This window comes from Miniopterus natalensis, chromosome 7 (genome assembly GCF_054644295.1).
Source record: "Miniopterus natalensis isolate mMinNat1 chromosome 7, mMinNat1.hap1, whole genome shotgun sequence".
NCBI lineage: Eukaryota > Metazoa > Chordata > Mammalia > Chiroptera > Miniopteridae > Miniopterus > Miniopterus natalensis.
In genome coordinates this window covers 80,458,370-80,600,953 of record NC_142087.1, presented here as the reverse complement: position 1 = coordinate 80,600,953, position 142,584 = coordinate 80,458,370, and the positions used below count along the sequence as shown (strand labels likewise).

The following is a 142,584-nucleotide window of genomic DNA, read 5'->3' as shown; positions in this document are numbered from 1 at the left end:
AAGAAAAAAGAAAAGAAAAGAGAAACAAGGCAGGATAATGCTTGATTTTTTCAAAATAGGGAGCTGGTTTGTAGGACCCTCCCCGGTGCCCAGCGAGTTTTCACTGCGTTGATCCGCTGTCTCCCCAGTGGGCTCTGCCCTCTGACCCCCCTTCTCTGAAACCCCCCATCCCGAGAGGCCAGGGAACCGCAACGCTCAGCACCTTGTGGTTGAAGGATTCGGCTCCACCTTCTCTCCGGACCGTCGGTAACAAACCTGGTGTTGTATTTATCCAATTTACTCACACACAATGGCTGTAACGAATTTCTGGGCTACTGGGGTGCTATGTAAAAGCACTAAAGCAAAAACCAACCAATGAACCCAATTCCCCAGCCTCCCCAAACCCCAGCAGCCTCTGGGCCCAAGGACTGAGGTGCCAATCTGGCCCCTGATGGTCAGGGACTTTGGTCTCACACCTTTTGCCCTGAACGTCAGCTGTATTTGGTGGCTGTCCTCAGGGGTACAGAGCAGCACATGCATTTCTACTCTCTCATCCTTGGCATCTGGCTGATTTATTTGCTGCATCTCCAGTGGAGAAAAGCAATTGCCGAGGTCTGGCACAGATACTGTGGCTTTCGCGTCCGTCACATGATCTTTCAATATTTTCTCTGTCTCGGGCTGCCTCCGGCTCTCTGCAAAGGTAAGCCAAGCCACCTGCACACCCTGGACTATGCAGGGGAACGAATGCTGACCTTTGGCGAATGCTGACTGTGTCCTCAGGTGGGGGAGCTGGGGTCCCTAGGCCTCTGCCCCTTCAGCGGCGCAGCGCTGCACTGAGGACTGCAGGGCCTTGGAAATGATCTGCCCGACGCCTGGGGCATCTTGTTATAGGGGCGAACGACCCCCACTGCCATGTCTGAGAAGAATCAGGCCCCCAGCTCACGCAGGTTTGCCTCAAGGGGAAGAGCTGGTGCAGCTTGCTCTAGAAGGCAAATTACAATGAAGAGAGCAGGAGACGGGAAGAACAGTGCCCCTCCCACTGTGCACACTCGGATCCCCACACGCTGCCCGCCTGCCCTGCTCACAGCGTTCAATCGGGTTAAATCAGACGCCAACACTCCCACTGTACAGATGGGGAAGCTGAGGCCGGAAAAGAAGGAAGCACGGTCTGCACCCAGTCGTCTCCGTAAAGTACTCCCAGCACCACGAGCGGACTGATTAGGGTGCCCCAGGCACGTCGGCGGTCAGGGTTCTGAAGCAGTTCCCAGCATCCTCTCAACTTTTTTTAAAAAAAGTCCTTCTCTTGACCCTGAAATCATATCCAACATCTTAGTCATTCCATATAATTTGAAAGAAGCATTAACAGAACATAGACTCAATGATCTTTAGAAAAATAATGAAGACAAAAAGAAAATTGCTCCTTCCTTTACAGATTACCCATGGAGAACTATAAGTACAGAAATACATTCAAATCTCATTAAGTGGTTGTGTCTCCCAGACTTTGCCAAGGAGCCGGATGCCAATTTGTTACTCCGTGAGCACCGAGGGTGTCTGAGTGCCTCTTCACGTCGGGAGCTCAGGTTGGGCAGGCAATTGAGAACCTGGGACAGGCCAAGTGTCATTTCATTCCTCCTTCTCTGCCAATCTTCTTTCGGATATTTCTCCATCTCATCTTCTTGTAATCACCCAGACGGCACTCAGGGAAGAAATATAGTTAGCAGGTTCCAAGGTCTCAATCTAATTAAAAAATGCTTGCATCGGAGAGAATTCCACTTCATAGGCATTGTTCGGATGGGGCGGGGGTAGAGTAGGACTTCCAACAGATGATTTAAAACCCAGAGGTTCGGTTAGATACTATATAAGAAGCGGATGGCTGATTTGCAAATAAGATTTCCAAAAGTCATCTCAAATAAAGGCCTTCCAAAATTGGGATTTTGTACAGTACACCTGCACATCTGCTCTTTGGGGGGACACACTAACTAGTCCAGGAATATCCATCTTCCTGAAAATAGGCTGCATCGTGTATGTGAACTGGGGAAATAGCCCACATTATCTTGATCTGCTTCTTACCTTCTCCTGAGTTCTGTCCCATGAAAAACCCATTTCTCCGTCCATCCATCCATCCATCCATCCATCCATCCATCCATCCATCCATCCATCCATCCATATGTCCATCTATCCATTCTTCCATCTGTCCATCTGTCTGTCCGTCGGTCTGTCCATCCATCCATCCATCCATCCATCCATCCATCCGTCCGTCCGTCCGTCCGTCCGTCCGTCCGTCCGTCCGTCCGTCCGTCCGTCCATCCATCCATCTGTCCATCCATCTGTCCATCCACCCATCCATTCATCCGTCCGTCCATCCATCCACCCACCTGCTTATCCGTCCATTCGTCCATTCTTCCCTCCCTCCCTCCCTCCACCCGTCCATCATCCATCCATCCATCCATCCATCCATCCATCCATCCATCCATCCATCCACCCATTCATGCATCTATTCCTCCATCTGTCCGTCCATCCATCCATTCATCCGTCTGTCCATCCATCCGTCCATCTGTCCATTCATCCGTCTATCCGTCCCTTCGTCCACCCATCCGTCCATCTGTCCATCCATCCGTCCATCCATCATCCATCCAGCGTGCCCCTCATGGAGCACCGGGCTCCCCTCTGCCTGTGGCTCTGGAGTCCCGCTCTGAGCGGAATGAGGGGTTCGAGGAGGTGTGGCAGGCTCTGTGACCTCTCAGGGCTCCTAGTGACTCCTAGAAAGTCACACACAGTGTTCTTGTCCTACATCCACTGCCCAAGAGATGGTGACAAGGGAGCTCCCATGTGACTGACAAGGACAAAGCCAGGCCCCTGGCCATACCACCTGCTTGCCGGCTCCTGACGGTGTGGGTGCTCATGAGATTAACCTTAGGGCACCCACGGCCCCTAGACGGGGCCGCCCCTGCCAAGACCACGACCCCACTCCTCCCACGGCCTCCCTGCGGCGCCCGCTGTGTTTGCGGGGAATGCAGGCGGGGGCGACACGTAGAGCCGCTGAGCACCGAGGCCGGAGCCCCACCCAGTCCAGCCCTGTCCCCAACTCTATTTTCTGCAGGAGGAACTGTGCACTCGGGGGTGGGAAGCCTTCAATTCCTCTCAGCATCAAGGGCCCAAGAACTGCTTCCTTTGAAGAAGAAATTACTAGGATATTCTTTTTATTTATTTATTTTTATTTTTATATTTAAAAAAAATATATCTTTATTGATTTCAGAGAGAGGAAAGGAGAGGGGGAGAGAGAGACAGAAACATCAATGATGAGAGTCATTGATCGAGCCCGCAACCCAGGCATGTACCCTGACTGGGAATCGAACTCCAATCGCCTGGATCCCAGGTCGATGCTCAACCGCTGAGCCACGCCCGGCTGGGCTAGGATATTCTTTTTAAATTAAAAACCTTGAATGGCCTACAATGTCCATCCAGTGAAACGTTCAGACCCTAATTCTAATAGTCAGTTTGGGGGGTACTGTCCATTATCCTGGAAACGGTCCTCATTGCTCTTCCAGTCAATCCCCCCGCCGCCCCCCAACCACTGGCCTATTTCTGCATCACACTTAGTGTTACCTGCTCTAGAACCTCATCAAAATGGAACCACACGGCATGTGCTTCTTTGTACGTGCTTTGCTCGCCCCGGCCTTTGCGACTCCTCGGGTCTGCAGCCCTTTCCATCAGTCGTTGCTTTTCATTGCCGAGTAGCTTTCCGCTGCAGGGACAGCCCACGTCTGACTACGGCCGACGAGCTGGTGAGCATCTGGGTGGCCTGGAACTGGTATGAACGAGCCTCCATGAACAGTTTCGTACAGGGTTTCTGTGAACGTATGTTTTCATTCCTCTGGATAAATACTGAGGAGTGAAAACCCTGGGTCATGGGGTAAATGAACATCCAGTGTTCCAAGACACTGCCAAATGCTTTCCAGCAGCCATACTATCTTCTGTGACTTTCTCAAAGCCTCCCCCAGTCATGGGCCATATGTTGACTGGGTCATTCTTGCACTCAAAAATATTTACTGAGCAACTGTTATGTGCCAGGCACTCAAGGTACCAGGAGCTCAACAAGAAAAAAAGACCCTGACCTTACTCCAGTAGGCTCTTTTTAAAAAAATATTGATAAATTTATACAGACAAGCAAAAGATCTAGAATATCCAAAACAGTTTTGAAAAAAGAACAACAGAGTTGAAAGACTAGTACTAGCTGATTTCAAGACTTACTGTAAGTACAGCCATTAAGACCGTGTGCTTCTGGTGAGAGGGTAGACACCTAGGTCAGGGAGCAGAGGGTTCAGAAAGAACAGTCTTTTCTTTCTAGGAGTTTGTTTGTTTGTTTGTTTTTGCTTAGCCCCTTCCCCTTTTCCACCAGCCCCACAACCCTCCTCCCCTCGGACAGCTGTCAGTCTGTTTTCTGTATCTATGAGTCTGTTTCTATTTTGTTAGTTTATTTTGTTGATTTAGATTCCACATATAAGTGAAATCGTGTGGTACTTGTCTCTGACTGACTTATTTCACTGAGCAGAAAGACTAGTCTTTTCAAAAAATGATGCTGGGACATTTTTGGCAGAAACCAAAACAACCCCTCAAACCCTAAAGCACAAAAAAAATGCCTTTATCTGCACTTCATATCATATACAAAAATGAACTTGAAATGGATTATAGACCTAAATGTAAAACCCCGAACTATTAAACTTCTACTAAAAAATAGGGGAAACTCTTTGTGACCTCGGGTTGGAGAAAGATTTCTTAAATAGAACACAAAAAGCATAAGCCACAATAGAAAAAAAGTTGACAAATTGGACTTAATCAAAATAAAAAAACTTCTCCTCAAAAGACACTGTTAAGAGCATGAAAAGATAAGCCCCAGACTGGAAGAAAACATTTGCAAACACATGTCTGATAAAAGACTTGTATCCCGAACACATAAAAAACTCTTACCGCTCAGTAAGAAGAAAACAACGCCAATTTTTAAATGGGCAAAAGATTTGAACAGACACTTAATCAAAAAAGATAACAAGCACATTTTGAAAAGATGCTCAACATCATTAGTCATTAGGGAAATTAAATGAAAATGAGATGCCATTACACACTTAGTCGAATGGCTAAGATGAAAAAACCACCACAAGCCTGACACTGCCAAGTTCTGGAAAGAGTGCAGAACAATAGGAGCCGTCATTCGAGGCCCTGGGGGCGCAAAATGCCACGGACGCTGGGAAGACCGCGCAGCTCCTTCCAGCCTGCGCTGTGCACTCACTGCGGGCCCAGCCCTTCCGTCCCAGGCGTTTACCCAAGTGATGTGGAAACAGCCCCACAAAAACTCTGTGCGTGGATGTTTACGGCAGCTTTACTCACACCCACTGAGCTGGAAACCCACATGTCCGTGGGCTGGTGAGGGGATAGACTGGTTCGTCCGCACAGCGGAACATCACTCAGCAGTGGGCCACCGTAGGTGCGATAACATGGTTGACTCTCGGAAGCACTACGCCAGGCACAGAGGTGACAGTGTCTGGTGCCATTTACATATGTTAGAAAAGGCAAAGCTACAGGGACAGAAAAATCAATGGTTTCCTGGAGGTGGGGGAGGGGACTGGCTACAAAATGAGAAAAGAAATGTTGAGGGTGATGGAAAAATTCTATATCTTGGCTGTGGAGGTGGTTATAGGACTGTCTGCATTTGTCCAAACTCAAAGAACTACACACCTGACTTTACAAAAGACCCTGGCCCGGGAGCTCCCGTCTCGGCGCCGTCGTGGGTCCCTGAGGTTCTTCTGCTCACCGGTTTCTCTCCCATCCTGCTTTGTGTCCTTCTGTTTTAAGATGGCCTGGGGAGGTATGTTTGTGTCTGTCGGCCAAGAGACGTCATCTTTGCTTTCACTGGCCTCTTCACTCTTCCGGGTCCTACCTGGACATGATGAAAACTGCTCTTTTTTGGTATCATTTCTGGCTTGTGCTCTGCCTGGTGTTTCTTGCGAGAGCAACACAGGCCAGCGTCCCGGGCGCCGGGTGGCTGTGGCCTTCGGGCGCTTCCTGCTGCATGGCAGCCACCTCCCCCGCGGCTCGCGCCTGTCAGCCCGGGATCGTCCTCCTTTCAAGGCTGCTCTTTGTTTTCCCGGCCTGACTGTCTTAATACCCTAAAAGGGGTTCTGCCAAAACCAACAGCCATCTTAAAAGGCCTTTTTCAAAGGCGTGTTTACCGAAGGCGGGAAATGTAAACCGATCCTCGCAGGTCCTGCGCTGCGCCCGCTGCTCGGGGCGGCTGGTGCCGACGGCGCTGGGCTTGCAGGCGAAAGGGGCGAAGGAGGGAGCGCGCCGCCCGGCTAGTGCCCCGGCGCCTGTGCCCTGGGCAGGACGTGCCCACTGCCGGTGGTTACGGGGTGTAGCCGCATTGGGAGGGGTATGGAACGGAGCGGGTTGATCCCGACGTTTGAAGGCGAGAGGAGTCCTGGGCCTGACGGCTGCGGGGCCTCCAGAGATCGCCTGGTGCCTTCCTCGCTGCCCTGCCCCCCGGGCTTGGGAGGGCTTACGGCTTCCTTCCACATGAGATGAAGGCAGAGAAGGAAGGGGCAGCTGGCCCAGGAGACGCGGGACCCCACCTGCAGACCCCCAGGCCGGTTCCTTGTCTTATCCGCCGGGCCCCTGCACAACTTTCAGCCCCGCTGCAGGGGACAGCTGCACTCGGCGTCGCGGGTCATCCTCCGGAGTCTCGAAGCCTCAGGTCGTCACTCTGAACACTGGGCCTTGCTGCCTGAGACTTGTGAGCGACTGCCGGTCTGATAAACGGGCTTCTACTGGGACGGTGCCATCGTATAGCCAACTTACCTCACTGCGGTGCCTCGGTGCCCTCAGTGTCACACGTCTGAGGGCTTTGTCCTCTGAATGCTCAGAAGGTCCTATTTTTTTTTAACCCTCACCTGGGGATATCTTTTCAGTTGATTTGTTAGAGAGAGTGAAAGGGAGAGAAGAGGGGGAGAGCGAGAGAGAAACATTGATGTGACAGAGACACGTTGGTTGCCTCCTACTCGTGCCCCAACCGGGGCCGGGGACCGAGCCTGCAGCCAAGGCACATGTCCTTGACTGGGAATCGAACCCGGGGCCCTTCGGTCCCCAGGCCCAAACTCTAACCACTGAGCTAAACCAGCCAGGGCCTAGTAGGTCTTCTTTTATAAAAATCACAGGCTGGGGGCTCGGGAATGACGACGTGGTGAGTTGGCAGATGGGAACCGGGCCTGAGCAAGGGCCGGGCGGCACCCGCTCCCGCACACGGCTGCTCTGGCCGCTCAGGCTCTGCCACAGCCCCTGCGTTCACCCCGCTCCGTCTGGGGAAGCGCGTACGGGGGCCTCTGGGGCTGAGCAGCCAAATGCTACTCCCCTGGGTGGCGACCACGCTCACGGTCACCGAGACAGAGATGAACGAAAGGTGACGCTGGTCAGCGAGGCCATGCCGGGGGACGGTGCAGACCAAGGGTGCGGCGAGGCGTCCAGGCTCCTTCGCTGCCGCAGGGCGCCGGCACTGGCACCGGAGGCGCCCGGCTCTCACCGCCCGCTGCTCCAGTTCCGCGCTGCGCATGAAAAGGGTGCCGCTTGGGGAGTCACGGGCGTGGACCTGGGCGCAGCTGCTGCGGAGCCCACGTGTACTAGAAAAAAAGGTCAAATGCACAGCAGAGCAGAAAGAACAGTACAATGGTCACTCCGTTCCCGTCTGGAGATCTATAGCTATTTTTCTGCCATCTTCGCTTTATCCGTATTTGTGTGTGTGAGTGTATTTTTGTGAAATGGGTGGAAGACGCAGACACCAAGAACTTGCCTACATAACCATGTTATTGTCAGCTCATCCTAAGAAAATTAACTCTAATCCCCCAAATCCCCTAATACCCAATCTACATTCCAATGCCCCACTTGCTCCTGAACTGTGGAGGACAGCCACCACCACCACCACCACCATCATCACTGTTACTTAGACTCAGTATCCGTCAAAGCCCACGTGTTTCACTTGGTCACTTTGCCAGACTTCTCTTTGAAGGGACACTGAGGAAAGCCCAGGACCAGATGAGAAATGGGGTGGACATCAGAGGCCCTGCCTGGAGACCCGGTGTGGAGCCAAGGGCAGCTGGGCCCTCCCGCAACAGCCTCGGGCTTGGGCACCCCCTCCCTGTGCCCACTGCGCTTCCCAGAGTGTGTGAACTCAGCCACGCCGCTCGATACCGGCTCCTGGCCCGTCGGTGAGGAGGGGCCCGGGTTCTGCCCGACTGGCGCTGAAACCGGCCTCCTTTGATGAGAGAGGAAAGGAGCAATGTGTTTACTTTAACTCTCGCCTCTGACTGACACCCTGGGTTAAGCTCTCACTCTCTCTGTTTGTCAAGAAAATATGTGAGGACACATCTGTCATCTCTTACAGACCAGCCCGAGCTCCGGGGCTTAGTGCTGTGGCCACGGGGAGGTTTCTCAGCCCCGGCGCGGTGCTGGGGTGGACGGTTCCAAGCTCCCGGATTCCCTGTCCCACCCGTCAGTCAGCTCCACTGTTTACCCCACAGGGAGGACCGGGTGGCTGGGGCATGAGTCACCCCAAGAAACAGAAAGGGTGGGAGGGGCCAGTGCAACAGGAGGGCTTCATCTGTTTCCCGAGAAAGTCACCGTGTTGGTGGGGACAGGAGCAGAGAGCAGAGAGCCCAAGAGGAAGCAGGCAGGGTTTGCGCGGCGAGACCCGGCTCTTCACACCCAGAGCGGTGGCCCCTCCGCACTGCCACGAGGCTCCTGGTTTCTCCTGTCTTCCACGCAGCCGTCCCTGAGGATGAACCCTGTGAACCCCCAGAAAAGGAAGCGGGAATTCTTCGGAACGCCATGTGTTTCACCTTTTTGCTGATCCAGAGACAGAGCTTCCTGAGTGATTACCACGTTAACGTGGTAGCAGATCTGGAGACACCAAAGCCTTAACATCCAGGTACCAGGAAACCCAGAATAAAGGCATCGACTTCAGGGGCTCAGTTACGAACCTGTGGTCAAAGGGTCATGACACTTTATAAATCAAAGAAACCTCAGACCACTTTATTGCATCCTTCCCTGGGCAGAAGAGCTGAGGCTCAGAGTAGGTCACAAGCCTGGGGCGACTGGGCTGGCTAGGCGCAGAGTGAGACCGACTCCAGCCCCTCCTCCCAGTGCCTCCCCTCAAGGCTGGGACTTGGTTCTGGTCGTTTCCTTAGGGCTTCTATCATGCAGGGCAGTGAGATCTTGGGAGATAATAACTTGTAAACACAGAGGAAGGGCAAGTGCAAAGGACCAGCTTCTCTCTTTGCCAACCTTTGGGTGAGTGCCAGTGACCCCATGGCTGTGAGGGACCACGTCCAGCTCAGAGTCGAGGGGGAGGCTGGCTAACTTCTGCGCAGAATCAGTGGGCCCTGCAGAGGTCCAGGAGTTCAGGAACCTCTATGGGCAGCCCCTGCCGAACCCAGCCTTAGACTTCGGTCCTGGTCGAAATGTCTGCTTGCCCAGCTTGCCTGACAGCCCCAACGAGTGACAGATTCCTCATCTGGTACCAAACCTACCATCTAACAGCCCTGGAGCGATGGCCTGTGCCAAAGGGAAGGGACAGGTATTGTTTCAAGAGGTCACGCCCTACATCTCAGTTGTGCAGACGAATATCCCAGGACTAGATATGCTGCCGAGGAAACTGTCCCCTCAAACTCAGCTTCTTACCCGGTGCCCCTTGCCCACCCAAGCACAGTCAGCCTGCAGGAAATGTAAGCGCCCAGTCCATTCACAATTCCCATGGTTGGCTGAGTGTCCTGTCCTCCACCTGCTGAGCTAAACTTGGTCTGTATGCTCTCGATACGCTCTTTGGGGAGACAAGAAAGAAGGGTTCCTTCTGAGCAGCCGCTAGATCTGTCTTGTTATAAGAATGATGGATACAATTTATCTTGACTTTTGGTGCAAAAACTGACAGTGACATGTTACCAACAGAAAGATGTTCCCTAGGCTGAGACGATGCCTTCAGTCTGCCTTTTTGCCCTTGTGGGGGTGCCGAGTTGTCGGAGCTGCCGTCTAGCAAGCGGTGAAGGCGATGAGACAGTCCCCACTGGTCCCCGCGAGCCAGCCAGCTGCGTTTTCCTCCTCACCCTGGACCCGTGACCCTTCCAAAGGACCTGCCCTCTCCCTGCTTGTTCCCGTCTGGTGCAGACCTCTCCCTTTTCCTTTCCTCTCATTTTTGAGTTTCGCCGAGAAGAGCCTGAGTGAGACTGGAAATGTGCCAGTGTTCAGAGCGTGGCGCGCTTAACGAGCTGTAAATGTGGGTCAATCAGTAGACGGAGGTGGCAGAAATCACAGGCTGATTCTTCTAACTTGGAAAACAAAGGCAGTGTTCTTGAGAGTGATGGGAACACGAGTTTCCCCCGGGTGACCCGTCACCTCATGGAGTTCTTACAGGAGGAGGTGACGCTTTCAACTCTTAACTGCTCAGACTCGGCTTTGGGTAAACTCACTGTCCCCCAGAAGGCCACTTGCTTTCCTGAGTCCAAGCCTCATTCACGCTGTCTCTTGCTAAGAGGGGCTGCTGGCTACTCTGGTTAGCCAAGACCATGCTTCATCCCTCAAAGCGCCGTAATGCGTGCGCCGAGGTGGTCTCCAGGGAGATTTTCGGTGGTAAACACATGAATGTATTTTTCGCTTAAAGGTTACATTATTTATCTTAATGCACCTTGGGGACTTTGGGGGAGGGTATCTAGACCGTCTAGTGAATGACTTCAAGGATATTATTGCCTAGGATGAGGCTAAGTTTAAAAAGTGAATTGACTGTAATCAACTTAAAAATGAAATATTATTGAAGAAAATGCACAGGACTGAAGTTGGCAGAGCACTATTTTCTTGCCTGCTCAAGTCTGACTTCCCCAAGTGAGCCCACCAAGACCCCCAGCCCCAGCCGCTCCTCTGTGTTAGCCTCTGTCGCTGCCCTCTGAGGCTAGCAAGCCCCGCCCGTCTTCTGGAGCAGAGAGGAGAGCAGGTCAACCCCCACCCCTCTCACCACTGAGCCCGTGCAGCACCCAGAACAAGGTCCTGGCCCCATGGGTGCATAAGATGCGGGCTGGCGTGGCCCTCGTAACTAAGGGAGACTTGGGAGCCGAAGCTTGGGCGCCTCTGCCTCCGCCTGGGTCTAGGGAAAAGGCAAGCACGGGAACCAAAAAACAGCAAAGGCGGTTTGACTGGTGGAGGAAAAAAGGGCTTTCTCTGTGAGTCTTCAATTGCCAGGATGGAGAAAATCAAAGCAAAGCACAAGAAAATTGCTGCTCTGCAGCGAGTCCGCGGGAGTCCTGCCGGCTGGGCCGTGAGCGCGAGAGAGGAGGCTGCGAGGGGCCCGCATCAGAGCCGAGCTGTGGGTGCGGGGGCTCGGATGTAACCTGCCCCAGTGGTCTTGAAACAGGGACAATACGCTGACCCCTCCACCCCTGAGCCACCCCAGGAGCCCACAAGAAAATGGATTTCTCTCTTCAAAACTGCAGAATAATGGAAGTGCCTCTTTGTCAGATGCACCTGAAGAGCTTGGATTTGGCGTTGTGCTTTGAGGCGAAATTCTGAACCCAGACTGAAGTCACAGAAAGGACCCCTCCCCATTTGCAAAATAACCCCCCTCCCCCCCCCGTCCAGAAGCCTTCTTTCTGACGTTCCCAGCCCTCTAGAAATCTGTGGATTCCTTAAATAGCATTTTCTGCTGTTCAGTTCTGAGATTTCTCAGAAAACATGACTTCCCCTAAGGGCTAGGTGGATAAAGAAGAAAGGCGTTTCATTTTTTACTGGTCACGAAATAAATAAAATATCTTCCCAAAGTTGTTACTTTTAAATTGGACTGTTCTCTTTCTTTCGGTTTAACAAGTTGAAGAAAATGACATCATCCCCTCGGCCACCAACTGATAAGATGACTCTGCGTCGCCTGGGAATTTATATGCAACGTGTGGTCCACGGTTTAACCTTCTTCACTGGGGGACGCACTGTCTGAATTAGTGACAGCACTGAATTATGGTGCTTTTAAGAAAAGACCTTCCATTTTAGTGCTTTCAAGTTCATGAAACCATTAGAACTGGTCTTCCAAGTAGCGCCTGGCGCCGCCCCCGAACCTGCCTGAGGCAGAGCGAGCCGGCTCGCACCCGAACAGCGGCGAGTTTAAGTCCTTTCTTCATTCCCGCGTCCAGTTACGATGGCGCACATTAATTTGTCTAACAGATAATTCTGTAAGGTGGGCGGGGGAGTGAATACTCGATGAGTGGATTCCGACTTCTCTAGCAGACGAGCAGATTTGGGTCCAGTTCCTGTTTTCAATGGCCACAGCCTGGTCTGGGTGGTGACGGCCGGTAGACTTGGGTCTCGTGTTTCTCTAGGTCATCAGTAGATGGAGGATGAAGAAGAGAGAACGTGGTGGCACCGCGGGTGAAGCACCCTTCCGGCAAGCTGGGGGCGTCACCAACTGCCTGGAGCACAGCCCTTCAGGGGCTCAGTGCTGGGGGCCCATGGCCAGGTAGCCCTGACCCGGGCCCGCTACGTGGGAAATGCCTGTCATTTCACACAACAGGTGGCTAACGCTTGTCACCCCGTCAGGGCTACTGGAAACACCGAGCCGAGCACGGCCTTGGGACAGTGGAGTAGCAGGGTGCCCTGGGCTTCCGGGCAGCACGCTGGAGCGCGGTGATGACCCAGGCACGGCCACTCCGAGTCTGCAGCAGAGGAAGCCCCGTGGGACCCGCCCGGCTAACGAGGTGGGCTGGTACTAGGGGGAAACGGGCGTCACGGGGTCTACTGTGACGTATCAGTGCTAACGCATAACTTAAACCCGTTAGGGGAAAGGCCCGCCTGTCCTGACCGTGTTTGTTTCCACTGTGGAATGTGTCGGAAGGGGGACCTCAGCGCAGAACAGCGCGCCCGCCGGGCATGGAGGCGTCAAACGCCCCTTGGGCAGGCGCGGCGCTTGTCGCGGGGAGGCCTGTGGGCACAGGGGCGGTAGGATGCGCTCCAGGCTCTTTCTGTGACGTGTTTCCTCGTGAGGCCGACAGGCAGGAGGAGGAGCCAGGAGAAGGGAGTGGGGCAGAAATAACGGACCGTCTGCCAAAGCCCCAAACAACTTGCCAGGTAACTTCCCTTTGAAACAGACTCGCGAGCCAGCGGTGGGGGGCGCAGCGGTGGGAGGTGGTGGGGCCGCGGGGAGGGGCGCTCAGGAGCTCCGAGCGCGCCAAGGGCGCACTCCAGCCGCACGCAGTAGGTCGGCTGCAGACGAGGGGCTCCGACAGCACCCGGGCCCCGTTCAACTGGGTTTCTCCAGGGAACTTCCGATCATAAAAGGAGCCGCTGTTGCCCTGGCCCGTGAGGCCTGTGGCAGTGCGTCGGCCTTCGCACTGAAGGGTCGAGGGTTCAGTTCCTGGTCAAGGGCACACACCTGGCCTGCAGGTTGGATCCTGCCCCCGCCATCAGGGTGTGCGCAGGAGGCAACCGACCCATGTCTCTCTCCCATACCCATGTTTCTCTCTCATAGCAATTGGTGCTTCTCTTCCTCTCTCTGCCCCTCTCTCCCTTCCTCTCTCTCTAAAAAAGAAAAACAACCAAAAAAAAAAAATGGTAAAAATATCCTTGGGTGAGAACTGACCAAAAAAAGAGAGCAACTGTTGTCTGGAGGCCTGGACCCCGGTGCTCGGTGCCTGGCGCCTGGATCAGGGCCTGACGGTGGCAGGGGTTTCTGCTCAGGAACCTCCCTCCCGAGAGTTCAGGAGGCCGGTCAGCTGGCCTCTTGGTATCGAAGCAGATCAGCTTCCCTGGCGCGGGCACACGCAACACAGAGCATGGTGCCCGTCCGGAGACGTCATTCAGCACCTTTGGGGCATTTCAGGCCAAAGGGTAAATGATTTGGAAAGATATGTCATCCTCTTACCCACTAGGTCTGTGTGTGTCTCTGCTGCACTCTTATTATTTAGGGTTTTCCCTTAAGAGTGCATTTTAAAGTAATTACCCAGAAAGATATTGAAGGGAGGAAAAAGAATTCCATATATTACTTACTCTTTCCTCATATCTTAAGGATCCATTTTCCAAAAGAATTTTTTTTTTTTTGGCAAAGCCAGAACTGTTTACAGCAGACACAAGAGAGGCTGTCACCGCCTTAGCCTTTCGACGCAGCCTCGCTGCCTCTTCCGGGAATGCAGCGAGATTGTCCAGTGAGATTCTGTTTGGGGTTAACTTTGATGTCCCGATGTCTCGATGCAACTTTAAACATCTTTTAAATCCACAAACCACTCCTAAGAGCCTTTCTTTTCTGAAAGGAAATTACTTGGAACAAATATGACATCGATTTTCCATCTCCCTTGATTAGTCTCATTGGGTCTGATTTTTATTATTTAAGGCTTACCGACAATGAGAACACACAGTTAGCAAAGGTCCTAATTCAATTCTGTGACCTTTAAGGGAGAAGAGGAGCGTCTGGGCCTGACGGTGCCTGAAACTGCCGCGGCACAGAGCTGGGTTGGCCGCCGTGTCCCCACGGCTCGCGAAGGCCCTGGGCCACCGGGCGATGGCGCGGGTGCAGGAGGCAGGGCCCGGCGAGGCCACGGGAGGCAGAGGGCGCGGCCCCGCTGGGGACACACAGCAGAGCGGGGTTGTGTGGTAACTTTGATCACCAGATGGCCAGCGAGGAAACACTGGCGTCAAACAGTTCTGGCTTGTGACTGGGCCCATTGACAACGAGTGGACTGTGTAGGAAAGATGAGGTCATGGGTGCATATAGGAAGCATAGGGGGGCTTTTATACACCCCGGTGAAGGGGGGCGTTATGGGGGTGTCAGCACGGCTCGGACAATGGGATATTTGCTGAAGGGCCAGCTCGTCAGCCTGAGATATTGGGAAAAATGTATGTATTTTTCCCCATCTTTTTTTCCATAATGGCTTGAGCTTTGGAACACACGGACCAGGCCCAGAGAGATAAATATGTGGTCTGTCGAGTGTCCAATCTTTCCTAAGCGAGGCATTCACTGGAGTTAAGCCCTGGACCCTGACAAGCAGTAGACAGGAGCCAATACAAATTTGAGAGGCTTTACTCTTAGACGGACCTGCTTTTTCTAGCGTCTGCATAAGAAGATCAGGTGATTCGACATTAATGCCTGCAGTGTACCAGCCACCCCCAAAAAAGTGCCCGCAATGTTATGTATGTTTAAGGTGGACCATAATTTCCACAGCCCCATCAACACGCCTGCCTTAGACACACAGACATCCCTATTGGGGTGTAATGAACATTTACAAAAATGTAAATCAAAAACAGACGGGAATTTCCAACAGCCATCTATTTTGTTTTTCTTTGGTGTGATTCAGGAGGTGAGAGGCTGGCAACTCATGAGGCCAAAGTTGAGGCCGGAGCAGAGAATTCGAGTGCACCTGGTGTGCACAGCCATGCCACCGCGTCCAAACAGAAAGAACTATAGGAGGCAAAACATGTTGCTGAGTCAGTACCGACATGGGACACCCTTGATCAGGGATAAACTGGGCAGATGTAGCTCAGAGACAGGCAAACAAAGTAAAACCCAGCCCTTGGTAAGAGCTGAACTCCCCAGGTGCGCAGGGTTGCTGAGCATGTGGGAAAGGGGTGTTTCAGGGCGGGCACCTGTGGCTCCGGCCCTCCTCAGCATGAGGTGGAGCCTTCATTTCTGGGGACAGGTAGCATTGAGGGGCTAGGATGGGCCCTGGTACCCTCAAAGTGCTTCTCGCACTTGAAAATTCATGAGCAAGAAGGCCAGCTACGCCTGTCTCCTCAGGCCTGGGAAAGAGGCATGCAGTCACACTAAGATGGCAACAGGCATCCTAACGGCTGGTCTCATCCAGGGCTCACTGTGAGCTGGAACAATCCTACAGTCCCAGCACCTCTGCCAGCTTAAATATGGTGACTGAGAGGTTTAAAAACCGGCTCATGGCCCCTCAGCTAGAAAGTCGGGAGCCAGGCTCAGAACCAGGACTAGCTGGGCACAAAGCCAGTCCTCCTAACGGACAGCTCTTCTTCTAGCTCATCCCTACTGATCTGCAGAGCAGCTGTCCCAGTCTCCCCACCCATGATCCCAAATGACCCTTCCTTCAGAGAAGTGTGGGCAGCCTGGGATTAGACACACTTCCACCCTCATCAGCTTGTGTGGTCTTGGGCTAATGACTTAACTTGTCTGGACCTCAGTTTCTCCATCTTCTAAGGGCAGATAAGAAGAGAACCTGAGTGAGAGAGCGGCTATAGGGTTAAAGGGTCTAAACATAAGACCACAGCAGTGCCTTGTGTATGGTAAGTGCCCGTAAGTGCTAGCCCCTCATAATGCAAACAGTAACACTGTCACCCTCGCCCATATGGAAGGAGGGGTGGAGGTGAGGGCACTCAGAGACAAAAGAGTTTCTGTCAGTCCCACTCTGGTGCTGTCAGCCTGACCCCCAGTTCCCACTTCGGCCAGGAGCCCTGTATGTGAGGAGAAAGCCTTCCTGGCACGGAGCCTCCCGCACAGCAGCTCCTCAATGCTCAGCTGGTGGACTGGGTGGATTTTCGCTTTGTCTCTGTGGGGCACGTTAAGACAAAAACGATGACGGTCTCGGTGGGGTTCCATCAGTTACTTGTCATTGGTCACCAGGGCGGGTCTGGTTCTGTGTTTGATGGTGGAGAGTTGAGCCACCAAGACACCGCGTCCCCACAGGGGGTGTAGCCAGGAGACTTATCACCATGGCCAGTTCTCCGGGTGCTGGGCGGGTGCTGCTGGATGATGCCACCGGGCCCTGGGTGCGCAGGGCAGAGGGAGGCCGTGTAGCCACAGCCCCGCTGGTGCAGGATGCAAGTGGCGGGAGCTGTCAGTAAGGAGAGCCTTGCGACAGCAGACACGCTTTCTCTTACAGTATCAATTTCTTCTAATTATTCCATCCCGACAACTTTGAAAGTCACTCCGGAAGCTGAGGGATGATTTATGCCTTGCATTAGCTCCTGGCGGTGACTGCCGCCGGCCTCAGCTGCCACCCTGCGCTCCTCGGCGGGCACCCTCCCCTCACGGTCAGACTGGAGCCTGCAGGGGGTCTGTGCTCTGCCTCCCGTGTCCAGGGCTCCCGGGGCGTCTGGGACAGCGGTGGGGCATCCCCTGGGTGGCCCTGGCTCTCGCCCTGCTCCATCGGTTCCCTGTAGCGGAGAACAGTCCGTGGCACTCTCTCTTCCTTCCCCACCCTCGTCCGCCCCCTGCTCTGCCTTTCCTTAACTCACGAGGGTCTGCGGAGAGCATTCGAGATGCTGCTGCTCCCCAATGCCGGAGGCTCCTCGAGAAGCCCCAGCCGGGGGAGGGGGGAGAGGCTCCCAGGCACCAAAAGGTTACCTGCATCTCAACAGCCGCTCCAGGAAGACACTCAATTGCCTGATGAAATGGAAAAAGAAATGGCCACAGAAGATCAACACAGAAGCACATGCAGCTTCAGGCTAGACCCCCGCAAGGAAGAGCCTGAAGACCCCCTGATGGTGGGAGCAGGTTGCCCTCAGCCTGAAGGGGCCTTCCTGCCCTGGGGGGATCTCAGGTGAAAAGGGCCCCCTGTGAAATCTCAGTCTCTCGGAAGGTCAAGGCTGCGTTTTGTGGGCCAAGGACATTTATAGAGCTGAAAAAGGGATCATTTTTGCTAATGCCACGAAATTATGCTCTGAGTTGATAACAGTGGCCCACGGCAGGTACAGGAGTAATTTTCCTCGAATGCAAAACCTGGCTTTAAGAGAAGTTGGAGGCGGCCCTGGTGATGTTGACGGGGCCCCTTTTTCTGTGCACTTTAAGTGATCCAACAGGAGCTGTGACTTTGTGTCCCTTTAAAAAAGTCACCTGGGAGGGCTGAATGGAGCAGGTGCCACAGGTACACCTAATAGGACTGGAGAGCAGAGGAGGACTGCTCAGCGGGGAGTTCTGAGAAAGCAGGTCCTAGAACCACCCATCTATTCAGTTGCAGTTACAAGTGTCTGAGGCACTGTGGGACAGAGGCAAGGCCAGACACTTGGTCCCCAGAAGCCCACGAAGTGACAGGGAGAAAGACATGTGGGCAGGTCATTCAGTCAGAACAAGTACAGTGGCCTTTCCCAAGCACTTACCCTGCTGGGCTGCCGTGAGCAATTTCAGATGGTTTAACGCCTCTAGATACCAACCAAGGACCCTGGGAGGGAGGTAATGCTACTATCCCCATATGACGTAAGAGGAGACCGAGGCCAGGCAGTGCACGGGGCTTGCCCAAGGTCACACTGCTGCTGTATTCTGCTCCCTTGGTGCCACTGCAGGTGGGGACATCCAGGTGCTGTGGACGCCTCAGTCCTGAGCTACCCCCACCCCGACTGGTCCCCATCTGGTGCCAAGGGTTGCTGGGGAGAGCCACATCCTCCTGGCAACTGGCACCACACCTCAGGCAGAGTCTGCACGAGCCATCCAGCTCCTGGTAGAGAGGCCAGGAGTCACTGCCAGCTTCTTTCTTTTCCTTCCCCCTCATGTCAGTGGGCACTGTACCCCATGGACTCTATTTTGGAAATGTCTCGGAATTCCACGCCTACCTCTCTCACCCAGTGCCCAATGTCCTGAATCAGACCTCCAGGACTTCCTGCCTGATCTGTCAGCCAGCCCTCCCTATCAACAGCTCCTCCATCTGATGTGCCTTCTACACTGACCCAAACTCACCCCCCGGTTGCCCCTGTCACCCCCTTTTTAAACCCTTCAATGGTTTTCCTATCTCTCACAGAATGAAATCCAAACCCTCAGCCTGGCTTATGAGGCCCTTCGGGATCTGGGCTTTCTATGCCCTGCATTCCATGTTCTTTGATTTGCACGACATAAGCCATGCGTGTAATGTCCATTCTCCAGGCCTCTCTGCCTGAGGGCTGCCACTTGTCCTTTAGGACCCGGCCCAGCTTCCTGGCCTCCTCTCAACTCCCGTCTGCCTCAGAAGTGACTCCCTCTCAGACCCGGTGCCCCAGACCCACTGCAGGTCATCACACTTCTCTGTTCCCTGCAATGAGCCCTGAGGACAGAGGCCTGCTGTGTCCATCTCTGTGCCTCTGCAGTCTAGTTCAAGGTCTAGAACGCAGCAGCCTTTCCATGTCTGTGGACAGATTTGTTAAACAAAGCAATGCAGTTTCCATTGATAATGCAGGAATAACCCTCAGACTGCCCCAAGAGACTGCAACTTCCAGATCAGAGGAGTCTGGAACCAAAATTCATGAGCTGTATAAAAAAAATTAAGAATGCCCTCCGGTGCAAAGGCAGTCTTGGTCATCCAGGGTTTTAAACAATGATGCCGTGAGGTTTAGAGAGGTCACAGAGATGGTAATGAACAGAGGCTGGGGGCCAGCCAGGACAGGGAAAGGCGCACGCGCAAAGACAAGGAGGGCTCCACCTGGGCAGGGTGTACCCTGCAGACAGGCTGGCAAGTCCAAGAGGACCCCGATCGCCACCAACCTTCCTGTTAGAGCCCACCTGTTCAGAGAATCAGAGAGACTAGAGGCTCCAGCAGAAAGCGTCTTTCAGGATGCTGCCAGCCAGTGATCTATAACTTGAAAGGCAAGAATGATCTGTAACTCAAGCCAGGACCCAGCACGTTTTTCTTGTTTAGTGCAGCAGCCCAAATTGCTGTCCTTTTAGCAAGTTAAGCTAAAAGGTGTTATGCTAGGCACTCTAGGAGGCAAAGTAAGTGTTCTTTGAACTTGATTACTTGTTTGAAAATACTTTACTCAATAGAGAAATTGTGAGCAATCGAGTTTTTTTGCAAATCACATATATTTTTAAATGCGTCTGGGGAGTGCCTGTTAAATAGAGAACTTTGTGGCCTACTGCTCTGGGAAAGTGAAAAACTGCTCCCTGTGCAGAGTTCAGAAAAATGGAGTTATTTTTACCTATTACGTATTCTCAAGGCAGGGCCATGCCCGCCCCATCTAAGGCCACTGGCCTGTCTTGCCTGGCCTGACAGCAGGGTCTCTCCCTCCCTCCAGGATGTCCCAGGACAATGAGCTGGACGGTCAGACAGGTTTCGCGGGAGCCTGCCATGCCCGGTGAAGCTGACCCCCTTGCAGCAGGAGCTGCGTCTGAGTCTGAGATGCCAGCCACTCTGCGATCACTCTGACTCAGGAGCTCTCGGCTCCCGGCCTCTCCACAGTCCTTCCCGTCCTGCCTTTCTTGTGGGCCATGCTCTCAGTCCCAGGCCCTCTAGGCAGTTTTGGATGGCAGTGATCTGTCATGCAGAGGTAGGTGCCAAGGGGAGGCCCCTCATAGACCCAGCTCCTGCCAACAGGTGAGGCACCGTACCCAGCACCATCCCAACCGCTCTACACACCTGTGATTTCAAGGCAACACATCAAGTGCTAGGATCAAGTTAGCGATGTGACGGAATCTCTAACAGCCTACACTGCATGAGCTGGGGAGAAAGATGTAGGTTAAAAAAACCAATAAACACCATTATAAGGAATATTTTAATCCACTGAAGGGTAAGCTTTCAAAAGTCCATGCTACTTTTTTTTATATAAGTAGATCCTCCTGATTACAAAGGAAACAGATCTATTTCAACTTACTGCTTACAGCCAAGTCCAATAAAACAGAATTCCCCTAGAAGCATTCCTGTACTTTTTTTTTTTTAAATATATCTTTATTGATTTCAGAGAGAGGAAAGGAGAGGGAGAGAGAGAGATAGAAACACCAATGATGAGAGAGTCATTGATCAAGCCCACAACCGGGCATGTGCCCTGACCGGGAATCGAACCCTGATCGCCTGGATCCCAGGTCGACGCTCAATCGCTGAGCACACCCGGCCGGGCCATTCCTGTACTTTTGACTTTTAGTTTATACCATCTTGCACTCGAAGGGCTTTGCCTGAATAATCTGGGTGGTTCCACCTCCCCTCCCGTCCCTCCTCCCGTCAGGGTCTCTGGATAGGGTGTTTGGAAGGCAGGCCAGGCCTCGTCCCAGATTGTAGAGGGAGGGACACCAAGCCTCGAACATGCCCAAGGTGGCTGACTGGGGTCCACACCTCCTGCCTCCATGTTTATTGACATTTGCTCTATACCAGGAGGGGACAGTGCTCTCTAATATGCACATGCCCTGCCCTAACCCAGCCAGATCCTCCTCTCTGGGAGGCCCCATTCAGCCTCAACTCCTGCTGAATCTGAGGTGGCTCTCATGTGAAACCCACCTGTTCTTGCCCCGGCCTTAGAAGCTCCAGCTGCCATCTGCAGGGCATAGTTTCGATGACATACCACATATCCCAGGGCTCTCTATGAAGAGCGAATCGCAGACAGAGAATCTGAACTTGCCCCGCAATGAATCGTTCGGGGGTTTCACCAGCACAGGAACTGATGGCTGTAACTTTTACACTAGTGCTCTTACCTAGAGGGTGGATTCTACCGCCTCGTTCAGACCGATTAGCAAAAATATGACTTTCTGCTTAAAGAATTACAGAGTGTCAAATCGGAAAGTGCTCTGAAGACTCTTTAGACCAACCCTCTAATTTTACAGACAAGAAAACAAGAGGGCATTGGGTCCAAGCAGAATTTAAGATGACAGCCTGACTGCTGACCGCCTCTTCCACATTAAACAGGGGAGTCTCCACCCACAGTTTCCCACCGGCTGCCAGTACCAGTGACGACAGGTAAGCGACGGCCACCCCTGTGTACTGCCCGGGGACTGGAGGCCCGCTCTGATTCCTCCTGCTTCCAAACGGAAGTACCACCAGCCAAGCCCCGCGAGGCACGAGGCTGCCCGCCTGGGTAAAGGACCTGTCCTTAGGAGCTTGTGAGCGGATGCATTGAAGAAAGTCTGCAGGACATTACCGATGCAGCCTCTCCCTTCTCGGCCTGGGAGAACGGCTTCTCTCCCCGATGCTGGATAATCTAACTGCATTAAAAGGATGGAAACTTGGGGTGACCTTTCCCTCTTGCCAAAAGAAACTAAACCATTTTCAGCATAAAAAGACAATGTCTTAAAGTCACTACCCGCTACTGGAGAGTGAGAGGGGCGGGGGAGAGCTGCCTTAATCTGCCTGCTGCGCATCAAGCAGATTCAGCAGGAACACATGTCAGGAGAAATTAGAAAGGGAGTAACAGCTCGCGGAAATTAAAGCAGGCCGGCCGGCCTTCAGCAGTGTCACAGGGGCCAGCTTATGTATTCACGGGGGTTTCTGGCTTTTCATTTGTTGCTCTCTAGCCTCTGTTGGTGACCAGGACAACCCCTTACACTCGTGAGGCCTGTTAGTGTACACCCAGCGCTGTCCCAGGCACTGCTTATCTCTGGGTGTGCACGTGTGTGTGTACATGTGAGCATGCCCACATGTTCATCAGACCATTTTCAATGACTCTCTCTGCCTCTCTCTCCTTCCCTTTCTGGGCCACTAACACGGTCAAATACTTGCCATGGTTTGGATTCTTTCTCTGGACCATAAAAGATATGCTGGCATCAGCATTGAAAAGCCATTTTCTCTGCCAAATGTAATTGGCATTGGAAAGGATAGCTGTGTCCCGTGCGACCTTCTGCAGGTGCTGGTCCTGCTCTCCCACTGCTCTGCCATGAAGGTGTGGCGGCCTCAGAGAAGGAGCAGTGAGATTTAGCTTCATTCTCCACAAGTTATCATTTGCTAGTAATTAAAGTGAGAGGTGGGTTGGCCAAGGACAGAGTAACTATCCCCAAAATCCACATGAGGAAACTGGGACTTCATGCTGTTGGAGCCTGTTCCTTCCTGGGGACATCACAACAGTGGAGACTGACAATGACATTTCTAACACCTGCTTCAGCCTCTGGTCGTTTCACTGCTCTATTTGGATGTATTTTCTATTCCGTGAAGTTTTAAATCATTTGGCTGGAGACTTTGCTGTTCCTGGGAAACTCCCACAGGACTCTGAGCTGTGGCTAAATTCCCAAGCAGCTCACTCCAATGCGGTCCTCACATAGGACGGAGCCCTGAGGTGTGTCCTTGTGTCCTTGTGTCCTGGCGATGCGTGCACAACCAGCAAGCCCTCTCCCCTTACCCCTGCCCTCCCCCTGCCGGCCTCAGGAGCCCCTCGCTTCCTTCCCATCTGTCCCCCACTCAGAGCCCTGTCCCAACACCTCTGCTGTCCCTTCCTGGAAACCCCTCTTTTCCATCTTCCCGCCTTATCCTTGTCTCTCTCTTTCTGCTTCCTCCCCATGGGGGGCTGGATGGGATAGTGACCTAGACAGACCTCAGAGGTCAAAACTGTCCACCTACTGTTCACCATGCTGTGCACCCCTCTTTGCTGCCGGGCCCTCCCTCCTGGCTGGCTTTCCCCCAGGCACACCTGGGTGCCCCTGGCCTGCTCCTCTGTGCAGGCTCCATTCTAGATGCAGGAACGCAGTCCTGAGTACAACTAGACCTCCGCTCTTAGGATGCTGGAACCCTGGGCCAGGTCCCAGGGCTGGGGCGGCAATGTCGAGACTAGCAGCAGAGGGTGACACACCTCATGCCCTGTTTACATTCCAGAGACCCTCCTGTGGCCTAGCGTTCCCTGTTCGCTTTTGGAGTGGCCCCCAGGTCAACATTCTTTAGGGGACTGCTACAGCCTTTGCCGACCACCCACCTGTCTGTCCATCCGTCCACCTATCCACTCTCTGCCCTCCTACCTGCCCGCTGTCCTTCCCCCCACCCCTGCCCATTCTCTCGCTCATCTGTAGGGTTCTCTGAATATTACAGATAATCAAGCTTGTACTCAGTGCTTTCCCATTCCCGGCGCTGCTTCCCTTCTGCTCCAGCATTTACCCTCACAGCCGCCCCGCCCTACAGCCAGGCCGGGGCGCATCCTCCTCGCCGGGCAGGCAAGCAACCTGAAGCTCAGACGCAGAGAACTTGCTTCGTGTCGAGCACTGAGGACTCACCATTCCACCGCATGGGCTCTTCTCCAGGCTGCATCTGACTTGCCTTTGGGTGAGACCCTCGGGAGCCTGTGATGGGTTAGTTATGAAGTTCAACCATGAGCAGCCAACCCTCACGAGGTGGGAATGGAGGTGCTGAAAGAGGCATGGCCTCCACTTGAACACTAGAGCGGCTTCCTTCTGTGCTTTTGGCAAATACAGGCTTTGGGAAAATGAACCCATGTCAGGTCCTCAGTTGCCCCAAGTGTCAAACCAGGGAGTGAGCTACGGCACCCTCCCAGAACTTGCTGGCCAGCACTAAGGTCTGGCCCAGCCAGGAGGGTGGCCACCAGCATCACCCTCTCCCTACAGGCCCTTCACCCCATCCGCAGCTCCGCAGCCTCACCCAGCCCGGACCAGCCGCATGTGACCCGCACGCCCTCACGTTCTTGGGGGAGGCACTCAACTTTGTCACCATCCTCTCCGGCTGCTGGGCCTTTGGGGTGAGCCAGCAAGCCCTGGGCCCACGCACCTCTCCCCAGACTGCCGAGCTCAGCACTTAGGCTTTCTGGGAACCACTGCCCAGAACTCTGAGTTCATGGAGCTGCTATTTCCCTATGTTGTTGGGAGTGGGGGTGGCCATCATTTATCCTTAATAACCACGCAGATGACAGGACGGTTTTGCCCTCGGCTCTTAATAGCAGAGAGTGGTCCCCCTCTCCCTCTCTTTTTAGAATAGCAATTCGACCGACTCCATTACTGAAATGGCTCTTGCCTTCCATGCCCTGTCCAACCTGCTATGTCGTTGTTTTATTGCCTCTCTGAAAAGCTCCTACTAATTAAGGTGAAAGTCAGATACAAATGGGGCTGGGGCTGCAGTGCCAGGCACAGGTCCCTCACCAAGCTGACTGCCTGGGCTTCTCTAGGGGCTCCGTGGCTGCCACCTCCTCTTTGTTCAAGGCTACTGGCCTCCCTTGAGAATTCATTAAGGCCTGCGCCTTCAACCCAAGAACTGGGGACGTTTGCCAGCCAGAGTGGGGCTGGAGGGAGAGACCAGACTGGCCCACAGCACTTTCAGTTTGGGCCTGTGCTCCGACAGTGGGAGCAGAGTCCCCACCAGCTTTGGATCTTAAGAAAATGTCCTGCTCTGTCTTGGGGCTCACAGAAGTGCCCAAGGCAGCCCCATCCCGCAAGGGACTGAGCACTCAGTAGCAGAAACAGGACATATGTCGGGGAACAGCTGGAGGATGCCCAGTGTCCCAGGGCCATGAGGCCAGTCAGGCCCTGGGTGTGCAATGGATTCCACTCTGCTTAGGGACAGGAGAGGGAAGGTCAGGAGAGTTTCTGGATGAGGAGACATTAGACCAAGGCCTTGAGGGCCAAGTCAGAGGAAAGAAAAAGGGACAGATGAGCAATGGACCCCAATGATTTTCTGGGATGTGAGAGGAGGGACCCTGTGCAGGGAAATGCACAGAACGAGGCTGGCAGGAATTGGAGGCTAGTGCCCAGGCTCAGGTATGGGGGTGGAGGGCCCTGAAATCCAGGCCAAAGAGGGTGATGTCTCCTGGAGAACCCATGTCTCCTGAGGCCTGGCTCTCTTCTGACACTGCTTTCTGGCCCTGGTGGAAACACTCGGCTACTGGCCCCACCGAGTGACTCTCAGGGCACGCGGTGCCCGAAGCATTCCTGGCAATGGCGCTCATGCAGTTTGGTGTATAACAGGACTGGGCCTCTACCTGCAGAAAACTTTGATCGAGAAGCGTGCCCTTCATTTAGCTGGGCGGGCATCACCAAGAGGGTCCTCTGCTGCCTTGCCGGGCCTCCTTTCTCTCTGTCCCCCAAAATGAAAAAAACACCACCTGCTAGGGAAACATCTGCATCCGAAGGAATGAAAAGTGGGAGGCTCAACTGCTCATGTATCTGAGCACCTCCTGAGCAGCTTGTATATGTGTTAGAGAAACGTTTATTAGCCTCGTAAACTTCCTCCAGGAAGATTCCCCCAGGGACCACCCTGGCTCAGCCCAGCTGCACTTCTGCTCCCTCCCTACAAAAAAGGCAAACACGAGGCTTGCCAGAGACGAGATGCCCGGCTCCACTGAGAAATGGCGGGGCACACAAGTGGCATCAGCCTACCGCTTCCAGATTTGGGGCTCTAAGTCCAGATTTAGAGCAGAAGCAACATAAAACCTCCCCAATGGGTGTACCCAGGGCCTCACCCCAAACTTCTCTCTGGGAAGAGATATTTGCTGCGAGCTTGCTGGGGGCTCATTTCTCCCTGGCCTGCCAGGAGTAATGTCAAGAGCTTCCCGAGGTCCCTCCGATTGGATGGATTCCGTTGGCCCAATGAAGAAGATTTAAGGATTATCTTAATAATAAATCAGCAACCAAGCAGCAGCCAGCCCTCAAGGGGTGAGATTTCAGCACCTGCAGCTGCGGCTGCAGCTTCTTTGTCAAGAAGAGAGGAGGGGAATAAAAACTCTCCTTTTGCAGGAAAGCAAAGGGAGTCCAAGTGTCCCCAGGGGCCACTTGCAAATCAAATCATTTGGGAAAAGGTAGTTTTATTTGTTCTTCCTTTCTCCCCCAAATAACAATTATTCTTGAAATAATAACTCTGTTTTCCTCTTGGCTTTGATGAACCCAGGGAGCTGTGTGGGTTCCTGGGGATCCAAGACAGCTGTGCACAGAGGCCCCTCCTGTCTTTGGCGGGTGTGGAGGCCCAGCCACAGCCCATGAATCAGCATTTCTGGGCATTTGCAGGGGGTTCAATCTCAGTTACATGGCTCCAGCATGGCATCTGGTGAAATGCATCTATTTTAGCCTGTCTGCTTACCCCAGGTCAAGTGGGGCTACCCAAACAGAATTCTTGGCAATTTCCTGACAAAAATCTTCAACGTCATCAGCCTCATATTGTCCAAAGGGTGAGTGGACAACCAACTTGGACACATCTGGCTGGGAACCGCCAGGAGCTCACATGGCCCATCCAAGAAAATTCTGGGCCCATGGCTGGAGGGCCGGGGTCTCTTTAATGGGAACATGCCCTAAGAGGGGACCCAAGGTGAGAGGCACACAGCTGTTTCCACATGTTCCTGGGACTCTTTCTCCTCTCACTCCTCACTTTGTTCAAACTCATCTCTCATGGAACACCTTTTCCTCTCTACCCCACGTTAGAGGCAGATACAGAAAGTTGTGAAATACGGAGCTGAGGGCATCATCATGTTTGATTTGGTTTTCCTCATGTGGTTCCCCTGGTTTTCATGTCCCTGTTGAAGATAGTGGTGACCAGCCAGCCTGTGCACGTTTCTATCAAAACAGCCATCAATGGTTACATGGTGGCTGCAGTGGAGGAGGAAGGGAGGCGCTTGCTTTGGGAGGGGGACTTTGCCTGCACCTGCTTCCCAGCCTGAAACCTTTGTTCCCCAAGCTGTGATCCTACATGTGGATTCAGAGCTCAGACCAGCCACTGAGCCTTTGCTTTTGCTGTTCCTTCCCCCAGACATCCCCTTCCCATCTCCCCTGCCAGTTTCCATAAAGAAGAGATCTGGAGTCCCTTCTCCAACTCTGGCCTCTTAGCATCTTCACTCATTCCAGCCATGTCGCCCCAGAGAGAACGGAAGCTGCTTGAGCACACTGTGATGATTTGTGCCCCTCCCCCCCCCCAGCAGCACGGGCCAGCTTCTGAAGCACACCCCACTGTTGTCCTTCTCTCAGACCACTTTCTACGAGCTCCCAGCAGCAGAATCTGGCCTCCTTCTCAGACGCAGACTATGATCAGCTCACTCAGCAATGACTCCATCCTGCGAGTGTCTCCCAAGCCAGAGAAACCACCGGGCAGCCAGTTCCCACCTGTGCATTTCCTTCTCCTGTTCCCCACCAGAAAGCAAAACTTGATAAAGCTACAATTGTTAAAATGGGACGGACCCAGCCTAGGAAACGGAGGCAAGATCAATGCAACAAGAGCAGGAAGACGCCTCAATGACGATAAGAGATGGCATCCTGTCCTGACGCAGGCTCCCTTTTCCTCACCTTGCCCGCAGCCCACCAGGCAGTTCCTAGAGCACGGCAGACCCGAGGACATCGTTCTAGCCAGGAGCAGAAGTCACACCAGTCTGATATGGGGCATCAGTCCCACCAACCAAGCAGCTAAGGTCAAGGCGCCAGCCACCACCACCTCCATCTGCGTCACCACCTTCTGGACTGCTTGGAGGAAACGCGGCCTCATCCTAACCTACCCCCGCTATTTGAGGGATCTCACACATCATCGTGAGAAAGCTCTGAGCTGCATTTCAAAAATGACCATAATGAGGACCATGTAGGTATCAGGCTCTGTGTCTGGATGTCCATCCTTCCTTCCTTTCTCCTCATTGCTCTCTTCTGTTCTCTCTTTCAAAAAACAATTTCTATTTTGAATTTATCCATCATTTGCCAGTCTTTCACTGTGGTTAACTTTTTAGTATTATAACTAACATTGAGGAAAGTGTATGTGTTTGTACATGTACATATATATAAAGTAAGTGCAAAATTTGATAAATTTTCACAAACAGAAAATGCATGTAACCAGCAACTCAGATCAAGAAACAAAACTTCACCATCTCCCTAGAAGTGCCCTCATGTTCCCCTCAGTCTCTACCCTGCTCCCAAGGAAAGCACTATCCTGACTTCTAACAACATAGATTGGGTTTTCTAAAAAGCTATTTGTTTTTAAAATCAGTCACTGTGATTTGCTTTGTTTTATTTTGTGAGACACAATATCAGAATAAAACAAATACCATTTCTTTTATTTTAACAGGATTAGAAAGAACATGTGTTAAAAGTGGACTTGCTGAGGGACAAACAATATGTTACTTGTCCCAAAATTATTTTGGCATTATGTTAATAGACTTTTAATTTATTATCTTTTTACTTTACAGCCTATTTTGTGTTATGTTGTAGATTTTCTGGGGAACAACTCTGGAACATTAAATGGAGTATAAGAAAGCATAATGATGTTAGCTGAAGGATGAACAATATGTATTCATAACAACATTTTTATGGAGACTAAATTTACATACAGTAAATTCAGAGAAGAGTACAATTTGATTAATTTTTTAAAAAATTATCTTTATTGTTGAAAGTATTACAGGTGTCCCATTTTTTCCCAATTGACCCCCTCCACTTTGCTCCCACCCCCACCCCAGGCCTTCACCCCGTTATTGTCTGTACCCATGGGTTATGCATATATGCATATAACTTCTTTGGTTAATCTCTTCCCACCCTCCACTCCCCTCCCTCTTTCCTCTGAAATATGACCGTCTGTTGCCTGCGTCAATGTCTCTGGATCTATTTAGTTCATCCAATTGTTTTGTTCATTAGCTTCTTCTTAAAGAAGACCCTTCAACTTTTCTTGTGGTGCTGGCCTGGTGGTGATGAACTCCTTTAGCTTTTTCTTATCTGTGAAGCTCTTTATCTGACCTTCAGTTCTAAATGATAGCTTTGCTGGGAAGAGCAATCTTGGTTGTAGTTCCATGTTTTTCATCACCTTGAATATTTCTTGCCACTTCGTTCTGGCCTGTAAGGTTTTCGTTGAGAAATCAGCAGAGAGTCGTATGGGTGCTCCCTTGTAGGTAACTGCTTTTCCCTTGCTGCTTTTAAGATTCTCTTTGTCTTTAACCTTTGGCATTTTAATTATGATGTGTCTTGGTGTGGGCCTCTTTGGGTTCCTCTTGTTTGGGACCCTCTGTGCTTTGTGGACTTGTAAGTCTATTACTTTCCCCAGGTAGGGGAAGTTTTCTGTAATTATTTTTTCAAATAGGTTTTCAATTTCGTGCTCTCTTTATTTTCCTTCTGGCACCCCAATAATACAAATGTTGGGCCTCTTGAAGTTGTCCCAGAGGCTCCTTATACTATCTTCATATTTCTGGATTCTTTTTTTTTCCACTCTTCTGGTTGGGTGTTTTTTGTTTTCTCATGTTCCAAATTGCTGATTTGATTCTCAGCGTCCCCTACTCTACTGTTGATTCCCTGTAAATTATTCATTTCAGTTCGTGTAGCCTTCATTTCAAATTGGTACTTTGTCATTGCTTTTCTCAGTTGTTTTCATAATAATATGCTTGAGCATCCTTATAAACAAAATTCTGAACTCTGTATCTGTTAGCTTGCTTGGGTTTATTTCATTTAGTTCCTCTTCTAGAGATTTCTTCTATTCTTTCCTTTCTGACATGTTTCTTTGCCTCCACATTTTGGCTGCTTCCAGGTATTTGTTTCTATGTATTAGATAGAGCTGCTATGTCTTCTGGAATGTGTACAGTGGCTTTGTGTAGTAGGTGTCCTGTAGGGTCCACTGGTTTGGCCTCTCCATTCACCTGAGCTGGGCCTTCTAGGTGCTCCCCTTGTGGGCTGTGTGCACTGTCCTGTTGTTGAGCCTTGGTTGCTGTTGGCGTCACTGAGAGGAACTGATCCCCAGGCCAATCAGCTGTGAGCACCAGCTGCAACTACAACCAAAGAGCTGCTGTGCTGGAGACACCCCTGTGGGTCAGGATTTACTTCAGTGGGGCTTTGGTGTTCACCAAGTGCGCCCCCTTGAGTGTGTCACTTGTGGATGTGGTAGGGTTGTAATCCAGTGTGGTCAAGTCTGACCAACAGGTGCACTGTCTCTGGGGCCTCCCAGGAGGTGCAAAGTCAGCCTCTGCCAGTGCCTTGCCCAGGGCCACCCAGCATGAGCTACACAGCAAACCGTAGTTGGCTGTTACTTGTGCTGGGATGGGAGGTGTCCAGGAGAGGCCAAGCTATGAACCAATGCAGGCTGCTGCTAGTGCCAGGCCTGGGGCCACTTATGAAGACATTGGGGCACACTGCTATTGTTTGAGAGATTTTAGGAAAGTCCTAAGCATGAGACTTGCACAGAAAAGCCACTGGAAATGGCCTGGATGAGCTTGTAAGTAGGGAGGGGCGGGGCCGGGCCAAAGGTGTGAGTCAGGTGCTGGAGATTCAAACATGGCGCCTGCCTGCCAGCTGTGTGGGGGGTGGGCTCACCCAAGTAGAAATGGCCTCTGCCAGCTCTTCTGACTAGAAGCTGTCCCTCCAGCTCTCATCCCAATTTCAGGCAGGTTAGTTCCTCCCCAAGTGTCCCAGGTTCCTTTCAAGCTACTGCCTGGTGCTGGGGCTCAGAGGGAGCACATCTGAGTGAGTCCGTGCGTGGGCCCTTTAAGAGGAGCTTCCTGGGGCTCCCGCAGCCTCCATGACCCTGAGCCACAGTCCCTGCCGCCTTTCACAGCCCAAGGTTGTGGGGACTTCTCTTCCCAGCCCTGGAGCCGTGGGCTGGGGGCTTGCCGTGGGGCTGGGACCCCTGCTCCTCTGGGAAACCCCCACCGCTGAGATGTCCCTCCTGGGTTTACCCTTGGCACCGGGTGTGGGCCTGAGGCCCGTCTCTGTGATTCAGCCCCGATCCACCCTCGTCTCCGCCCCTCCTACTGGTCTTGAAGCTCCTTCAGCTCCCTGGTTGTAGGGCTTCTGTTCAGTAGGATTTCAGGAGGTTCCGAGTGATGGTGGTTCTGTATTTTAGTTGTAATTTTGATGTGGTTGCGGGAGGTGGCAGGTACAGCTGTTACCTACGCCGCCTTCTTGTTTCCTCCCCCCAATTTGATTAATTTTGAGTAATGCAAATACCCATGTAACTACCACTCCAACCAAGACATCTATTTCTATTGTTCCACAAAGTTCCCTCATGGCCCTTCTAGTTCACACCCACTGCAACCACTGTTCTAATTTCAATCACTGTAGACCAATCCTCCCTGCTCATGAACTTCATATACATGGAATCATCAAATATGCACTCATTTTTAAAACATACTGCTTTTGAGGCTCATTTATTTTGTTGCAGGTACTGGTCACTAGTTCATTTTTCAGACCAAGTGGTATCTGATTGTCTGAATACAATTTATTGACCTGCTCCCCCACTAATAGACATTTGTGTTGTGCCCATTTTTATGGATACATGTTCTCTTTTTTCTTGAGTAAACACCTAGTACTGGAATTGTTTCCTGTGGGGCAGTTGTATGTTTAACTTTTTAAGAAACTTAGAAATAGTTTCCAAAGTAGGTATGCTATCTTGCATTCCCACCAGCAACGCATGAGACTTCTAATTACTCCACACCCTTACCTACAATAGACATCAATCCTTGGAGTTTTGACCATTCTGATGGATGTGAGTGGTATCTCGTGCTTTTGTGTTTCCCTGATGACTGATGACATTGAGTAATTTTACATGTTTATTGTCTGTTTGTGTATCTCCTATTGTGAAGTGCCTATTTAAGTCTTGTTCTATTTTTTGTTTTGTATTGAATTGTAAGAATTCCTTAAATATTCTAGATATAAGTCCTTTGTCAGATATATGTATTAAAAATAAACATTCTCCCAATCTGTGATTTGCCTTTTAAATAGTCTCAATGCTGACTTTTGATGCACAGAGAGGTTTTGAATCTTGAAGTTCAATTTGTTAATATTTTTGTGGTTAGTAGTTTCTGTGTCCTCTTTAAGAAATACCTGCTTACCTCAAGTTCATGAAGATATTCTTGTATATATTCTGCTAGAATCTTTATAAGCCTAGCTTTTATGGTTAGGTCTATGATCTATAATTTTTATATGTGATGTTGAGGATAAAACTTATTTTTTGCACACATTTTCCTAATCTTCCCGGAAATGTTTGCTGAAAAAATGTTTCTTTCTCATTGAAGGTACCATTGCCTTGACACCTTTGTGAAAAAAAATCAGTATGTATAAATCTGTCTCCAGAGTCTTCATTTTAATCCACTGATCTGTTTCTCCACAATTCCATCAATATCATACCATCCTGATTACTGTCACTATTGATATGTTTTGAAATCAAGAGTTCTCCAACATGGTTGCTTATTTTCAAGATTGCTTTGGCTATTCTAGGTCCTTTGCATTTTCACTGACATTTTAGAAACAACTTGTCAGTTCTACAAAAGATCTTATTGATATTTGGATTGGAATTTTGTTGAAGCTAAAAATAACCATAATTCAATTTGGAGAGAATTCTCATCTTAACATTGGCTTAATATTTTTAAGTCTCAAAGACATGCACATGGTTTACCTATCCATTTAGATTTTTAATTTCTCTTAGCGTTGTTTTCTACATTTTTACATACAGGTCTTGCATATCTTTAGTTAAAGTTATCATTAAGTATTTTATGCTTTTTGATGATATTATCAATGGGATCATTTAAAATTTTCATTTCTAATTGTTTACTGCTGGAAAATAGAGTTTACACATTGAGTGTGTATCCTATGACCTTATTAAAAGTACTTATTGGTCTGAGTAGTATTTTCCTATATTCTTTAAATTTTTACACATAAATAATCATGGCATCTATTTGTACAGGGTGGCTTTCCTTTATTTCCAGTCTCTACTTTTACTTTTCTTGCCTTATTACATTAGCTGGAAATTTCAGTACAATGTAGGAATGATGAGAGCAGACATTCTTGCCTTGTTTTCAGTTTCAGGAGAAAAGCTTTAAATGTCTCAGCAATAAATATGTTAACTAGAATTTTCATGTATGTCCCCTATCAGACTGAAAAGGTTACTTCCTTGTCCTAGTTTGCTGATAGTTTTGGTCATGAATGGGGACTAAATTCTGTCAGATACTTTTTCTGTATCTTTTGAAATGATCATATAGTTTTACCCATTTATTTTGTTAATGTGGTGAATTATATCAGTTGATCTTTAAATGTTTTATCTTTGCATTCCTTGGAAAAACTCTACTTAATTATGATGTATTATCATTCTACGTATCACTGGGTTCAATTTGCTAATAGAATATTAGGGATTTTATTTTTTGCACGTTTCATGAGGAATTTTGGTCTGTAGTTTTCTTATAATGTCTCTGTCAGGTTTTGGCCTCAGGATCAGGCTGACTTCCTAAATGAGTTTATGTAAGAGTTGTACTATTTCTTTCCTGTGTGTTTGCTAGTACTCACCAGTCATGTACTCTGGGCCTGGAATTTCCTTGTGGGAAGAATTCAATGACAAATTCAATTTCGTTCATAGATATTGGACCATTCAAAGTATCTATTTCAAGTTGTATCGGTTTGGGTTAATTTATGTTTTTCAAGGAATTGCTCCATCTCATATAAGTAGTTGAACTCACTGGCATAGTCTCTGAAAATATTCCTGTATTTTATGCCTGTTGGATCTATAATGATATCCTCTCTTTAATTTCTGATACTGGTAATTTGTTAGTCACCACCCCCTTTTATCTTGATCAGTTCTGCTAGGGATTTTAAAAAGAGATTTATTAAGGTATAACTGACGTATATTAAACTGCACATATTTGAAGTGTACAAGTTGATGAATGCTAACATACATATATAATCCATGAAACCATCACCATAATCAAGATAATAAATATTTCCATCATCCAAAAGTTTATTCAGGCCTCACTGTGATTCTTCTCTCCCTCCACCTCCACTTCCATGCAACCAGTGATTCGGTCTCTGTAACTACTGATTAGTTTGCATTTTCTAGAAGTTTATATAGATAAATATATGGTATATACGATTGTTATTGGATCTGGCTTCTTTCATTCAGCCTCATGATTTTGAGATTCATTCACCCATACTATTGCATGTATCATGAGTCTTTTTTCTTTTTTAATGGCTGACTAGTGCATTATAAATGAATGCCAAATTTTATTTCTTTGTCCACCTGGTGATGAACATTGGAGTTGTTTCCAGTTTTTGCCCATAATCAATAAAACTAGTATGAACATTCCTGTATAAACCTTTGTATGCCTTCATTTCTCTACCTAGAAGTAATATGACTGGATTGTATGGTAGGTTTTTAACTTTTAAAGAAATTATCAGAATGTTTTCCAAAGGAATTGTACAATTTTATATTCTCATCAAGCAGTGTATGAGAATTCCAGTTGTTCTATGTCCTCTCCAACATTCTGTGGTCAGTTTAAAAATTTCAGACATTCTAATGGCTAAAAAACCCTTTAATATGATAGTTTTTAAATTATAGTTTTAATTTGATCATATTGTTTTAATTTGCAGTTACTGACAAATGATGTTAGACATCCTTTCATGTGTTTATTTGCCATCTATATATCTTCTTCAGTGAAGTGTCTGTTCAAATCTTTAGGCCATTTTAAAATTGGTTGTTTGTCTTCTTGTTAAAGAGAGTTATGAGGTCTTTATATATTTTGGATAAAAGTCCTTTGTCAATTATGTGTTTTGCAAATATTTTCTCCCAGGCTGTGGCTTGCTTTTGTCTTTTCTTAACAGTGTCTTTTGAAAAACAAAACTTTTTAATTTTGATGAAGTCCATTTGGCATAATTCTCTTGCACCCCATCCAAGTTGTTGCATATATCAATAGTTCCTTCTTAGGACTATTAAGTAGTATTTCATGGTATGGATGTACCACAGTTTACTTAACTATTCATACCCAGCAAAGCTCATCTGGATTGTCTCCTTTTAGTCTATTACAAATAAAGCTGCTATGAACATTTGTGTATAGGTTTTTGCAAAATGTAAGTTTCCATTTCTCTGAATGAATGCCCAAGTGCAACTGCTGGGTCATGTTGCATGTTTAGTTTCCTAAGAAACTGCCGAACTGTTTTCCAGACTGGCTGTACCTTTTTACATTCCCACTATTGATGTATGAGTGATCTAGTTGGATCATATGGTAATAGTATCTTTAGTTTTGTAAGAAGCTGCCAAACTATCTTCCAAAGAGGCTGTATCATTTTGCATTTCCACCAGCAGTGAATGCGTGTTTCTGTTGCTCCACATCCTCGCCAGCAATTGGTGTTGTCAGTATTCTGGGTTTTGGACATTCTAATAGGTGTGTAGTGTTATCTCATTATTTCAATCTGCATTTCCCTGATGACATATGATGTGAAGCATCTTTTCATATGCTTATCTGTCATCTATCTTTGGTGAGGTGTCTGTTTAGGTCTTAGGCCCATTTTTAAAAATCAGTTTGTTTGCTTTCTTATTGAATTTTAAGAGTTCCTTGTATATTTTGGAGAACAGTTCTTTACCAGATATGCCCTTTGCATATATTTTCCCCCAGTCTGTGGTTTGTCTTTTCATTCCCTTACAGTGTTTTTCACAGAGAACATTTTAATTTTAATGAAATAGAGCTTGTCAGTGCCTCCTTTTCATGGGTAATGTATTTAGTGAACTTCACACATGCTTCTCATTTCCCCCTACTTCTTAGATGGGACAGGACAGCTAATGTGGCTAGAGTTGGGTATTTCCCTTTCTCCACGTGGAAGGCTAGAGGAGACTGCAGTTATGTATTACACTTCCTCCATGTGGAAGACTAGAACTGCCTGGAATTGGGTATTTCCCTTCCTCCAGGTTAGTCAGGCTCTAATAAAACCCCTGCAGGTGAGGCTCTGGTTAAAAAGTTTCTTCAGAGGGCACGCCTTGTTAAGAACAGAGTGTTCTGTCTTATTTCAAAATGATTCATTTTTCCCTCCCCTGCCAGAAGGACCAGGGGATCTTTCTTTAATATTCACTGTGAGGACCTGATCCACCTCCCAAAGGTAAAATTCACAAAAGTATGGGGGGCCCTCATGGCTGGGTCCCCTTGGAGTTTTTCTCTCTGAGGCTTGTCAACAGTGAGCCTCCCACAATTCAACAGTTACAGTTGTTTTTCCCTACCTTGCTCTGGTTCCCACTGAGGTTTGTGCTTATGGGTTTCTGCTCTAGTAGGTTGTGATTCTCTGTATTTGTCTGTTGGGCTCTTTAAATTGGGGGCCTGTGGTCTGCTCTGTGACCCACTTTTCTGATCAATCTAAGACTTGTTGATTTGTATTTGTTTTTAGGACAGAGTGGCGACTTCCAGCTTTTCACATGCTAGACTGAAAATCAGAAGTCCAGCATCATGTTTTAAACGGTGGTTTCCACAGGTTCGTGGTTAGCATACATGTCAGTCTTGTATCTTGCAACATTACTGAACTCATTTATTGCTACTAGTTTTGTTTTTGTAGATGTCTTGGAGTTTTATAGACAATCACATCTTCTGCAAATAGAAACAGTTTTATTTCATTCTCTCCAACGTGTATGACTTTTATTTCTTTTTCTTGCCTTATTACAGTAGTTAGAACTTCCAGTACTATGCTGGATAAGAGTGGTAAGGTTAGACATCCTTGCCTTGTTCTAAATCTTAAGAACAAAGCATCCCATCTTTTACCAGAAATTATAAGATCAGCTGAAGATTTTTGTAGTTGCTCATCGCTGGGTTAAGAAAGTTCCTTTTATTCCTAGATTGCTGAGGGCTTTATTGTGAATAGATATGGAATTTTGTCAAAGACCTTTCCTGTACCTGTTGAGATGATCATATGCCTTTCTTGTATGGTCTGTAGATATTAATTACACTCATTTATTTTCTAACATTAAAATAGTCTGAGTTGCCAAGATAAACCCCACTTCATCGTGAGGCATTACATATATATATATATATATATATATATATATATATATATATATATATATATGAATGATTCAATTTGAGAGCATTTTGTTGAAAAATTTTGCATCTATCCTTACTAGGGTTATTGTTCTGTAGTTTTGTTCTTATAATGCATTTGGTTTTGGTTATCAGTAATGCTGGCTTCATAAAATAAGTTTGGAAGTAGACTCTCCTATTTTCTGGAAGAGTTTGCATGGAATTGATATTATCTGTTCCTAAATGTTACCAGCAAAGCCATTTGGGCCTGGAGTTGTCTTTGTGAGAAGTTTTTAAAGTTCAAATTCAATTTCTTTAATAGTTACATGGCTATTCAGGTTATATAGGGTGTCCCCCAAAATGTATACACACACTTTGAATAATGATAAAGGTAGTGTTTATCAAAATGCATTTCATTTTCAAAACTGAGCTATCAGCTGTGAAAGTGTGTATACATTTTTTTGGGACACTTTATATATGTCATTTGGGGTGAGTTGCAGGTTGTGTCTTTTAAGGAATTTGTCCATTTTATCTCAGGTGCTGAATTTATTGACAAAAGGTTGTTTATAATACTCACTTAATATCCTTTCCATATCTGTAGGACCTTTAATAATGATCTCTAATTATTAGTAATTTATGTCTTTTTCCTTTTTCCCTCTGATCAATCTGACCATAAGTTTACAAATTTTATTGATATTCTCTTATAATGAGCTTTTGCTTTTATTGTTTTTCAGGTTTCTCTTATACTTTGGATTTAACTTACCTTTGTTTTTTAAGGTGTTTTTTAAAGGTGGAAATTTAGGTCATTCAAGTTTTCTCCTACTTTTCTAATATAAGCACTGAATGCTTATAATTTCCTTCTAAGCTTTAGCTGCATCTCACAAATTTTAAGTAATGTTTTAATTTTTATTCAGTTCAAATATTTTATTACTTCTAATGTGATTTCTTTAACCCACGTATTATTTGGAAGTATGTTTTTTTAGTTTCAAATATTTGTGATTTTCCAGGCATTCTGATGCTGATTTCTAATTTAATTCCATTGTGATCAGAGAATATTATTTGTGTAATTTCAGTGCTTTTAAATTTATTAAGAATTTCATTGGGGAGGAAAATGAATATCTGTAATATTTTGAACAAATAAATAACTTGTTAAGAATTGTTTTAGGGCCCACAGTATAATCTATCTTGGTGTTTCATGTGCCCCTGAAAAGAGTATGTATTCTACTATCGCTGACAGTATTCATGTCTTCTATATCTTTACTGACTTCCTATCTATCCGTTTTATCAACTATTAAGAAAAGGGTGTTGAAAACTGCAATTAATTCTGGATTTGTCTATTTCTTCTTTGAAATCTGTCAGCTTTTGCTTCATGTATTTTGAAGCTCTATTACTTGGTGCATAAATATTTAAGATGAGTAGGTCTTCTTGATGAATCATCCCTTTAATCATTACGAATTGGTCCTCTTTATCCTTGTAATATTCCTTGCTCTTAAATTCACCTGTCTTGTTTAATATAGCAACTCCAGTTTTCTTTTGGTTAGTGTTAGTATTGCTTCTTCTCCCATCATTTTACTTATAAGTTTTGAAGTGAGTTTCTTATTAGATAGCATAGAGTTGGGTATTATTTTTATTTCCAATCTCTTCCTTTTAACTGGTATATCCAGACTATTTTTACTTTATGTGATAATTGATACGGTTGAGTTTAAATTATCTTGTTGCATGTTTTATAAGTCCGTTTGTTTTTCATTTCCTTTTTCCGTGTGTGTGCGCATGTGTATGGAGAGTTTCAGGGCCACAGCACAGGAAATGGGAATGCAAACACAGTCCAGTGGTTTCAATGAGGTGAGCAGAGTTTGGGGTTCAGGGAGGCCAAGGTGGTAAGAATTTGCAAGTCAGAGTAGGGGAGAAGAGAAAGCTGAACACAGAGAAAAGATTAAACATCTGCAGAGGGTTCCCTTTGAGTCTGTAACTGAGTGTTGATCGTGACATGTGTGTGAGAAAACTACCAAGGTGGTAGGAAGAAAAACAAAACACTGGAAAGCAACAGAAAGAATAATTTCTGGAGCTCAAACTAGGCCAGGAATAATTTGTATTCCCATGATTCATAGTGGAAAGACCTCATAATGCATGGGGCACAGAGCAAGGCTTCAGGGATCACTGTCTTGTCTGTTGCTTGTTCTTTATTTCGTTGGTTTCTGCTTTTATCTTTATTATTTCCTTTATTCTCTTACTTGGGCTTAACTTGCTCTTCTTTTTCTAGCTTCTTAAATGGTAACTTATATAACTGATTTTTCAACTTTTCTCTTTTCCAATACAAATTAAAATCCATGAATATCTCCCTAAGCACTGCTTCAATGGCATCTGACAAATTTTGTATCAAATTTTCATTCAGTTGGAAGTATTTAAAATTTTTGTCATTTCACCTTTGATCCATGTGTTATTTGAACATGAGCTGTTTAACTTCCAGATATTTGTGAGCTTTTCTATGTATCTTTTTATTTATTTCTAATTTGATTCCATTGTGTTCATACAAGGAAAGAAAAAACCTAAGTTTTCAATCTTTTGAAATTTACAAAGATGTTTCATGGTCTAGCATATGTTCTATCTTGATGCATATTTCATATTTATGTGAAAGGATTTATATTCTATAGTTGCTGGGTATGGTGTAAGGTGGTTAAATGTTGGAAACTTTTATGTTTTTGTCCAGTTTCAACACCAATATCAGAGAGGAAGTGTTAGAATCCATCTATGGATCTTTCCATACTTTCAGTTGTCAAGTTCTGACTTCATGCATTTGAATCTTTGGTATTAGAAGCACATATACTTATGCTTGTTATATTTTCCTGACGGATTGTGAAATGTTATCATTATTATGAAGTGTTTCATCATTATGACATGTTCCTTCTAATTTCAGGTCATACTGATTTCCTTTTTGTTTTTTTAATTTTTACTACTTACTTTCTTGTCTACATTGTGTGATATTAATGTAACCATTTCAACCTAATTGTGCTTACTGTTTGCAGAGTATGTATTTTCTACCCTTCTACTTTTAACCCGTCTTTATGTTTTGACTTGTAAATTACATGTAGCTGGATCCTGTGTTTTTAAAATTTAATTGAACAAAATTTGCCTTTTAATTGGACTGTTTAGTCTGTTTGTATTTTAGTATAGTGATTGATAAGGTCAAGTTTAAGCCTACCATTTGCTATTTGTTTTGATTTTTTTTCTCTCCAGCTTTTGTTTTTTGCCTTCTCTTCAGTTAAACAGGAACATTTTAGTATTTTTAAAATCCCATTTTAATTCCTTGTTATCTCTTAAAATATGCATCTTTTAAAATCTTCACACTTTACTTTTAATATTTGTTTCAAGGATTATGTACATTCTTTTTCCCCCCAATTTTTTACTGTGCTACAACGTACAAACATAAAATTTACCATAAAATCACTTTTAAATGTACAGTTCAGTGGTATTAAATATATACATAATGTGCTACCATCACCACCATCTTTCTCCAGAATTCTTTTCACCTTGTAAAACTGAAATTGTCCTCATTAAACACTAATGCCCTATTCTCCCCTTTCCCCTAGTACCTGAAAACCCCCATTCTACTTCCTGCCTCTATGAATGTGACTACTCCAAGTACCTCATATACAAGTAGAATCATATGGTATTGTCTTTTTGTGACTAGCTTAATTTAGCATGATGTCCTCAAGATTCACCCATGTTGCAACATGTGTCAGAATTTCCTTCCTATTTAAAGCTGAGTAACATTCCATTATATGTATGGACCACATTTTGCTTATCTGGCACCTACTGACGGACACTTGGATTACTTCCCCATTTTGTGAATAGTGCTATGAACATGGGTACGCAAATATCTCTGAGACCCTGTTTTCAATTCTTTTGGGTGTATACCTAGAAGTGAAATTGCTGGGTCATATGATAATTCTATTTTTAATTTTTTAAGAAACTTCCATACTGTTTAACACAGGAGTTGTATCATTTTACATTCCCACCAATGGTGCATACGAGTTCCACATTTTTCCACATTCACACCAACCACTTTACTTCCTGGGTTTTTATTGTTGTTTTTATAATGGCCATCCTAATGGGTATTAGGTAGTACCTTGTAGTTTTGATTTGCATTTCCCAAATGATTAGTGATGGTGAGTATGTTTTCATGTGGTTATTGGCCATTAGTGTATCTTCTTTACCTATTTTTGAATCAGGTTGTTTTGTTCTTGTTGAGTTTTAGTTCTCTATATATTCTGGCTATTAATTATCAGACATACGATTTGCAAATATTTTCCTCCCATTTTATGGGTTCTCTTTTTACTCTGAGGATAGTGTTTTCTGCACAAGTTTTAAAAATTTTAATGAAATCTGTTTTTTTCTTTTGTTGCATGTCTTTGGTATCATATCCAAGAAATTAATGCCAAATCCAATGTCATATAGCTTTTGCCCTATGTTTTCTTCTTAGAGTTTTATAGTTTTAGGTCTTACATTTAGGTCTTTGATACATTTTGAGTTAGTTTAGGTTTTGCATGTGGTGTTAGGAAAGGGTCCAAATCATTCCTTTTTTTAATCCTCACCTGAGGATACTTCTTTACATTGCTTTCTCAGAGTGGAAGAGGAGGGGGAGGGGAGGGGGGGAGAGGAGGAGGGAGTCAGGGGGAGAGAAACTGGTGTGAGAGAAATATATCAATCGATTGCCTCCCACACACACTCCACACTAGGGATTGAGCCCTCAACCGTGATACATGCCCTTGACCAGAATCAAACCCGAGACCCTTCAGTCTGAGAGCTGACGCTCTAACCACTGAGCAAAACTGGCTACGGACTGACATCATTCTTTTGCACATGGGTATTTGGTTTTCCCAGCATCATTTGTTGAAAAGACTGCCTTCTCCCCAGTGAACAGTCTTGACACCCTTGTAAAAAATCATTTGACCATACATTTAAGTTTTTTATAGGCTCTCTACTCCACTGATCTATTCTATTCCATAGATCTTTACGCCAGTACTACACTGTTTTGATGACTGTAGTTTTACGGTGAGTTTTGAAATCAGAAGCATGAGTCTTCTGGCTCTGTTTTCCTTTTTCAAGATTGTTTTGGCTACTCAGTCACTTGAGATTCCATATGAATTTTATTTATTTATTTTTTAAATATATCTTTACTGATTTCAGAGAGGAAAGGAGAGGGAGAGATAGAAACACCAATGATGAGAGAGTCATTGATCGGCTGCAGCCCGCAACCCAGGCATGTGCCCTGACTGGGAATCGAACCTCAATTGCCTGGATCCTAGGTTGACACTCAACCGCTGAGCCACGCCTGGTTGGGCTCCATATGAATTTTAGAATGGGTTTTTCTATCTCTGCAAAAAATATCAATGAGGTTTTGATAGGGATTCTATTGAATATGCAGATTGCTTTAGGTAGTTCTCACATCTTACCAATATTGGCTTCCAATCTATGAGCATAAGATGTTTTCATTTATTTACATCATCTTTAATTTTTTTCAACACTTTATAGTTTCAATTGTAGTCTTTTATGTCCTTGGTTAATTCCTAAATATTTCACTCTTTTTGATGATATTGTAAATGAAGTTGTTTCCTTAATTTTTTTTGGTTTATTGTTAGTGTGTAGAAATGCAACTGATTTTTGTGTGTTGACTTTGTATCCTGCTACTTTGCTGAATTTATTAGTTCTTAAAAATTGTAGAATCTTTAGGATTTTCTACATACAAGATCACATGAACTGTGAACAGAGACAGATTTTACCTCTTCCTTTCCAATTTGGATGCCTTATATTTCTTTTTCTTGACTAACTACTCTGGCTAGACTTTCCAGTACTATGTTTAATAGAAATGGCAAAACTGGCATACTCACCTTGTTCTTGATCTTACAAGAAAATCCTGCAGGCTTTCACCATTGAGTACAACTTTGTTCATCCATTCATCTGCTGACTGACACTCAAGTAGCTTTCACCTTTGGCTACTGTGAATAATGCTGCTATCTATGAACATGGGTGTGGAACTGATTTTTAAAATTTACATATCAAATACTCATTGCTAATATACAGAAATACAATATTGGCCTTGTATCCTGTTACCTTACTAACATAATTTCATATTCTAGGGTCTTTTTGTAGATTCCAGTGGACCTCATGTCATCTGTGAACAAAGATAATTTTACTCCCTCCTTGCCAATGCTATTTCTTTTTCTTCCTTTATTACACTTGTTAGGAATGCCAGTATGACAATGAATGGAAGTAGTGAGTAGATATCCTTACCTTGTTACTGATCTTAGGGGAAAAACTTTCAGTCTTTCACCATAAAGTGTGATGTTAGCTGTAGTTTTGTTTTGGTTTGTTTTTGAAATGGATGCCCTTTACCAGATTAAGAAAGCACCCTCTGTTCATAGTTTGCTGAGAATTTTTATGACAACCAGATGTTGAATTTGTCAGGTACTTTCCCCTCATCTATTGAAATATGACTTTTCTTTTTTAGTCTGTCAATATGATGAATTACATTGATTTATTTTGTAATGCATTTCCAGGATAAATCCCATTTGGTAAAGATGTCTTACCTTTTTATATATTGCTGGATTCGATTTACTAATATTTGGTTGAGGAATTTTGTGTATATATTCATGAGGTATAATGATTGTTAGTTTTCTTCTAATGGCTTTGGTTTTGATATCTGGGTAATGCTGGCCTCATAAAATGAGTTGTAAAGTGCTCTCACCTTTTCTATTTCTGGAAGAGTGTGGGCAGGATTGGTATCATTACTTCATTAAATGTTTGGTAGAACTTGTCTTGAAATAATCTGGGCCTGGAGTTCTCTTTGTTGGAAGATTTTTTAGAGTTCAATCTTTAGTACATCACTTTCTTCTTGAGTTTTGGTGTTTCAATTAATCTGTACACTTTATCTAAATTGTTGAATTTATGGCATAGAGACATTACCTGATTTTCCTTTTAATATCTATAGTATCTGTAGTGATATTCCATCTTTCATTTCTGACATAAATAATATATGCCTCTCTTTCTATTTTGGTCAGTCAGCCTTAAAGAGTTATCGAGTATATTCATCTCTTCAAATAACTAACTTTTGGTTTCATTTATTTTCTATTTCTGTTTTCAATTATACTAATTTCTGCTCTTATCTTTATTTCTTCTTTTCTTCTGCTTTCTTTGGGTTTAATTTGCTCTTTTTCTAGTTTCTAAAGTGGAATCTTAATTTACTTGATACTTTCTCTTTGTTCCAGAGGTTAGACGTGTTATTAACTTCCAAATATTTGTGGAGTTTTCAGATATCATTCTGTTACTGATTTCCATTTTAAGTTCATTTTGGTGAGAGAGTATCTACTGTGTAATTTTAATCCCTTTAAGGTTTTACTTTTTAACATCACAGAATATGATTTGGGTGAATTTTCCACTTGCACTTGAAAAGAGTAAGTATTTTGTTACTGTTGGCTGCAGTGGTCTATATGTATCAACTAGGTCAAGCTGACAGTGTTGTTCGGGTCTTCCATATTCTTGCTGATTTTCTGTCTACTTATTATTCTGTTGATTACTGAGAAAGAAGTGATGACATCCCCAAATGTAATTGTGGATTTGTCTATTTCTTTTAGTTCAGTCAGTTTTTGTCTTGTACCATTTGGTACTCTGTCACTGGGGCATCAATCTTTATGATTGTTACATCTTCTTGGTGAATTGATCCTTGTACCATTAGGTAATGTCTCTATTTATACCTGGTCATTTTCTTTGTTCTGAAGTCTTGTCTGATACTAATACAGCCATTTCTGCTTTATTTTGATTGTGTTAACTTGATATATCTTTTTCCATCCTTTTAATTTTAACCCATCAATATGAGAAGCCAGCGAACTTTTTCTGTAAAGGGCCAGTAAGTAAATCTTTTAGTTTTTTGTGGCTACATATGATCTTTGTCTCTTCTCTTCCTCTCCTCTTCTTCATAACTTGTACAAAATATATTTTTTTAAATATTCTTTAAAACAAGTGATGGGCTGGATTGGGCCAGTTCACAGGTCCCTAAGTTGCATTTCTTATAGACAGCGTCTAACTGGGTCCTCTTTTTTTTAATCCAATGTGGTAGTATCTATTTTTAATTGCTACGTTTAGACCATTTGGATTTAATGTAATTATTGCTAGTTAAATTTAGGTTTACCATTTTATTATTTTTCTATCACTCTCATTTTTTTCTGTTCCCTTTTCTGCCTTCTCTGAATTGTTTGAACTTTTTTTAGTATTCCACTGATTTTGTCTATTGGCCTTTTGGCTGTATTGCTGTTACTTTTTAGTTGTTGCTTTAGGGATATACAAACCAAACTTTTCACAGTCTATTTAGAATCAACATTTTGCCGCTGCATGCCTTCTCTATGTTCCCTTCTGTTATATTTGTCATATGTATTACATCTATATAGATTAAATCTCTGATAATGTTATCATGTTTGCTTTTTAAAGTTATACATTATTTTAAAGTACTTTAAAAAAGTATTCCATTATTTTTGCCCAGATATTTACCTTTTCAGTTGTTCTTCATTCTTGATGTTTCAAGTTTTATATTAGTATCACTTCTCTTTTGTCTGGAGAACATTCTTTCATATTTATTTTGGAGCTCCACTGGTGAGGAATTACTTTAATTTTTTTCTTCTTCTATGTCTTTATTTTCCCTTCATTCTTGAAAAATACTGTTGCTGTATTTAGAATTCAGAGTTGACAGTTCATTGCATATTTTTAGAGACGTTGTTTTGTTTCCTTGTCTTTTGACCACCATTGTTTCTGATGAAAAACCTTCAGTCACTGTTACCCTCAAGTAAGGCATAATTTTCCTCTGGCTACTTTCAGTATTTTCCTTTATCTTTGGTTTTCAGTGATCTGATTCTGATGCATCTGGGTGTGGTTTTCTTTGAGTTTATTCTGTTTGGAGTTCTCTATGTCTTTTGAATCTATAAAGTTATGACTTCTGATATATTTGGGAAGGCTTAGCCATAATTCTTTCAAAAACCTGTTTTGGATTCTGGTGGAAACTACAAATATTTAGGCCATTAAAGTAAATAAGTTCTGGAGATATACTATAAAACATAGGGCCTGTAATTAATAATACTGTATTGTATACTTAAAAAAAAAACTTGCTAAGAGGATAGATCTTAGGTTAAGTGCTCTTACCACAAAAAGAGGAAAACAGAAAACAAAGGAAGGGGGCAGGAGGGACCTTTCGGAGGTAAGGAGTAAGGTCACGCCACTGCCAGTGATGACAGTGGCACTGGGGTACACATAGCTCCAAACACATCAATTATCTATAATCTACTATAATTTAATTGATTATAACTCTATAAACTAATGCACTAAATATGTAGTGCCTTTTTTTACGTCAACCATACCTCAATAAAGTTGTTTTGGTTCTTTTTCCTGTACCAATCTCTTCTTTTTCTCTCAGGGATTTCATGGTAACAGCGCCAGTCTTTTGATAATGTCTAACAAGACCCTGTCACACCCATTCTTTAAAATCCCTTTTTTCTCTCTTTAAATTCTTCACATCAGATAACTTCTATTGATCTATTTTCAAGTTTAATTACACTGTTCATTCTCCTATTAGCCTACCCAGTGAGATTTTTGTATCAGGTATTTTGTTTTTCAGTTTTAAGTTCATTGTTTGATTTTTTAAAAATAAACCTTTTCTTTTATAAAATTTTACATTTACAGAAGGTTCTAAAGATAATACGGAGTGTTTTCAAATACCCCTCACCCAGTTTTCCCTAATGTCAACATCTTACATTACCATGTAGAATGGTATGTTTGTCAAAGCTAAGGTGCCAACATTGATACATTACTATTAACTCCAGACTTTATTCAGATTTCACCAGTTTACATTCTAATGTCCTTTATTTTGTTGTTGTTCTAGGGTTCAATCCAGGATACTACAATTCATTTAGTGATTCTTTGTTATAGTTTGTCTATCTATGCCAAAACTTTTCAAGACGGTTCCGCTTTACCTCACGAAGGAGAATTAGAACAGCTGCTTCAGGTCTTGGATAATTCCAGCATTTGGGTCATCTCTGGGCTGTCATCTTTTGATTGCCTTTTCCCTTGAGATTTGGTCTGATTTTTCTCATTCTTGGTATGCCAAGTAATGCTGGACTTTTATCCCGGACATCGCCTTTGTTTTTGTTATGCAAGAAGACTGGATCTTGTTAAAAAATGCTCTGCAGAAATGCTGATTTTCTCCCTTTTCCCTTCCTCTTCCCCCTCTTCTCTTGTTCTCTTTCTGCTGTTTTAGAGGCAGTCTACCAGGTTAGCATCACAAAGTTTTCTCTCCTGTGGGCAGTGGCTCCTCTCTCAACTCAGCCTTCCATGACCTGGCTGAGCTGTTTCCACGCGCCCGGGCGCACTTCTCACAGGGCTCAGTGTGGAGCTGAGTGGTGGTATGTAAATAAGGCAGCCAGCCCAATAAGGCCTTTCTGTGCCCCTGCCTACGGGAACAGGCCCATCCAGCCTGCCTGCATGAGTGCTCGCGGACCTCTGCTCCCATGGGTGGTCCTTCCCCAGCGTGGGTAATTTGCTCACGTGCATGTTCTCAGCGGGACTCAGTGGAAGACTTGAGTCTGCTGCCTAGATTTCTCTCTCCAGGCAGCTCTCAGCTCTTGTTCTCTGTCCTGAACTCCAGTTGCTGGGGCTTCCTGATCCTCAACTTGTTCCCCACTCAGGAAGGCCACTGGGCTCTGAGTGGCTTCCTCCGCCCTGCACTGCAGCCTGGAAATCAATCCGGGCAGTCAGTTTTAACACATGGGGGGTACACTGCATTTGTTTCCCTTCTCTCAGGGGTAACTCTCTTGTGCTGCCTGTTTTCCAGTGTTTGGAAACCATTGCTTTCTATCTGTCTGGTGTCTTACTTGTTTAAGCCTGCAGGGTAAATCCAGTCCCTCCACTCTATTGTGACTAGAAATGGAGGCCAGGCCAAGCTTTAAGGGGATATTCAGCACAGACTTGGCTTCTTTCCCAGCAGAACATCCTCTGCCACCCCTATCACCATGACCTCCATGTGCCCAGACCCCTGCACTTTGTTCTCACACTCATACCAATGGGACAGTGGCTTTCTGTTGGCATTCTAGCTACTCGGGGCTAAGGACTGGATAGCATTCTCTGGGGAAAAGTCATGTGGACATGGATCTCTCCCATGGACTTCCCTCCTTTCAAGGCTTGAGTCCCCTTCAACTTCTTACTACTTGTCACTCCCCAGTACCTTCAAATTGTTGTTTTTCTCTTTGTGAAGAGTTTATACTTGCTACCTGTGGGTTTTTCATGACCGCTGACCCCAATTGACTCTTACAACCTCAAGCAAGGTGGGCGTTTGTACTCTGTTCCCTATTTTACCCAGAAGAGGCTAAAGCTCAGGGTGACTAGGTCACTAGGTCAAGGTCACCTGGCAGTACTGCAAAGCCATGTCTTACCTGTGCACTGTGGAGGACAGAAATGTGGAGTTTGCTACCACAGAAGGGAACCTGGCTTTCAGGGTCAGACACCTATGACCTGTGGCCCCTAAGGATGTTTGCTCTCACTGGCCCTTAGAGCCGTGGGCCTCCCTGGAACTTGAATTCATCCCAGCTACAACTGAGTATGAAAGTGGGTTCCCTGTGGGCGTGACCTGCAGTCAGAGGGCTCTGAGAGGTTCGAATTCAACCTGTTTCTCATCTACTCAAAACCCACTGGCTCCCGTTGCTCTCGGAATAAAAACTCAACTCCCTGCATGGCTGCAAGGCTGCACACGCTCTGGCTCTGCCGAGCACTCCCCCCAACCTCGCCCCCCATCTCTACACCCCCTTTCTCTCCTCCTTTTGCTCGCTAGCTTGGCATCACCCGTCCCACCCTAGGGCCTTTGCACATGCAGTTTCCGCTGCCTGAAATTATTTCTTCCATCTTCTGCACCATTTAATATTCACTTGTCCCTGCAAGCTCAGTTCATCACTTCCCGGAGGGAAGCTTTCCTCAACTGGCCCCCTCGGCAATAACCGCACTTAGTGAGCTGTCTGTTTACAGCACATTTTCTTACCCGAGTGGTGGAGGCTGTGGGTCTTCGCCGTTCTCCAGCCACAGGACGAAACAGCACCTTTCTTGGGCCCCAACCGGCTGGTGGGGCTGTCCTCCCGAGACCCTTCCTCCGGAGGCGCAGTACCCGCCGGGCGAATTTATTTAGTGTCTCAAAAATCTCAAAAACAACAACAAACCAACAAACCAAAAAAGAAAACCACCACCACCCTTCACAGGTGAGCGCCGCGTGGCGGGCGCTGCGGGCCCTCGGAACCTTCCCAAGCCGGAAGCCCCGCGGCTCAGGCGAGCGCGGGCCCAGCGCGGCGCCCCCTGGGCGGCCTCGGCCACCGGCTCAGCTCCTGCTGTGCGAACGCGAGGAGCCTTCCCTCCGAGCACCTGCTGAGGCGGCGGCCCCCTGCAGTCCACAACATGCGCCAGCCCGTCCCTCCGGGCTGCGCGACGTGAGGCTCAGGGCTCCGCGCGTTCCCAGGGGCGCGGGGCCGGACGCCACCGAGGCCTGTGGCCGGTCGCCCCTCGCTCAGCCGCTGCACGAACTCGGCCGCCCGAGTCGGAGTCTCCCAGCAGCCTCCGCGCGGGCCGGAAGGACGTCGGGCACCACCCCTTCCGCCCGCAAAGGCGCTCGGGTGCGCGCGCAGCTCGCGGTCACGTGGGCACGTGCCCCGGCTGCAGGCGGGAAGCTTAGGCGGTGCGGCGCAGGCCTGGACCCTCGCTCCAGCCCCCAGGCTCTCCTGTGCCGCCCCTTCCTTCTGGCTTTGGGGACTGTGTCCTGAGGTAAAAATGATGGGCGTTCGCCTTTCCTTGGGTGCCCTGGCGGCTGGGCCGGGGGGTGGGGGACGCTGGAGGGCACAGGCTGGGACAGAGGGCAGCTGGCCCCACGTGATCGCCCCCCCGCCCTTGTTTCTCGGGATCTGTGCTTTGCTTTTCCTCCACCTCTCAGGACTGCGTCTCTGCTCAAGGCCGTGAAAGCGTGCGGCAGGCGCAGGGTGTATTACGCAGACATGGAGAGGCAGGACCAGCTGGTCCAAATGCTCGCCAGGCCGGGAGAGAGCCCTGCAGGTGCCCCTCCTTGCTCGAGTGGCCGGGCGCTACTAATGCACGCTGGGGCTTTAGTGTGCAGGCAGAGGAGTGCTTTTCCCTTTTTAGGTGGTACTTTCATGGGTACATTGTGTTTCCAGATAAGCGGACTTGCTGAGTGGCTCAGGTCTTGCAGCTACAAAACCAGCTGAGTCCAAATTTGAACCGTTTTGCTGACCCAAACCTGTAAGCAGCACACTCAGCTGTTCCACCTCTCAGGTCACAGGAGGCCAGAGGGATCCAGGGCCCAACCATTTTACAGATGAGGAAATTGGGGCCCAGGGCCACACACAGAGCTCCCTGGGGTATGTAGCCTGTGATGAGCCCGGTTGAGCTGGCCACACCTCTCTGTCTGCCATCCACAGCTTTGTCCTTCTATTGACTCACCTGCCTCCTCTGTAGGGGAGGGGCTTCCAAGGTCAGAGGTCTTAGGACAGAAGGCAGAATGATGCAAAGAGGACACAGGTCGCCTGTGCCCCTCCAGACACATGCACACAGTGCACACTAGCTTCTGTCGCCTGGCTGGGAAGATAACTTGCCTTGTATGAGGCAAAGTGCTTATGAAATGTCAGCTGTGCTAGTGGTCACTGATAACCATCCCCACTGTTGGTACAAGACTGGGCATTTGAGGTCGGCATGGGGGATCCTTCCAGCACAATGGCCTCATTCAAAACAGCCCTCTTGGGTGCTAGGGGCACAGTCTATCTCCAGCCTCTCGCCCAGTGGCTCTGGCTGCTCCTTTGATGCTGCTAGAAGTTACCTTGGTCAAAAGCCAACTTCCACCTGCCTCTGGCTAGGAAGATGTCCCTAATAGAGATCAGCTTTTCAGGGGTTAAGTAGGGGTGGTGCTTAATAAATACTGGATAAGGAAGCCAGCTTGGAGCCCTCACCGCACCGGACCAAGCATGCTCACGGTTGGTTGCCACAGAAAGCCACCCAACCGTGTGTGTGGGGGGGAGTCTCAGGCATTACAAAGAGGCCTATAGTTATGGAGTTAGTGGAAACTTCCTAAATTGATGTGGGGGTGGGGGAAAGGGGTCTGAGCAGCATGGAGTTTTTCACAGTTTCAGGTAGAAGGCACCTTGTGTTTTAATTTTGCTAATGGTGAATGTAAGCCAGGTTTCTAAGGTTTTCAATTTGGGGGTTTTATTTATTATTTTGTTTTCTTGATGGAAGAATGCTCCCTGGACTGATCCCAAAGCTAACAGGACCACAGTGTGGACTGAAGTGAAAATAGCCCACCAGTTGGAAGCCGGTGAGGACCCTTTCCGCCTCTTGAGGACGCACTGGTCTTCTGGATACTCCTGCCCTCACACACCTGTCCCCTGGCCCCCCTAGATGTTGCTGCCAGGGAAGGCATGGTGCTCCCTGGGCCATCAGCGGTAGGGCAGGCCTGGGTTTTGGGGAACTGGCTGGCAGCAGGAGGATGTGAAGGCAGCCCCACCCCCAGTCCTATCCACGTTTGGGCCAGGATTCTCCACAAGCTGAGCCTGGCTCAGGGTGCAGGGCTGAGCCACCGCTCACATGATGACAGCATCTCAAATGTGCGTGGGGCCTGGTACTTTTCCAAGGGCTTTTAAATGCATTATCTTGTTGGAGGCTCATTTGAGGCAAGGACTCGAAGCAGACTGGAAAACAACTCATTTACTGACTCCTGAATGGGGAGAAAGCTGAATGCAGCGTATGTTTTGCTGAATCTCAAACCAAAACAACCTTTTGTTAAAGAACAAACAAATAAACAAAAATGCTGAACATCAATTCACCAGGGAACACAGTCTGAACGGGGGCTCTGGGCAGAAAAATCACACAGCAAATTCAAATTCAACAAACATATACTGGGGGAGGGGGCTCCTGGGGTCACATGAGGGGCCATGAGGGGCCAGGGCGTGACAGTGAGAAGTCCTCCCTCTCATGAACAGGGTAGGGGTAGGGAGAAGCAAAAGCTTGGTTGTCTCAAGGTGGGTGGGTGGTGAGCCTGAAAATCTCAGCGACCAGGGTGGCTGCCCCTCTCCCAGGGCCCAGTGGCCTCCTCGTCCTCCTGAGAGCCAGGTAACAACCAACCGTTTCCCTAAACATCTGCTGACACAGACCTGACCTTTGGGAGTGGGGTTCTTGTCTCAGTGCTGTGGACTGGAGTTGTGGTCCCTCTCCTGAAGTGCTGCTGACTGCATCCCTCTTTCGTACAGCCCACTCCCACAGACTGCAGGATGCGGGCCGGCTGGCCTTCTGCAACGTCACAGTCTGGCTCCAGCAGCTGAGGTCTGCTACCAGCCCAGCAGCCCAGTGGTGGGTGGTCCAGAAGTGGTGGCCAGGCTGTGTGACCAGAGCTGGGGCTGCAGCCAGGACCTGGAGCTGGTGGTCTATAATGACAAAGTCAGCTCCCTGAGCCGAGGCGTCCTGGCGAGATACGAGTAAGGCTCTCCCAGCCCTGGGCTCTTCCAAACCTTCAGGCTCCTTCTCACCCCTGCTCCCCAGAACTGCCCTGCATCCCGTCAGCTCCAGAAACACTCAGGGACAGCTGGTTTTCTCCATTACACAAGCCGATAGCGACAGCCTGCATCTAGGCTTAACTGTCTAACAGAGGAAAGTGGGGTCTCCTGTCCTCTTGCCTGCTCCCCAAGCCCCAGAGAAGACCATTAGCTCCAGCAGGAAGCCAAGAATCCTTTCCACACCTGGTACCTCCTTTCCCAAAACAGATATTTCCCTCTTGTCCCTCGTTCCTGTCTGCTGGGTACCATGTTTTGCTCCTGGCTGCCCTCCAACCCCAGGTGGGTGCTGGGATCTCAGACCTACCCACAGGAAGTTGCACTGGCTGTGATGGTCAGCCTGCTCCCCTCTCCCACCTGGCTGAGTGCAGGGCTTCGGCCTCCTCTCTCCTGGGACAGGAGTGCTGACACCCACCTCCCTCCCCAGTTACAGTGTGCTGGTGGTAATAGTTGTAGCCAAGTTCATCTGGAGCACTTCCTTGGCATCGCCTGCTCAAGCATATACAACCAGCTGCCCGATGTGGACCGGGTGTTCAGGCTTTGCACAAGCATTTTTCTGGGGCCAGGGGAAGCAGTCGTCTTGTCTTAAAGCCCTTTGGCTGTTGGGAGTGGCTCACAGCACACCCCTCCCCCACCCAGTCTCCCTGACGCCAGGCACGCAGGCAAGGCCCCAGCTGGGTCCTTGCTCACCCCTGCTCCCCAGAACTGCCCTAAGGCCACCTTTGTGTCCACACAAGGGAGACTCAGTTCTTCTGCTCTTTGACCCTGCATCCTGCAGCACCCTGAGAGCGGATAGTGCCAGCTGCCTGGAGAAGGAACTAGACCACCTCAGTGACCTCTGTTTCCTTCGGGGCATCTCAGAGGGAAACTGTTGAGAGCTGCTTATTGCAAGGCCATTAAGCAAGCTAATGACCCATGAAGGCTTCTGGCCTTTCCGGCTACCTTAGTCATGCCTCCCCTGGGCTCACAGAGCCCCCTGCCCACCGACCGACCGCCTTGTGACTGCTATTATTGTTACTTAAGGTGTCATGCCACAGTTTTCCCAGACAGGGTCCAGGTGTTGGAGCTGCTGCTTGCCTGTTCCGGCTGAGCCAAGGCTGTGCACACACCAGGCAGTTAATAAATATTTATTTGGAATCAAGCCCAGAAAGAGTCACCTTGATTTCCAAGGCTGGGTGGGGAAGGGACTTAGGAGTCTGGGGACATTTGGGCGGGGTGAGGTAGTCAGTGGGTCAGGGCACAGCCTGGGGACATGTGTCCTGCAGCCATGTTCTCACTCCTCTGTTCCCAGCAGAGGAGGTTGGGCAGCTGCCTCTCTGCCAGATGGGGCCTGAGCCCCTGATCTCCTCTGTGCCCAGGTGGCTGCTGGGACGGAACACAAAAGGGGACAGAGGCGCTGCCTTCACTCTCACTGGAACTTAGAAGAAGCTGGCTCCCAGGTGCCCTGGGGCCAGCCTCACCTGCCTCACCTGGGCCCAGGTGGGACGTCTCCCTGAATCCTGGCCAGGTCTTGCCCTTCAGCAGTAGGATCGTATCTTCAGTGCCAAGGAAACATACCTGACCCAGTGCAACACTCAGCCTCAGGATGTGCTGGGGGCTGTGACAACCATCCCTGCAGACCTGGGCTTGCAAAGCCTGATGCTCATTTGGGAGAATGTGACAGCAGGGCCAGGGTCTCAGACCCGGGGGCAGGCCTCAGGGTGGGTTCTAAAACGGGGAGAGAAAGAGTGAGACAGAGGCAAAGATGTGCTGTGGTGCAGCCATATTTAATTCAACCGCCAGTGAATTCTAAGGGGCCAGAATAGAGGCTCCTCTCACTATAAAATTAAGTCCCTGCAGCAAGTCACCTCCACCTTTTCAAAGGGGTGGGCTGCCTGGAGATAGCAGCAGCCCTGGCCGCAGCACAGGCCTGGGCTCTCTGTAATGTGGGTGTCATGTGGGGAGCCTGGGGCTGGAAACAGGGCCACAGGCACCCATCTGGGCACCAAGTAGATGCAGGAGGCCTGAGGGCCAGCAGGCCAAAGGCATTGGGGCTGCCCATGCTTCCTGGAGCCCAAGATCATGCAAAGGCCCCATGAGGGAGTACAATTTGCAGAAGCTGGCAGTAGTCCCGCAGGCAACTCAAACAGCAATAGCCCAGTGCTTTCCACCCCTCCCCCAGAGCCCCACCAACCCCTAAGCTGTCTTCTAAGACATAAGGAGCCATTTCCATCATCACAACAACTAAAAACAAAAACAAACCAAAGCCCATCTCAAGGTGTAATCTTCCAATTGCTTAAAATTAATTAGTGCAAAGTGAGGCAGAGCCCTCTGTTGCTGGGTCAGGCGGCTAGCTGGCCTCACACAAGCCTGCGCCTCTTGGAGTCCCTCTCCGTGTCCCCCTCCTGGGCATCTTCCTCACAGCCGAGCGGGGACACCAGGTTCAGCAGAGGGTCCTCGGAGGCTCGCCCGAAGAGTGCCAGGAGGAGGGCCACACCGAAGCCCGTGGCACGCTCACCCTGTGGGCAAAGTGCAGGTGAAAATCCCTGCCAGTGGAGCCAGACCCACTCAGTGAGCCTGCCTCTGTGGGGAGGGGCTCTGGACCAGGGAAAGACACCCACCCCCCACTTTCCCTGCAGACCCTCTTCTACTGTCCTGCCACACTCAGGGTCAAGGAGGGCTCTGACCTCACCCAGGTCTCATCGGGGTGCAAAATGGTAAGATCCAGGGCCTTGGGCCTCTTGCCGAGGACGGCCTGTCTAGGGAATGACCGCACACAGCAGCTACTCTGTTCCCAGGGATGAGGAGACCAGAGATCGGCGGCACCACAGCTGGCTGGGAGGCTGGGCCATGAGCAATATGACCCTCAATACAGAATGTTCCAGATGAGCTCAGCCTGCAGTCTGGAGCTCAAGGGGAAGGCATGGGTGGGGGCACAGACAGGCGGGCCAGCTAAGGAAGTGTCCTAATCGGGGAGGGGAGGGTACCCACTGAGGCTCTGGACTCACTGCGTGCACAGGTGCGGCGATGTCCAGATGAACCCAGACCCCGGGCCAGTCGAAGCCAATGTGTGAAGCAATGAAAAGGCCAGCACAGGAGCTGGGGCTGTTGTCCCGGTCCTGGGGAAACAGAAGAACAGATGGTGACCCTTCCCCTCCCAGCAGTGGGGGCGTGGAGGAGTTCCACCACGAGAACCTTCAGGGCTGCTTCTGCTTGGGCCTGCTGTGGACACCCCCACACTCTGGACCCACCCTGCCATCCTCAGCCACTGCCTCCCCAGGGGGGAGGGTCCAGTGCAGAGGAGGGACAGCTGAAAGGGTCCCGGGACCCCCAGGACCCTGCATGTCGGTTTAGGTCTGCCTTCACCCCAGGGAGAGGGGGCAGCCAGTAAAAGGGCTGATGAGGGGCAGCAGACAGACCTCAGGCAGGGAGGAAACCCAGCACCCGACGAGGTGGGTGCGCTGGCAGGGAGCCGGGGATTGGTACATCCTTCCCCCCTTAGGTGCCCCCCCACAGCACAGAACCAGGGCCTCGTGGGGCGACCCTCATCTACACTGCTGCAGTTTCTTGGGGTCCCAATGACTCCCTGAGGGCGGGGCTCTGCCTCCCCCCAGCTTGGGCGCCACTCCAAACCCACCGCCACAGAGTTCTTCATGTCCGCCACGGCCGAGGTGAACTCGCTGAAGTGCAGCTCGGGGCAGTAGACGAGCGGGTGCACCAGGTCCCCACACTTCCTCCCCGACTTCACGCAGGCTGCCTCCCACTCAGCGTTGTTGGTGAGCACAGCGGCATGGTACTTGCCCGTGGCGATGCCCTGGGAGGTGGCCCCGTGGGAGACCAGGAGAGGGAAACACACAAGGAAAGAGAGGAAACAAAGAAGTCAAAAGAGAGGCAGCGGGACGCAGACAGACGTGGGGGGGAGGAAGGTGGCCTGGCCTGGCCTGGCCCCCAGGCCTCAGTGCATAGGCTCCCTGGCCTGTACCCTCCCCGGGTCCCTACCCAGGTTATGAAGATGAGCTGACAGCAGCCCCTCCCTCCTGGAGTCCAGGTGGCCTTGGCTCTCACCTGAGCTCCAGTCAGCGTGGCCATGTCTAGGATGATGTCGGCCCCCAGGTCCTTGCAGGCGTAGGACACACCGTCCGCCAGCACCAGCCTGCCTTCGGCGTCCGTATTGTTGATTTCCACAGTCCTGTGGATGGCAGGGACCCCACTCAGGGTGGCACTCCCTGGGGCACTGGGAGTGAGTCCCTTTGGAACTGGGTGACCCCATCTGGAGCCCTTGTTTCTATAACTGCCCCCGGGGTGAGGGGGGGGCAGACACACCACTGTCCCCTACAGCCATGCAGTGCCAGGGTCAAGAGCCATCAGGTCAGTCCTGCCCTGTCACTCTTCAGCTGGGAGCTGGGACAAGCCACCCAGCTCCTGGGCCTGTTTTCTTGTCTATCATACAGAGAACAGGGTTGTGTGGGCAGCATTTACACAGTTCCTGGCCCTAGGTAAATGCAGGGTTACCTCTCAGGGTAACCCTGGGGAGGGGCACCTGTGAGGGGGGTGAAGAGCTCATCCAACTAAATCAGGGTGGGTCCTGAGCTCTTGAGCCAGGCACCTTCCTGGGCACCCCTGGAAGCAAGCAGCCTGTGGTCCAGGGCTACTTGTAATAGGGTGTCCTCCAACAGAATTTACCTCCTGGAGGGAGTAAGCAGGGTGAAATCTGCCCCCCAACCTGGAATGACTCAATCTGTCCTCGCCTGGGAAGGAGGGGACAGCATGCCCAGAGGGGACTGTAGCCAGCAGAGAGGTGGCCTTACTTTCCTGAGTACAGCAGGTGGATGTCATCGGGCCTCGTTGCATTGGGCCCCACTGAGTTCTCGGCCAAGCAGAACACGGCGTGCAGGTTGTCTTTGAAACCCTGGAGGGGATGTGGGCAGAGGATCCAGTTACAGGCTGGTGGTGCTCAGACCCCTCGAGTCCTTCTGACAAGCACATCTAGGGAGGCAGCAGGGCATTGCGGGGCAGGCAGGTAGCAGGAGCTGGGCCCTGTCCCCTAGGCTGGGCCTGCATTGCTGAGTGAGGTGAGTGCCTCATTGAATGCTGGTTGCACTCCTTGTTAATCTCCAGCCAGCAAGGGGACAAGAGAGCAGATGACTCGTGCTCTGTCTGCCACATCCCCCTGCAGAGCTCACGGTGGCCTGTGGCTTTGCTTGAGAGAAGCCCTAGGAAGGTCCATTTCAAATGAGGTCGAGCAGAGTAGAAGCGAGCGCCGGCCTGGTTCCAGGCCTGGCCCCAGAGGTGCTGGCCCCTCTGCCCTGTTGGAAGCCCCAGAGCAGTCAGGGTGCCCCCACCCCATGCGGACCAAGCCTCCTTTCTCCTGGAATTTCTGCTCAGGGAAACAGGCATGATTCAAAACTTTGCCAACACCTTTTGCTCACACTTTCAGTTTACCCCCAGGAACCACGCAAACAGGTAGGCCCTATGGAGAGAGGAGACCCTGTATTTAATGACAGGAAAGGCTGGGCCTCTTAGAATGGGCCTGAAGGAGCTACACTAAGAAGGTAAGTCACCCCCACAGTGGTCAGGGCACACCACACCTTGGTTGAACAAAAACTTTTTATGGTACCGGGGCTTTTATGGTACCAAAGGACACATAGAATACACCACTGAACCTCAGCCCACTGAACGTGATCACAGCCCCAGGGCAGGGACGGCCACCCTGAAGCTGTCTCTGCCTCTCACCTTCAGAGCCTTTGGCCTCTGATGGGTGCAGACCCCTCCACCAGGCCTGCAGAGGTGGGACCCCACTAACCTGCTTGACCGCGGCTCTGAAGGCCCCCAGGATGGCTGCGGCACCCCCGCAGTCTCTCTTCATCCCGGGCATGGTGGTCTAAGGACAGCACAAATGGTGAGAGAGAGGTGAGTGGGTGCTGACTGATATGCAACAGTGTCCCACCTGCCCCATCCCACCCTGCCCGTCCCACCAGGGCCCCAGAGGGGTTCCCCAGATCCGCAGGACCTAGAGAAGGGAAACCAGGAAATTCCCACTGGCCAGGAGGGTGTTCTCTAGAAGCAACAGGAAGTAATGGCCAGAAATCAGGGGACCCTTTCACCTGAAGAGACCTTTGGGGGTTATCCAAGGGAACTTCAGGGGAGGGGACAAAGGACACATAGCAGTGGGACATCCAGAGCTGCAGTGGCCAGGGTGCTGCACAGCCACAGCCACCACAGCTTGGAAGCTGGGATGTGACCCATAGCCAGGCTGCCCAGGGAACAGGCCCCACTTCCTCGCTCTGGCACTTAAGCCGTCACCATCTGGCCCTGACACTTCTGTTCTCGGCTCTCTTTGCTCCTCCACGTCACTTTCTTGAACAATCCACTTGGGTTAATGTGAGCTCTTCCCAAATGTCACTGTCACATCAGCAACCCCACTCCCACTGGTGAGTTTACCTGCAGCCCCACCACCCTGCCCACCATCTGCTAGCATCTCCCGGGTAGACCGGTTTAATGAGAGGCGGCTAGAAACAGAGGTGCCCTCCTGCCACAGAGGTAAATGTGATTTTCTATAAACTGGTGGAGAGTGGTTACATATTTTTACATTTTATAGGCTCCCAACGCTAATTGACAGGTTCATATTTTTAAATTAACAGCGGGTCATCACATGTAAGGATTCGGGTTTGAAATGTACCGAGAGATGTTTTGAACCTTTATCGGATTACATGAGCCTAGAGTTTTAATGGAAAGTATTTTTAGGTATAAACTGAGCTGCTTCTACAATTAAATCGAGCGAAAATGACCCAGCTAGCACTCTTGAAAACAAGCTGTCTCTTTTGACCTAAACTGCGAGAAAGCACAGGATTGTTTAAACAGAAAAACAGGGCCTAGAATCTGGAATCAAACCACTTGCAAAATGGCCCATAGAAAATAGCTCGTGATGGTCACTGGAATTGCATCCCTGTCACTGGTGCAGCCTCCCAACCAGACGAATGCCCGACTGCAACAGTAAGTCTACTTACTGTGTTCTCCTCTTAGCGCCCCCATACCCCGTTCCTACTTTTATAAAAGAAACAATTCCCACAGGGACACTAAGGTGGCATTTGCCTTTTGCACTGCGCTGACACCTGCACCTACCAGCCACAAGTGACAAGTGGGCTGCAGGCACAGCACAGAGAGAGGCATGGCATGGAGTAAGCCGGTGGTGCCTGGCCTCGTTTCCAGCCCTCTAGGAAAGAAAAGCACTGCCCATTTCACTTGAGTTTCCTTGGTGAAGCAGTCAACTTATTAACCTGAAAAAACCTCGGCCGCTGAGTACAGCAGCTCTCAACAGTCTGAGGGAGCGGACGGTGCTCACAGAGCCCCGAGGGCTCCAGCCACCGGTGGAGGGCGGAGGGCCGGCGGGAGCGAGGCGGGCGCGGCCCACGTGCTGATCTCACTCTGCTGCTGTTCTCACCGGCGCCCTTACTTGAGAGAACAGCACGCACGTGGTGGCTATTCAGATTCAGGTGTCTGGCAAATATTTTCTCAAAAATGAACAAAGTGAGCCTCTCACTTCCAGGAAAATGGTTCTGTTGTTATTTGTTGCCAAAAATAAAGTTGAGCTTTGAAGCAAAAAAAAAAAAAATCAAAAAAAAAAATCAGAATTTTGGAAAACTTGTATCTGCCTCCAGCTTCTGAATACTCAATGACTTTTTCTTCCCCATTGATTTTTTACAGAGAGTGGAAGGGAGGGAGAGAGAGAAAGAGAGAAACATCATTGTGCGAGAGACACATCCACCGGTTGTCTCCCGCATGTGCCCTGACCTGGGCCGAGCCTGCAACTGAGGCACGCGCCCCTGGCCGGAATCAAACTTGAGACCCTTTAGTCCAGGGCCAACAGAACCACTGAGCCAAACCATCTAGGGCATCGATGGCTTTTTACATGAGAGGATGGTGATATTAACAAATGTGATTTTTAAAATAATATGATATAATGAAATGTGTCAAGTTTCAGAAGTTCTGCATAACTCTGCAAACAATATGCATTCAAAGTTCAAGCTGGACCATGTGATTTTAATGTAACAGAGCATAAAAGTTCACTGACATTGTTTCAGGTTCCACATTAGAATGAATCTTTCCAGAGCTACCACTTGTCAAGTCTTAGTGTAATAGCAAACAAGAACGGCCTCAATTCTGAGAATTGTACTAAACTACTCCCTTTCCAACTATAAAGTGAATGCGACCAGATTTTCTTTTTACATTTCAGCTGAAACAATGTATCAAGATACACTAAATACAGAAGCAGAAATGTGACCACAGCTGTCTTCTATTAAGGCAGGCACTTAAAGAGATTTACAAAAATGTAGCATGATGCCACTCTTCTCACTAATTTTTTTCACTTTGGAAAATACAGTTATTTTCAAAAAATTATACCATTTACATTAACATGCAAGTCAACAATGGGTTTATATTGTTATTTAAAAATGAATTAGTAAACATATCCTTAAAATTTCCCTGTTTTAATTCCTAGTAGGGTAAATATCAACAGACATCACCCTTATACACAATACCTCTTTGGATCCATATTTTTTAAGAGTGTAAGGGGTCTGAGACTAACATAGTTGACACCTGCTAGTTCACAATGATCCTGATTTGCCTTTGAAACCTTTGGAAATGGCGCTGTGATAGTTCCTGCTAAATTGGGAGCTGGTGCCACCAGCAAAACGACTAATTCATAGGAAGCCAGCTTCTCCCTCTGACCCTCCAACAGCCAACATCCAAAAAAGCATCTGATCCCAGAAGAAACAAGCCCACAGTTCTACCAGCCAGCACTTAGCTGCCTCCAGGGCAAGGGGCGGGGGGTGGGGGGGGGCACCAGGGGAGCTAGAGAGGACTCATCAGCCAGGGGGAATTTAAAGGCAGTAATAAACCGACTAAAAGTCAGTTTGCCTGTTGTCATCAGTGATAAATTATTCCTCCCCCCAAAAAACCTGTTGTTGGTTGAAGTGAGTCCTAATCATATAAATAAAAGCTTCAAAATGCCTATTTTAATTACTTATCCTTTTAGAAACATTATTCTAATGGATGGTAATAACTGCCGGCTTCACAGCTGGCCCCGCGCACACAGCCTCGGCGATGAGCCTCAATTCTGAGGACGGTTCAGAACAGCCGGAATCGTGCGGGCTGGCGTCAGTGTCATGGTGTCTAGTGTCTGCGATGTCACATGCTCCTGCCTTCAAACAGTGCATTCAAAGCAAACTCCAGGGTGCCACGAGCGTAGGTCTCCTGGCTTCTCTCAATCTACGTGAACACCCGGAGTTGTGCTTAAAATGTCTTTACTCCACAGACATTCAAAAGCTGCTAGAATACATCTCAAAGAACTGAACATATGGACAGCATCACAATTTCTGGCTTCTTTGGGAAACTGGATTTTTAGCAGCCTCTACCAAGCAATCCATACGCTGAAGACTCTTCCCGAGTATGTGTGTATTGGTTGCTTCATGTCAAAAAAATTCCTCAAAATTAAAATTAATAGTGTTTTTATCAGCCACGAGTGAAGAGAGACTAGCAAATCTGGTACCTCTGTCTGTCTAGTGAATGTAAAGATGTGAAGATCAATTCTGATAAAGTCATTGACAGATCTGCAGACGGTAAGGCCTGAGAACAGCAACTACAAGGCTAATCTCTACCAGCACAACCAGTATGGAGGCATAAGCTTTTTCTTTAAAAAAAAAATAAAAAATTACCCCCTGGGCAAGTAGCTCTACTGGTTAGAATGTCATCCTGATAAGCCAAGTTAGCAGCTCGATCCCTGGTCAGGGCACATACAAGAATCAACCAATGACACATAAACAAGTGGAGCAACACACTGACGTTTCTCTCTCTGTTTCCTTCCCTCCCTCCCTCTAAAATCAATCAATAAAAAAATAAAATACAATAATAAAAAATAAAGTTACATTAATGCTATTTAAAAGTGTTAATCCATCAGTTTCCTTCATCCGTACTGTAATATTTATTTTAAGGTTTTTACTGGCATGAAAATATGTATGGAATTCAGTAAAAGAGAATTCACTATTAGTTAATTCACTATTGGTGTGTGCTTTTTAAAACCTTTATTATAATTAGTTTCATTTCCTGATTAGTCCTGAAAATAATTTTGTTGCTTGAAGGAGGAAAGATGTTAAAAACAACAAAAAAAACCCCCAGATCATCTACTGTAGGCACCAAATACACTAGACAGGCTAAAATGGCAAATAATAGCACAATACCTACTCTAAATAGCAACTGACACTGGGGTTCAATGTCTGAGAGGCAACAGGGAGTGGTGGGGTGTAGGGCAAACTGCAGTATGTAGGCTCTATCCACGGGGCAGCCACCACTGAGCTCCAGCACAATGTCACCAGGTGGGAACGTGGAACCAGCACTGCCAGATCTTCTGAGTTTACAAAAGGTCAGAAATCCAGTCTTTTGTGAGTATCCTTCCTGTTTTTAAAAGGTGGTAACTAATTCAAATTTTAAAACACCATTTGGGTCAAGAGGACACATCTGTGAGCCACGCGGGCAGCTAGTTCTCCATGTCTGCTCTGCACGAGTGCAGCTTGTCCCCTCCCTTCTAAAGCTTCCTCTTGGGGGTGGTAGCTTCTCTTCCCTTCAGATTTCCTTGTGCATAAATTTCACATGTCTGCTCCTTCCGAGTCCCTCCCCAGTCTCCGTCCCTTAGAGCCCAGCCCAAGCTTGGTGCACAAGTGTGTGGGGTGAGCAGATGAAGGTGTCTGGCTCCTACGCCCAGCAGGCCCCAAACGCGCTGGGTATGGAGGAGGGCAGGCTGCTCAGAGAGGGGGGTGCACACAGGCACAGATGGGCATTCCATAGGTACCCATCCTCCTGAGACGGGGGACTTCAAGGGCCACCCACAGGAGTGACTGCTGAGACTTTGGCCTCACAGCCCTGCTCCCAGGCAGCTTGCCTCCAGGCCCACATCCCCCTGGCTTTACCTTGGGCGTCTGCTTTCTGAGCGGTTTGTGTGGACCACCCCTGAGCATTCTGTCCCTGGAAACTTGGGGCAGTCGTGGAGATGGGGGGGCGTCACCCGGGTCCTTTTCATCTCCACACAAAAGAGACACCTGATTCCTTGCACGCTGCCTCCCGATTCTGCTTTCCTACCCTGTAAATCACTTCTGTAGCTTGCTTCTGGATCCTATCCAGATTTTCCGTTTCCAGACGCCTGTTTGTAGTGTGGGCATGTAACTGTATCCCTCTCAGAAGGCGAATCGGGCCCACTGACTCTCTTCCTGAACCCGGCTCCCCAGAGGCACGCCCAACTCGAGCTCCCAGAAACCTGGCCACGTTCTTCCAACAACTGAGAGCAGAACACCCACCTGGGTCCCCCGCACCCTGGACTGCCCGAGTGCTGGCCCCAGCACCTCACCTTCCCTTTGATGCTCAGACCCCCGGTGTCATAGACGATCCCTTTGCCCACCCATGCAATGGTCTGGGTGGCTCCATCCGGGGTGTGGCTCAGGACAGCCAGAGCTGGGGGGTGGAGGGCAGCTTTGCCAACGCCATAGATTCCTACAGGAAGCACAGGGGGGGGCGGTTAGGCTCAGGTTGAACTGAGCAGAGGACTCCCAGCAGCCCCCCCGAAACACCGGTTCTCCCACCAGAGGTCTCCTCTGGCTTTGGGGTGTTTCTCCTGGAGAGCTGAGCGCCAGGCAGAGCTCCCTGCCCCCTCCTGCCCCGGCCAGCGGGGGATGAGGAATGCAAATTAGTTCCAAAGCTCTGGCCTGCACACGAATTCTATGCGAAGCATTGTTAGGCAAGAAAACCCGCTGAGGAAAAAATATTGTATCGTTCCCAGAAAGAAATGAACAGGCCTGCAGAATGAAATGATTTTTGGACAATGCTTCAAGGCTGCTCCAGCCCACGCTCGCTCTCCCGCCCTGAACCCTCTGTGCACTCGGCACCGCACCACCCTCTCCAAGCTCACTCCAACCGCTGCCTCACTGTTCAGTTTACGCCCCATCTTCTCGAGAAAACCCTGGCCTGCTGTGGGCAGAGTCCACGCCTCAGGCCCCCCAATAACCGAACTGAACGATCACTCCAACTAGGGCAAGAGCCAATAATGGGTGCCTGACAAACTCCTACTCAATCTGCAAGACCCACTGCAAAGGATGCCTCCTCTGTGAAGCTTTCCCTGACAGGAGTGGCCTCTCCACTTGTAACTGGCACCTGTAAGATGATCTCCCCCCCTAAGTATGGACAGGCTCTCGTGTCTCACCTCTTCTGGATATAGCAGATGAGATTCCACCTCCAAGATCAGGTTACAAAAAGAGACCCTGTCTATATCTCGGGCTTGCTCGCTCTTTCTTGCTCTCTGACTGAGACCTTGCCCTGAGGAAGCAGCTGCCACATTGTGAGCCACTCAAGGAGAGGCCCACGTGTCAAGAACAGCCTGCAAGCCCGAGGCCTGCTGGCAGAGCCATGAGTGAGACTTGCCGGGAGCACATCCCTGGCCCCGGTCAAGCTTTCAAATGATGGCAGCCCAGTCCACACCTTGATGGCGGCCTGGGAGATACCCCGGGCCCAATTCCCCACCCACAGAGCTGTGAGATCATGAGTGTGTGTCCCTTTCAGCTGCTACCTTCTGGGTAATTTGTTCTGAGGCCACAGATAACAAATATGGTGACCCTCCCCAGCCGGTCTGACATTGCCCTGGTCCTCACTGCCCCTCCAGGGCCCAGGGAGTGCAGGAGATGGACCTGGTAATCAGGGAAGGCTCTTCGAGGAAGTGGCTTTGAGCCGAGGTGTGCAGGGTGTGGCAGCCCTGCCCTGAGAGTATCTTGGGGGAACATATTCCAGATAGAGAGAGCCGTAGTACAAGGCCCTGGGGTGGACGTGACCGTGTGTATTCGAGGAACAGAAAGGCCCTGCTGAGTTGGCCCAGGGACCAGGACAGCACCACGTGAGGAGGCTGGACAGGGAGCAGGCGGGGGAGGACTTGGCTCCCACGGCTTCCAGAATCTGAATCAGAATCTGAATCACTGCCTCTTTTCTCCCCAGTGACGGTCTGCTTCCCAGGGTCCGGTCTTGGGGTTAGATACAGGCCGGTTTCTTTCAGGATGAAGTCTGGGATGACACACCATGTGGCCCAGTGCCACTCTGCCAGCCAAGGTGCCCCAGAGCACTCCGAGGCCCAGACCTGCAAGGACCAGCCCCACTCACCTCCAAATCCTCTTGTCTTCAGCTCTTCGTCCCGGATGACCGTTGGGGCGATCCCCAGGTCTTTTCCAACTTTCTTAATCTCCTGGATGTGTTTGTGGAAAAAACACCACCACAAAGACACGTGAAGATGGCTTAACTCAAGGCGAGGCCAAGGCTCTGGGCCAAGGACGAGCTGATGGCTGCATGGCTGGGGAGGAACCAGGCTTGGAAGCCAGCGGCTCTGACTCTCTCGCTTTGAGTGTGATTAAACCCAGGAGAGAAGGCTCGCCCTCCAAACTGCAATTTCCTGCAGCTCATGGCTGGAGTCCTGCAGAGGGGCCTTCGAAGGAGGCTCTGTCCCCCCCATCCGCCCTCGGTCAAGGCTGCTGGCCCCTTGGAGCTGCGTGGACAGTAGGACTTTGTCCACAGCAGCCCCAGGCTTCCCCAGGCAAAGTGCAGAGACTGAACACTGTCGCCCTCTAGCCCCCAGCTTTCCTATGACCCTCCCTGGGGTCTACCGACACCCACCCATCCTGGCCCCGCTCCCTGGCATGAACCTCAGGCCATGCACCTCAAGGAAGGTGTCTGTGTTCATCTCATTGCAGGGTGTGTCCACAATGCGGGCCGCCAGCCGTACACCATCCGTGGCGTTTGTCAAGCACTAGAAAAAAAATCACAGGCTGTCACGGGGGCAGGTGGAAGGGGCTGCCCTCTCGTCCATTCCCCTGGCGATCAAAAGGTGTCAGAGGCACATGTCACCTGGGGGAGGTTATGGGGCTGCTGACAAAACAGCAAGGGGCAGGCGGAGGGGAAGCAGGAGCCACGCTGCCTGCTCTGGCGCCCCAGTTCCTGACCCCCCCCCGCAATCTACAGAAAGTTCACACCCACCTCCAGAGCGACACAGCGCCCCTTCAGCCTGGCGTCCTGACCTGGCATAAGTGGGGCCCACCTTCCTTTCCAAGCCTCCTCTACTCCTACCCTCTTCCTCCCAGTGGCGGATGACCCTGTGCCCTGGGCACTCCTGCCTGTGGCTTCTGCCGGTCCCCACGCCCTCTCAGGAGGAGGTGCTGCCCTCGATTATGGCCACGTTTGAGCCCCCAGGCCCGACGCTGTGCTCCAGCCCCCAATGGGATGGTAGCAGGAGGCCGCAGGGAGGTCCTGAGGGTGGGTCCCATGATGGGATTAGGGTTCCTACGAGAAGGATGAGCCCCGAGTACGCTCCCTGCCCCATTAGGATACAGAAGGAGGTGACCACCTGAAAGCCAGGCGGGGAGCCCCCATCAGAACCCACCCCGCTCTCGAACTTCCAGCCTCCAGAACCGCAAGAAGTAAATGCCTGTTGGTTAAGCGGCCACATCTATGGTATTTTCTCATGGCAGCCTGAGCTAATACACCCTCCCTTCTGTTCTCATGAAGACCCTAGCCATCCTATGAGGCACTTCTCAGAGGCCACAGCCCCCAGAAGCTCCTCAGGATCCTCCCAAAGGGGTAAAACCACTCTGTGGCCCAAGCCTCTGGCCTGCTGGCCCTCCAGGAGGCATTTTTCTGACATAAGCCCCCTGGGAAAATGTGTTGTAAATGCCCGCCCACCCTCGTTTCTCTGGTGATCTGATGCCATACTGCTCTGGGCACAGGAGGGAAGAAACAGGCAGACCTGCTGTATGTGACTGACCCGCCACCCAGCACCCAGACTGGAGCAGGACCCTGACACCAGCCACCACAGGAGCTTCAGGCAGGGGCCAACGCACACCTGCAGACTCGTTCCAGAAACTGGCTGCCCCCCATTTCACTTCTGCTTCACCCCTGACCTGCAAGTTTTCTGCCTTCTCATTTGTTTCTGCCCCACTCGATCCCCCCTCCCCGAAGCTTCAGACAGGAAACGATATTAAAGGATTAAGGCAGGTTTAGCGGGGTGCAGACAGCATTGCGTTCATCTGCACCTTTTCCAGCCCCCTGGTGTCAGGGAGGGCAGGCTCAGGGTCGATAGCGCCAGCCCCTCCACATCCCAGGCCCTATCTAATTGCTTCGTGAGCTCCGTCTGTTCTGAGGTAATTAAACCCCAAAGCCTCAAAGGCAGAGCCGTAGGACTTGACAACTCAGATATGAAATGTGGCTGTGGGGTCCCGGTGACTGTCAGCGGGCTCTCCCCCAGGGAGGACCAGGGTTCCCACCTGTGGGCGTCGCAGAGATCCACTGCTCATCTCTGACTCAGGCCGTGGCTGCTGTCTGAGAAATGCGTCAATGCCCTGAGACTCGTCTCAAAGGAGGCCAGGTGGCCGCCATGCAGACCTCCAGTGAGCAAGCTCCCCCACGCAGGTGGTGCGGGTTCGAGGGCAGAGAGCACACAGAGCCCTGTGGACTCGGGGAAGCGCTCGCCCTTTGTCATACCTCAGTTTCCTCATCACAAAAGCAGGATCATTCATTCACTCATTCCATCCATGCTCATGTGAGCACCTACCATGTGCCACACTGGACTCAGAATCCAAAGATGTCCAAGAGACTCAAGTCCAGCAGAGGCCACAGCACACCATTCCATTCAATACTACAGAGGGGGGGATGTGTGAGAGGCCACAGACACCTGAAGGGGACAAGGACCTAGATGGGGGCTGAAGAGGTCCCCACAGAGAAGAAAAGGCCACACGGGGTATCAGAACCTCCAGTGCTCACAATTCAAGACGGACAGCAAGCAGCCTCAGTGAAAACCTGACTCTACCGCTTGCTGGTGTGGCCCCAGCAAGTCACTTCATGTCTCTGAGTCTCAGTCTGCTCAACTCTATAATGGGAATAATAACAGGAGCCACCTCACAGGGCCATTGTGAGAATTCAGTAACCTGACCTGTGAGTGTGCGCACACTCGCCAAGAGCAGGGCCTGATGCCTGACAAGCACTCGGTAGCCACTGGTGATCATGTGGCCAGCTTTGGCTTCCTAAAGCAATGGGAGAGGGAGCTGGAGGGAGGGACTTGGAGGCAGCAGGACCAGTTAAGGGACTACTACAGTGGTCCAGAAAAGCAGTGTGGGAGGGGGCACCCCAAGATAGTGGCAGTGGGAAAGTGCTGGGGAAATTATGTGTCAGAACACGTCCCTGCCCTCCAGGAGCTCCGGAGGTGACGGTGACAGCTTTCCCAAGACAGAAGGGTGAGATGGGAGAAAGGACAACCTGGGTCTGGCTGCTGGAGTGGGGACTGGAGGTGGGGAGGGCAAAGGCACAGTGGTGGATGTGAGGTGGTCACACCAACAGAAGGAGGAACCTGACATTCAGTCCATACAAGGACTTCTGAGTTGGAAATCACTTCCAGCCCTGCCTTGCCCCCAAAGGATTATTCTGAGGATCCAGTGAAATAACATACATAAAAGTATGCTGTAAAGGGGAGTGTGATATATACGCGCACAGGATTACTAGCGTGAAAACATGAAAGCGCCTGGCACTACTTAGGGGCTCAACCATTGGCTGAACAGAACCACACCCTGAAAACAAAGACCACCTTGAGGGCGAGGGAGCTGGGAGCCTGTTTGGAAAGGCCTCTGGGGCCTTCTCAGGAATTACAGCAGCCCTCCCATCTTCTTAAAGAAGGGAGACAGTGCTCCCCAGACACCCCTCCCAGTGGCCCAGGGACACTGGTTGAACGTCGGGACACCCACTTGCAAAGTGGACACTTCCACTGGCCCGTTGTCTTGTCCCACCAGGAAAAACTCCACTGTGACCGTCTTCTTCTCGGCGCGCCGGGAAGCCCCCGAGCGGTGGGTGAACAGGGGGAAGGCTCGGGCCAGGGCACAGGCGGAGGCGAAGGCGTCCGACCGCTCACACACCATCTGCAGCAGAGGAGGCCGATGAGCAGAAGGGACAGGCCAGGGCCACCCAGGGAGCCGCGATGGCCGCGCTGGGGCTCGCAGCTGGCTCTGAGGCCGCCAGCACACAATCTGGACACAGGTGGCCCAACCCGGCCATCGCCCGGGGCCTTCCCCCAGGCCACAGTGTTGCTACTTGAGGAAGGAAACCTCAGCGACTCCAGGCCCTCAGCAGGAAAGCAGAACCGGGAGGGCCGACAGCAGGCCCCAGTCTGGGCCTGTCTCCCACGTGCCTACAGAACTGATCTGGGGGAGATGGCTTCCTCTCCGACCTCAGTGTCCCCGTCTGGAAGACAGGGGTCACCCGCGGGGCTGCAGCAGCGCTGAGCGCCTGCGGCGAGCGCGGGGCTCCCGACGGCAGAGCGCCCCCTCCCGCGGCACTCACCACGATGCACCGGTGGGTCCCTGGCGGCAGGCAGGTCCGCGCCAGCCGGGTGACGAAGTGCGCGGCGGAGGGGCTGTTGTGCCGGCTCACGCGGGCGGGCAGGGCGGCCACGGCGGCGTAGTTCAGATAGAGGGGGCAGCTGTCCGTGGGGTTGGGGTTGAGCGTGCTTAGGGCGGCCTGCCACAGCTGGGAGGGGAGACAAAGACAGGCACGGCTTCGCGCGGGCCGCGCCGGGTGCCCGCGGGGGGGGGGGGGGGCGCGGGTCCCGGGCGCGGGCGTCGCGCGGGCTCAGTGTGTGTCTGCGGCACGACTGCGCCCGCGGGCCACGCGGCGGGGCTGACAGGGCCAGTGTGGGGCTGCTCTGCTTCGAACGCGGGGAGCCCTTGCGGGTGGGCCCCGGCCAGGTGCCACTGAGAGCGGGACAAGCGGGCACTGCGCCGGCTCCCTCGAGGAGGCCCGGCGCGCGCGGGGCCGGCCATGCGGAGGCGGCGGCCGGCCTGGAGGCCGCCAGGCCTGCGCCCCGGGCGGCGTCGGGCGGGCCGGGCGGGGCCTCCGCGCCCCCCGCGCCCGGACCCGCCTGTCCTCCGCCGGCCCGCGGGGCGGCGCATGGCGGCGGCGCGGCCCGCTCACCTCCTCGGTGACCCGGGGCTGCAGCTTCCCGCGGATGTGGCTCCAGGGCACGCGGTGCAGGTGGTGCAGCTGGCCGAGCAGCAGCAGCGGCCGGCTCTGCGGGTCCGCGTCCCCCGCGCTCGCCTGGAACTGCAGCCCCACGTTCGCCATCTTCGCCCGCCCGCGCCCCCCCGCCGGCCGCCGCGCCCGCTGCGCTCGGGCCGCCGCTCCGGCCGGGCCCCGGCGCCGCCCCAGCCCGGCCCGGCCGCCCGCCCCGCCTCCCCGCGCTCCGGGCCGCTCGCGAGACGTGCAGGGCCCGCCCGGGGCGCGAGGGGGCGCGAGGGCGCGCGCGGGGCGCGGGCCCCAAACTCCGAGCAGGCCCCGAGCTCCCGCCGGCTCCGGGCGGGCCCGGCCCGCAGGCCCCGACCGGCGCCCCGCGCAGGGCCTGCCCTCGAGGCCGGGAGCCCCGCTCCCAGCCAGGCCCCTGGCGCGGGGCCCGGGCGCCGGCGGCCTTGACCTCCAGCCGGTCGGAGCAGGCGCAGGCCCAACCTCAGGGCCACCCCAGCGCGTTCCAGCGCCCCGGGTACAGGAGCCCTACGCAGGCTGAGCTCCACGCTGCAGGAGGCCCACTGCCGGGCATGCTGGGCAATGTCATCTCTTCCTCCTCACTGAATGGGGTCCTCGACCTTGCTCAGACCCTTGCTATTTGCCAGGCACTGTCCTGGATGTGACAGGGGTGTCAGGGATGTGGGCTTCCACCCAGGCTGCTGTTTCTGGGGTGGCCAATTGTAAGTCCAGGCACTGCCTTGTTGAGTGGGGGACCCTCCCCAAGCCCACCCCTCTGCAGGAAAGGTCATCTGGCAACAGTCTGGGCAAGTTGCAGCCTCCCACCCAGCTTAGGGAGAGAGGAGGGTACAGGAGAATCGGGGAGTCAGTGGGTGGTTTACAAGACAGCACCTGAGTCATCTGTCACTGAAGAGGGGGGGCACCTGGTGGATGGTGGGTGTGACTCTGGTGAGGGTGGCTCAGATAGAAAGTTCAGGGATTGATGATCCAGTTGTGGAAGCTGAACCCAAGAGTCATTTAAAAATAAAAAGGTTACCCCATCCTGCCCACGCCCAATATTCAAGGGCCTTAGGTTGGTAGCCCTCTCTGTTACCTCCAGCTACTTCCAAGCATCACTCCTCTTACTGAGTCCCCTCCTAATGATCAACTTTTAAAATAGCGAAGCCAACTCCCTAGTGTGGCATCTGAGGCTCTCAGCCCCTCTCCTAGCTCCCTGACTTGCAGTCCAGTCACAGCCACACATTTGCCTTCCCGGCTGCTCTGTCTCTTCCGCAGCTCTGACCCATGGTCCTAGGAAACATCCCACTAGACTACGAGCTTCAGCATTCTCCAGGCAGGTCTTTTTGTCTGCTTTCTTCTCCAGTGCCTGGCACAGAGCAGGTGCTGAACACACAGTTGTTGAATGAGTGCAGTGAATTCCTTCGAAACCCTCAGCTTTCCCGACATAAAAGTCGGTGCTAATTGGATCTTATTTTCTTCAAAAGATTTTACAGCAGCTGAATGTTTTCACACATTTGTAAAGGGTACGAAGAGCACGTATGAAGATCTATCACTCTTTTCTTCTGTTTGCAAACACACTGCAGACAAGTGCAGGGTGTTCTAGCAGGGGCCGAGGCAGCAGGGGATTGTCCTCGAGGGTGAGGGAGGTAAGCTGTGCCTGATGGATGAAAAAGGACTTGCACAGGCAAACAAGACAGGGGGAGGCATCCAGGTGGGGACAGGCTCGGCAAGAAAGCGCAGACCCAGGGTGTCCACGGGGCTCTGAAGACAGTGTAAGAAGAGAGAACGGGAGGAATGGGTGGTGGTGGTGGGCTGGGGAGTCTGACTCACTGCATCGACTTTTGCAAACTGTAGAAGGTTCCAAGAAGTGTTTCAGAAAGCCAGATCCTGGCTGCTCTGTGTACAGGGAGCTGGAGGGGGAAAAGAAACTGTCGGTGGTGAGATGACTTGGGAGGTTCTTATCCTTTTAGATGGCCCAAGACAGGACACATGAAATGATTCAATGCAACCACATTTATTGAACACTTTTTCCATACAAAGCAAGAAAAAAATAGTACATGCCTGTCAGAAGATGTTACTGATTCTAGTTTTAAGCTGCCCCTGAATTGAAGAAATCCAAACTAAACAGAACATTAAGGAATTATTCCACTTCAAATGCCTGCCACTTTCCTTCCAGGAAAGGGCACTTTCCACTGCACTTTCCAGACTTCAGGCTGAGTGCGACAGGCAGCACTTTGTCCAGATACATTTTTATAACAGGTTAGTATACATTTGCAAACACATTGCAGACAATGTATTTGAACACAAGGGAAAACTCACCTCAATTAAGTTTTCTTTTAAAAATGAAAATGTAAAATAACTTACCAGATCTTTAATGCACTCCAAGAAGTAACTTATGTTTTTGGTGACTTGAGACTCCTTCCAAACTCGACTGGCTGTTCAGACTTAATTTAGGAGTTGAAGAAAAGACTAAAAACTTCTGGAAGAAATCAGAATAAAGTTCCCAGGACTTATTAGGCAGTTTTGGGGTACAGTTCACATTCTAGACATATTCCTGAATGACATCATGTGAGATGGCTTTGGGTGTATGAGCTGCGTGTTCATGAGTTCATTGCATGCTGGAGTTCACCTATACCAAATCCGATACCTGCTTAGACTCAACCCATTGCCATGATGCTCCCATTCCATCTCATCTTGCATGAGAAGGAAACTCTGACACCCCCCCACCCCCAAGGGCACTGTTTTTTTTAAATCTTTCTGGTGTTTTCATTCATTCATTCAAAGTAGACTTATTGAATATCAATTCTGAAGAGCTCCAGGCTGGGTCAGGCTTTGGGGATACAACACGCGCATTTGTGCGCTGTGTGCAAGGGTAGTGAGCAAATACTGCAGTAAAGCCCAGCAATCCAGTCACTGGGAGCTGAATCCTGAGGGTGAGTCATGTGCCAGGCTGGCTAATTCCTGACAAGGAAATCGTTCAGCAAGGGACCAAAGTACTAAAGGGAGTTGTCCATTCCAGAACCATCAGAAGCTTGAGTGACTGCTCGTTAGTTATATGGGCGTGCAATGTATGCTGAGCCACGGAGTTTGGACTTGACCTTGTGGGTAACTGCAAGCCAGAGGAAGTGCCTCAGTCAGGACTGGCGTGAAGGAAAAGTAGGGCTCATGCACACTTGAGAAGGGAATGCTGCTTCCTTCCTCATGGGAGGAAGTAGAGGAAGGCTCAGCTCCAACCACCTCCATCCTTGGCACCCCAGGAAAGCATCTAGCCTAGAAGGAAGACCCACCTCCCAGAACACTGCCTTCCCTCACCACACCTGTAGTGCCTGGACATCAGGGAGTGCCTTGGTCACACTCTGTAAATATTGTCAGACGTAGCCCTGGTCAGTGTGGCTCAATTGGTTGGAGTATTGTCCTGTACCCCAAAAGGTGGCAGGTTCAATCCCCAGCTGGGGCAAGTGCAGGAGGCAACCAATCTGTGTTTCTCTCTCTCATTGATGTTTCTCTCACGTTGTTTCTCTCTCTCCCTCTCTTTCTCTCTCCCCCCACCCCCCTCCCCAGGGTCTAAAATCAATTAAAAGGAAAAAAAATCTCAGACATGCCACCTGGGAGACTTGCACTCAGGGTTCCCCAAAGCATTGAAAAATGAACTAATTGCCATGAAAAATCACATTTCTCCAGAAACTCTTGAAAAATACATTAACTTATGGAAAAGTGGAAAAACCAGTACAAATTATACCCTTTGCCTATATTCAGATAATATATATATTTTTCTTCTGCACCATTTAAAGTTAGTTGCATACACTTAACACTAAATAAATACCTGTGTGTCTCTCTTAGGAACAAGGGACACAGGCCCCACTAGTCACAGTAACAACATGATCATATCCATAAAAATTTTTCATTGAAACAATGCTATTACCTAATATACTCTCTGCACTGGAATTTCTTTAATTGTCCCAAAATGTCCTTCATGGCCTTTTCTCTTAAAATCAGAATCCAAATGAGAACCAGGCATTTGCCTGCTTGTCCCCTTGAACCCAGAACAGTCCCTGCCTTTGTCCCTCCTGACCTTGCCATGTCTCCCGGAAGGTCCCAGTCTGGACTCACCTTGTTGTTTCCTCATGATGAGATCCAGGGTGAATGTTTTTGGCAACAATACAGATTGTTTCTCATGACCCCGAATCAAAGGCCACAAACCTACGCAGCTCCCGTTACTGGCCAAGGCCGGTTACATGGTTCACGTGGGTAAACATACCCTGGTTTACACGGTGAGGATGCAAATCCCCTTCATAATTAATAGAATTAGAATCGGTTTCCTCTTTATAACGCATGCTTTGACACTCAGAGACTATGAGATGCTCTGTTTCCCAGCAGCCTTTCCCCCAGGGGCTGTTGTGTGCCATGGCCGTGTCTGCCCGAACCGAGCCCGGCTGCGGCCACCTCCGGCCGTCCGCGCGCGGCCCCTGGCGTCCCCGAGCACATGCACACCGCCCTGCCTCCGCGCTCCCCAGGCCTCGCTCCGTCTGTGGGGCTCAGCGCACAACTGCACACGCAGAACCCATTCTTCAGCAAAGACTTTCAAGGCGGCCACAGCCGCGCACTGGGCCAGACGCGGGGCCCCGCGGGACTGCGACGACTGCGCTCCCTGGAGGCTGCCCTGACCCCACGACGTACTTACGTGTGTGCATCTTTCAGTTCTGCCGCTGTGTCCCCCGCTGAGGCCAGCGAGCCCCATCAGGCCGGCTCCTGCCTTTTTCACGTTCCTATCCGTTTTTAGTACTTCTGTCCTTTCTGGAACGAGATGATCCCCAGGCTCAGTGTTTCCCCTTTGCCCCAACGCTAGAGTCAGCCATTTCTCCGGGAAGCCCCTGTCCTGTGAGTCGGGGGAATGGGTGTTTTGAAACCCAGGCTTGCGTGGGGGGTACGCCCACTGCTCCCATGTCAGTTTCTGATCCTTTCAGGGAACAGGACTAAGATTTGTTTTCTTAAATCTCATGAGGTCACACCGATTCCTCCAATTCAAACCCCACGCTGCTGACTTCGTCTTCACATGCAGCCACCCCGCCTCTGTGTCTCCATCCCCACAGTGAGAACCCTGGGGTTACCAATCACCTTTCTAGGGGCACGAACTCGACCTTCCCTACAACACTCACCAGACAGCCTCCACCCCTGACAACAAACCTATTACCTAAAGTTCAAGATTTCTTTATTGTCTTTTTCTGTTCTTACCATGTATCCCACTGATATAGTCAAAATTTATTGGTTTTTGTGTGGTTTATCTGTCTGTAGTCAAAGTAAGGCTTTGCTGTGTTCATTTCTCCTACATTTCCATTTTTTGAACACATAAAACGTTTCTAATGGTCGAAACTGTGAAAAGGAAAGCTCACAGGAACCTCCTGTGCCTCCCACCCCTTTCCCACTCACTCACCCTGCCACAGGGAAGCATTTTTATTAGTTTTTGGTTTACCTTTCCTGGTTTTATTTTTGAAAACACCAGATCATATATATTCATGCACCTGACACAGAAGAGAGCATACTGCATGCAATCTTTTGCACTCTGCTTAAAAAGCACATTTTGTAATGTCATCTAAAGCACAGTGTTTCTACCTTCCGATATCAGTGGGATGAGAGAATGTTAATAAAAATGGACTGGGGGAACCATTTCTTAATGCCGAAAAGCATTCCTTCAGCCATCGGTTTCTAGGGCTTCCCGAGGAAGTGAGGGGCTGACCTAGTTGCTCTTAGAGGTCCCTGGCCAATCCAGCAACCTGAAGTATTCTCCCAGGAGGGCATGGTGTCAGCCAGCAATAACCTCGTGTCTCGGGCACTGATTCCTATTTACTTCTGAACACCGGCAAAATTATTTTTTGTAGTTGCTGAAGTTTTCAAGGGCATATTAAAGACCTGGAGCCTGGGCCTGGGCCTGGGCCTGGGCCTGGGCCTGGGGGAGGGGAGGCTGCAGGAAGGCAAAGAGAAATCATTAACAGACCACATGGCTCCACATTCCTTGAAACAAAGTCAGCACATGAAAATGGAGATGTATAGAAAAGCAAGGCGAAGGGCAAATGTGTATTTAGATGGAGAAATCTTTTCTTTAGAAAACCTTCACTTCCAGGGTCCTTTAAGCAGGATGTTTCTCTAGTGCATTGAACATGATTCACTCTTCAAAACCCTGAGTCACATTTTTCCCGGAAACACCTTGTGTCAAACAACACCTCTATCTGTAGCGTCTAAATGAGGATCTTTTTAAAAAGTAGAAGGGTTTTGGTGGCTGAGCAGTGTGAGGAAAGGGTGGGGAAGAAAAAAAGAAAAGAACCAGATTTGTTAGTTTTTCTAAGGGACACGAGAAGGAAATTTAATTTTTTTTCCCTCACTACGTCTGGAAGGTTCCATATTTTCAGCTGGTTCAGAGTTACGGATGAAAAGTACTAAAACGGGACAATCTTACTTATATTACAATTCAAGTTAAAATGCTAGATTGGAAATAAGACCACTGATCCCTTCTCGATGATTTATAAAGCTTGAGGGGCATTCTAACCCAATTGAACAGAGTAAGGACAGGTTCCAATCAGGCCCGTCCCTGGCTCTCCTGAGATCTGCAAATTCGGCAGCACATACATACACATCACCTATGAGAACCACAGAAGACATTCTGAAGTCTTTTTCCTAACACCCGGGAACACGGTGTCAACTGCTATTTTTAAAACGTGACTTGCTACATTATGAACTCTGGCATCCTGTGAAACCTAGTGTGTATACCACGAGTTCCCCTCTTTTGTGTCTTTAAATGAGAGTCTACTTTCCATTTCCCAATACTCTTGGGGCCATAGAAAAGGGAGGACGGGAGGTGAGGGGGACAGTTGTCTGTCAGGACCAGAGCTCTCCGGGGTGGACTGCAGAAATTGGAGGGGATAGAGCGACGGGGATGGCAGCCAGCCGGGAGATTTACCAAGTCAGGGGTCATGATATGCTGGGGTACCCGCACCGTGGCTGGGGACTTCCACAGCCCTTGCTGTGCAAAACACATGATGTATGCCTGCGCGAGGCACGATGTAAGAGCTGAAGTTCTGTGTACATTTAATTATTAGCATGAACTGAAGGTACTGTCATTGTTTAACTCGGCCGACCTTTTAAATGGATAACCAACCTTGAGGCTTAATTGGATTTAAAAAAAATCAATTTCTAGCCATGGCACAGTGTGGGAACAAAGTGCTACGTTCGTGGGCAACTGTAAAATCACTTTTGCTCAGGACTATGTTTTTACTATTTACAATGTTAAAATGACACGATCCATCTTGGTAGGCGTTTTGTGCATAACATATACCTTTTTTAAACAACCACAAATGCCCATGTACGCACACCAAGTCACGTCACGAAGGAATCATTCCTTTCCGCTCAGTGGCAGGCTTAGTCATCAGCAGCAATCTCTTCGCACCAATTACACGAAAAACTGAGCTAGGGATAATGACATACCACTGTCTGCAAACCTCTCAGCCTCGGTCGTGTCTCATCTTTGTAATAGGGAAAAAAATCCTTGAGGAAGCTTTTACCAAATCACATCTTGACCATTAAATCTTTCTTGAAGAAGGTCATTTAATTTTATGCAAAGAAATGAACAATTAAAATGGCAAGAGCAGCACTGGTCTGGAAATGAGAGAGGGAGGATTCTAGTTCCCGCCGGGGTTACGCCGGCCGTGTGACCTTGGCAAGCCCGCTCGCGGGGCTCTGCTGCCTCGTCTGGAAAGGGGGATGTCTAGGGGGAGGTGTTCTCTTTATAATGGTTGATGAACATGGAGGCCTTTTACGGTGTCCTAAGTCAGAACACCACGTTAAAAAATATCTGATTCCTTTAGCTCTTCCTTCAAGAAAGAGACCAAATGATGCAAACCAGAGCCCTTTTGCCTCCATTATGACATGTTTTTACAAAACGAGAGAAATAGTGATTACTAATGGTGGAATTTGGATGATTAGCTAAAAGCAATTCTAGAATAATAGCTGACAAGCAGAAAACACTAAGCCCAGCAGTCTCTTCTAACTAAGCCTGGTCTAAATGTACACTGTGTTGAATGCAGTTTCCTTGAAATGGTCCATTTTACCCAGACGATGGGCTCAAGTGCTGGCCCACGCAATTACCCTGAGCATTCAGGACAGTCCAGAGAGCTCGTGAGGACAACTGGACAAATGATTGTTTTCGTTTGCCTCCACTGGCCAGGTAACTGTTTACAAGTCTCTGCCTTCTGACTGTATAGCATGTTCCTAAGTTGTAAGAAGACTTCACTGTCGACTGGTACAATGATGTCACGGGTGCAGGGCACAGGGACCACGGCTACCACCACCAACCCCGAGTCCTAGATCTGAGCCTCTCTCTGACTAGCTGGAAGTCTTTCTGCATGACCACCAGAACCCTCACTGGTTTGCTCTAATTCCCATCATTTTGAAGGGGTTACTTGCCCTCAATTTCAAAACAAAACTAAACAAAAACATCAGGCAGCAAGGTAAGAGTTGGCACCTGGGTGGTCAAGGGAATTTGGAAAAAATTTAGTTTTTAAGGCCTAACGTGCAGAAATCTACCACTTGAGGCCCACATTTACATGTAGGCACAGTGCTAAGCCCCAAAATGTAGCCAACATCAAATGAAACACATTTGTCTAACCAAGTTTTAGAAGAGATGGAAACTTGGTAATTCGTAACGAATTAGCAGCACCGAACCACTGTCCGGTATTTCCTGCATGAACTAATAACCGTCTCCTCCATGAAGCCATGTGAACCAAGTCTCTCTGTGTGGCTCCCACACTTTGACTAGAGTAAGGGACCTGATGATTGAAATGAAGCCAGCATGTAGAATAACATGCCATGCTTTCAAATGTAGAGACAGACCATGCTAGGCCAGGTGACTGGTTCAGTGGGGGGGGGGGGTGGCAGCTACAACAGACAGACGAGGTAGAGTTCTAGGTTACTCCAACTTTGGGTTATGACCAGAGTTCTTAAAAGGTGTTCCCTAGTCAGCAGGATAAACCTATACCCAGTCTGTTCTACAGTCGCCTGGGCATTCCGGAGGAACTATCCAAAGACCCCCACTTCCCGTCACACCTGAAAGTCAAGCCTCAAGTCTCCAGCTCTCTGCTCAACAGGCAATGTGTGTGGTTGCCCCTGCACACACTTATAACACTATTTCAAGAGGGGGCCACCATAAACTCAGTTGGGAAAAGCCTGGGAGTTTACCTGCAAGAAATACACACAACCTGCAGAGCTGACCTGAACAGGATGGAGATCTTCAATGCTATGGCTAGTCTAGAATGTTCTTGAAGCCTATGGGGCATGCTTGTCCTTTGAGTGGATTTGATTTTTGTGAAAAGTTGGGGGGATGTAATATCTAGCTAAAAATGAGGGGAGGGCATAGTAAGAGGAGGTGTTTCCGTGCTATGGCCCCTCAACCTCAACAGGCTCAGCAGGTGAGAACAGCCACAAGACCAGCAGCCATGTGGGGTACAGCACCCAGCTCACCAAGGTGACCACTCGGAATGACAGTTCCTGCTTTTGTACACTTGGGCTCTGGTGTTTAACCAAAGAGACAGGCGCCTCGATAACATGTCGGGCACAGGCGGGTAAAAGCAGTGCTTCGCTGACAAAGAACCATCCTGGCCTTGGAGGAGGGGACACAGACATTTGAGGGGAAATACAGTCCTAGCTTTGAGTTCAACTGGAGAACACTATCCCTGAGGTTTTCAGTATAACAGGATAGGAAATGGTCAAAGTCATTAGAAGTTTAAGTCTCCTGGAGCCTGTATGTAAGAATTACTTCTCAACAAGTACACAAAGTTTTATTTGAAGATCTGCAAATGGTTCTTGGTATGTATGTAAAGCATAGATTTTCATAAGAAAATTAACTATCTGCCTTTTTGTCTACTGGACAGCAAAGACATTGGTCCCTTTGGAAGTGTCCACTAGATAGATGGACCTTCAGACATTGAGGCAAAGGCCTCAGGTACAAAACAGTGGTCAGCCCAAATAATCCTTCTCATCCCCTAAATGCATTTGAAGAAAACATGAACCCTGTTGTTAAAATACTAGGATTGCAGGATGTTGTTTAATCTTCACGATTGCTTTATTATACAAAAAGTTTCCAATAACAGTAAATTAGTTTTTAAACAGGACAAAAAAAGGCATGTTGGATAGAAGCACTTCACTAATTGCTTTATTTAAGCACACAAGAAAAAAAGTCTTATCTGACCAATTAGGTTGGGAGGGTTTCATTACCTTTAGGAAGCCATTAGCCAGGATACAACACTGAAAGCACTGTGTCAAAACAAATAAATAAAGCTCTCTCAATTAGTAGGAGACGCCAATCCATTAGACATACACGGCTTTGCGCCCGTGGCAAAGCCACCCCCCATCCCCAAATTAATAAAACCAGAGAGAGTAGATTTCAGCCACAATCTAGAGGAAGATCAGGAGCTCTGGAGACCTGACAGTGAACATTCCCATTAATCCTCACACCCAGGCCAACAGAGCCACAGGGAGCACGTAGAGGGGCAGGTGTCCCTGCTGGCCCTTGTCTCATGGTGAGACCAAGGGCCCTGCCTTCCCACAGAGAAAGGAGCTGAGTCCTTGGGTGGCCGGGGAGGGGAGGAGAATGACCCTGAGGCTACAGGGCACTAAGGGTCATTGACTAAGCTTCTCTCACTGCCCCAGTGCTGCTGATCTTCCCCCAGGAAAGGCTCAACAGAAAAATACAGTATTCTGAGGAGCCCAGCAAGTTGGCACAGACTCTGGGGCAGAGGTGGCTTTAGCTGGCAGTGTCCTGCTTTCAGTCAGAATGGACGGCCCCCCCATCCCAGTGAGATCCTTAACTCCAATTCTAATCAGATTCATGATTTCACCCAAATGGGTTGAGAGACAAAAACCAATCCCAATCATCCTATTCACTGAAAATAAATATAAATAAACAGCGATCCTTTCTGAAAGGATTGTTAAGACAGCTTTAAAAGCTTTAATGGTGATCCAGTATTCCCATAAAGAGACCCTCGGGGAGGGAAGCCCCTGGGCTGAACAGCCCTACTCCTAGGAGTGGCGGGTCTGTTGCGGCAGGGCACTGCAGCTGGGGTATGGCTGTCTGGGATGAGAAAGGCTGCCTACAGCTACTCATAACCTCTGTAGAAGCCCATTTCAGGGAGGATCAGAGGGCTGAACTCTCGCTCTCTGGCCATCTTTCCTAATAAAGACTTGTTGGTCAGGGAACATGCTGTTTCCTGGAGGGCCAGGGAGACCTGCAGGTTATTCTACGGCACAGCTGTAATAAAACTGGTGGCTCCCTGGCGCAATCAACAACCTGGAAAGAAAATACTGGGGCGACTTGAATCTCTGGACTTGGGTTTAAATTTCTAGCAACAACTGCAAAGTCAAATTCTACAGAAGCATTTTATGTGACTGGTCCAAATAAAATGTAGCACATCAGAGGTAAAAACAATGGAAAAGCCATCAAAAATTATACAAAGACCATTAACACTATACTTGTGTCTCAAGAGCAACTGAAACATAAACACTTCTGTTTGCAAAGCCATCATCACTTTCCACATGACTACAGTTCAGGGATGTATTTGAGCACCATATTGACAACAGGGAAGGACACGACAAAGCCTGGCTTTGGCGATCTGATTTGCACTCATGCAAACGAAGGACTGACTGGTCCTGATTTTCACCACCTGCAGGAACATGCCTATTTTCTGGGCATGTTAAGTAGCAACGTGAGAGCCAATAAATCACACCTCTGGTGGAATATTTTACTTTGAAATGGAGTGATGTTTGGTTAATAATTTGAGACCCAAATGGGGTGACCCATTTAGAATGGCCTCTGTGTAAATTCACAGTTCATTAAATGGTGGCTGGTTTGAACAGGTCATTATGTAGTTAGTATATGAGCAATGGATTGAGCGAGGATGGCTGGGGACGCGCACAGGGACACACTGGCCAATGCCGGTGACTTGCACAACACTGCCAAGCTTCCTTTTAATGTGAGGTTAGTTCAAATCACCAACTTTTAAATTTAGGTGGTTTTGCTCAGCAACTCCTTTTGGTTTACAGTAGAAAATGTAGTGTACAAATTTTAGATGAGGAATACTCCATTTACTATTAATTTAAACTTATGAGGCTGTTTTAACTGGCCCATCTAAATGTGTTAATTAACATCAATGATGGTTTCTTATTTTTCACACTTTGTTACTCTGATCATTAACAGTGATGGAAAAGCGAAATTAAGGTAATGGAGAACGGATTATAAATTCTTAAAGGACTTCTCAGTTTGTTTTCAACTGCAAAATATCGAGAGAAAGATGAAGAGGCATTTTTGCCTCTATCCATAAATTTTTGGTACCAAATCCTTAAAAACCAGATGGTTTTCAAAATTTTCCCCCCAAAAATGATTTTAACACGCTGCTCAGACATGATTGCTAAGAAAAATAGCTTATTCACAATAATATCGAACAGCTTGTGGAGTGCTGTAAACGTTCCACTCATTTTCTCTTTCTAAAATATATTATAACTGATGACAGAACTCCATCTCTAGTCTGCAGCAGTACCAAGGTCTTTAAATTCTCAACAATGAAGGAAAAACAGAAGCCCGCTCCCCTCATTTCGGCACCGTACGGAGGAGTCCACGAGACGCTGGGGCCCACGCGAAGCCCGGCCCCTCCACAGGCAGCCGGCGGCCCAGCCCCTCGCCCCGGATCCATGAGGCACACACAGACCCCAGGCCGCTTAGCGAGACTTCACGCCGACGAGGACAACAATGAGGACAATAATGATGACAAATAATATTAAAATCACAAGCATCTTCCGATTCTTCTTTTGATACTGCTCTGCCTACAGAAAGAGGAGGGAAAAAAGTCCGTCATTTTCCCCAAAATCCAAAATCAAGCCTTATTCTTTTCCAGTCCTAGGCTTCTGGTTTCTTCTGCAGAGCTGACAGGCTCCCTCTTCTCTCAGATACAGGCTCCCTTATTACAACCCCTCCATCAATTCACAGGAATTCAGCCAGCACGTGTGGAAGGGCCCCTGACCGGAAGCTAGTCTCCCAGGAGACACTAGTCTCCCAGGAGGCACTAATGTGGTGTGGAATCTGCCACCAAGACGTAGGGTGAAGGCAAGGGTGAAGGCAAAGCTTGGCCTTCAGCCCAGACAAGCCCACTCCCCCTTGCCTCTACTTCCACTACCCTGAAGACCCACCCCCTTCGGGAAAGCCCCCAGGTGTGGACCCAGCTCTTTGGCTGCACACACCTTCACTATGAAATCACATTGCTGGCTAACGGAACCACAGCAGTGATGTGGGGCCGGTGGCCCCAAACAGCTTGATTCCGACCTCCCTTGAATATAGCAACAGGAAAACTCAACCTTTGAAATAAAACTGAGAAAGTGCTCTCCACGGGGGTCAAGTGCAGAAAGAACCCCCACCCCCAAGATAAGTCCTGTGCTCTTGATGACACAGCAGAAGGGTGCTTCCAGGCTCAACACCCCCAGGCTTCATCTGCGTTCACCAGCCTAGACTGTCCTGAGTAACGCCATATGGAGCCTATGGTGCAGAAATGAGACCAGAGAAGGGGCAGTGGCGTAGAGAGATGTGAGGGTCTCTAACCACATCTCGAAGGGCAGCCCCGCCCCTTTCCCCAGCCACTATTTTGCTATTTCACAGTGAAGGACAGGGAGACTGCCTGATAAACGTCCCTGTCCCCCTTCCACGTCCCCACCCACCTGACTGTAGTTCTGTTTGCTAAGTGGGCCGCCCTCCTCCCAGGACCACTCATCAGCCAGGAGGAAACATCAGGACAGACAGGTCTTGAGAGTCCAGGGTGTGAAGCAACTCCCCAGGCTCAACCATCCTTAGATGAGCTGCTGCCAAGGAGACGGCCAGCCCTGCTCCCCAACAGCAATGTGACGTGAGAGATAAGGCGAGCATGTTTACTTTTCCAATAAGTAACCCAGAACACCAGGGAAGCCAACACTAAATGATATACCTTAAGACCTCTCAGAATGATTTATAAAGGAGAACCTGAAACAAAATTTTTAGTTCCCACTAGATTTGTACACTCCCGCAGACAAGCTTTTCCTTTCATCTGTGTAATATTACAAAATATGTTTCACTAGATTTTAAGAAACTTCACAATCAATGCATAATCCCACAGCAGATCAAAACCTGAGTATTAGAGTGAGAAACATTCTTTTAATATACAAGGCTGGCCACCAAATGAATCTAAATGCTTAAAAAGTACTCTGCATACACAGGCAAGCCTTTCCTCCCTTGTTACAGGTGGGAGTCACATGTGACAAGCACATCAAGAGCAGACCTGTGCATGGCCTCACCTGTGCACCAGATGCTACTGTAACAGGGGCCCTCCCTGCTAGAGAAAGGGACTGGTTTTGGAAAAATGATGGGACAGTGCAGTAATGAATTGGAAAAATGCTCAGGATGTGGCAGAAATACCACTGGGTCTCAAAAATACAAGTAGGTGGACAGAACTTATTTTATTTGTGAAGTATTGTATTCCTTTTAGAGAAAACATGTACCCAGTTATACACAAGAGCCACTCGGCAGTGTATGGATGTTTCTCACAAACGATCACCAGAGTTCTAAGATGCTTTCCTTTTATTTTTAACAAATATCATGAAAAATATTCCTGGAATAGCCACCTTATTAGCAAAGAATAGGAGAGCTAATAATGCTCTCACTTCAACAAACTACTCTTTTGTCAAGGTAAGTACACAGATGTGCCGTGGTGATTAAAAGGGAAAATTAGATTTCTATCTTCTCCGGGGTGACTCTCTACCAGCAATTCACCAGAAGCGTGTCACGGCATGAGGCTGCGTCAGCAACAAGCGAGAGGGACGATCAACCATACCTTACTTAGCAAATGCAAATTCAACTGCTTTTCTAAAACAGGAAGACTCAAAGAATGAACTGTTTCCTAAAAGGAAGAAAACAATTTCCAGTCCGAGTGCAAGATGCCCCAGAGACACCAACTACAGCAAAGGGACAGCAGCCCACATGGTCATTCTGGACAAATGATGTCCACTTCTGCCCTAGTGTACTGAGTGACAATGGGCAAGAGTGCAGGAGACGGTTGTGACGGAAGACATTCCTTGATGAATTTTTGATACTTGACAACAGTTCCTCAAATTCTCAGCTATTGAAAGATAAAATATTACCTTGTGAAGCTGTTTCAAGCCGTCCTCAGTTTTGATACAGGACTGTTCAACATTATAGTCAATTCTATCAAGGACCGTGCCCTGGTAATAAATGACAGTGACAGACAATCAACAACCCCACGTGGGGAAAGTGGACTCAAACCAACATGCAGATCTCAGGCGTCGCCACGCATGGGAGTATCTGTCTGGCTCAGCTGCACTTGCACAGGGCACGCTGGAAGCCCTGGACCACCACCCAGCAGCGTCAGGCCCTCAGTGGCAGAGTGCGGTGTAGTTAGAATGAAGTCTCGCTAACGAGGAAGAAATACTGACGAACTGAGGTTTTGGATTTCGCCATGATAGGATGTGTCATATTCAGACTTACTGGCGCTTTAAAAAATATATTCAGCCCTGGCCGGTTTGGCTCAGTGGTTAGAGCATCAGTTTCGGACTGAAGGGTCCCGGGTTTGATTCCGGCCAAAGGCATGTACCTTGGTGGCAGGCTCGATCCCTGACTCCAGCTGGGGTGCGAGGAGGCAACCAATGGATGAGTCTCACATCAATGTTTCTCTCTCTTTCTCTCCCTTCCACTCTCTCTGAAAAGCAATGGAAAAAAAATATCCTCAGGTGATTAAAAAAATTAAAAAAAAAATACAGTTCAGTGGAAATAGGCTCTGAGCGGCGAAGGGCAAACTTCTGTGCCACCTGCTGCTTAAATACTTGGATTCAAGGAAGCAGAGAGTGCAGCTTAGCCAGCCCGGTTATGATTAGGCCTGGAAATTGACTATCAAGTCTACAGACGTCAGCACAGGTCTCCATGGCTCAGAGCAACAACAGTGAGCTCCAATCCACCATGTAAAATTTCACATCTGCCTCAAGGAGAATTTTGTTCTTAATTGTTTAATCTCTTGGTTCAAACAGAGAGCAGGGAACACTGGGCTGTATGGGAGAACAGGGCTCTTAACGGAAACACGTTGCATTAGAAGAGATAGCAAGAGCAGTTCCCTGGGAACCACGGGAGTAATTAATGTAACGAGATCTTCCATAGCCTCGACACTCCATTCTCAGCTGGTTTCAGGGGGATCAGGACCCAAATCCCTACTGGCAAGATAATAAAATATCCTAATCAGATTGTAACACTGAACAAACAATTTAATTCCACTTGAAAGCTAGTGGTTCTAGTTGCCATTACACAATAACCTGCCAAAATTAGAAGGGAAACCTTATCTATTGCCAGATTCACTGCTGAGCATGGGCAGAACCGGCCAGGCTCCCCAGGTGGGGCACTCTCACAAGCATCCCTGGGGCAGAGAACACAAGAACTTCTATTGACATTTACTTATTTAAAAAAAAGTTTGTTTTAAAATAAAGTATGGAAGTAGTATATGTATATAATTTGCACACACATACATACACATATGTATATGTGTGCCCACTCACACACATATACATGCACTGGTAGAATAGGTTCAAATTCTTTTTCCTGATAGGAGTACAGAGTCAAATAAGTTTGGAGAAGGATCAGATTTTATGGCAGGAAAACCCATTGATGAGGAAGGTAAACTCACCTACCTGCTCTACAATCATTGCTCCTAAGTCCCTAAATATCTCATTTAGGTCAGAAATCGACTGCACAATCTGGCGGATCTCCCGCTCCCTCTCTTCCACCATCAGCGTGTTCTGCTCCACCAGCACCAGCTGGTCATCCGTGAAACCCTAGCAGAAAAGAGCACAGAATCTGCGTGTTAAATTGTCCCCTCAAGAAAGCTATGGCGTACCATTTTAGACATACTTTAAAGAAAATGACTTCTGAAAACACTTCTATAAACCATATGAACATAAATGCTTATTTTTCCCTAACAGGAAAGACCCAAATTCCCATAGCAGGTGGGACCTAAAGCAGGACTGGTCAAAGCAGGGCACGTGAAGAGAACCTCCTGCTTGCAGCCACACAAGGGCTGGCTAGCAGAACCAGCAGGGAGAACCCTGCGCATCTTTCCCCAAGGTTCTACAAGGGAATTACAAGGTCTCCCTGTAGTCACTGGAAAGGAAGAAACAGTGTGGCCCATGACTCTCCTTCAGCTGGCTGTAAAATCTACTTGACGGGCCTATGAGTCATGCAGCACAGGCCCGTCTGCCCTGTTCAACAGGTCTATGAACAGAAGAAAACAGAATGCAGCCCCTTCACATACCCGATCATAGAGAGTATCGTCGTCTCCATCATCCATCAGTGGCACTGATGTATCAAAAAAATGCTGGGATCTTTCCTCTCGGTTCTTCATGCCTATCACAGATAGAAATTCACTTTACTTGAATATGTAAACCATCCTGGTTCTGCTCCACCATTAGAAAGGGGAAATCTGAATTAAAACTCAACAGTCAAAATGGAGATATTCTCAGCTTTAGAAGGGGGAGAGACAGTAAAAGATTATAAACACACAAATGCGAGCATTTGGGGTTAGTCAAGACCAAATGACACTGTAAATGTGTATAATTCACTTCATGCCAAGTGAATGACAAAAGGACACAACCATCTGAGAATCTCTAAATGAAGTAGAAATATTTAATCCAACTGCTGCTACAAAACATTAAAATAAAATCAATATTTTTCTCTAGAAGCATCTCTAGTACAAATTCCAAATGGCCCTAAATCAAATTTTAGAAGTAACAAAATTAAAATAACAAATATGCAGTTGTAGAGGGAGGGAGGACCAGGCTTCTAGAGAATGTGGGGATGTTATTGACGCCAATGGAGGTAAATAAACAACAGTTTGTAGGAAAACCTGACCACCTATTTGGAATCACAAGCCCCAGCCTAGAGCAGTGTTGAAGCTCCTCCCAGAAAGGTTCTTGGGCCTCTCAAAGACTCGGGTTGCTATGGAAATATGGAGCTTTAATGTGATTAAGACTGGTTTTGCCTATAAATTACCAGATCCCCATTCCAACACCTAGAAAGCTACAGGTTTTTCACATGTGCTGGGTTGAGTTTCAAGTTCTTTAAGCTTGATACCCAGTGAGTTTTGTTTTCTTATATATGAACTAGTGACAGCACCTGGGCCTCCAGGGGGCCCGTGTCACACGGGGGCAGCCCAGGGAAAGGTTCAGGACCAAGTGGACCACCAGTAGCCCGCAAAGAAGACAGAAACAAAGTGGCCGGGGGTCCCTCTGAGGCCTCTGCACTCACGTTTCAGGTAGCCGGCCTGCCCGTGCCGGAAGCCAGTGGACAGCTCCTGCAGGGCCTGCGCCAGCGAGGCCACCACGTTGCGGAGCAGCCGCTCCTCCTGCTCCGAGCAGGTCCTGCGGGCCCGGCTGGGCAGAGCCTGCACAGCACGCTGGCACCTGTGGAAGAGCTGAAACGATCCACGAGGCCCAGTGCGACTTAAAACTCGGCTCAGACTAGCACGGCCAGGGGTGAGCAGGACACAATTCACATGCAGGACACTGAACCAGCCTGAACCAGTGCCGTGGCACACGGGCTGCGCTGAGCTGACACTCTGCCCCCCACTACTCTTGGTCCTTCTCATTCAGCCCCACTGGCCCCCTAAGAGGCCCGTTATTTATTATACCCTTTGCAGACAAGATGATTAAAGGAGAGCCAGGCCACTGCCCCACTGCCGAGCCAGGATCCAAATAGGGTGGCACCCAGTTTCTCCTCAGTACCCCTCCTCTCATCATGGGCACCCAGGAGAGTTAAACAAACAAAAAATGTAAACACTAAAGTTTAAACACTTTGAGTAATTTTAAAGTACTTAAAATTACTCAAATTTAACATTTTACAAGAGGTTTTTTCCTAGGACACTAATATACTAGGTCTAGGGCAGAAACTCCCAACCTCCAATTATGAGAACCATGTTTAACACAAAACTGTGTCAATACTAGTAATACAATAGAAGTTTTACATATTTTTAAATCAAATGACTGAACTCAGCAATGCTCTGGGTTTAATTTTAAAATCAACCCACAGTAGTATCTTACCAACAACCGAAAAAATAGGCCCCATTCCTCCAGTCATGGTGCTTGGACTTGGACACCCGTAGGAGCTCAGGATCTCCTATAGTCCCTTCCTAAACCCCAGGCTGGGAAGTGGAACTATAGGGCAGGCTCGGGTGGGACTTAAGAGTTGTACCAGCTTTCAAGATGGTCCTGAAGGCTGGGAATCCACTTCCACCCTCACCTGTGTGATCTCTTGGGTGGTTATCTCAATAGCGTGCTCTTGCTCACTGCTGTCATCCAGGGTGGGTCTGTTCAAATGCTGGTCATGTAGGCTGGCTAATTCCTTCATCTTCTGTTTAATCCGGCCAACATCGTACTGGATCTAAACAAATGAATTCACCAGAACTCCACTAAGCCTGCAGGGTACCTGCCTAACTCCAAGACAATCAGTGACACTGAGTAGAGAGTTCTGTCTCCAGCCAATTTGTAGGCTGCCTGACACATAAGCAACTTCTCATTCAGAGATCCAGAAATTCAAATACCACTTCTCCAAGTTATACAGTTCTTCAGTTTCTTTCTATGGTTCAGATAGTTATTGCTAAGCCCAAATCACTCACTCACACACACACACACACACACACACACACCTTTCTTGTGGTTGTGCACACTGAATTAACCACACACACACACACACCTTTCTTGTGGTTGTGCACACTGAATTAACCAAAAGCTAAAGTTTTCTCAGGACATGCATTCAAGTGTAGCCAAATCAGTTTTTATGGCAAATACCTTAAAATATGTTAATGTCATTCATAATTATGTAAATAAATAAGATAGTGTGAAACTAACATTCAACTTACTTCATCCACTCCATCCACCCATTTAGGAGGTAACCGTTTTGTCACGCCAATCGCTGCTTCTGGGTCTAAGCTAATGCCGGACACCAGAGCCATCCGGTCGTCGGCAAGCTACGGGGAAATAAAGGAATGTTACAAAACTATTCAGATTCAGCTTAGCTAAGCACATGCATACCCCTTTGTAAGTGTCTCCTCCTGAGAAAATACAGAAATGGAGTGAACACACCTGCCTGGCTAGGCACGTGCTTTTGAGATTGCTAAGATCGGAATTTTTTTCCTATCTCTTCATGCACCAGTTCTTAATTTTCCTGAGCATGAATTTGACTTGATCTGCCTATGGAAATGTAATTAAAAAAAAAATCAACAAAAGCTCCTTAAAAGAAAGACCTCTTAGTACTCAACAATTAATGTGATCAGATACAAGTTAAATAAATACTGGGATATAAGTTACAGCATAAGGAATATAGTCAATAACATTCAAATAGCTATGTATGGTGCCAGGTCGGTACTGGAAATATCAGGGGGAGCACTTTGTAAAGTAAATGATCGTCTAATCACTAATGCTGTATACCTGAAACTAATACAAAATAGTATTAAATGTAATTGAAAAAAAATACTAGCCAGTAAATAGAACCAATGTGCAAAGCTCAATAGCAGCAACATTTACTTCCATACATTCAAGCTTATTTTGGAAACAGACCTGATCCAGTTAACTTGCCACAAGATCATTAACCATGTGTTCAAATGTGTGAAAGAAATGCTTAAATGGTTAGCAAATTATCTACCATTTGGCAAACACAATCCTTACAATCTCAATGCAGTCTTACACTGTCATTTCCTTTCTTCAGTAAAATGTCCACAGGCAACGTTTTCACTTATTTTGAAATGATATCGATGGTCCTTACTTATTTTACCTACATAGCACACTGCCTTGGAGAGCTCTGAAGAATGGGAGGGAGACCACGGGTTTGGGGCTTGGTTAGCCTGTTCTCTCGCCTGGAGGCAGTGAACAGGAAGAAAAGCTCTTGAGGGGCCCTCAGGGGCTCAGGATTTATAAATGCCCATTTCAAAAGACCCAAATGATGATCAGAAAATAATGGCAAACAGCATAGAAAAGTCCTTGGTAGGTAAACACTCGGTATGTTTTCTAAATCACACTGGAAAATTGGGGGAAGAATTTGTATTGCCTTTCTTCCCCCTTCCCTGCATTTATCTAAATTTACTTTTTCATTCATTCAGCAAATACCTGTTTGCTTTTCTAACAATAAAGGAACAAGACAAAAATTTTCAATCCACAGATGAAGGGGAAAAAATATCACATAAGAAAAAACTGAGATCAAAAGAATTCTTCAAGTAATGAGTCCTGAATTCTGAACAGGGAGTTGACAGCAAAATTCCTAAAGCAATCGGGGGTCTTGCCCCTGCTCCCCATGCAGTCCCGGTGCAGTTCTGCCCCCATTACTTAGAGCATTCTGTGGGTTCAGGGAGTGTGTACAACACACTGAAGGGACCATGCCCATCACTGCCCCCGGAGATCTGAGTTGTGATTAAGTCACCTGTGTTCCCACCACGTGGACCTTGCAGGCCCCACGCCATTCCAGGTCTTAAAAATGGTGTGCCAGCCACCTGCACCGCCTGGGGCTCTGGGTCCGGGAGGTGGTCCTTCTCATCCCACCACCTGGTTTGTCTTCAGGAGTTCAGGACTAGGAATTTTACATTCCTTTTATGATTTTAATCCTCACAAAACTAGGTGAGCTAGGGACCTATAATTCCAACCTGTAAGTGAGGAAATTGAAACTCAGAAAAGTTAAGTACCTTGCCCAAGGCCACAAAGCTCTTAGTGACAGATTAAAACCTGGTTGGCTGACTCCAGGAGCCCCATCCACTCCACCAGCTGCCAATCACTTTGACAGGCCCATGAAATATAATTGCAATCTGCTAAGAAAACGAATCAGGACAACAAACCCTCAGATTAAAACTACAATACAAAAGAGGCCTCCAATCCATATCAGTCCCCCACCAACTGCACCAGGAACCACAGGATAGGGCCCCCATCAGCACCTGTCAACAGAAGCAGCCTCTCTCTGACCAGCTGTGGATGCAGGGACGGTACAGACCTCATCCCATTCTGGGAAAGCAGTGACAGGCAGAGCTGTTTATTCCTCATGTCCTGCTGCAAAGTCACTAAGCGGTACGACTCTGTGGGGGGTACACTAACCAAGGCACAAGGGGCAAACCACACGTCCAGCTCCCAGTGTCCGATACAGCCCATGCTGGACAGAGTTGTTGCCTGACTGGAGCAGAACCTGACCTTAAACTCCAGCTGTTTATACAGAGCAAAACCTGAAATTACTAAGATCATGGGTCATAGTATTGCCTGTGTAGGCAGTTTATTATCTAACCCATGATTATATTTCATTATTGCACCACGTTTCAATAGAGTAATAATAATTCGTTGTATTTATAGTTTTTAAACTCAGGGTGTTATTTGTACTGTTTTTATTGTTTACAGTTACACATTAAACTTAAAAAGATATAGAGATGTTATTTACCTAAATCATCTGAATAGTAATTAGTATCAATTTATCTGAAACAAATGAGAAATTTTAAATAATGTATGAAAAGTCGGTTGAAGTGAATTCAAGTTTTTAAAACAGTACTTGATTTTACACAATAAATGTGTCTCCCCCAACCACCACCAAAAAAAAAAAAAAAAAAAAAAAAAAAGAATGTAAATCAAAACTGTGAAGTATGCACTGTTGAGTGTCCTGTCCCCACATGAAGGGGACAGATGCCAGCCCACCTAGCTCGCCCTGGTCTGCCCACACACTACATGAGGACTTTGCTAGGAAGACAAGCTGACTCTGGGACCACAAACTAAATAGTTTGTCCCCTTTACGATCAAATCTACAGCAAGAGCCCGCTGTGATGAAGACACGCAGCCCAGCTCAGAAGAAACGCCATGCATCTTATTGGTGTGGGTTTGTGATCTGTATCAAAGTTTGTGCTATTTCTTTTTTAAAAAAAGAGTATGTTTTGGGAAGGGAAAACACAATAGAAGATAAATGTCAATTATTTAAAATGGGAACAAATACTAACAACATAAGAACATATTTTAAGTGCAAAACCACCCTTTCAACTTCAGAAATCTCACTTCCCATTTATTAATTTACTATTTATTTTTTAATCCTCACCAAGGATATTTTTTCCACTTTTTTTCAGAGAGAGTGGAAGGGAGAAAGAAAGAAAGAGAAACATCGATGTGAGAGAGCCACATTGATTGGCTGCCTCCCACACTTGCCTGACAGGCCGGGGATCAAGCCTGCAACTGAGGTTCGTGCCCTTGGCCGAAGTCGAACCCAGAGTCCGGAACCCTTCAGTCCACGGGCCACTGCTCTAACCACTCAGCCAAACTGGCCAGGGCTCACTTCCCATTTAAAAACCTGTTTTCTTATCTTTTTGGGATCCACGTCATATCAGTTTTCAAATTGCCATCTTAGCGGATACAGACCTTAAAAAAACTGCCAGATTTTTAATTCTCTTTACTTATCCTTGCTGAAAGTCACTTAATCTCCTCCAGATATATGATGTTGGTGATTAAAGCTTTTCTTAAATGAACTTGTGCTTCTAAAGTAAAAAAATAAATAAATAAATAGTTTTTTAATCTTTCCATATTTGTTAAATAAGAACTTTTTAAATAAAAAATTGTACTTATGAGAATTAAGAATTTAAGAACTCCCGTGTCTTCCTTTGTAGCTCTGTCCTCTGAGAACTCTGGGGGTGATTACCCGAGCGCAGTCATCTAACTCAACCTCACCAATGCAGGAAAATTCCAACAGATGCTCAAAACAGCACACCCAAAGGCTTCTTGCTAGTTTCACTAAAGTTATCTTTTGCCCTTGGTCCACTTTAAATGTTGACACCTGTGCTCCTGAAGAGTACCAGACAGTGTGGACAAGTTCTTGATCTACGGAAGGTGTGCACGTGTGTGCATGTGCGCGCACACACATGCGTGCACACACACACACACCATGAATCTTGCTGATCCAAACATACAGCTTTCCTACAGATAAAACCCTGCCTTCCCAGGAAGGCTGAGTTAGGGAGCTGTAAGACTAAGGAAATGGTGAAGCCTCTGTTGAGATTAAGAAAATCAGACACACACCCCCCAATCTGAAAAAATGAATAAACTCAGCCATTATGCATGCTGGTCAGCAGCACCACTGACAATTCTGGAAGTCTGTGGCAATGAACATTTAAAAAGTCCAGATAGGACATTGAAAACTACAGCCTGGCGACTCTCACACCCATCTGAGATAATCCTGGAGCCTGCATGATGAAATCAGAGCACAAGCATCACTCACAGGCTCGGAGGCTCGCGGCCTGGCTGACAGACTATCAGGCTTAAGAAACCTCACTTCTTTGAGGGAGTGAATAAGCACGTGGGTGAAAGAGAATCGGGATGTCAGCACTGCAGGTTTTTAAAAAATCTGTGATACTCTTAATAGTGTTTTACTTTTTTGATTGTGGAACAAATGTTGAAAATAGACTTTTTTTAACGGGGAAAACTATAGAAACCTGAGAATCAGAGCCTGCAGATATAAATGCTGGTAGTTTAATGGAGTTTCCTGTTTTCTCAGTGATTACACACACCCTTAAAAACCGTGAGGTGGGGCAGGAATAACCTGTGTTCTGTGGGTGCTGCACCTTCACTGACTTGATCTTGTTAGTCCCACTGACACACCTGCAGAGGGGAACCAGAGGCTGGCTCCCTGTTTTATAAACATGGACACTGAGGCCCAGCTGAGTTCAGAGACCACCCTCAGCAGGGTGTCAAGTGAGCCCAGCCTGCGGCCCTCAAGTTCCCACTATTTTACCCTGCTCACCCAGACTATGTGGTTTGGGAGCTTGACATTTCTTGTAATTTTTTAAATATTCCTATTCAGAATTTTAAAAAACCCACAACCAGAGAGACAACTAGCATAGGAGGAACAAGATTAGACCAGAGATTAAGGAGGGGAAGATGTGTCTCTGAGAAGAGATGGAGTCATGGCCAGGCCTCCTCCTTGGAGACCCCTCACTTCAAATTCTGAAGAATGAAGGCTGGTATCCCTGAGATGCAGGCTGAGTTGGTATGAGTAGGAGAATGACCCACTGATGTGCACAGACTGCAGGAAGCTCGACAGCCTTCCTCTGGGAGGCCCAAGTGATGCAGTCAGGAAAGCTGCCTCAGGCCTCCCCTACAAGGGCTGGTCCTTCCATCTAACCCACACTGGGAGCTGGGGTCACTTTTACTCTTTCCAGAAGATGTCCACTCAAAGCCCTCCTGCAGCCCTGGCAAAGCCTCTGGACACCATCCCCAGTACCTCTCAGCGCCTAACTCAGCACCTGGCACTCAGCAGTAATAAAGATGCGTTATAATTAGCTGAATGAGTCAACACTAAATGGATGGAATGAATGGAGTGAATAAAATATGCCGTGTATAACTATGAAAGCTAATTCATAGAAGACAGAAAGGCTGTGGAAAAAGGACAAGAAGGGGCAGTAACTCGTCAAGGGGAGGAGGCGGCCCTGCACACCCAGAACAGGAAGACTGGCCCCAAGTTCTGAGAACTCACAGCACATGGGTGTGTCATGGAGAAAGTAGCTCCACTCAGGTCTCTGGTAACAAAATGTGGAGCCCCCTTCGAACACCCAGAAGCTGAGAGTAAGACGAACACCCAGAAGCTGAGAGTAAGACAAACAGAGGGGCTGCTCGTCTCAGTGAGCAGCCAGGTGGTGGAGCCTGCTGCTTGAAGGGGAAGCAGACAGCCTGGGACCAGGTCAGAGGGCAGACCCCTAAGTGTGACCATTGCTGTGCTTACCCACATGTGGCAAGTACCAAGTGCTTCTTCAATATAAGGCTGCCCAGTGTTTGTTATTTCCCCCATCATACACTTCCTTTTGGGGGCCGCAAGACCCTTATTTCCAAACTGTTCTGTAGTGGGTATCATCTGTTCTAAAAGGTCTGCTCTCTGTGCCCTGAGCGTCTGGTCAGCAAACCCATCAAGTGTGCTGTCCCCCAGAGATGCTGAGATTCATTGTGTGTGAGCTTCAGTGACCTCTGACCTCTCCTGCCCGGTGCCCAGGTGGTGCCCAGGTGGTGCTGGCAGGGAGGCTCCTCAGTCAGGCATAGCCCTGGCACCTAGCTCAGTGAGCTACCAGCTGAGGGGTCTGTTTTTCGTAATGACAATGCACGCACTTGGTTTAAAACTACATATCCAACCTAAGAAAAAAGTTTGCAATACAAAGGAAGTTTCTCTTCCATTTCAGACTTTTCCTGAAAGGTATCCACTGTTGACAGTTTCTTGTGTCTCTTTTCAGAAAATTTCTAAGCACACACAAGCATAAATGCAAGTTATTTTTCTTAAAAAAAAAAACACAAAACCCACAAAAAACAAAAATGGGGGCATCACATTGTCCACACTATTTGGCATCAGACCCTTTGCCCTGAGCACTGTCTGGGAGGAGCTCACTGTGCTGCAGCCTCTCACCTGGACTGAGAAGTAGAGATGCTGCATAATTTACTTAACCAGTTCTCAGTGAGGGACACTCAGGTTGTTCCCCGTCTGTTATCATTATCAACTAGTTAAGGTTTTTAGAATTTACAGGTAGTAGATCTTAATCTACAAATAAGGAACCTCTTTGGTTTTGAAGAGTCACCCTAATTCCACCTCACTGTTCATTCTTCTAAATTAAACTAACCAAAATAAACAACATTCCCAATTATTCTTCCTAAAAGGTCTACCCCGCAGGAAAAATATGTTTACCCCTCATCACTGAAGCAGATAACGGAAACACAAAATTTACAAGCACAGTTAAATCCCCCTTTTCCTCATCTCTTTTACTAGCTATTAGAACAAAGTGCTAGGAGTGTGTCCTCTCTCCATCTTCTGGAAGATTCGCTCATACGCAATGACAGGGCCAAAAGCATGCTGCTAGACAGGGGGCAGGAAGGGAACTATGAGTGATTAGCCCAGTCAACACAGCAGTGATGGTAAAGACCCCTCACAGGTGTGACTGCCCCCCCCCCCCCAGAGCTTTCCCCAGAAGCAGGTCTTCACACTCCACCTGAGCAACTTCTCAGAAATCAAGGCAGTTACATACATGACCCTAAAAACAATCTGGTTTATTAATTCAAGGATTCAAGGAAATGTTCAACCTGTCCTGCTTCCAAAGTTGAGTCACTTTCCCAAGAGTAGTAAATACTGTTCCCAACCTTTCTCTAAATCATCAATTCACCTGGTGTGAAAATATCTTCAATAAATCCTAGGTGTTAAGTTGTTAAACACAGTAATTATAAGGAATCGAAACAAATGCTAAAATGTGTGTGAGCTCTGTTAGCATTTTATACATGACCAGAAACTTCAGGAAAAAAGGCATAATTTCATGAACTAACATACAAAAATATTCAAAACACAATACCTCATCCAGCTCCTGAAGAGATATGTTGTTCCCAAGAGTCCCATCCAGTTAGGGACAGCAAAGAGAAGGCAGGATGGGGACAGACAGACAGATAAGGTATGGTCAGTTGAGAAAGCACTGAGATTTTAAATAACTCTAAAACTGACTAAAAATAAAGATCCACTAACCAAGGCATTTAAACAATTATGATTTTTCCTTTAAAAAAAAAAAAGCTACATCATTATGTTTTTTATTTTCATTTGCTGTGATTGTTGATTTGGAAATAATAAGAAACACACAATACATAGTTGTAAAAATTAAAACACAATAGAAACAAATAAAACACACTTGCTTTAGTTTCACTAAAATGTAATGTTCATCTGTTTCAAAAATATCAAATATCACATACAATATTCTAAATTCCCCTTAGGACGAGAAAATAGGAGAGCAAAGCTGAAATGCAATTTTACCATGTCAAATACATGTATATTTTAACATGTAAATCAGCCCTGCAAATGTGGCAAAATTAGAAAGTGAACAACCCACAAAAATTGTCTATGGCTGTATTCAGATAACATTTGAGTGACCGCATATGTGAGGTCTGCACAAATTCAATCCCGCAGACCCGGCTTGCTCCGCGGTAACAAGCAAGCCGAGAAACCGCTCTTCCCCGGAGAGACACAGGTGGTAAAAGCAAATAAAAACTCTCCCTATTTGCTTGGCATATGTTACTATTAGTCTAGAAAGCACGCTTATTTATAAAGCTATTATAAAAGCAAGTCAACAAAACAAAAACAGGGAAGAAGAAAAAAATTTTAAGGGGTAGTAGAGGAAGGAAGAAGCCCCGGTAGCCAGAGGATTAAGTTTCAATTAAAAACTGAAGGTTCTTTTTCAGATCCACGTGGAATTCCATCTTCTGAACATTTACTAATGATAGGTAATCTACACAGCTAGGTCTTTTTTTTTTTTTTAACGGTATTGATCCCTGAAATAATTAATGGTGAATTTCAATAATCAACTGTGTTGATTTTTTTATGCTTAGCAGTAAATTTAGAAAATAAAAAAAACACATAACTTCCTTATTTAAAAATTAATAGTGCAAATGAAACTGTTCTATCAGGGCCAAAATATGTTAAACAATGAGAGCAATAAAAATGTAATTAAACATTCCTCCATGTAAAAATTCAATTAGCTGACATTATAGAAAGCTGAGAGGCCTCTGTGTCCCTCCCACAATTTGTTATGACAGCAAAAGAGAACTATATTTATATACACACCCTGACATAATTGTGGTGCAGAAAACATTAATAAAGAAGATAGTGTCAAATGGAAATCTGAATTAATTACCTTTTACTTTAAAAAGAAAATGTTTGTATTTTTTAAACCTAACATTTTCAGCAAGAAAGCACTGAAGTGTTTTTATTGCGAAAGCAAGACACAGGCAAAGCCCCAACTTCGGCGTCTCATGTGCACATCCGCCGTTCTGCAGCAGCTCCTGGCCTCGGCTTTGAGCAGTGTTATTGCTGCAAACCATGGTGGAGGTCTCCGCTACATTTGCGCCTGTCGTCTCAGGTTATTAACCAAGCACACGCCCTGATCTTTGGTTCTACAATACTAGTTGATAAGAGGTGGAATCAGAATCATGGGCTAGATACGACTCCATTTTTACAAATAAGAAAACCAAGTTTCAGAATATATAAATCCATTTCCCCGAAGCCACAAAGCTTGTTACTACTGGCTGAGATGGGGACAGAACCAGGTGTTCAGGCCTCTTTCCACCCACCTTCCAACCTCTCCAATTTTATAAACAATTCAGGGAATTACAAGCGATAGGCAGCTACCACTACACCATATCGGAAATGAAATTCAGAAGGTCATCTTTTCCAAGGAACCCCACTCTCACCCAAATCTGCTACTTAAAAATGGATGGCCTTCAAAATCCCCCCGACCACCAAATTCCAGAAAACTTTATCAAGACCTGAATTAAAACATTTAGAATCACCATCAGGAAAACCCAAAATAGAGCCAAATGAAAACACGTTACTACACATCATCACCTTCTAAATCTTTATAATGTCTAAATCTAGGTTTCTGACCTGCCAATGGCATGCAATCAAGAAAATATTGAAAACTCCAAGTAGCATGTGGAATTTATAGTCTAAAGAACTTTCTACATAAAACTGAAAAATAAGTGGAAACCCATCTGTGTTTACTCAGGAAGTCTGGAAAAGTTGAGTAAAATGAGTTGGAAATACAGGTCTATGCTATAGTGATATTTACTTTATTTCCATTCCTGCCAAAATAAAAGTTTGCTTCACTTTTATCCAACAAAGTACCCTTATACTCAAGTAAGCCTCACTGCTCAAATGGAATCTTTAGAAGCAAAAAAGCAAACAGATCTAAAGAGAAATATACAATGATTTCATACTTGGATTCTAAAGGCAGAGAACTAATTTTCCAACAGACTCAGCCTGGACTGAAACTGAGAACCCTCAATATGCAAGTTAAAATGGACAATGTATGGTTGTAAAGTGAGATGAAGAAAGATGCTGTCCTATGGTAAGAAAAAAAAAATTAAACAATGGGTCTTGCATTTTCCAGGACCTGTAGCACAAGCCCTGAGAAAACAGCCAGAGCTACGGTGCCCACCATGTAGGTCAGCACAGGGCTCTGGAGCCAGGCTTGCCCGAGTTTCATCCCTGCTCCCCAACCTGCTAGGTGGGTGACACTGGGCAAGGTTCCCAACTCCTCTAAACCTCAGTTTCCTTATCTGTATCATGAGAAAAATAGCAGCACTACTTGACACAGCTCTATGAGGACAAATTGGGGCTGCACATGGAAAGGGCTTAGCCCAATGCCAGGCACACAGTAAACACTCAATAAATCTTAACTAATAATATCATAGTCAAGATTGAAGAAGGACCTTAGGTTTCTTATAATCATAGTTAATCCTTCGGTTTTATTCCCCCTAAAGCACACCATGCTTTATTAAAAATAATGTGCTAGTTGCAAACTAATCTAAGACCAATTAACTCTAGCTTCCATTTATAGATTATGCATTATTTTAAAGCAGAGAATAGATTAGGCAGTAAACACTAACAAAGTAGCTGCAATTCCTCCATTAGATCATTTCAGAAGATCAAAGGAAATTGCACAGGTTACACAGCACCTCATCAGATCAGAACAGCAACCCCACATCTACTTTTCATTCATTCATTCATTCATTCAAGACCTTACATATTTTTTGAATGATTATTTAACTTTGTAAATTCATTTCAGCTTCTTAAAGCCAAGCTGTCTATAGCTGCTTGAATGAGGTGCTGCCTTAAAACATGCATTTGGCTGATATAATTTCAAAATTACTTTTGCACAGTATTGGAGCTACTTCTAAGGATTTTTGCCCGTAACAATGGGCTAAGAGGCACAGCACTGTTGTTGACTATGGGTTTCTCCTCTTCAGATGGCAATCTAAGACTGTGTGTCTTGGTCAGGAGAAATACATTAAAACAGAACTAGAGAAAGCATTGTTGAATCCGAAGGGCCACTAGAAAACACCTAACTCAATGTTCAGTTTACAAATAAGGCAAAAGATAGCCAAAGAGATTAAAAAGCTTGCCTAAAGACCCATTCTGAGTCAGGGCTGTGGGACTTAGCCTTAAATTCCCGGACTTAGAGTCCAATGCTCCTTCCTTTATTTCATGCTGCCCCGAGGCATAACTATGACGGGGGACCCAAAACTGAAGCCAAAACAGACTGAATGAGAAATGCCAACAACTGCATTTTGCTGAAAAGTCTAAAAATCAAACCCCAGTTTGCTTTTAACAGTTAGTTTCACTAATATCAATACAACCAAGAATACAATTAAGTGGAATTTTGTTCAGTTCTGGGTGTTGAACTTTAAAAAGGACACAAAAAAACTAGACCTCATTCATTGGCAAGAAACTTAACCTCATTGTCTGAGCCAGAGACGGCTGAACTGGAGAAAGCTCCAGGGAACAAGAAGCCTGCAGGGCTGTCATGCAGAAGAGTGAAGAGACCCGAAGAACCAGAACCTGGGCTAGAGCCCCAGGATGCAAGACACAGGCAAAGTTGGGGTTAATTGAGGCAAAGATTTTTTTTTTTTTTGCAAGTACAAGCGGCTGCTGGAATTGCTAAAATTTCTTATCGCCACCACAGAATTTGGTCAAGAAAGGCCCTGGGGTTTATCACAGCCTGGGGTGTTGGGTCAAATTACCTCGAGGCCCCTTCTGGCCCTTAGGCCTTTTTGTTTGGTTTTGTCACTGCACATCTCCTTAAACTCCTGTGACACATCTGCCTGAAAGCTGTCCCAACCTGTTTTAGTGTGCACGTACAGGCACCCACAATAATCCCACCATCACCACCAACCAGCCTGTAGTTTTTCTCCTCAAACTGGGATGCAAAAAATAAAAATTAAAAAAAAAAAAATCATGTTTGAATGATAGGGCTTTAGATGTGCTTTGTTTTGACGTGTGTGAAATACACACCACTTTATAATCAACTTCCACAGCTTTTTCCTTAAATAAGGACGTGGAAATTCAGGTTTAAAACTAAAAAACAAAAAAACTATTGCTCTGGATGTCATTTATTTTCAGTTGTGTGAGATACACACACACACACACCCCAAAATAAACTCCTACAGCTTGTTCTTTAACTAGGAACTAGAAATTTCAGGTTATGATTTTTTCAAATTAAGTTTAACTCTAGAGTTTAGTTACTTCCCTTTTAATTATTTTAGATATTTCCACATTGTCTTCTTTTAATTGTTTTGCTCATGTTTTTAACATGACGTGTATATTTTAAGTTTTTATTTATAATTTTCAAGCATACAGAAAAGTATGTAAAATGATATAAACTGTCTGACCTGATTATTACTATGATTAATAATAAAAATGCCTTATGCTACCCAACGTTTCAGGGTGTTTTGAACCTTATAAAAATTTAAAAAGCAAACAATGTTTTTCAATCAATTAAAACTGATACCTTAGAAACATGTTCATTATGACACTCGACAATTATAACCACTCTGCCTTATTTGTTTCCTTTATGGGAGGGAGGTTAAGAACATGAAATAAGTGATATTTTGACATTTCACCACTAAAAATTTCATTAGGCCTCTGTAACAAAATTAAAAATTAATTGGTCAGTTTAATAATTTCTTTTCACTTAAAACCCAGCCTATATTCAAGTTTGACAGCTACAGTTTGAGTTGCTACATAGTTTTGAAACTTACAAGTCAGAAATGAGATCTAAAAATTTTTATGAGCTAGACATGCAGTGAAAAACGTTGCATGAGGTATTCAATCATTTTTAAAAATTGTGTTAGAAAAGGGTTTTTTCCCCAACATGTTTATAACACTTTTCCAACTTCTAGGAAAGCTGAAAAACTGTACCCTCTACTTAGTCATGTTAAAATTTGGCTATCTTCGATTTTGTGTGTGTGTGTAGAAAATAGCTTCTACAGAATCAATTGTAAGCAGACTGAAGATATGATACTTCACCCCTAACACTTCAGAAATTTATGCCATGTTTTTTTTGATGCATACAATTAAAATATGTGTTTTCTTTTTAATTCTAACTTAGGCAAACCATTTTTGTTTAATTGCAAAACCTATTTTTTAGATTGTCTGAATTTTCCTAGCTTCATACTATACTATAACAAATTGACTACAGAACTATTTTAAAAGATCTGATTGCTTATACTGATCTGAGGTTTTAAAGTAAGGCTAATGAATATAACATTTTAAATGCTATAACATACAGAAATATTTTTTGATGTTCTTAGACATGTATTTTGTTTGACTTAGAAATCTATTTTTAAAAAATTGTCTGAGTTACCTAAAAATATCTGTACATTTTCTGACATATCTTTTTCCAAATTGTGTACTTCAGGTATCAATTTTTAATTATTTTACTTAGCTTATATGTTTCTTACATATTTATTTTTCCAAATTGTATAATTTAGGCATCAATTTTTAATTATTTTACTTAGCTTATATATTTTTTAATTGCCTAACTTAGAATACCGTTTTAAAAAATCGGTCTTTGAGATGCACTTTAAAAAAGCTGCCAGTCTCAGACACCAGGTTTTTAAATGGTTTGACATTATTATGATGATTAATAATAAAAAAGTCTCATGTTACCCAATATTTCAGGGTGTTTTGAATCTTACAAAATTTAAAAAGAAAACTATGTTTTTCAATCAATTAAAACTGACACCTTAGAAACAATGCCGAGTTTTAGTGGGTTTTTGCCCCCCATGAGGTAACATAAAGTCAAGCCATTTAAGAGACATGAATTTTTTGTTGTTGTTTTTTTAAGTTCCAATGTGGAATTTTATTTCTTCAATTTCTACTCTTTAATTCTTGGCTTATTTCAGAATATTCTTTTCAAAATTAGTGCCCACTTCCATTTTACACTAATTTCAGTATAATACCATTTCTTTCAGTTTACAAATGCAAAAAAATCTCCAAAAACTTAAATAAAAACCTAAACACACTCCATCCCTGTTATGATTTTTAATCTGAGTATATGAGATTTTATTCCTAAAACTGCTCACACAGCTTAGAATAGCTTTTCTATAGGAACAACATGGCCAAAGGCAGTTTTCACTGGTGATTTACGAAAAGGAAAACTGTCTAGGTAGACATCCTGTCAGTAATTAAGATACATGGCATACTTTTCTGAAGCATTTAGATACAGTCATAAAGAGAAAAATTAAAGGCAATGCAGTCCCTAAGAGTTGAAATAAGTGTGCAATTCCCAAAGCTGTATATTTCCAATATAACCCCCAAGACTCTGGTTTGGGGATGACTTTATTCCCTCTTCCATCAATGCTGCTTCTAGTCAAACCTGGGCTGTCTACAGCCTGTAGCCCCCTCTACAAATTAGTTTTATAACTTCACTTTTCCATTCAAGATTTTACAAAGCTGCTAATCACTGTTTTGTTTAGATCACCAAGACCCCCCCCCCCCCTTATTTAACAGTAGAAAACCGGGGCTCAGAAAGGGGAAAGAAGCCCTCATCAAAAACAAACACGAAAACATCAGTCATCTTTTCCAGCCCTCCCTATAAAAGATTCTACAGCTGGGCAAAAGAAAGGTGCGGGTTAATTAAACAAACAAATAAAAACAACCTGTGCTATTTGGGGGTTCGTTTTCACAAATACACCATGTTGTGTGTTTTTTAAGTTCCAATAGAAGGAAAGACTTAATTTCCTGTCTGGGAAATGGAAAACGAAGGACCCAGCACCTTACAGTCTCACACACATTAGCCCCCAGGAAAAACAGTAAAGCAATTATTCACAGGGTAAAGAGGCCATTAAAAGAAAACGGGAGAGGAAGAAAGAACAAAAACACAAAACTCCTTCCTCTTGTGGGGGAGGGTGTCGTTCATTTGCAAGGATTTGGGTCTGAGATCCCGCATCCCGGCCATCAGAACCAAAGTGAGGCTCAGTATGGGGGTGGGTGGGGGGAGGGGGTGAAAACAAAACGAAACAAAAAGGCTTCAGAAAGCCTCCGAGCATCCAAATCTTAGGGTTAAAACATATGTAAATTGGAGGCTGATGGTCGTGCAGTGACGACGGGAGGGGGGACGTGGGGGGGGGATTGGGAGGGTGGCGGAAGTGAGGGGAGAGAGAGAGCAAGGCAGAGATGGAGCAGGGACCTAAAACAGTTTTTTTCTTCCCCCATCCAGGGTTATGCCAAGAGGCCTTGCATTTCCGTATTATTCTTATCTTTTTTTAAACAGAGAGACAGACAGACAGACAGACAGGCAGAGCCGCAGTGCACACGACGCGTGTGTCGGAGAGGCCGCCCGGGGACTCACCGCAGCATTGCTACGTGAATGCAGAGGGCTGGAGGTGGTGTGACTACTCACTTGCTCGGCTAACAGCTGCCGGTTTTGGATGGAATTATTCCGCAACAACAAGAAAGCGTCGGTTAAACGCCTGGTGGCCATGTCTCACCCTTTGTGACCCCCCTCTCAGGGGCCCCCCGCCCACTTATATTCCTGATTTGTTCACTTTCTTTCTCTTGGCCTGGCCTGGTCGGCCCACCCTTCACAGAAGCTTCTCGTAAGGCCTCAGACCTCGAGCCAGACAGGAGCAGCTCTGCACTTCGCCAAGCCGCGAAGACCCCTCCCCAAATAACCACCTAGGCTTTCCAATTGTCTGACTCCCCCTACTCAAGACTGCCTTCGATCTCTAAGCACTTAAATCCCCCCAATCCTTGCCTAGCTAGCCAACGTCCCAGAGACCCCTCCCCAATCCAACTTTGGATCTACAAGCGTCTAACTCGCCAATCCAGCTCTGGACTGAGAAGCCCTGAAGCCCCCTACCCCCCTTAGTCTCGGAGACCCTCGAGGGTCCTGGCCCCCTGTCCCTAACTTGGCTCACACTCGCGTCTGGGCCGTGCCCTGAGGCCTGGGTCTGACTCAGTTTCCCCACTAGGGAACTGGCCTAGGCCCTCTTTGGGCAAACGATCGAGGCCAGGGCCCTGAACTCCAGGACGCCTGGTGCTGCCTTCTTGGGCCTTGTCTGAGCCTGCTGAGGCCCAGGCCCGACCTCCTGACCCTTTCTCTTTCTGGGCTGCCTGCTCCTCCACTGCCACAGCAGGCTGCCGGCCTCCCGGAGGGCAGAAGGGCAGCGGGGCCTGCTTTCCGGCCTCCTCACTCCTCTTCTCCGGCTCCCTCCATCCCCGGATCTGAGTGCAGCTCAGCCCCGGGCCGTTTCCGTACTGTGGTCCCGGGTTCTGGCGTCCCCCCTGGCCCTCTTCCTGTCCGTCTCTCGCGAGTGCCCCCCTGCGACGTTCACAAGGCTTGCTCCTAACGTTCCGGGCGCGGGAGCTCCCTGCCCCCTTGCCCCGGGGCGCGGGAGCGCTCCGCCCTCTCCCGGGGTGCTCCTGGGGCGCCGGGTTTCCCCTTTCCCAACTGGGCCTAGGCGCGGGGAGCGGGGGAGCGGGCAGGCCCGGGCCTCGGGACTGTGGCTCCCACGCGGCAAGCCGCTGCCAGGAGCCTGGGCGCGACGTTAGAGTGGAGCTGCGCGGCAGGCAAATTTGGGCTCCAGCAGGGCCAAAGTTTGAGGCGCGCGCGGACTTGGGGCGGGAGAGGAAAAGTTGGAGACGACTGCCTCTGGAGGCCGAGCACGCTCCACTGCAGGCAGCGGCTCGCGCTCGCTGTTTTTTTCCAATTCTAAAAAAAGATGTATCTGAAAAACAAGGGGGGGAAAAAAGGCAAAAGCAACAGCTAGAGCTTCAAGGCCGCCCGGGCCGAGCCGCGGGTGGCAGTCGAGGGTCGTGGGGGCGCCCGCCCTTCCTGGCGGCCGCTTTCTGTAGGGGGCACTGCAGGGTTGTAGAATCTCAAGTGGAAAAGATCCCAGAAACTTTGACAGCCCCCCTCCCCCCCAAGAACTTTTCCTTGCGGAGTGGGCCCGCGCGCTGCCGTGGCCAGGCCTGGCCCCGTGCCCCCGCTTTCCCGCCGCGCTTTCTCGCGTTCAGGCCAGGCGGGGGGCGGCGACCCAGACACGCGGCCCAGGGCCCGGGTCGGCGGGATTCGGGCGGGGCTCCCGGGTTCGCGTCGGGCTGGCGAGCGAGGGCCGGCGACCACCGGCGCGGGCAGCCCGAGTCCCCCTGGGGCGGGAGCCGAGGGCGGCGTGGGCCGAGCCGGTCGGGTCGCGGAGCCGGCCGTGCCAGCCTCCCCGGGGCCAGGCGCCCGGGCCGGGCCGGCTTCCCCCGGGGGCGCCGAGAGCAGCGCGGGGAAGTCGGGCGGGGCTCCCAAGCGAGGTCTTACCAAAGGAAAATCGCCCCGAAACGCGGGATCGGACCCCGATCCCTGTATCTGTTCCTGCGTGACACAGACTTTACACACGCGCGAGCCTTTGCGAGCGTTTCCCGTGTGCTGAGCACGCTCGGCTTGCGAAGGGGAGCGCCGCGGAGTGAGCGCGCGCGGGGGGCGCGGGGGGCGCGGGGGGCGCGGGGGGCGCGGGGGGCGCGGGGGGCGCGGGGGGCGCGGGGGGCGCGGGGGGCGCGGGGGGCGCGGGGGGCGCGGGCGGCGGGTCCCAGGCCCGCGGCCGCACCGCCGCGACCCGCTGTGTCCATGCCCCGTTCTCTGCAGGAGAATGTGGCTCTGTGCCGGTTGTGTCACTGAAAATGTTAAAATGTGTTCGGGAGATACATCAAAATGCACAACCTAAAACCAGAAGAAACGGAGAGGCAGAGCCGCGCCGCGCGTTCCTTTCGAGGAAAGGGCTGCGGCTCGCAGGGGCGGGCGCGGGGCGCGGGGCGCGGGCTCCAGCTCCCCCGCCTGCACCCTGCGGGGGCCGCACGGGGGCCGCGGCTCGTGGCCGCAGACAACCCGCAGCCCGCTTTGCGGAGCTGCCGGCTGCGGCGGGGCGAAGGCGCCTCGGTAAAGGCAGAGACACCCTGAGTTATCTCATGCAGGGAAATTAGGGGAGCCTGCGGCGGCCCCCCGGCTTAGCTCAGCTCCCCGGGAAATATTTGCATGTGTGCCGAATGAGGGGGAGCTCTGTCCCCACACCGCATACGGTTCCCCCAGTGACAGTGACCCCGGGCACACAGCTGGGACCCCCAGTCCCCCTTAGGAGGACAGATAGTGTAGATAACGGCTGAGCGGGGCTTCGTGAGAACATCACGTTGGAAATGCGGCCAGAGCTCGGCTCCTGCCCCTCAAGCACCCATCCTCGCCCCGCAGCTCAGGGACAGGTTTACTTCCCCTGGCCCTCTCCCCGCTAGAAGGCGAGCTGCCTCCCGGCAGGGACCCTGCTTTAGTCATCTGGGTGCCCACTGCCATTTCCTCTGGCTTTGAATAGGCTCCAGATAAATGCTTTTTGAATACGTGTATGAATGAATTAGAGACCCGAGATTTAGTCCCCAAACTCGCTGGCCTTCCTCAAGTGGCTCTTTTAAGCCTTTATAGCCTTTATCTGCCAAGAAAGAAAGAAAAAATGTGGGTTTTAATAATCCCTGTAATCCGTGCCCTGTCTACCTCTCTGGGGCTATTGCGCTGATCAAATGAGATAAGTGAAAACCTTTGTAAACTATCAGGTGCTGAGCAAATATTATATACAGGACGGTTATTCATTCATTCCCTTCCCTGGGAAAGTAATTTCTGGGCTGGTGTTTTAGCAGATGGTGGTTGCCCTTCCTGGTCAGTCTTAAATATTTATTGCGGGGCAATCTCGTTCTTACATTTAGGAGATCAATCAAGCTTCCATTTCTTTGAGAGAAATGAACAGTGCTTGCACACATAAATAATGGAAGAAAAATTCTCGTATTCCCAAAACAGCCACCCCAAGCAAACCCAGAGCCCAAGCACAGGGAAATGGTGAAGAATCCATGAGATTGGCATGGCAACCCCAAGGCGGCACCATGCAGCGCTAGCCTTGCTCAGGATTGCCTGCGTGAAATAGTGTTAAGTGAAAAGCAGGAGCCTGGAGAGGACAGCGCACTGGCAGAGATCGTGTCCGCATCCGCCCTGACCCACATTGGAAGGGAGGGAAGGGAGGGCGAGGGTGTAAATCATTATATTTGAATGTTCCTTGGCTGTTTTATTTTCCTGTCAAGTGGCTTAAGCCTGGTTTTTTTTTTTAAAGCATTCCCTCATGGCCAAGTATGTGTTTCCTTGGAATTGAAATCTAGGTTGATGGTTTTATATTTTAAAAGCTTTCATTGTGACTCATTCTTGGCCTGGGCTAGGATTCTGTAATAATCCCCAAGCTCAAAGAGCCTGGGTATCCTGTTTCTTGGGCTTCATACCCACTTTCTAACATTTTGCCAGTGGATCCAAGAAGTCACTTTTGGAGACAAGTGTTTCATTGTCTTCTTGTCATCTTAATCAGTGTGGCAGGGAACCATCAACACAGACTTTCCCAGATGATGGCATGTGCAAAAGAAGGTTTCAAGCGCTAGCAGGTTTGTGGTTATACAAAATGGGTGAACAGGGCTGGACTCACCTCCTTGGGTAAAGACATTTGGATAAGATGGGGCTCACGAAGCCCTCACGGGGGCCCAGCACATAGTAAGTGCCCCATAAATGGGCAACATGGTTTATTACAGCAACTGTCTTGCTGACACAAAGCTCACCTTGGCTCCACTCTCCCTGGAAGGCATCACGACAAACCCCAAAGAGTAGGGCATGGTGGTGGGAACTGGGTACTCTCCAAGCACATTTTCGAGATTCTTGTTTTGTGGCTTAGGAATCCAGATGTGTCTACAATGTACTCTTATATAGAAGAGGGGTTTAAACAGCCACCACTGGACACCTTTGAACTTTGGCCTTTCTAGAGCGTGTTGTAAGACCCTGGATTAATTAAAAAAAAAAAAAAAAAAGTCATTCTTTTATTAACATGAGCAGCAAAAGCCCCCAAGCTTAATGAATGTTTCATTTGCACAGATCTGACATAATAGGCAGATTCTGGCCAGATTGAGGAAACAGAAACTTTGGATTCTGTCTCCCCAAATAGCTCCTCAAAACCTTGAGTATGTCCAACCTCAGAAAACTCCCTAGCTCTGTCTGCCTTTAGCCACAATGCCTCTTCCAAGCAGAGGGACTCCAGAGAGGCAACTCTCTCTGTTTTGTGTTGTCCAGACTCCTCCCTCCCTCCCTCCCTCCCTCCCTCCCTCCCTCCCTCCCTCCCTCCCTCCCTCCCTCCCTCCCTCCCTCCCTCCCTCCCTCCCTCCCTTCCTTCCTTCCTTCCTTCCTTCCTTCCTTCCTTCCTTCCTTCCTTCCTTCCTTCTTTACCAGACAATTCTCAGTGGGCATGTCTAAGAATGTAGAAGTGGCTGTGCCCAGCCTGACCAGTCTCCACCACCTTGGCCCGAAAGCTGGTTCTCCTCATGTGTGTTTCTCCAACAGCCTCCTAACAGACACCCTGTCTTTCCCTCCATCCATCCTCTACCCTGCAGCCACGGTGACCTTTCCAAAGCGCAAATCTCATCATGTCACTGCCTGATTGAGGCCCTGAAACAGCTCCCTCTGGCCCACACCAGCGACGCTCAGCAGAAAGCAGGTGCTGTCTACACCAGGCCATCACTAACAGTAACTAATGATGGGCTTTTCTTGGTTGGCAGGAAAAAAATTAGCTAATTGATGGAATAGTTTCCATTATAAGTGTTCCTTCCCTCACTTTTCCTTAAGCCTTTGGTCCCTGCTACCACTTGGCTGTATTAGACTATAATGTAAGGCTATCAGATTTATCCCAGAATCACGTATTAACTTTTTTTTCATGTAGCAGCATTTCCTGATGTGCTGCATGTAGGTGTTCTGCTCTACCAACATGGTGGAGATGGAAGCCAGGCATTCAAGGCCCTTCCCAATAGGCCCCTCCCAAATGGGGACCATTTTCCTCTTCAGGCTTTGGCTCATGTGGTTTTATCTGCCTAGATCTCAGATCTTCCCTCTTCTGCTTGGTGACAAGTTCCTTCAGGACTTAGTGTCACCTACTATCTGGTGTAATAAATATTTGTGGAATAGATGAATGGGTGGATTGACAGATGGAAAGATGAGAGATTAAATATATTAAGTATGAGAGTAGACCAGTTGGTCAAGAGCCAAAAGGGTGGCGCAGATAGTACAATTGTCCTCTCTCCTGCTCACACACACTGTGTGTCAGACTCACTGGCCTTCTTACAGTTCCTCAGACCTTAGCACTTGTCATTCCCTCCTACCTAGCATATTCATGTGCCTGGCTCCTTCTCATGGCTCAGCTCTCAGGCCACCCCATATAAAGTAGTCCCCTCACCTTGTCCGTGCCACTGGGGACGTACTGTCCTCTCCCAGGCCCCTGGGCCCATCTTACCATGTGCCCATCCTCAATCAACTTCAGGACTCAAACAACATCTAACCTCAGGGGTTTTGAGTATTTGAGGCCAAGAAAGAGACCTCTGGTAGCTCATGCCAGCAAAGCATTTCTTCTCTCCCGCACCCCCTTCAGGATGATGTTGACACATGTGTACTCAAATAAATCAACCTTCTCATCTTAACCATCTCCCTTGGCAGGAACAATAAGTTGATGTGCCCAGCCAGGTCTGGCCTGTATGACTCAGCCCTTGAAAAACATAAAGGAAATCTTTGTGTTTTCACGCTGACAGGTATTGAGACACAGCCAGCTCATCCGTTTTTAGTTTTTTTCCTATGACCATAACCACAGACCTGTTTGTGGTATTTTGTGTGATGTCTAAATGCAGGGCTGGACTCCAGTCTTTTCCAGACGCCACTCTTGTAACCAGAAGCCTCTCAATAGCCACGTGGCCTTGTACAGGTCAGGACCCCTTTGGTTGCTAGTGACAGAACCCAAATGAGATCGACTTAAGCTTAAAAGCAAATGTGTTGGCCCAAATGACTTTTAAAAAATCTAGGCATAGCTGGATGCAAAGGGTAAATGATATCAACAACAGTCCCTGTGTCTCAGCTCTTTTTTCCCGTGTTGGTTTCATGTTCAGGCTAGCTCTCCCAGCAGGTGACAAATTGAGATCTGGGAGCTCTGCTCTGCTATCTCACAGCATAGCAACCCCAAGAGGAATGATGAGTTTCTTTCCCAACCGTTTCAACAAAAGTCTTAGAGTGGACTCTCATTGGCCTCTCTCGAGTCACAGTTTTATCCCTAAACCCTAAACTGTGGCCAGAAGGCAGTGATCCTGTGGCTGGTCAGGCCTGGGTCATGTGACCACTCCTGGACTCAGGAAGGTGAGGGTGGGAGGGTTAGAGCCACGCAAACAAAATGCACTGCAAGTCTGCTCCTTTTGAAATCAGTGTGTTGGACCCAAGAAGAGGGATGGTGGGTGTTTAATGCAACAGATTTCTGCCTTGGGCCAGTTTTTCATCCTTACACGTCCCCATCTGGCTCTCCTTGAAACTTACTCTTCTGACTTCTGGAACTTCGGTTGTGACTCATTCCTCTCCTTCGTAATCTCTCTGTGGTCCAGCCCCCAAATGTTGCTCGGCCCCCAGTGTTTGGGCCTTGTTTTTCTGTCTTACCCTTCTCCTATCCATGGTTTCAGGTCCACCTACTTAGGCTGTCTCCACAAACTCCACCCTCTCCCTCACCTCTCATTCTGAGCACTCCAATCCATGTGGATTTCCAACTTCCAAGTGCCCAAAGCTGCCCAGATGTCCTACATGTTCCGCAGTGAGCCACCGGCTTCCTATCTAGGTGTGCTCCTCCTCTATTCCTGACCTTTAGCAATGGCATCACTGCCATCCAGTCCCCCTAAATAGAGCCTTTGGCATCATTCACCATCCTAGCCCCTCTGTGCCCAAGCCAGTATACCATCCATGACCAGAATGCGAAGGATGCTGCCTCCTAAGTCTCAGTGGTCCTTCCCTTTTTCTATCCCCACTGCCACTCCACTAGTCTCAACTTTTTTGCTTGGAAAAGCACAACATCAGCTTGTACCTGGTCTCCACACAGCCAATGCTGGTCCCTGGTGCAGGATGGTCTCAAAACTATCACCTTTCTAAAAAGATCAATCTACTCATGTTCCTCTTCTGATTAGATACTCACATTGTTTGTTACCTTACTGCTTACTAGAAAAAAATTAACTCTTTAACTTTGCTTCTAAAGGCCGTGGTGCACATTGCCCCTCGAGCCACCTACCCGGAATCGTTGGCCTTGTGGAACGTTCTGGGCCCACTCCATGCTTACCGTTTCTGCCCCTTTTGACATTTGATATCATTTGCCTTGAATACATTCTTCCTCCCTGCCCTCTTCTCCTGGAAAACTCTCACTCACTTTTCAAGGTCAAGCTCAGATGTCAAGTTGAGCCCCCCCACGCCCCCAAAGCAACATGAGTCACTGTTGCTTCTTAGAGCACAAAGCCCCAAAGCATCCTGTTCATTCATGGCCTGCAGGATATGCCACCCTGTCTTCTGTTTTCATGACTGTCTCCTCCACTAGACGGGGAGTGTGGAGAGGGCAGGCATTGCCCACTCATGTCTGAGTCTCCAGTGGCTGCCAGAGGAGGCATTCCTTCGTGGCCCACAACCAAATGAAGACATTGGAGCATCCTTGTCGTGTGAGTGGAGTGAGCCCAGCAGAATCAGAGAGGGCTGGGGAGGCATCTCACAGCTCCTCACAATAGGAAGCCTTGTTTTGCAATCAAAGCCCAGGATTTGAGATTGGAGATTTGTGAGACTGTGCTGGGCCAAGCAGAAGCCCAGGTAGATGCCTTTAGGGCCTGCTCCCCAGAGTCCCAAACCATCCATAAGCCCAAGTGCCTTGAGGGGTATGTGGGCTAATGAGAAGGTTGAATAAACCAAGAACAGAGAAAAAAACCTCCAGCTGAATTTTGTATCTGCAATTGGCACCTGTCCTCCTGCCTTTGAAAGGCCAGCTCACCCTCCACGGCAGTCTAAATCAATTTGAGCCCCCAGGTTGGATTGTCAGTGTAAACACACGTCTCACTAGCCTCTTTCTCTTTTTTTCCTCCCAGAGTTGAGTTGCAAACCTACTTAAATGTTTTGGGGGGCTCTATTAGATGTGACTTAATTATTCTACCCTGATGGGATCGACAGCCTGCGTCCTATCTTTTTGATGGAAATCAAGACTGATTGAGTCAGACATGTGTCTAATTATCTCTGGAAATATGACTGACATGGGGTCTGGGTGAAGCTCACTTGACTCTCTCTGGGGGCTCCATTTGTCCTGAAGAGCCAGGGAAGCAGCACGGGTGCAACTTCCACAGGGAAGATGTTTTCAGATCCACGGGGCCCGCAGAGCAGTAAAACCTGATGCCACTCTTGAGGGCCCGATTGAAGTAGGGTGGGGTAGAGGTCTAGCGAGAGCCACTTCCCACGGACTTCTACACATGGCCTGTGTCTCCTACTAGAAAGGGCACAAGAACCATGATGCTTAGCGCCTCCTTGGGTCCCAAGGACAATTTCCAGCAATCAGTGTGAAGATCTGACTCGATCAATGAAGGAGCCAATTGCTTTACCAATACAGAAGTACTGAGCAGCCACCATGAGTCCGGCGCTGCAGGAGACACTGGAGTTACACTCTGCTCTCAAAGAACTCACGGTCTATCTGGGGACACAAAACCAACAGACGGGAAACAATTAGTGAGCAATGGAGCTTGAAAAAATATGCCAAAGTGACTATAAAGGCAGCGGCAGTTCAGGAAAGGGAGAGATTGATATTTCAGCGAAAGCGTCCCTTGTGAAGGAGGTGGAGGGAGAGCCAGGCCTTGGAGGGTGGGAGGGGGCTTCAGGAAGGGGTGGGCATTCCACAGAGCAAAGCTGGAGCTGCGGGACTCAGGAGGAGGCTGGTGAGGGCCAGGGGGCCAGGCCCACGAACCAGGCCGGCCCTGAGGGGCCGCGGGAGGGGAGGCTGTAGAAGTAAATTAGGACAGAGCAAGATGTGGCATCCCCTGAAAGCCAAGGGCTTAATTTTGAAGTTCACTCAACTCATAATTGTATGCCTACTGTGTGCCAGGCACTGTGAACTGTGCTGGAGAGTCAGAGGTGAAAACACACAAGGAAAGTGAGTCGTATGCACACCTTGCAGTAAGTGTTACAGGGCAGGTGTGCACCAGGTGGCCTGGAAGCCAGAGAGGGGAGCCAGGCTAACTTAGTAAGGATTTAGGGGGGCTCCTTGGAGGGGATCCTACAGAGTGCTAGAAGCTGGCCAGCTGTTGGAGGGGCAAAAGCATGATCTAGGAATGTGCAAAGATATTCACCACAGTGTGGCTTATCGGAGTATGAAAGCGCCAAAGGTCAGAATTTCCAACAAAAAGCGACCAGTTGAATAATTACAGTCTCTCCCTGTGGACTCCCACGCAGCAGTTACAAAGAATAAAGCAGTCCTGTGTATATTGATTTGGAAGGGTCTCCAAGAAACAGTGTTAAGAGAAAAAAAAAAAAAAAAAAGAAGCAAGATCCAGAAAAAAATATATTGTATGCTAATCTTTCATGTGCGAAAAATAGATATATTTTGTTGGTGAATGATCGGACTCTCTCTGCAGAGACAGGAGATACATGGAATAATGGTGTTTGCAGAGAGGGACACAGAAGAAGTCTGTGACTTAGCCTTGGTTGGAAGTGACTCCCAAAGGCAAGCTTGAATGTTAAAAGGTGTTGAGGGATACCCAGGTAGAGGGGTGAGGATCCATGGTGACAGTCCAGGTGAGCTTTGGGTGTTTGTAGACCCTTGAGGAGGGTTGGGAGGACCTGGAACAGGCAGCTGGAGGGCAGGCGGAGGCTGGGCCTCCCAGAGAATGATGTACCAGGTTCAGGGGTTCACACCTCAGTCCAAAACAACTCCCTCACTCCATCCATCAGTGTTGACGTGGACCTAGTAGGATGGCTTTGTAATATGTCAACTTGGTGTCTCAGTCCGGCTCTGCTGCTTTGACAAAATGTCAGACCAGATGGCATATAAACAACAGAAATTTATTTCTCACAGTTCTGGAGGCTGGAAGTCCAAGGTCAAGGTGCCAGCACAGTTGCCTCCTGGTGAGGGTTGTCTTCCTGGCTCGCAGCCGGCTCATTCTCAGTGCCTCCTCACCTGGTGGGAGGGGACAAGGGAACCTCTTTTATAAGAACACGAATCCCATTGACCGAAGCACCTTCCAAAGGCCCCACCTCCTAACATAGGGCATTAGGACTTCAACACAGGAGCTCGGGAGGGACACAAACATTCAGACCCCAGCACCTGGCCAGGCTGTGCACGTCTCTGAGAACTGCCTTCCGGTAGGACAGGCCACCAGGAGATTCTTGCGAGATCCAGAAGACGCTGTTTCTGACTCGGGATACAATGATGAACAGCCAATGTGACGCTTGCCTTCCCACAGTTCACTTTCTGCCAGGAGGAATCAGAAAATAAATAGCAAATAAATAACATGCTCTCAGAGTGAGAAGTGCCAGGAGAAAATGGGAAAGGGGGGCTTGTTGTGGACGGGGGATCCTCCGGGGAGGCCTTTCAGGACGAGGGGCGTTGAGCTGGGCCCTGTGGGGCAGCAGGGGCGGCCCACTGACGAGCACTCAGACAGGAGCGGGTGGAGGTGAAAGGCTCCTGAGTCTTCGAGGAACAGGAAGGAGCCAGGCAGGCTGGCGGGCAGGAAGGGGGAGAGAGTGAGCGGGGTGAGGTCGGAGCCAAGGCCTTGTTAGCCTTGGAAGTGTGGAGTTTGGATTTTATTCTAAGAGCATCACGGAGTCAAGGCATCTTCCAAAGTGGGCCAAGTGAAAGCCCACACACAGCTTTTCTTTTGAAAGTGGGGATGAAAGATGGCTTTGCTCTGTGTGTGCACGCATGTGTGTATGTGCCTGTGTGTGCATATGTGTGCATGCGTGTGTGTGCGTGTGTGTGTAGGAGAGCGAGGGAGAGAAACTTCAGGTCTAGGTCTCTGCCTCTGGTTGCCCTGCAGACCCCCCACCCCGCATCGCGCGCAGAAGCTGGGCCCACCCGAACCCGCCTTCCCCAGGGAGCCAGGCTCGCCCCGGCCGAGGGCTCTGTCCAGGCCCCTGTGAGAAGCGCTCTGCGAGGCTGAATAACCCGTGTGGTTTACACTTCATTTTCCTGGGATTCTGTTAGCAACATTCAGCATTTCTGTCTTCATTCGACAGAATTTCCTTCCCTGTTCTGCCTGCAGCAGAGGAAACGGAAGGGGAGGAGTGGCGCCGGGAACCTGGGCTGGTGGCGCTTCCGCGGTGTCTGGGAGTCCAGCAGAGGAGGGACCTCTGAAAACGCGACAGATGGCAGCCGCCTTCCCGAGGGGTCATGGTCAGCCCCATGTGCTCTGGCTCCTGTTCTAAGCCTTCTGGCCTCGGCATTTTTATCTAATTGATTTAGAAATAACAATTTCTAATTGATAACAATTTCTAATTGATAACAATTTCTAATTGATAACAATTTCTAAATAACAATTTACCTAACTGATTTAGGCACCTATTGGATAGGTGCCTAGAGACCATGCAGGACAGAGAAGGAAGCCATTTTCCAAGGGCACACAGCTGCCCAGTGCCAGGGTTTGGCTTCGAACCCAGCTTGACTCCCAGGCCACCCTTTAGCACACTGTAGAGTCGCTGGGAGAGGAATCGGCATGTTCCGATGTCCACCTCAAAGCCACTATCTCCTGTGTGTGGTTCTTTGGGCGATTGGTATCATTTCTCACTTTGGAAATGAACTCACCTAGATCACGGTCTCCTTCCCAAGCAGGGGTGGAGTGGGGTGTTCAGAAACCACTTATATGCTGGCGAGAGGACTCCAACCTTTTGCCAAGCCACAAGCAAGCATAGAACACATCCGGCTTTTCTTGGAACCACTCATGCATAGTAGGTCTTCAACTAACGTTGGGTGGGCAGGTCAGTAGTTGGCTGACCACCTGGTGGGAGTGCTGTCTGTAATCACTTCCCTCCCATCATTTAAAGACCTGAAGCTCTCCACCTCCAGAAGCCTTTCTGGGTTGATGGAAGGAGGAATGGAGTCTTCAGCGGGGGAATGCTTTCCCGAGCGAAAGCAGGCTGCGGCTACCACAAGCAGGGCAAGTTGACGCTGGACAGACCAAAAGAGCAGTAAGGCCCACAAGCCAAAAGGAAGAAGGTTGTTACTTGCCTTTCAGAACCACAAAGAGTGGGACCCTGGATTCTGAATTCATTTCTGCATTATGGTCATGCGGAGGGAGGGCTTTGTAAGTATTTTATTTGTTGAATGAATAGTGCATGAATGAACCCTCTGAGAGTGAAAGGCCTTCCTCACGGTGGGAAGAACACAGGGATCCCAGTGCCAGTGGCAGGGACTGGCCTTCGAGATGACCTGGGCACCCGGCTGTGCAGAGAGTGTGCAGGGCCCTGGTGGCCGGGCTGTGCTCCTGTCCAAGCCACTAGGGCTCGAAGTTAAGTGGGAGGCTACATGAGCTGGCTGGCATGCAGGTGCCAGGTCTGGGGACTGGGATGCAGCCCGGTGTGAAACGAGGGGCTGCTCTTCTCAAACGTGTCAGCCTTGGCCGGGGCTTTGGTCCTGGAGGAATTTTGGAGGCAACAGATGGATCTGGAGCACTAGGAGAGCCTGGGGAAGATAATTTCCTCACTCCTTGGAAGCTGGACCATCACCACCCCAGAATGCAGAATCGTGGATAGGCCCTGCTCCTGAGGTGGGGGTGGGAGGCTGGAGGCTGGTCTGGCTGGTGTGCGGCTCTCTAGGGTCCTGCTGCACTGCTGGGCATATGTCAACAGTGACCAAATCTAGAAATCTGTTGTTTTCGATGCAGGAAGCCACAAAGGGCCATCTCTAATATTTGGCAAGGGCAGTGGGGAGGGGCCATGCGTGTCTGAAGGTTAAATAAGGCGGCTTTCAGATCCTTTTCATGCAAATCCTGCAACTGTTTCCCGTGCGCAGGGAGGGGCTTTTCTACAGCTCCTTGGTCTTTTCAAATGAGACTCACATGAAGGGTGGAACAATTTGGTGGTCCCCGAAGGACCTGCTGGGAAAGAGACATCCCCAGGCTCTCGGCTCATGGAGAAAAACTGTCCCATTTTTCAAGAAACTGCCCAACCATGCTTCTCCTTTGGGGAGCGAGGGTGCTGTACCTACCACTGTGTTCAGCACCCCAAATGAATAGTCTCATTTAACTCTCCAAACAGCCCTAGGCGCCAAGGCTTCTACCCTCAGTTTTACAGACAAAAAGAGCAGCATGTGGCTGACCTCAAGTCACAGCAAGAGAGAGCCAAGGTGGAACTCAGGTCCAGCTGGATCCAGAGCCCACACGCAGCCCCTTGGTCATGTTGTTCATTTTGGGGGGGTATCTACTCATACCATCCATGATGATCTTAGTTAAGCCAGTCAGCTGAGAGTACCTCGTGAGTGAGTCCTCCGAGGAAAACCTGGCAGAGCACCCGGAACAGAAGCCCAACCCAGTCAGCGACATATTGACAGAGCAGCTGCTGTGTACCAGGCATGGCCAGCAAGACACAAGAGCCCTGCCTCACGGCAGATGGTAGACTCATATGAAGGGTGGTCAGGGAAGGCCTCTAAGAGGAGGTGACAATGGAGCAGAGAAACTGTCCAGGAGGAGTGTCACAGGGAAAGGGCACAGCAGGGTAAGACCGGGGATAAGAAGTGCCTGGTGTGCTCACAGAATAGCAGGAGGGGCGGGAAGGTCAGGGGCCAGAGGATGCAGAGCCCATGAGGACTCGCCTGAGTCTAATCTAATCAATTGCCAATTCCTGGAGCCCTTACATGTGGTCCACTCAGCGGCCCCCTCTCTGGTTCCCAACGCTCAGGTCCCTAAGGGCTGCGGTTGGGGAGTAGCCGGTCCTCCAGGCTTGAAGCGTTCAATCTCCTTCCAAGCTTCAGCCACGGAGAAGGTTCCGAGTCCGCCTCCCCTTTTCATGTCAGGTCTGGCGGGCTCCCACCAGCTGGGTGGTCTCATTCCCCCATCCCTGTGGTCGCCTGGAAGGGGAGGATGGAGAGCCCTTCTCCGGAAATTTCTGCAGGCCGTCTCCATGGGACACACGCAGAGGGCGGCCAGTGCTTTCTTCTCTCTGCTCCAGGGACATTCACCACTAAGAACGTTTTCTCTCTTTCTGATTTTTCTTCTTTGGTCTCTAAACAACCACCCATCTCCAGTTGGCTCTCCCTTCTGTCCTCGGTGGGAAAATCTGCGGGCTTGTATCTGGCACCCTCTCTCACTTGGTTTTATTTTCAAAGGTACAACAGGCCACCCATCAAAGAATGGAGGAGGGAGTGAGTAAGGGGGGGAGGTGGCGGGAACGGCTGGCAGGTGACTGTCCTGCCCCCACTCCATTCCTTGGTTTGTCTCCTCTTCAAATGGGCACATCAATTCTTGACCCACAGGAGGGTGTCGAGAGACAGAAGGAGGGGCGGTCACATGGCAGAAAGGGTTCGGAGGAGAAGGTGCAGGAGGGAAATTGCCCCAGACCAGTGCAGCAGCCTGGGCACCATGGGCGCTGGGGGCTGGAGATTTCTCCGCTGTGGCCTGTCCTGTGTGTGGTCAGGTGTTTAGCAGCGTCCCTGGCCTGCACCCGTGAGATGCCAGCAGCAGTGCCCCCAGAACTGTAACAACCACAAATGACTCCAGACACAGCCAGGTGTCCCCTGCGAGGGGGATCACCCCAGCTGAGACCCACTGTTTTTCACATCCAAGGCCCTAGATGGTATCCCCATGACTGGTAACTATCTGGGCCTGGGGCCCTTGGTGACTCAAGGGCTGGAGCACAGTGACACTGCTGGGACCAGGGAGAGACTTTAGCCCAACCTGGTGCTAGGCCACCCCTTACCTAGACCCATGTGCGCCATTACCCAGCAGGCCACTCTCTTGGTGTTCGGGAGGGGGTGTCGCCTCCTATGAACACTCAGAAGGCAACAGGGACACGGAGAAGCCTTTGGAAGCCACCAAGTCTGCTGCTTAGTGTCTTAAAGGAGCATGAGCTCTTTCCACGAGCAGTGAGTTGATGAGGCCCAGGGGGGCAGGGGTGGGGGCAGGGGCCTGCGCGCCTAAAGCACATCAGATCCTGTGGGGAGTGTGAGGCCCTCGGGGCAGGGTGGGGTGGTCTTTGAGAAAGCAGCCTTCCACGGCTCCCCCAACAAGGGTGGGTATGGCCTGAACTTTCTTTCTTACATTTTCATTTTTAAATTTTTCCTCATTCTTGGCTCTGGGAAAAGTGGAAAAACATTACAGCAACCATACTGCTGATGTCTTGGTCCAAGAGGAGGAAAGAGTTCACAGTCACTGAGAGAAAACACTGGTTGGCGTGTGGGATCATAAATCACACCCACGTTTACGCATTTGTGGGTGTGGGTCTGTATGGTGTTTTTCCTTTCTCAAGAAGAGAATTTCAGCTCTAGACTCTGACAAGGCCCCATTAAATAGGGCCTTTCTCCCGCTTGCTGAGGCTACTTTCATTGGAGTGTGTGTCAGACAGAATCCGAGTCCCCTGCCCCTCCAACAGGTGAGTGTCTCAGCTCGGAAGACCTGGGGGTTTCCTTGCATAAAGTTCATGAAATTAGAGATGGGAAGGGTGCCTTCCTGAGGAGGCATGGCACCCTTAGCCTCAAGGCCAGCGCCAGGCACAAAGCAGTACTTTGTTGACATAGAAGAATAAACTCTCGTGCGCAGATTGGTGAGGTGGTTCACCTTTGACTTCGGCACAGTTCCCGTCTCCTATCTGTCAGCCAGATTCTTCCCCCTCCCCCCGAATCCCCTCTCTCTTAATCTAGCATGTAGTCACTGGGCTATAAAATGACTCCTGAATAAACTATCGATCAAATAACAAATATTTTTAGCGTCTATCATGTATATGCCACTGGGTTAAGACCTAGGAAATGTATGGGGCTTTGGGGACAGAGAATGAGGTTCTGCTATGAGGAGTGACAAATCCACGGCACGCCTGCCCCATGCCTCTCTCCCACACTCCTGGCAGACATTGCTAATCAATCACCGCTCATGTAGCTTCAGAATTCTGCCGGATGTGGAGCTCTGGCTGCTCCTGCTGGGGAAGGTGTATCAGTTCAGTTCATAGCTCTGGGAGGTCAGGGGGCACCTGCCTGACCAGCCAGTCGTGTCACATCGACACTAGTGATCAGTGGAGCAACAGAGACATCATGCTGCTTTACTCTGCATATCTTGGGAGGATCAGAAACCCACCCCTCACCATGTAAAGAACCTTAAGAGGCAAAGCCAGATGAGGCTATGGAAAGAGGCCTAGGTTTCCCACAGTGTTGTTGCTCATCTCCACCATGGCCGCCCTGGAAGACTTCCTGAAGGAGGTGTGCCAGTGTGTCAGCTGTCTCCCCTCTCCTAGGCACCTGTCTTGGATGAAATGGAATCTTTGTGTCCTCTCCTTTCCTTATAAGGACACAAAGTCATTGGATTCAGGGCCCACCTTAAATCTAGGATAACACCATCTCAAGACCCTTAATTAAGTACATTTGCAAAGCCCTTATTCCCAAATAAGGTCACTGATGGATGTGAAATTTTTGGGAGACACTATTCGATCCACTCCAAGGGTCATTAGGGCAGTGGCTGGCGGTGGGCAGGCATCCTGGGTGTCCAGGGCTGACCTCAGGTCAAGATGCCCCAGAGGAGAAGGAACATGAGCAGCTAGAGCTCCCCCTGCTCATTACCAGAGTGGGGGTCCCACTTCCCCACCATCTGTTCCTCCTTGGAGCAGAGCTCCTTCTCAGCCGGGCCTGCACACACCTGTCTTCCAAGGTGGCTTCAGGAAGGGACTGCACTGCCTTCTTTAGGGCCCAGATAGAGGTAAGGTCACCTTGGATTTCATCATTATCATCGATTTTTACTGTGAGTGTGTGTGCGTGTGTGTGCGTGTTTAACGTGTGTTGTTGCTTAACAGGCACACAGGGCAGGAAGAGCTTTATGTCCTTGTAATGGTTACCACAGGCTGACAGAGGATCCACCGTCCAAGGGGCCAGGCGCCCTCTGGGGAGACATAGGCCTCTCTTCTTCTGGGGCTTGGGCTCATCTCAGCTGTCCCCAAATCTGGCTTTTGCCGGGACGTGGGCTACAGAATGGAGCCCATGAGAGTCATAAATCCCAGGCAGGAGTGAAGCATGGCTTAAAAATCTAGAATTTGCACGGAATAATATCCAGCCTGGGAGACAAGCCTCTAGGTACTCCAGGCCTGCGTTGTGGCAACAAAGCCCGCAGATGGGATCCCTCGAGAAGAATGGAACCCGCCTGCCTTCCGGTGCTCAGCAAGCAGAGATGGCCCAGCCCAACTCTCCACCCTACAAAGGCCCTCATCTGTGGGATGAGCAACACGTATACTGGGGGGTAAGGCGTGTGCGGGGAGTCAGGAAGGAGGTAGGGAACCCAGGTGTGGGGGGTCCAGAAGGAAGGCTTTGGAATACACCAGCCACTCCCCATCTCTCCCCCATCTCCCTGGTGCATGGCAGCCATGACCACCCCCCTCACTAGGATTCTGGGTTGCCCCTGCACCCCCAAATGGTCTCTACCCAGGGACCAGAGGGATCTTTTCAAAATCAGGTGAGCCCCAAGAGCTTATATGCGTATATGCACAACCCAAGGACACGGACAATGGTGGGGAGAGGGACTGGGGAGGGGAGTGGGACGGGGTGGAGTGGGTCATTGGGGAGAAAAAGGGACATCTGTAATAGTTTAAACAAACAAAAAAAAATCAGGTGAGCCCTAGCCGGTTTTGCTCAGTAGTTAGAGCATCAGCCTGAGGACTGAAGGGTCCCAGGTTCGATTCCGGCCAAAGTACATACAGTGGTGCCTTGGTTTTTGAATGTCTCCGCCGTTGAGCATTTCGGGTCACGAGCGCCGGAAACCCAGAAGGCAGCTCTTCGGTTTTCAAACCCGCCTCGGAGGTCGCACAGGCCACAGGCTTCCGCTGAGGGCACGGTCCTGAGGCCCAGCTGTCGGCCGTGGATCCCTCGGTTTTCAAACATTGCAGAGCACGAACGGGCTTCCGGAGCGGATCACATTCGGAAACCGAGGCGCCTCGGCTGCGGATGGGGCACGTGCAGGAGGCCACCAACTGATGTGTCTCACGTCGATGTTTCTCTCTCCCCCCCTCTCTCCCTTCCACTCTCTCTGAGAAGCAATGGAAAAAAATATCCTCGGGCAAGAATTAAAAAAATTTTAAAAATAAAAGTCAGCTCGGCCCGGCGTGGCTCAGCAGTTGAGCGTCGACCTGGGATCCAGGCGATCGGGGTTCGATTCCCGGTCAGGGCACATGCCCAAGTTGCGGGCTCGATCAGTGACTCTCTCATCATTGATGTTTCTATCTCTCTCTCCCTCTCCTTTCCTCTCTCTGAAATCAATAAAGATATATTTAAAAATAAATAAATAAATAAATAAAAACAAAATAAAAATAAAAGTCAGGTGAGAGAGTTAGCGTAGGGGAAGCTCTGTCTGCTGGTCCAATCATAACTATCCTACTGAAAGAACATTTTCTATATATACTTTTCAATATATTATATATTACAAATAACATTATACTATACTATATTATTTTAATACACAATTCTGTGTTTATTGTTTGCCACTTAGCTCAAGGGCGAGAATCCCTTTGAATCTCCTCTCCTCTCCCTCACCCACTGTCCTATGCTTTTTCTCCTGTCCCATGGTGTCCAGCCCCAGTGAACTCCCCAGTCCAGGGACCCCCGCTGGGGCACCTCCTCCATTCTGGCCATTTCCAGACTTCTCTGGGGGAGGTGACGTGGATCTCTGCCTACACATCTCCATTCTTTGAAAGTCTCACACAGCTCTCGAGATCAACACAACCAACTTCCCCAGACTTGAAGGGTCCTTGACACCCACCGAGGCCTTTGAGGAAAGACATCTTCACCCTGAGGTAAATGCATCCTCTCAGTGAGGAGCAGCATCTAGAATTTCCAACCGGATTCCAGAACCTTCAAGGAGACCCATGGGCACCCCTTTCAATTCAGGTGGTGTCTGAAGCACCTGGCGTCACGAAGGTGCTTGATCAATACTCGAGCTAGCCAAATAAAAGCAGTGTTCAGGATAAGGCTAAGACCAGTGGCCCTTTATTGGGCGCGGAGGAGAGATGGGTCTCTGAGCTAAGCCTTTTATTCGTAATGGGGAGACACAGCCCTCCTCTTTGCTGGTGACAAGACCAGGGACGTTGGGGCTGTGGGCCAGGAGAGAGATGGGTGCTTGTCTGCCCAGCACTCTGGAAGCTCCCGTCTAGTTAGAAAGACAAGATATTGAAAACTTTTCCACTGATAAGGTTTAAACAGCCGTTCAATACAACAATAGAAGAGATATTCAAGGCAGGACATGATTAATTGCCTGGCCAATCGTCCGGATGATAAATGTGTTAGGAGCTCAGGGAGGAAGTCATTTCTCCAAGCCAAGCAGAACAGACAGCCACCACCAGGGGTGACTGCCCCTTCGAAGGGGCCTATGCGGTTGAGGTCAGAGGGGGTCATTGCCTTGGGGACCCACCGTGGAGGAACTTGGGGGAGAACCTTTCTCTTTCTTTAAGGAGTAGGTCTGATATTCAGCCTTGCTACAGTCAACCCACGCTGGAGTCGTTAGCAAACCAGCTGCTTCAAGGAAATGGGGAACGAGTGAACGCTTGATATTTACTCCCTGCCCAGCTGTTTACACTTCTGGACAAACCATCCATCAGAAATCTCCCGTCTAGAAGGTGGTACTGGAATTCAGTGTTTGCATTATGTGAAAAAAGGGTGAAGACGCTGGCTTGGAGCCCCGAAAGCAGCTGGGGTATCTCTCCTTTGGCAAACAGGTCCCACACAATATTACACAAACACATCATTTTCGTGGTAGTGATAAGACTGACAAGTGTTTGGATTTGGCCCAACATTTCAGAAGGCTAGAGCTGAGGAGTTTCTTTGACGCTGTGAGCTCTGGCTTGTGTGCAGTTGGGTATCTATTAAGAAAAGAGCCATTTCATCACGGCTAGTACCATAAATTGGTTCGTGGATGCCCCAGGCTTTATCTCATTAAATTGTGTCACTATCTATAAATGGTGTTTGGGCCATTTCTTGGGGAGCAGGGTTATCTGACTGTTTCGAAACTGCAACCTGGAGTGGCGAGATGCTGCTATCTGCAGACTGGGGTGAGCTGCCCAGCACTTCCAAAAATGCCAACAACCCCAAAGTGCCTGCCACCCTCCGGGGGCTGCGCTGGGTCGGGGTGCAGCTGCCTCCCGCCCCACGGGCCTGCTCTGGGCTCTGGCTGTCCCTAGCAGCGAGAAAGCAGATGGCTGATGATGAATCCCAGGCTGTCATCTGCAGGGCTGGCTGGTGATGTCACAGCTGGGGAGGGGGCTTCTGGAGCCAGCAGAGGCCCAGAGAAAGGTGTGTGGGCATTGAGTCACAATGCCCACCTTCTCTCTTTCTCTCTCACTCTCCGTCCTTCCCCAAACCTAACTGACTTGACTCCCTCATGAAATAACTAATATGCGTAAAAGCACATCTTTGTCACTAACATCTTTGTCACTAACGCTACCTCAGTGAAGCACCCCACCCCCAGCTGTGTCCTAAAAGGCAGCCATGGTGGAATTGTGAAGGGACCAGTGTCACAGAGGAGTTGGAGGGGCAGGCTTCAGGGTCAGAATTGGGGTCAAGTCCCCACTGTACCCCTCTATTTGGGGCAGGCCACTCAGCCCTCTGGGACTCAGCTTTCCTGTCTGTGAAATGGGCTTTCAACAAGGAAGGTAGCAAATAGCTCATCCTGGCCTTTAGAAAGCGCCTGGCATTGGAGCAAGGGCACAGGCTGCTGTGTCACTGGGGCGGGGGGCGCTGGCAGCACCAGGCCTTTCAGGGTCGGCGAGGGGCCAGCCTCGCCATGGAGGGCCATCACCACAAGACCCAGTTCCCCTGGACTTTTTGTCCAAAAGCTCCATAGGTTCAGGCCACTGTTTTCTGTCTCAGGACACTCCCCCAAGTGTAGGAAGAAGGGAGATGCTTAGGAGAGAGCAGCCTGGTTTGTCCAGAAGCCAGAGGGGTAAAGAAGGGGGGATGGGAAGGGCCAAGCGTGTCTGTGGGGCCTCCCTAGTCCAGCCAGGGTCTTGGCATGGCCCCAAAGCATGGGAAAGTTCGGCCAAGCCAAGACAGGGAGAAGATTCTCCAGGCTGGACACGGACACTAAGCCCCAGAGGTGGCAGCAACCCTGTGTCTATGGGGCAGCCAGGAGCAGTGGCAGGACGAAGGGGGAGGAAGAGGAAGAGAGCAGCCTGCTGTTCTTGTAAATTAGAAATAAGTTCCATATGTTGCCGGTCCCCGAGGACAGCGGCTTGGGCATTGAAGGCCCTGGCAGTCATTCGAGACAGGCTCTCTGGGGGATGGGTCTTACGGAGAGCATGTCGCCAAATATTTCATTAGTTGTTTGAGCTGTTGGAGGAAAATATTTCATGAGCCCACCCTTGGCACACAATGTTGCCAGGACATTAAGCTGGAAGGAGAGAAAAGCCTCCCAGAGACCCTGGACAGGCTGGAGTGGGAAGGATGTTCCCAGAAGCAGGAACAATAGCAGCCCCAGCCCCCAAGGTCCTTCACCCCACTCGCCATAATCGACGAGATAGCGCCTTGCTCAGCACAGAGGCTTCCAGGGGCTGCCGTCCCTTTCTCCATCCCTGGGGAGGGTCCAGATGCATAGCCTGCCTCCGAAGCCTGTCAAGGGGAGGCAGGGAACACCAGGAAGGGCTGGCTCTGTAGTGCTGAGGCCCAGCAGAGTGCCAGCTCCCACGCAAACCTCACCACACTCACTCTTCAAGGGCCCACTTCTTCTGCCACGGGGGCGTCAGGGTGCAGAATACCTCCACTTGGCCCTTGTCATAAAGACCAAACGTGCTAGCATTCAATAAATGTCTCAGGTCATTCCCTTACAAAATAGGTGCAGGGTGACCCTTGAGTTGGTTAGGAAACAGGATCTGAGAGGGGAAGGGGCTTGCCCAAGGCCACACAGCCAGAAACTACAAAGCCAAGATTTGAACCCAGATCTAAATCTTCTTACCCACCCACTGTTTTGTCTCCTCTTAAAATGCCTTTCTCTCCCCCACCACCCCTCTGCCCCACTGTGGGGACCTCACCCACACGGAGTCCAATGTCACTGACCAGCTCCAATGTCACTGCCACCCAGAGCCATCTTGGTCCCCCTACTGGTTCTGGTTCCTTCCACTGGACTTTCCACCCACTGCCTTGCACCCAGGCCAGCTGGCACAGCACCCAGCTTCCTCCCAGAAAGTGAGCCCTCCATAAGTAGTTGGCTCCCAACCCATGTGTGGTCAGAGGAATCGGGAGGGGCATTTGTCTCGTGACCTTGGGTGGGCACCACCATGCAGTCCTCCCTGTTGGCCCGCGGACTTCTGTGGCTGCAACAGGTCTTGGGAAGGAACCTAGTTCTCAGGATGAGACAGGGCCTCAGGGCAAGGAAGCCACGCGAGCCCTGTCTTCCCTGTCCTCGGATTCCAGGTGGAGAGAGGAAGGAAGAGGGGCAGAGAAGAGGGGAGGGGAGGCGGGAGAGGAGAGGAGGACCGCAGGGACCGGAGCGCAAAGCTGGAGACGGAGCGACCTTCCGCAGTGCGAGCTCCCTGCTGGCACGTTCGCCCGGGGAACCCGTATCGAGCCCCAGCCTTGGGCCATCCCTGAGCTGGCACCTGGGAGGCCTCAAGCTGGCAGCAGAGGAGAAAATTGGGCGGTTCTCAGTCAAGTGCGGCCCAGGCAAAGGGAAGGGCGCGCGGCGGGAGAACCGAGGCAACGCGTGGCTTTAGCACACACAGCCCCCAAGGAGAGGCATTTATTCCCAGCACGGCGTCCGATCAGAAATACCCAATACCCAAAACCGTTTAAAGCCTCTGCCGCTAATAGCGTGATTTCTTTCTCTGTCATCAGTGGTAACAAACTGATCTATAAAAGGCTTTAAAAGTGCTACAAATAGCTCCTGCAGTCCCCCGAAGTCAAACTCGCTGGGGAAATGGCTGATTGTATGGCTCCCTGCAAAATTTGGTGTTTGGACATGGTTGATAGACCGAGTTCAGGGCCCATGGCACCTCCAGGAGTGGGGTGAGGCGGCAGCCAGGCAGGGCAGTTCCTTGGGGCCCGCCTGGGCCTGCCCTGCCCCCCATCCAGGCAGGACCAGGGTGAGGAGGGTCGGCCGAGTGTAAGGCTCAGGTGAGCACAGGGCCAGGCCTGACCGAGGAGGTTTGCGTTCGCGTAACAATTGTGGATGATAATTTCAGGTGGTTCTAACAGCTATAAAAGAACATGGAGCAGCACCTACCACCGTCCGTCTGTCTGTCTGCTGTGGGACCCTCTCCGCGGACAGGCTGTGTTCCTGCGGCCTGCGCATGGGAGGCACCCACGGGGGCTGAGCAGGGCGGTCTGGAGAGGCGGCTGCCTGCCCTCTGCCCCCTCCTGTCTGGCCAGAGAGCACCCGCTGTCTCTGGGAGCCTGTCATTCTCCCTTCCCAGCTCAAGAAGTAGCATTTTCAACGCAACCATGGGCACAGGAGTGGGTGTGGGTGACTCGGTGGGGGCTCAGGCTGAGGACCGCAGGCCGGGGGACTTATCGTGAGCACAGCCCCCGCGTCCGCGGCTCGGGGCGAGTGACTCACCTGTGAGTGGTGTGAGTCAGCTCGGGGCGGATGCCCTCGGCTCGGCGATGAGGCCCGGCATTAAAATGCACATTGATAATAGGCGAAGCGGCAGACAGCGCGGAAGGACACCGCACGCGTGCACACACATGCACACACGCACATTTACACACCCTCAGATGCACCCGTTTGTATATATGCTTACACACACATGCACACCCATGCACAGAGGCCCACACATTCATGCACACTCACATACAAACACTCACTACACAAGCGCGCACACACACCCCTTCCTTCCTTTTCTTCTCTCCCCTCCTCCTCCTCCCTCCCTTCCCGTTAAGGACATGGGCCTTGGAACCAGGGATGGCATGTCCCAGCCCACCCCTGACAGCACAGGTCCTGGAGGAGGTGGCATGGCCAGGGTTAGATGTGCAGCAAGGGAGAGGAGTGAAGGCTCATGCATGGATTTGAACTTGAATGACCAGGAAGGAGGACGGCGGTGATGCTCCCTGAGAACAGGGGGTGCAAGCAGGTCGGAGAAGACCATGAGCCCTCAGCGGGTAGGATGAAATTCTCTAACAGGGACCCTAGATTTGGATGATGCTGGGCGGCCTTCTGGAGGAGATGGAGTGAGAACCAAGGGGGTGGGGGCTGGCATCCAGCGTGTGACTTCAATGGTGTCTGTAAGTGCTGTGTCTAGTTCTGGCCACGGCAGGAGCCTCCAGAGTTTCGGAAAGTGTTTACCAACAGCGCATCTGAGACAACAGAACAAACTCTGCCCTAGGGTCAGACCTCCGAGGGCTCCAAGCTTCATTTTCTTGGGCTCCAGCCTTGTGAGTCTAGTCAGCAGTCCAAGGCCACCTTGTGAAACCAGAAGGCATGACAAGGGCTTCCTGCATAGTTCTAGGAAACCCTGGGTCTCTGCTCCAAGCACTACCCATCTGGCCTCCCAGGACCAGGGAGGGAGGTGGGAAGGGGACCCCAACACAGAGGAGAGACCCTCAACAGCAAGGTTTCAGAGCCCCAGGCCCCTTAGAGCCCCTGTGAGATGGCTTGTCACCATGAGCTCCTTGTTTGTAGATACTGTTCTTGCTCATGTACACTAAGAGTTTGGGTGGAATCATCTTTGGGACCACCCAGAAGTGAACCAGGTTTAGATGCTAGATTTACTAAGTAGAACAATACATAAACACACATTCACACACACTCACACATTCTCACACTCACAATCACATTCACACACACATTAATTAAATGTAATGCCTACTCACAGAAGAAGGACAGTGAGAGAGAGAGAGGACAACCACAAGTCAACGTAACCAACCCAACTCAACTTCAACTCTAAATCTAACCCTAGTCCTAAATTAACCCCAACCCAACTCTAACCCCAGCCCAATCCAACCTAACCCAACTCAACTTTACTCCTAATTCTAAACCCAGTCTCAAACCCAACCCAACTTTAACCCCTTCTTGAGCCAACCCAACCCAATTCTAATCCAAATGCTATTCCTAACTATAACCCCCCACCTCAACTCAAACTCAACCCAACCAACTCTAACTCCAAGAAGTTTTCTATTGGTGGCTTCTCAGAAAGGCCTTTAGGGACTAAAAAGCAGGTAAGCACTGCTGGGCCCATTGTCCCAATTGATGGAAAGAAACAAAGCAGTAGTGAGTCCCAGGAGCCCTAGCAGGACCAAGAGCTAAGTTCTGGGTCCTGGGAACAACATGGAGCAGCTACCAGGTCTTCCCAGGTTGTGAGAGACCGAGAGCCTCGCGTGCCTGTGCTGGACGGCCCATGGGACTTGTCTCTGTGTTTATCGTCTTATGGAGCCTTCCCTGGCCTGGGAAGTTTAAAGAGCACATCACCAGGCTGGCCGGGAACGGGGGTGACCTTGGCCCTGCCCTTGTGTTTTAGACCTGCATCAGCAAGGTGGAAGGGGGTGCAGAGAGGAGTGGAGGACGAGCTCCGGGAGAGGACCTTGGAGCAAGAGTCGACATGAAGACCTTTCCAGAAGGAAGGACAATTGGGCTGTTACCTTGCTTCCTCCAATCTGTTTAATCATCTGAGTGGGGAGCTGGGGGGGGAGAAACACGTCCAAAAAGTAGACACCCGAACCCAGCACTCTTCCCTGCTGACAAAAGCAGAAGGCAGTTTCCAGATGCAGCAGCAGCTGCCTTCCTAGCTGCCTCCCGACCCACAGCGCTTATCTAATCTCACTGCCAAGTGCACACTGGTACCTGCCTGCCCAGCCCTCCCTCCCGCAGGCGCCTCCTGGCTGCCCCTGAGCGCTGGCGTCACTGGGCAGGGAACGAGGCACCCATGCAGGGGCCGGATTTCTCCCAGGGTGCGGGTGGGGGCCTGGGCTTGGGAATGTGAGGTGGCCACGGGTGCTGTGGCAGCAGCCCTGACATATTCCGACGTCCCCAACAGAAAGGAGGTAGACACAGAGGTGTGTAGTGCCACTGCCGCCCAGGGAGGCTCAGGAGCACAGTAGTCCTAGTGTTCCCTGCAAACGTCTCAGCCTCAGTGTGGAGCCTGAGGGATGCTGGGGTGCCGGCTCCACCTGCCCGTTGCTGGCTGGAATAGTGCCGCTGGCTGGCCTGGCATGGGGCACCGGGCAGAGAGGCCTGGCCTGAGAACCCCACTCTGCCACCAAGTCTGGAGGGCACGAGGCCTCGCCAGGCACTGGCCTGGAAACTGAGGCTTCATTCGCCTCAACCTCACCCCTGCAGTAGTGTGGGCATGAACGGCACTGGGGCTGAGGCTCTTCTGGAGGGTCCTGCAGCCGCAGCCGGAGGGGCTGGGGCTTGGTCTCTGCCCCCGTGCCTGCATTTCCCCAGCTGGAGAGCATCACCAACTCAGGCCATGCCACCGGTGAAGAAAATGCTGACTGTCTTCCCCCGTCCTAATCCTGTCCCAGCTGTCTGTACCTGCCGTGAGTCCAGGGCAAGTTCCTGGGCCTCTCCAGGCCTCGGCTTTCTCATCTGCAGAATGGGGAAAACCATTGTACTTACTCATATCCTGTCTGCATCAGGACAAAGTCGATACAAATAACTTGCTTGCCACGCTGCCTATTAAGCACTCCAGAGGTCACCGATTGTTGTCACTCACCCTTTCGGGCCTGGTACAAACCCGGCTGTCCCCAGCCAGCTTCCCGGAAGAGGCCTGCTTCGCCGCCCTTGCTCAGCGTGCGTTCCAGTCTCCTTCATGGCGCGCTGCACATTTGTAATTATATGTTTATGTGCATGATTCTTTTATTTCGACATTTGTAATGACATGTTTACATGTAATTACATGTTTATGCACGTAGTTGGTTGATTTCGTGTATTTCCTGCACCCGGCTGGCAGTCTGGAGGGCCGGGCCGGGTTTTGGTGTCCATGCACATCAGGGGTCCAGAGCAGCCTGGGGGGGGGGGAGGCAGGAGTCAATCAATACTGAATGAAAATAGCCATTGCGTGATTGAATGGCTGGTGTGGCTAAGCGAGTGAGGGGCAGGATGCCAAGCCAGCTCTGCCTCACTACAGTGACAGCCCCCAGCCACCTGCTGTGGTCTGACCCTCAGAGAGAGACCCCAGCAGGGAGCAGGGAGCACCTGTCACTTAGCCAGCCCCCAGGCAGAGAGGTAGGGGAGCCAGAGCCCTCAGGAGCTGCAGGAAGTGCCCCCACTGAAAGGCTGACAGGATCAGAGCCTCCGGCCAGAGCAGACCATACGCCTCTGGCTGGGCTCTGGGCGCCCAAGGAAGCTACTCAGCCTCAGCCTCCATCCTCACTGACCTCCAAGAGGGAGCAGGGCAGTGGAGCCCATCTGGGATCTAGGGGTTGGGTCTGGTGATTTCCATAGCTGCGTCTGCCCTTGGGATATGCTGACACCTGAGATGCACCCCAGTTTTTGCCCCGGGACTCTACGCCTTTCAGGGCATCTCTCCTTGGTTTCCTCTGCTTCTGCTTCTGCTTCTGCGTCTGTGTCTCCCCCATGGATACCCTGGGGTTGGAGCAGATGGGCCCTGTGGCTGCTCTGTGACCTCCAGCCTTGTGGGGGCCTAAACTTGGGGAAGCTCGTCTGAGGTCCAGAGTAGTTGCACCAAGTAGAGCCAATGGAGAACAGATAAGTGCTTGGTCAGCATCCAGTAACCAAGGGCAGTAGGGTTGTGTGTCACTGCAGAACACCTTGCCTTGTCTCAGTGACACAGTCAACGTGTTGAAGCTGGGCTCAGTCTTGAAATATAGTGAGCCATGCTCACCACTTTTCTCCCCCCAAGTCCTTCTGGGTGGCTGGAGCCCCCTGTGACAGCCTTCATTTTCACATATCCCAACAGCCAGGCCTGTTTTCTTTGCTGACTGGTTCAAGGCACCCTTTTCTAAAATAGCACTTGTAGTTGAAGTGAAAAAGAGAAAGGAGAGAGCTTCTCACATCCCCACACAAAGCTCACGAACTCGCTTTTTATTGAAAAGTCCTCGCAGACACAGGGTACGCCGAGTGTCTGGAAAACCTATAAATCATGACGGGAAGCTGAGAGACAGCCGGCAGATGAGGAGCTATTTGTGCGGCTATCACAGTGGGACTTTATGTAAAGCTTGGGCACTTGGCAGGAACCCAAGGGTGGCCTCCGATGAGGGTATGCTTTGCCCAAACCCCTGAGTCGCTGGGAGCAGGAATTGCCTGTCCCCCGAAGCTCTACATGCCGGCCCTAAATTGGAGAAAAGGGTTGAGACCTTGAACAATATAATTGCCATGTACAAGAGTGTTTGTCATAAAGAACCTGGGAACCCCATCAAATCAAAATGTAACCCTTGGGAGGAGCTTCTCCACTTGGAACTGCTCTCTCGATGGCTCAGAAGCTTATGAGACCAAGATGGAAAGCGAAGATCTTAATGGACTATGGCTCGGTGCCGCTGAGACAGACCTGGCTACTCCTGAAAGGGGACTTGCCATGTGCGTGCGGGGCCAATTAGAAGGCCACTGCATGGGCCACTGTGTTTAATGGGCACAAAGGTGCTGATGGTCCACTTGGTCACAAATGTCAGATGTTCTCATCTCCGTGATTTGTATGAAATTGATGTCGACACAGCTGGCCTGTGGTTTAGGGACTGCTCACACAGCAGGAGGGATTTCAGCAAACCTGAAGACAAGCTTGCCTTCACCAGGGCCCACCGACCTAACGGGCAGGGCAGAGAACGGGCATGCCCCACTCCCAGGTCTTTGGCTTCCATTTGCAACGCCCAGCACACCGTCAGCAATCAAAGGATAGTTGTTAAATGAAGGAAGAAAAACTACAAAGCCTCTTATCCCTCCCTCTCTTCCTACAAAATTCTTCTTGTCCTTCAGAACCCTCCTCAAGACACAACTTCTGGGGGGGTCTGTGCCACCCCAGCATGTGTCATCATTGGACTTCAACCCCACCTCCCCAGGCAGGACCAGACACATCTCCAGTGCTTAATCAAGACCTGTCCATCGACTGCTAACATGGAGAGAGGGGGCACGGTCTGATAGCCTCGAACTGGCCATTCAAATACTGCAAGTCCCACTCGGTCGGGGGGTCTCATGAAGCTGACACAGGGAGAGGGGACTTGGAGGAGCTGGGGAAGGAAGTCCACTTCATTCATTTGGTAGAGGGAAAAGTACGATAAAAATGCTGGATGAATGCAAATAGAAACCACAAGGAGATGCCACGTCACACCCTCTGGGACAGCTGGAATCGAAAGACAGTAACAAGTGTTGGCGAGGATTCAGAGAAATGGAGCCCCCATATGCTGCTGGTGAGCACGTCAAATGGTGCAGCTGCTTTGGAAAACAGCTTGACAGTTCCTCCAAAAGTCACACGTGGAATTGCCGTATGATTCAGGAACTGCTCGGAGGTATATACCCGAGAGAAATGAGAGCTATGTCCACACGCAAACTTGTTCATGAATGTTCATGACAGCATTATTCACAATAGCCAAAATGTGGAAACAACCCAAATGTCCACCAACTGATGACCTGGTGAGGAAAATACGGTCTATTGACACAATGGGATATTTTTCAGCCACAATAAGAAATGAAGTTCTGACACCTGCTACAAATTGGGTAAACTTTGCAGGCATGACGCTCACTGAGAGAAGCCAGACACAAAAGGTTCCATTTATATGAAATGTTCAGAATGGACAAATCTATAGAGATGGGAAATAGATTAGTGTTTGCTTATGGCTGGCAGGGGACGGAGAAGAAATGGGGGTGACTGCTCCTGGTTATGGGCTTTTTGGGGTGATCAATGTAGGTGGCAGTGACGGTTTCATGACTGTAACTACACCAAAAGCTCTGGAATTATACACTCCAAGTAGGTGAAGGGTGTGTGTGGTTCATGAATTATATCTCCATCAATTTGTGGAAACAATGGCTGTGGGTCCGTGTCTTGGCTGGGCCACTTCCTCACTGCGTGGCCTGGATTTCCCTCTCTGAGCCTTGAGTTCATGGCACAGCCATGATGTCTGTTTTGTGGGTCTGTTGGGAGACGAAATGAGAGACTGCACCTAAAGGGCTTAGCTCCCAGCCAGGCAGCAGTGGGCCCTTGTCAACTTATCCTACCTGTTTATGGGGCATTTCTTAATACGTCCCGGGACTGGTGGGGGACAAGAGAGTCTCCCTCTCCAATTGTCCAGGGGTGCTGCTGCTCTGAGCTGCATGGCGCCCACCCCTCTCAGCGACCCTGGGCCTTCTCAGGAGCACCGGCAACCAGAGATGGCACGATGCTCAGTACTGTTGGCCGAATGATGCCAGGAAAGACGACCAAGTGGGATTTAATTAGCAGACCCCCCAGCTGAGAGCCCTCAAGCTCGAGAGTGGATGGAATTCTGGCCTGAGAGTCAGACATTTCCCACCCGTGGCTGTGGTGTCCCCACTGTGCACCAGGCTGGGCCCCACACAGTCACCTGGGCTGAGTCTCTGGCCCACCTCGCCCAGCACCTCTGAGGAAGCAGCGACCTGTGCAGGTGGATGGGTGAGGGACCTCACCTTGCCCCAGATCTCTGAGGGCCAGCATTCCCTGACCCCCTGCCTGGCCCTCGCCCCTCCAGTGCCAGCAGTCCCCCAGCTCCGTGTGGCCGTCCTGTTCATCTCACCACTTCCTTAACCCCAGCGGTCAATGAGGTGAATGACCGGTTCCTCTAAGAATGATGTTAGTTGGTCTCCGGCGCCAACCTGAGCCCTCTACCCACCTTGCCTCGCTTTTCTTTGAGGAAATGCATTAAGAAGAGAAGGAGTGTGTGAACAGCTCTCGATTAGTCTCTTCTATACGTCCTGCAAATGCCTCCCTCCAACCCAGCTGGCCACCGGCCTCTAGCATCCTCCTGACAGGCACCCCACCCAGAGATTCATGTCTGGTGCTTTCTTGGAATCCAGTGGACACGCATGCAGTGTCCGTGGTGCCCAGGAAAGCATGTCACGGTCGGTGTGGGGCAGGGGTTGTGGCAATAGGAGGGGGACGCTCTGGGACTGCTGGCCAGCTGTGAGGTGTTAGGTTGGTAGTCTGACCACTCTGAACCTCAGTTTCTTCCTCTGTGAAATAGGGACAACTGTTGTGGGATCACAGTGAGAAAAAGCCTCGCCCAGCATCTGACACCCAGAAGACATTCAGCCATTGGTGGCACATGGCTGAGATGGGCACACCAACTAGGGGTGGTGGGTGCCTGTGTCTTCCATTTCAAAACCAACACAAACACACACAGGGACCTGGCACTGGGAACCTAGGCATCAAGTGATTGGGATCTCGGGGCCAGAGGGGAGGTGCAAAGACGAGGGGCTCCCGGTGCCAGGCACGGCTCTAAATGCTTTGTGAATCCACAAGGCAGGGACTGCCACCAGCCCCATTTGACTGGAAACTGAGCCTCAGAAAGGTTAAGTCACTTGCCCAAAGATGCACAGCTAGGAGGGTACCGGACAGGGTCCTAGAACAGGAAGCCGTCCCAAGGACAGGCTCCAGCCCGGGGCCCTTGTTTCATGGGCCTCCGCTCTGGCTCCTCCCCTCCCAGGTGAGCCTATCACTTCTCTTTTTTTAAAATTATTATTATTTTTAAATTCTTTTAAATTTTTTCCATCACCATTTTTCTACTTCTGACTGAGCCTCCAGATGGGTATGCGGCGCACTGCCCTGCGCGTGGGCCCGGCCTTGCTGCCCTCGGGTGCGGGATGGGGGCTGAGGGGAGCAGCCGCGGGAGCTCACCCGGCGCGGGAGGCGCAGGAGGCTCGGCTGCGGGGGGGCGTGAGGGAGCGCGGGAAGTGCTGGAGGAGAGGGCCGGCCACAGGGCCGCGCGTGGGCAGATGGCTCAGGCCAGCCCGTGGGGAGACAGGCGGGGCGCCTCTGAAGGAAGGGCCCTGGGGACGGTTGCGGGTGTGCGGCGCCCTCCCTGTCAGCCTGGCCGGCAGCTTGTGCTCTGAGTGGCAGCTCCCGTCCCCCCCATCTCTGTGTGGGCACAGTCCTGTCTGCTGCAGCCCCGCTCCCCCTCTGCCCCACCCTCACCCCGCCTGTTCTTCCTCTGGCTCAGAGGGGCTCCCCTGTTTCCCCAGGTGATCTTCAGCGACCCTGTCCTGCGCCCCCAAATGCTTCCTTTTGTAGCTCAGAGCAACTGGGAGGGCCTGGTTCTGTTTCCCTCCCCATCAGACCGGGAGCTGCTGGAGGACAAACGGCCACGTGTCCTCATGTCTGCTGGACCTCAACACCCAACACTCGGAGCCATCAGGGGAAGGGCAGGAGGCAGGGAGGAAGGCTCCTCTCATGCCAGCCAAGGCACGTGCTACAGGGGCCCAGTGGGTGTCAATCAAGTTGTCCTCCCTGGAGGAGTGGCTGCCTGGGTGCTGTGGGGCCGGGCCCAGGGCCCATTCCTGGCTGTTACAGCCCAACAGATCCAAACCAACCTGGTGGCTATGGCGGCACAGCCTCTGGCTACCATGTCTCGGGAGACCCCGGGTGAACTGTGGTGTCCCGCATCACCCAAGAAGCAATTCCCCGTGTCCTGGGCTGGGGGCTGTTGGCAGCTGTGTGTCCTGGCTTGCCCGAGACTGAAGTGGGCCCAGGGGCATGGCATCTACGTTGGGGATCCCAATATTGGTGGTGTGCCATGTAACTGGCATGAGATGGTGGCGGTGGCTAGCCCGCCTAGGGAGGGCCTGGCTCTCGGTACCTGCCGCCCGGGCCTTGTTAAAGTTTGTTGTCTTCCCCTGAAATCACTCCCCTCGCCCTTCTGCAGGGCCCAGGGCTCTGACAAATGTCATTTCATTCCCGACGGTTCCTTCTCCTTCCTGGCCGCACATTTCCAACTTTCCTTCTGAGAACATTAGGGTCCAAGGAAGCTCCCCTACCCTTCCTTTATCTCTCTTCTTCATTCCTTTTTATTTTTTCTAGGGCATGATCAGTGACTCTAGTATCTTCCGAGGGTAGGAAAGGGGAGGAAAGCCCCAAACATAATTAATATAAATTCATAGACTTGGAGCTGCAGGAAGCCAGCACCATCCAAATGGTGTCTCGTGTTAAAGCAATATAGGAACATTAAAAAAATAATAACCTTCCTTACCCCTGCCTCCCACCCAGCCCCCTCCTTAAAACAACAAAAAAGAAAGGTTTCTGTCCACTCAGGTTCCCACAGTGATAGAATGTAAGTTTTTGAAACAACCCAAACATTTACCTTGGCAGGTGGCCCCATGGAAAGAATAGGCATTGTCCACAGGATGGAATGACTTAAAAAAGACGAGATGCCTCCCCAAGGAAGTGGGAAATATGGCATCTCCCCAAGCCTATTCATGGGGTGCCAGAGTAAACGAGCCACCCCGGGCACCTGCCGGTGGTGCAGCATCATGCTCGGGCCTCCCTGTGCCCATCAGCGGGGGCCCTCACTGGGCCATTGTCTAGTGTGCAGGTGTAAGAGCTGTGCCTTCTGCCAGGTGTCCACCCAGCTGCACCGGGGCGCTCTGCCCCTGGGGGAGCCCACAGCCTGAAGGCCGTGGGGCAGGGAGCTGGAAATGTTAGTTGACTAAGTGATCTAGTTACTAGAGGATGAGAGAGAGAGAGAGCGAGAGAGAGAGAGAGAGAGAGGAGAGGAGAGGGAGGACTCCAAAAGCACCCATGAATGGGTGGCAGGGGTGGGGAGGGATGAATGAAAGGAGGGAGGGAGCGAGGGAGGCAGGGAGGAAGGGCGATCCCTCCCTCTCCAGTCGCCTGTGTGTTTCAGGCCACGTGTGATGTCCGGGTGAAAAGCTCCAACACTGGAGTCCAGCGTGGGTCCAAGTCCCACGCTGCCCTTTCTACTGTGAGGGCCTGTGAACATCCACCCTCCACGAGGCTGGGCTTCAGCTTCCACGCCTGGAAGATGAGAGCTAAGGCCGGAGCCTGCTTTACAGGCTGTTGGAAGACTGAAGGGAGCTACTGCTGGTCTACACGCGTTGTGTTAACACGGGGCGGAGGCCAGCAGGTGTCCCGAGTGGTTGGCTGGGGAAGGCCCACCAGAGGTTCCCCGGTGGGCAGGGCCAGCAGGTAGCTCCCAGTGGGACCCAAGGGAGAACCCAAGCTTTGGGAATGCCAGGAGGCCTGCCAAGGCTCCCCACCTGCCCCGCCCTGCTGCTCATGGGTAAGACCAGATAGGGCCAGATCATGGCCACTGGGCCTGTGGCCTTCAGAGATGGGTAAACTGAGGCCCAGAGTAGTTTAATCACCTGCCCAGTTCCAGCGTATCACCCCCACACTGGCAAAGATGTCCAAGAAACATAGGCACTACCCCACCTTCCTTCGTGACTCCCCCACTTGGATGCCCCTTGGCAAGAGCACCCACAGGTGGTCTCTGTGATCCAGGTGTGTCTCCCACAGCTCCTGGGCAGGGGAGGTTGATGGCTGGTGGCTGTTGTTCCAAGGGGCCTGTCTGTGTGGGGCCCAGGAAAAAGAAAGTTTCCATGGAGGTCTCCTGAGCTCACAAGGCCCAGGGCCCTCAGAAGCCCTGTCTGAGCGTCAGCTTTGATTAGTGCCACCTGTCCTGTTTGTCCAGCTCTTTCTGCCTAATCAAATTCTAGGTCCCTTCACAGCCCTGCTCACGCATCCGGAGGAGACAGGGAAATTTTAGGACAGTGCTCCATCAGGAGACACCGAAAGCCAGGCCTCCAAGGGCTCCCTCCTGGCCCACCTTTTCCCTGGGTCCTGGGTGGGAGCTTTGACGTTTCCCTGAGCTTTCACCACATAAGAAGGAGTCCCCTACTGTCGGTGTCAACATCTGTAAAGTGGAGTGACAGTGAGAGTAAATGACATGGCAGGGGAAGACCCCGACTGGCCTCCTGCCCACAGCAAGCAGGTCCTGAGGGCCTCCGGGGCGCAGCCCTGGGCCAGGAGCTGCAGGGAGATAAAGCCCCGCTTCCAAGGAGCTTGTCCTCTCACACAGGGAGGACAAGGGGCGGGTACCCAGATAAACAGAGTTGTTGCTCTGATTAAAGCAATACAAAATGAAGCAAGAAGGGAGGGGTTAGCTTGGGGTGTCCACTTCTGACCTGGTGATCTGGACTGGTCCCTCTGGGGAAGCGACAGTGGAGCCATGACCTGGAGACTGCGAAGAACACACACACGGGAAGAGGGTTCGGGGCAGTGGAATAGCACGTGAAAAGGCCCTGAGGCAGGCCGGGCTTGGCGTGTTAGGAGCAGCAGATAGGCAGTGGGAGGAGGGTAGAAGAGGCGGGAGAGGAAGGCAGGGCTGGATGGGCCATGAGGGGACTTGCGAGACCTTCCTGATGTCCGAAGACAGTGAGTCTTCACCAAGCTGTAGGATCCAGACCAGGAGAGTGAGGGGCTCACCACCTTCCAGGGGAGTCACGAGGCTGGCACCCACCTCCCCTCCCTGCTAGAAAAGAGTTGAGAGGAGTATGCAGTGGCCGAGGCTGGGGACAGTGACCCCTGGCTTCTGCTTGTGACAACGGTTTATGTGCCAAGGACACGTTGCTGTGAAGCCAGCATGCAGACAGAGCTGTTCCCTGGGTGTCTGAGGACACATGAGAGTGTGCAAAGGGCTTCACCTTATTTCAAATCAGAGTGGGGCTCTGGGCTATTGCTCCCCCTCCCCAAGCTCCCAGTCAGCAGTGCCCCCAGTGCCAAGACCAGGCAGGCCCTGATGTTTGAGACAGAAATCAGAACCAAAGCCCAGGAGA

General features: G+C 49.4%; 2 protein-coding genes across 7 annotated transcripts; both read right to left on the bottom strand.

Annotated features, from left to right (window-relative positions):
* Window positions 1-54,658: 54,658 nt before the first annotated feature.
* Window positions 54,659-71,075, bottom strand: NPEPL1 (aminopeptidase like 1). The gene is made up of 12 exons (XM_087819197.1): window positions 70,923-71,075; window positions 70,293-70,478; window positions 69,701-69,871; window positions 66,631-66,720; window positions 66,081-66,162; window positions 64,288-64,430; window positions 58,696-58,773; window positions 57,701-57,801; window positions 56,958-57,081; window positions 56,530-56,706; window positions 55,901-56,011; window positions 54,659-55,411 (listed from the first exon to the last, which is right to left on the bottom strand). The coding sequence occupies exons 1-12, from the start codon at window positions 71,070-71,072 to the stop codon at window positions 55,253-55,255; spliced, it is 1,572 nt and encodes a 523-aa protein (XP_087675323.1). The 5' UTR covers window positions 71,073-71,075; the 3' UTR covers window positions 54,659-55,252.
* Window positions 71,076-72,913: 1,838 nt separating this feature from the next.
* STX16 (syntaxin 16) lies at window positions 72,914-106,999 on the bottom strand. 6 transcript variants are annotated; one of them, XM_087819196.1, is made up of 8 exons: window positions 106,223-106,999; window positions 90,938-91,045; window positions 90,319-90,459; window positions 89,329-89,494; window positions 88,337-88,428; window positions 87,717-87,860; window positions 86,166-86,246; window positions 72,914-73,446 (listed from the first exon to the last, which is right to left on the bottom strand). In XM_087819196.1, exons 1-8 carry the CDS (start codon window positions 106,352-106,354, stop codon window positions 73,339-73,341), a joined length of 972 nt encoding a protein of 323 aa, XP_087675322.1. In that variant the 5' UTR covers window positions 106,355-106,999; the 3' UTR covers window positions 72,914-73,338. The 6 variants fall into 6 exon arrangements, with proteins under 6 accessions (XP_087675322.1, XP_087675321.1, XP_016058257.2 ...); XM_087819195.1 differs by lacking the exon at window positions 72,914-73,446 and adding an exon at window positions 75,657-75,761 and having other exon boundaries at window positions 106,223-106,998; XM_016202771.2 differs by lacking the exon at window positions 72,914-73,446 and adding an exon at window positions 77,153-83,828 and having other exon boundaries at window positions 106,223-106,998.
* Between the last annotated feature and the right edge of the window lie 35,585 nt (window positions 107,000-142,584).

Excerpts from the sequence above, each read along its gene's own strand:
- NPEPL1 (XM_087819197.1), bottom strand. The coding sequence starts at position 71,072 with ATGGCGAACGTGGGGCTGCAGTTCCAGGCGAGCGCGGGGGACGCGGAC. Across the intron at positions 66,721-69,700 it reads TGGAAGTGTCCACTTTGCAA|TGCTTGACAAACGCCACGGA; the intron begins GTGGGTGTCCCG and ends TTTTTTTTCTAG. Across the intron at positions 56,707-56,957 it reads CCACGCTGACTGGAGCTCAG|GGCATCGCCACGGGCAAGTA; the intron begins GTGAGAGCCAAG and ends GCCACCTCCCAG.
- STX16 (XM_016202764.2), bottom strand. The coding sequence starts at position 106,354 with ATGGCCACCAGGCGTTTAACCGACGCTTTCTTGTTGTTGCGGAATAAT. Across the intron at positions 89,495-90,318 it reads CCACCCAAGAGATCACACAG|CTCTTCCACAGGTGCCAGCG; the intron begins GTGAGGGTGGAA and ends GGATCGTTTCAG. Across the intron at positions 88,429-89,328 it reads GCAGGCCGGCTACCTGAAAC|GCATGAAGAACCGAGAGGAA; the intron begins GTGAGTGCAGAG and ends TATCTGTGATAG.